Below are 121,896 nucleotides of genomic sequence, written 5' to 3'. Positions count from 1 at the left end.
ATTTCTGCAGTTACATAGAATAAAATACAAAGCAAGAACATGCAATCAGATAGCAAACGCTCACTGCCATGGGGTTTTACCTGAAAACAATGTTAAGTCGCGCTGTGTCTCCAGTCCCATCCCAGAAGTCATTAAAAAGAACAGTAATAATAAAATAAATTTTTAAAAAATATATGCAAACAGCTAAGTTTGCCCGGCAGTTACTGAGCAGGATTTATCACGTCCTCTTGAAGCACATGCCAAGAGGCTTTAGTGAATCGAGGCCACGGGGGCAGCCAGGCATGGCTAGGTACTGCCCCTCGACGGCAGTGCCCGGGCTGTGGGAGCCGTCCCCGCGGCGGGGTTTCTGCTGGGTGGGGCACGCTGTGGGATGCGGGAAATCAGTGATCCAGGGAAGGCCACCGCGCAACCCGTCAGCGGCGGTCCCTGCGGGAGGGCTCGGTGCAGCCGGGGCTGTGCCTGTGACCGCCCGCGCATCCCGCTCCCGGCGCATCCCTGTCCCGGCGCATCCCTGTCCCGGCGCATCCCGCTCCCGCCGCTCCCCCGCGCATCCCCGCGCACACGCCGCCCCGACACCTTTTCCCCCCAACACCCTCCCAGGCCGTCTCTTCGCCCACCGGGCCGGTCCCTCCGGCACCGCCCGTCCCCGGGGCTGGATCCCCCCGGCCGCCGCCCCCGCTCCCCCGCGGAGCCGCGGGAGGGAGCGCCGGGCCGGGCCGGGCGGGCGCGGGGGCGAAGGGCGGGAGGCTGTGACAGCGCCGTTCAGCACGAAGGCCAGCGCCCGCCGCCATCTTCCGCCGGCCCGGCGCCTCAGCCAGCGCTGCCGCTCGGGGCCGGGCCCGCAGCGCGCCCTGCCCCGCTCTCCGCAGAGCCGCCGCCTCGCTGCACGGGCATCCCCGGGCACGACATCCCCGGGCATGGCATCCCCGGGCACGGGCATCCCCCCGGGCGGGAGCTCGGGCCGGGGGCCGTCGCCTTCCCGCAGAGCGGGGCCAGCCGGCGGCCCCTCGCCTTCCCCTCTTGCAAAGCTTTCCGGGCTGGTAGCGTAAAAAGGAGTCCTGGGGTGTGTGTGCTTCGAAAGGACGTGTGATGCTCTAAAGTGTCAAGAAGCAGCGTGGTCGTGGGTTTTGGTGTGGGTTGTTTTTTTTTTGAATTTGCAAATGGTGGAATGTTAAATCACCACTTTTGCAGCTAGGCTGCATGGAAAACCATTTGTTTAATGGATTTGAAAATAAGTAAGGAGTGAGAAAATTCCATGTCCTGTGGCCTGTGTTTTAGTAATGCGCCGCTACACGCTGCTGTGAAATTCTGCAAACTTATTTATGCCGGGTAATTTACCTGCCCTTGGTACAGTTAGTGACTGTGATGTGCAGCTTACAGCATACTTTCTCCATTAGCACTGTTAGAAATCTAGGGAAGTAAATCGGGGCTCCCGAATGCCCAAAGTTGTGTAGGTCAAAAGTTTGTGTGCTGGTGCACTAACTGAAGTGTTCGTTTCCTACTCAATGAAACACTTTTCTTGATAAATGTCTTTCAATTACTTTTCCTACTCAACGAAGCATTTTCAGATTACTTTCTAGTTCCACAGCTAGCACTTTGGTTTTTATCTGGCTAAGTAAAAGAACATCCTATTAAAATATCTGTGCTTATGGAACAGATACCAGCACTGACAAGCCAAGACTGAATAGGTCTGCTAGTAAACTTTCTCACTTTTTCTTTGGTACTGTAGTCCAGCAGACAGGATCACCTGGAATCATAACTCTCACTGTCTGACTCTTCTGGGTCTGCCTTCACAAGTGATTGCAGGCCATAACTGCATGCAATTCCCTGCCCTGATACTCTCTTACCTTTTACTGCAATGTGTAAATGCTTTATTTTACTTCATAAAGGAGGATGTATTATAAGGTCTTTTCAGTATCAATTCCTACAGCTCTGCATCTGGTGCCCTGCCTGCATTTATACCTAATGCTGTCATTTATGGCTAAAGAGTCAATTCCCTTATGGATTTCCCGAGGGGACTGTGAGTGCACAAGGAGAGAGTGCACTGCAATAGTCCATGATCCTGCTGCCTTGCATTTAACTTTTGCCCTCCAGCATTCTTCTCCCTCCTTGATGAATGTAGGAAACCTTAGAAAAGTTTTGTTTTCAGTTATTCATGTTACTTTGTTACCTGGATCCAGGACCATCTGAGCAGTGGGTTTTGTATGTGGCAAAGTAGTCACTCATCTGAACAGTTCAGTTATCAGCAAAGTAAATGCTATTGGAAGACCTTCTCTTTAGTATTATTGAGTTTTAGTCCTTTATTTTGTTTAGTAATCGTTTATTCTGATTATACAGGTTACCCTTTCCCTACTGCTCCTCCTGTGGACCCATTTGCAAAAATCAGAGTGGATGACTGTGGAAAAACCAAGGGATGCTTCAGGTCAGTCTGAGATAAGAGTGCAGATACCTTTATGTTTACAGGTGCTGACTGGTGATATTGGAGACTCCGGTTAGTGTTTCATAGTAATTTTAGTAAATGTTTGTTATTTAAGACCATGCTATATTATTTGAGGACATTAGTTTATTTAAGAATACACGTCATAGTTATGATCCTACAGTTTTTTCTTGTATTTTCATGAAGCACTAAAAAAAAAACAAAAAAAACCCCAAAAAAACAAATCAAGGAAGGTCAACAGTAATATTTTGTGTTATTGTTTGCTGTACTGTTTGAATACTATACACTGAAAGAGTAATACTTGCAAAAAATCAATGCTAGTTAATGTCCAGCAGAATATATGCTTTACTGCCATTATATCAAGGCACATTCTTTTAGCTTTTTCTTGCAAAACCTTAATTAAGTGCCATAGCAGGAAATTTCAAGGAAAATGTTATGCATATTTCCCATTCCATTTAGGTATGGTAAACCTGGATGCAATGCGGAGACTTGTGACTACTTCCTAAGTTACCGCAGAATTGGAGCTGATGTTGAATTTGAGCTGAGTGCTGACACAGATGGCTGGGTGGCAGTGGGATTTTCCTCAGACAAGAAAATGGTAAGATATGTACAGTTTTTCATGTTGGCAATACACACACTTTCAGGTGCTAGGATATAAATGGTTTACATACATTTCTATATTTGAGAAACAGAGCATGTAAGGTAAAACTGGCTTGCTGAAAACAAAGCACCATTCAGTAGCCCCCCTGGGAGTACTGCCTCACAGAAAACTGTTTCATCCTTCCTAACATCTCCTTTCCCTTCTTCTCTGAGAACTACAACAGTATTTCAGTTCAGCTCTGAATGTTTGAATGTCACTAGCTTTTTGCCTTTTCATTAGAAAAGCCCTCAGGGATAAGTCAATTCACATGGAAATGTCCTGTTGCGCTTTATGTCAGTGTAATTTGGGCAAAAGACACATCATAAACTGAATAGCAAATGATTTTATTCTTGAGAAAATCAGCTGACTTTCAGCAGTATAAATTTTTATTTCACTTTTGTTTAACTTGGGAAATTTTTTGGTTTCTTTTGTACCCATGTGTTGTTCCAGAGAAGCCACAAATGTGTGAGAAAATGACTCCTGCTAATTTAAGCATTTATACTCAAGAAGGCAGTCTTCTTAAAATTTCTTCTCTCTCCTCTGGATTGTTATTGGGTTCTGTTTTATGCTTATTCCTGTACTTACTTTTTAATTCAAAAGCTCCACTTTTCATTGAATTTCAATGAGCAAAACAGAAGCATGTAATATGTGGACTTTAAAAAATGTGAGCAATGGATGACTTGTGCAAAGATGTTTTGTCTGTGATCCTTGGTAAAATGTTTAGGATTAAAATGCAGCTTATAATATCAGTGTTCATGTACAGAAACTCTCCTGAGTATATAGAACAATACTGGACCTATGTCCTAAATCACAAGTCAAAGAAAGGACTGTTTCTTGTGGTTTTGAAAGTAGCAGTCTGAAAAAATACAGGAATTAGATGTCCTGGGATAGGACCCACAAAAAATTAATTGGAAGACTTGCATTGACTTAACAGCAGTTTTATGAAGTCCCATCCTCCCAGATTGCTCTCCTCAATTCACTCTTGTTTGCACTTTTTGGACCTGAAGCTACAGCAATGTCCTTGGTTCTCAGATTGGAAAAGGATTGTTTTGTCCAACTAAACTGTGAAGAGAAATTGCTAATACTTTATATGAAGTTCAGAGGTATATACTAATGCAGTACAGAATCTGAAAAATATGAAAGCTAAAACTTAAGGCATCATTTGACCCAAAATGAGAAATAGAAAGAAAATGTGAGGACAAGTGCTTCTCAGTCATTACTACATATGTTTTAATATGACACTGTAAATAAACACAAGACGATAGAAGGTTTTTGTGTCATAAAGAACAGTTCATGTCACAAGAAACAATTTGTGGTTTTGATGTAAAGAACAGCTTTACAGACAAATTTTGGGAAGAGTTTAGAGGCTTGCCAATGCAGGTACTCAACAGGGTTTTCAAAGCAGCTCAGCACCTCTAAGTATTTGTCCCCAAACTATGAGATTGTGTTACCAGTTTGTACCTTTGAGGTACCTGCAGTGGACCCCAGGGTCCCCCTGCCCTCCTCTCATCAGCCACTTGGAAAGCAGGCACAGCAAGCAGCAGGTTAAGTCTGAGCTTCTGCTAAAAAGAATAAAGGAAGGGTAAAGAAAAGGTTTTGTTTCCAAATTTGCTCCACCGTATCATGTGGAGCATGATAAGCCCATAAGTCAGCTGAACTAAACCAGCTAGCATCTCTCTTCCTCTCTGGCTCTCCTGCTGACTTCATCTTTTTCATGACTTCCAGGATGTTTTGGTGTCCTGGGATGCACAGGCTTTGATGAAAAAAAGCTCTGGGTCAAAACAGCTTAGCTCTGAGAAATGGGCTGTGCTTTGGAGGCCCTAATCAAAATGGTGTGGCCTGGATAGCTTCAGAAGTTAAGAGAGAAAAACTATTTTGTGTCCTCAATAGATTTTTTTAAAGTCCTATGACCTATTTCTTTGTCTCAAATAACGTTATGCTTTTCCACTTACAGGCTTTTGTGCCTTGGCAGGATTTTGAAATGTTGTTCCATTAACTGAGATTCAAAATGCTTTTTTCTTTCCTTTCTAGTTTTCTTTCTTCAGTGTAAAAACACCTTTATTTTTGCCTCTTTGTACTTAAGAATGAGTGATTTGTGCTTAGATGCATAAAAGTTAATCTTGAGAAATAAGTTATGGAGAGCAGTGATAGTCTCAAGACAGAGGCTGGAAAGGTCTGCAGCAGCACCAAGGTGCAGAAACTGTCCAAGCCTAGTTGTCCCCTCCTTCCACCCGCTTCTGGCACATCTTTTACAAATGCACATTGCAATATTCCCATAGTGCTGCAATACACCCTTTTCCTCTCTTTTCCCTGTAAGAAAGAACTAAGGGATGATCATGCTAGCAAGCATCATGTCTTTCATCAGTATGACATATCAGAAGGATATCGGAGGAGTAGGGCCTGTGTTTAAAACAGCACTGATCACTGTGGCACTCATCCAGCTTGGATAGTGTTCCAATGGCTCTTGGTGCTAAGGCTTCTGTGGGATAGTACTCCTGAAGTTCATGCTTATTCCTGTGCTCTACCACTCTGTCAGTCACCTTGAGTAACTATTCCAGTAATGCTTTAGTATTTCAATGATTGACCTTTAGAAATAAGTGGCTCCTTCTTCCTTCTGTCTCTTGGTTCTTTGCTGGCTGCTTATGCTAAGTGGAGAAGCACACATTGATTACTTTTTTCTTTGTATCTTCTGGTATACTGCATTCTGTTATTACTACGTTTCTTATAAGAAATAAGAGATACGAGAAATTATGTTCCCTAAGTGGACATGAGAAGAGATTAGAAAAGACTTGCTGTAATCGATGCTATTATTTTCTCAGATGTAGTAGGTTTGTTTCCTCTGTCTCATTGGTTTTCTGTCCATGATTTGATGCAGTGGATTTTGTACACATCAGGGATTCAAGATTGCAACATTTTATGAAGCAGTATGCCAGAACTTCACAAATAACAAAAGAAAACAGCCTGCCAGAGATCAATTAATTACGTGATGTCAGAGTGATATCATATCCTACAAATATACGCTAAGTAAAATAACTCTTGGAAAGATCCAGAAGAGAATTCAGAGATAGTAAGGGTATGTAACTATTGCTGCCCACTTAACACGCTTTTCGATCTTACTGAAGATACCTGATTAGGGATACAAATATTTCTGTATATATAACTTGGAAAGAAGGAAAGGGCATGCCAGGTCTTGATTAGCTTTGAATAATTAAAATTATGTACATAAATGAGGAAGTGTTTTATGACCCTTTTGTTTTCCATCTTCGAATTTTTTTTTAACCTTGTAGGGGGGAGATGATGTTATGGCTTGTGTTCATGATGATAACGGAAGAGTCCGAATACAGCACTTCTATAATGTTGGTCAGTGGGCTAAAGAAATCCAGAGAAATCCTGCTAGAGATGAGGAAGGGGTTTTTGAAAACAATCGTGTCACGTGTCGATTCAAGCGTCCTGTCTATGTTCCCCGAGAAGAAACCATCGTAGATTTGCACTTGAGTTGGTACTACCTGTTTGCTTGGGGCCCAGCAATCCAGGGTAAGTTGATCTCACCAACAGAGCTGATGTGCCAAAATTGATAAATGTCTTTCAATTATGTGATTCTTACTAGACACACCCTCTCCCCCCCCCCCCCCCCTTTTTTTTTTTTTTAATGAACTAAAATTCTGGCAGCATGAGGCTTAGAAAGAGAAAGACAGGACGTGTCTTGTTTTCCTGGCTGTGTATCTACTATCCCCACTTCTTAAAGCTGAATTTAGAAGAACTTCATAACTAGAAGTTCTTAATTCATTTGAAGAGTGTGTGTTGTTTACTTGAATTTTATTTGTTTTATTCAGAAATTTAGTTTCAGAAAGCAAAGAAATTAGCCAACTCCCTGACAGTGTAATATTGCATGCTTCCATAGGTTTGAAAATTACCTGCCTGCCTGTTTCTTCAGCAGAGTTATAGAAAAAATTGCATCTGATGTTATTTCTCTTTGCCCTTACCTGCTAAAGGTTCTATAACTCGTCATGATATCGACTCTCCACCCGTGTCAGAGCGTGTTGTCAGTATTTACAAGTACGAAGATATTTTCATGCCTTCGGCTGCCTATCAGACCTTCTCTTCTCCATTCTGCTTGCTCCTCATTGTTGCACTGACCTTCTATTTATTGATGGGAACGCCATGACCAGTGGAAAATAGCAAGAATTTGGCAGTGGAAGTTTCTCAGGATGGACGGCTATATGGATGGACAATGCATTTTTCTTTTGGAATTTATATCACATCACCATCCTCATCTAGCTGCTTTTGAACATAGTTAGCTTCTCAGAAGAGTGAAATAACCATCTCCCTTGAGTGGCAGAGTGGTGACAAATCATTTAAGAAAATCAGTGAACACACAGGAGAATATTTTCAGTGTTGTGATTACTTACTTAAGGAAAATGAGACTTTTGTAAAATCAATATGTGTATGTGTGTGTTTGTGTGTTTGGGAAGGGTGTCTGTATGTCTGTTTAGGTGAATTTAGTGATTGACATCTTATCAAATAACAAAATTGCCTTCCAAATTGCTAAAAAAAAGCAAATTAGGGAAAACACTGCAATGGTGTTTGGTACTTCTAGAGCAGAGAGCACAACTCCAAGTGCAGTTTCTAATCTTAAGACCTGGAAACCAACACAGCAGTATAAAAACTGCCCTTCAGTAGTGGATAGTTCTCCCAGTTTCTTTTTTTTTTTAATATTTATCAAAGTGTACTTGCTGTAGTATTTTCCAAAACTAAACTTGCATATTCAAGCATTAGCATGATTTTTTTTTCAACAGAAATAGGTGATGAATGTCTTTATTGTGTTTCAATAGCCTTTTTGAAAGAAATGCCTACTTCTTTTAAGAGTGAGATATAAAGTAATTTAAACAAGGGGAAGGGAGAATACAGCAATATAAATTCTCCATACATAGCAAAACCAGGTGTAAACCATGCAGAATATAAAAGTTTCCAACAAGCCATAGGATGTCCTCCTAATAGATTAAATCAACTTTTCTCTTTTTATTAAAAAAAGCAGTTTTGCTGACATGTAAATATATTTTTAAGTAATTGTGCAGCAGTATGAAGTAATCTCTTTTTCTGTGTTGTATGCCACTAAATCCTGTTCATGTTAAGGGTGACTGTAATCTTACAAAGAAATATAAATGAGATTACTCGTAAGGAAAGACAGGGATTAATAAGAACAGAAATATCTTTTGTTCATCAAACCACTGCTAAAATATAGGTATTGTGGAAAAAGATGAGCTAAAAGGGAAATGCATTAGCTGTTTTTATCACAAATAATTAGTACAAGAGGAATGCTAAATATTACGGAGATGAAAAGTGTCAAAATGCATTTATGAGCCACAGACTATAATAAAAACTTGGAGTGAAGAATTTCTGTGCTTTACATAATAGGAAGTGTATGACACGTTTACATGTAGCAGTCAAATGTGCTTAGGTAAGGTTACTCATTCACTTTCCAACTTACACTAAAATTCTACTTAAGTAGAATTAAAATCTAAGTAGTGCCAAAGTTTTATCTAATGTGATACACTTGAGGACTCTCTAACATAGAATTTGGTAAAGTATATGTAATGCAACTCCTTTCTAGTCTCATTGCTGCATGGAGTATAAAATTATTAATTAGCTTGGATGGGTTTGCATCATTATTCACAGATTGATGTCTGTAGAGCTAAGTTTTTTTAGGCTCAGAATTCTTCAAACTTAAGGTATATGAATTAGATTGAAGATGAACTTATCTTCATAACAAACACTTTATCCCTATTTCAAAAGATTGACTAATATTTTATATTTTCATTGATGTCTTTAAGGATTTGTTCACTTAAAATTACTAGACCAGAGTTCAGGAAAGGGAAGAGAAATTCAGAAGTGAACTTTTAAAATGCATACAGTAGCTTTATTTAGTATAAATTACTTCTCTCAGGTTGGTTAACTTACTCATCATCTGATCAAGTAGAGACCACCGAATAAGGTCTGCTTTGGCCCACAACAGCTGTGTAATTTAGCCTTAAGATTGGCTGGAGCAGATAAGCAGAATCCTGGATAATGAGCTTTACATTCAGCAAACAGGTGAAGTGAAGAAATCATTAGGGTAAATTCTTTCTCTCAGGCAGCTGAGATATTGCAGCTCTTTCTCAGAGCCTGAGGGTTGCTTTAGTTTATGGCTTGGTTTTTACTGTTTCAGCCATTTACTTGATTACCCATTTTAAGGGCTAATTTAATAATTTAAAGGTACTGAACTTGGATAGAAACCCAGTTTGGCTTCTCTTTTCTTCTTTAATAGAGCTCAGGATTTAGGATAGCCTGGTTGGCCCTGAGCACACAGGTATATTATAGATGACAATGATAATAACAAGGTAAAATTGTGTGACAGCTGTCAATCTGCTTTCTATATATATGGAGTCAGATGTGGTTAAAGTTCAGGATCTGAAGTAAGGGCAAAGTATTTTACATTATTTTTTGTTACTTTTTCAGATTACTTCTCAGTGTGCTGTGTTTGTGTCATCATATTTTTCTCTTGTTGAAGTATTAGCAGAAATGTGCACTTCTGAAAAATCTTTCACCTAAGCTTCACAGTCTTAATTAGCTTAATAAAATGTTCTAATCAAAAGGGAGGAAATAAAAGGCCACAGGAAGCAGCAAAACAATTTATTATCTGGCATTTAAATGGATGGTTGAGTTTAGCACTGAGTTTATGTAAGAGTTCCTCTTCACAGTGGGAAAATCAGGACTGTGGAATTCAAGTTGACATACAGTGAAGGTATGAGTATCTAGAAGATGGTAGTCAGGATGGAATCTGAGGAGAGAAAGGTTATAAGGGAAATGTGGTATGTAAGTTTGTGTGATATTTGGTAAGTCTTAACATTTGAGTGGGCACAGTAACTTGTCATGGAGGCTATTTTGGTTTTCACATGTTGTCTTCTTGTTTTTCTTTTTAATATTGAAAAGCAGCTTTATCTCTGTTACACAAAGTTACTATAAAGTAACAGACTTCAAAGTAATTTTTAATTGATTATAGCATTTCAAAGATTTTTTGTTTTACTATTTTTTCTAGTTGACTGGTACTAACACAAACTAGAAGAAAAGGTGTGCTTTGGAAAAGGAGGCAGATATTTCTCTCTCCAAATAATTTTTTGTTTCTTTAGTGTGATTACTACCAAACAACTATTAAAGAGCACATTCCAAAGTGCTTTAATGTTAGGAATTTCTTGCTGCAGAGTGACTTCATACAAAGGCATTGAGTTTAGAGAGGGCATATTTAGAGTATGGTGTTGTTTGGAAATTTGACTGTGGTTACTAATTAGAAAGTGGTTTTTTGCATAATTTTTTTTCATTGCTGATATCAAATAACTGGGTCTTTTTAGATATAGATGAGATGCTAATTGATTTTCCCCCTCAAAAAAAAAAATAAAAGCACCTAACTGATTTGATAATGTAATTGGGTAATGGGTGATGCTGCTTTCTATTATTACAAGGGAAATATTCTGTTTTTGAAAGGGAACATATTGATGAGAAAAGTTTGGACTCCCTCTACGGCCTTCTTTGTCTTGATAGGTTTTGCACTACTTGGATGATAAGAAAATAAACACTTGCAGCCTCCCTAATCTGAAGAAACCCCCAGTTTGGGTTAAATGATGTTAAAGCTGTGTTTGGCACTGACTTTCCCAATCTTCAGCACAGGGATTAGAGAATGACTGGAGTGTGGTGTACATCAGCATGGCACTCAGGCAGTGGTCTTGAAGCTCACTTTGGGCACCATGTCCTGAAAAAAGAGCCCTGCAACTGCCCCTGTGTACTAAATAGCTACACAGTTATTTCTTAGTTACTGCTGTGACTAATGTAACTGCTGTAAATTCAAGGGAAAACAGAAGTGGTCTTTTTTTTTTTTTTGGTCTTCTCCTTACTTTCTCACCCCTCCAAAGCATGAGACACTTACAAAAAAGAAAATTTTTCCCGTTTTAAGAGGGTAGACCCTCTGTCTGGCCTTTCATGTCTTTTCTTGGTTTGTTGGAAGTTTGCGCCCTCCAGTACTCCAGAGGCAGAATTAAAGTTTATATGCAAATTATGTAATTTTAATAGCATTTAAATGGCATTTTGTGACTCCGTGGTTTCATTGATTTGTCACACTGTTGTGTAGCAGGTGTACTTCCCCCCACCCTCTTCTTGTTTTAACATCTGCAAATAATTTCCCCAAAGTAAGGTGTTTGGTAATAGACATAAAAGAAGGAAATATGTATTTCAGAGGATTACATAAGGTCTAATACCAGTTATTTTCACAAGTAACTATTATGTTAGTGTTTTATACAAAAGATGACTTTGCACAGAGCCTTAGATTTATGACAGGATCAGAAATACTTTTAAATATTACAGTGTTTCAACTGTGGATGTGCATAGCTTACATAAATTGATGCAATCCTTTTCAACCCCATGTAATGAAACTGGCAAAGCAGTTTGCTTAAATGCTGCACAGTGACTCCAAACAGTTTGGAACAGAAGAATGGAGAGACTGGTAGTAAGGACAAATGACAAGGAAGGGAATGGAATGGTTTTGGCATGCTTTCTATTTTTGTATAAATTTACATGTGGCAGTGCCTGTCTGGCACTCTTTATCCAAGAAAATATTACTTGATGTAGGGTTAGGAAGGAGTAGAGTCTGACTTGAGAGAGATTTTGGCTTTCAGGCAGGTCCCAGCTGTTTAAGGGCTGATGTGGCCATCAGGTCAGACCATGCCACAAGATGTCCTCTGGTGTCAAGCTCCAGGTTAAGAGCTGGAGGCTTGATCCGGCCTTCAGAGGTACAAAAACCCAACAAGACCCCAGAGGCAATAGCAGCAGTCAGCTGCAGCAGGGAGTACCTGCTCAGTTTGTAGAATGGCTAGTGAGCAGGTACTCCCTGCTGGCTGCGGTTTGAGTATCAAAAGATGGGGGCTCTAAATCTTAACAGCTTTGTACATTAGTTCCTCTAATTAAAATTTCATTATTAGTATTTCTGTAGCAGTCTCTTTGGGCAGCTCTCTCTCAACCTGCCCAGGATAGAGATGGATCTAACAGGAAGATTTTAAAGAAAATGTCAAGTCCTTGTGTACAAAAATTAATAAAAAAGAAAATAATTTTTTAAACCATATTCCAGCTTTTTACTTTTTTTTTTTTCTTATCTAGTTATTTCTATTTGTATGTTGAGGTATCTGATTTTTGCAGATACATAGTAAGATCTAGGTAAGCCTTCCTTTTCTAAATATTTTTTATTAATATGAAGTAATCACTTTGGTAACTTTTTTTTCTATTTTCACAGTAGATTTGATAAAATTATGTATGCTTAAACACAGTTACTTAACTCACCTAATTTGGGCTCAGATAGTGAGGGAAAAGCAGTGCAATTTTGAAATGTCAGAGAGGATGTGTGCAGCTTATGGATTTGATAGGTGTGAAAATGCAGACTTAAAAGACATTACTTGCTTTGAAAAATCTGTGTTATGACTTGGCAATAGCAATAAATCTGCTGTAAAGAAAGGGACAGATTTTTTTCCCTTGGATTACTGAGTATTATGACTAGAACTCATAGACTGTCTCAGGTTGGAAGGGATCCATATGGATCTTGGAGCCCAACAAACACCATGCTCCTCACAGGACTGCCTAAAACTAACCCATATGACTCAGAGCATCATCCAGATGCTCCTTGAGCTTCCCTGTAGAGCCTGTTCCAGTGACTGGGCACCCTCTTAGAGAAGAATCTTTTCCTAAGGTCCCAACTGAACTTCCCCTGACACGGTTCCACAGTCATTCACAACTGTTGCTTTTGCCCTCTTTCTATGTTTCTTAGCTAAGTAGGAATGTTCTTCCAAACCAATGTGAAGTTGGAATAAGTGCAGGACTTCACATCCTGTATCTTAGAACAGCTGCTGCTCCACATAGGCTCGTTCTGATCTGCAATTAAAGGCTAATTAGGAATGTCCTTACAAGATGAACTTTCATGTGGCATTCTTAAGACATTTTCTGTAAAGATGTTTTACTCCTTATAGACTAGAGCATAACAAAATTACCAGTATTTTTCTGAGCGGTTTCTAAATTATTCTTAAATTCATATTTACATTTTTGAAGAAGTAATTGGATTTTTCAGAAGTGCTGAGCAGCTGCAAATCTGTTATGGCTCCAGTGCTGACTCAGGGAAGCGAACATTTTATGGTAACTCGTGATTTAGCTTCATATCTCTCTCTTAGTTTTGACGTCATTGAGTTTAATTTCCTATGGTGGTATTGGTAGAAGACTAAATACATGAAAAGTTCACTTAGGTTTTGTGCCAAGGAATAAAAATATTCCTGCTAATTTTTCATAACAGTGATCTGTAAGGTTTAGATAATGAAAAGTATTCTTCACAGAATTAATATTTAGGCAATGTGATTTACTTGAAGGTATATGTGTGTGCATGTGAAGTTCTGAGAATTATACAAGATAGTCTAAAAACAAATGGCTAAATTCTGCTCTGGAGACAAAACAAAACACAGAACCTTACATGTTCCCTGACTCCTAGCTGATTTTGGGGAGTCAGAATGATTGAGGAAGAAAATATATAAACCTGAGATACTACGTGTGATGTTGATGTTTGCAGTTCTTTCACACACACATCCTTTCTTCAATACAAAAATTACCCTCACAATCTTAGACATATTACAGTGTTATTTTCACTTTTTTTTTTTTTTGCATACAAGCTGAAACAAGAATAAGTTAAATAAGTCAAAAGAATGTTGTCATGTAGAGTATTAAAGTGATAGGAAAGGAAGTACAGATGCCACAGTTAAACCTAGGAGGAAAAAAAAATCTTGTTATTTAACTCCAGAATGTTGTGTCTGCTTCTGAAATACTTGACTGCTCACATAGAAAGCAATGGGTTCTTTTTCAGCTTTTTTTACCTTTGGTGATATGAAACAAATTATAAATATTGAAATATAGAAAAAACTACCACAATAGAATTTTTTAAACTGGAATTATCATTCAAGTCTTGACAAAGAGATTCAAAGATGAAATTTCAAACCTATTAACTCATTAGAAAAATTAAATAGTGGGGCCTTGATATTTGTGTGTGATGTTCCCAGCCTTTATTTAGGCAGATATATTTCATTAGCATGTTGAGTTCTGTTTAGGTTATAACTTATGCCTGATATATCTTGGTATTTCTGATTTATATATCCTGAGGTCTGGTTTGCTTTAACCTCTTTGCAAATAAGCAGGCTGTCATAACTGTGTGAACTCTTGCCACTTGTTTCTTATTACATTATGTGTAACAGTTGAACCTGAAATGCCATCTCTACCTTTATGAATTCATTCAGTTCTTTGTCAAGACTAATATACAGATAAACATACAAATAAGAAACTTGTAACTATAGTGTTAAGTGGTGTTCTGCATTCTCTATGCCAGGCTTCATTCTGTATGCCAATACCCAGCAGCCATGTGAAGTCAATGAGCATTTGGTTGGATAGGAGTGCAGAATGGAGGTTTTGTAGTCCAGAAGAATTTGCCAAACTCCTTTGTGCTCTAGTCTTTTCAGCAAAAATAACACTGAATGAATAGATAATGAAATTACAGTGACCTATGGGACTACTTTACAATCAGTGCATGCCCTAAAGTATCGCTTTGTAACATCTGTTTTATACTAAATGTTGGTGTTCAAGTGAGCCTTGTTAGCTATTTGACAATGACAGGCAATGATATTTATAAAACTGTTGCAATAAATGCCTTTTTAGTCTAAGAAAATGTGTGGTATGGCATTTTTAAAGGGGGGAAAAAGTCTCCATGAGGTTAAAGAAGTCTCTGCGCTGCCTATGTTAATAATTCCTTCCCATGCCATGGTCTTGAATTTATTAGCCTGACTAATTCCATTTAAGTCAGTGAGGCTGGTCATTAGTGAATTAACAGATGTGAGAAGACTGCCTTTTTTTTTTCACCATGTGTATCACAGTGGATCTGTAAGTAAATGTGATAATTTCTATTTTAGCAAAGTATTAACCACATTGTCAATTGCTGTAAGTATGTAGAATTTAGAGGTTCCTGTGGTGACCTCTGTGCTGTGTTTTTGTAACTATTTGATACAAATATGATCAAGTTGCAATATTACAAATTTGGTGTTTATCATCACTGCCCTGCTCCTTGGCCAGAATGGCCTCTGAAGCAGCCAGAACAGGCTTTTGCAGAAAAGAGGAAAATGAAACTGTATTAGAAATTGGCAACAGAGAGGAGGAAGTGCCATAATACTCAGCAAGCAAAAGTAGCTGCAGAAGTCTCTCAAACAGGGATGGTTCAATTTCTGAGATCTCTCAGGTTTTTTAGCTCCTTACTGTTGGACTGGGAAGAAGAGTTGGCCCAGGGCAACAATAGCTTTTACACTGTGTGGTCTGTTTGTTGTGTGTGCAGTATCATTGCAAGCCTGTAGCTGCAGGCTGCAAGAAAGGATGGATCTTGTGTGTGGCAGCTACTCGTGCACTGTCCAAGGCATCATGATCAGTAGAGGCATTACATGTACCAAATAGATTTAAATTATATTCTGTTTGTCTTTCATTACATGACTGCTGACAAACTGATGAGGAATTTGTCACAAACTTGAATCCCAAACTTTCCTCTGTTACTCAGATCTCTGTATATCCAGCTCTTGTTCTGTGCACACAGCTATCACGTGGAATAACCATGAAACAGTGCATTGGATTTTGTCCATCCACCTACTGGTGCTGTTTTGCATGTTTTTCCCAGTGATTTAACACTTTTGTGTCGGTGCTATTGACTACTCTGCCTTACAACCATGCGCTTTGTTCCCGTTGTTAACTGAACAAGATTCAGTCTTCTGTGTGAATCATACAAGTGTCACTCTGCTGATAATTTTGTACACTTTAACTGAGATGTTGAACAAAGTTTTTTCTGCAGTAAATTCAGGCTATAATCACTGGGTGCAATCAAACATGGTGTTCCCAAGGATTTGTTTTCATTTTATTTTCACCAATATTTTGTAAATTACATTTGGAGCCTTCTCATCTTAGCAACTGAGCAGTATAAAAGAATAAATTTTTAATTACCCCAAAATACAAAGGCATATGCAGACGACCTGAAGATGCAAAGGTTGTATCTTAAATCATTAACATTTTTTTTCTTTGCTTCTGGTACTAGTGAAACTATAATAGTTTACATTAAGTATTTTTCATTGATCTGAAGATGGTATTACTTTGTCATTAAACCAAAGTGAATTTATGAAGTGAGATTAACTTCTACTGAATGTTTGCAAATGCTCAGTAACTCAGGTTAAAACAAATAAAGTCTCTCACGCAGGGATAGTTATTTTCTAAATACACAGGCCAGTGCTGACACCTTGTGGCTTTGTTCCTGACTTATTTCATAGCTCCATGTGGTTATTTTGTTTGTAAATAACGATTAACTTGCAGTTGCTGGCATTGTCTCTCTCCTCTGCTTTGTGGCTGCCTCAGCACCCAGTGTTTTGGTATCATGTGTAAGACAGCTTGGGACTTTGGTCTGTGTTGACTGCACATCGAGTGAATAAAGAGCTAGGGGTGTCTCTGATCTCTTGAACAGAACACAAAAGGTGTCAGTTCAGAGCACCAAATCGTGGGTGCTAGGGCAGAAGCGGACAGAAGTTACAAGTTTTTATTTTACTAATACCTGATTTTATACTTCCCTCTGCACAGGAGAGAACCAAAGACTGTCAGTACTTATCACATGCACTTTTAGGTGCATACGTATTTTCTCCGCTGATGTGAAAGCATTCCTTTGCTACCCTCTTTTCCCTTGAAGAATTCCTAATAGGAAAAAATACAATCAAAGAGATTGTTGTAGAATTTCTAGCAGTATAGGAGCCTGAGGTGTGCTACTTATCTTTGACCATAAAAATGCCTAAATCAAATGTATCTGTGAAAGTTATGGGCATCTAATCTAAAATCTCTTACCATTTCAAATCTTAGGCAAAACCAGCTGTTAAGTTGCTGTTTAAAACCTGTTATGGAGTTAAGCTTTAGATGCTGGGGTGTGTCTTGTGAAGATCACACATCCTCCCCTCAGCTGTCAAGGATTTAGAGATTGTTTTCTGACGCTTGTGGGTCATATCTCTGTTCGTAAGTGATCCTGTTGTGGTGAATGAAATTAGAATTCATTCACATGAATTAGAAATCTTTATTTTATTGTATTGTTGGGGTATTTTCCCCTTTCTAATATGTTTAATTGGTTATAATGGAGGGTGAAAAACATAATTGGAAAGGTAAGGTCTTAAACAGTAGGGACCAGATCCTTGGCTTATGTAAAACAATATTTATAGCTTCACTGAAGTCAAGGAGGTGGCATTAATTTCTGTTCCTGCAGAATATGGCTGACTGAGTCTGTTAAAAAAATCAAAGGAATAAAAAGATGTGCCTATGAAGATTTGATTTGCTGGTATCTCTGTTTAGCTAGCAGAAGGATTAGAACTCTCTGCTCTCCCCCTGTGTAAATCTTAATTGACACTTGCTAATTGAACTTCAATGCAATAAAGGTATTGTAATGAGCAATTAGAGTTTGGCTTCTGAACTAAAGAGAAAAGTGCAGGTAATGATGCATTCTTGTTACCAATTTCAGCACCCTGCCAGGAGGCAGATCTATCTGATCAAAGAGCTGTGAGTGACAGTATCAGTTTAAGGTTCAATAAAAGCTTCTTGTATGGACAACTGCTTGTAATGCCTCACCAGGATCAAACAAAGTGCCTGTAGGTTTTTAAGTACTTTGTTGAACCTACACATGATCTACACAGCAAAGGGAAAACGAGCTGCAGGAGCTCAGAGGAACCTTTACAAGTGTGAACTGTGTAACTGGCAGGAAAGGCTTTGCAGGGACAAGTCAGGACTGCAGTGCCAAACCTCAAAAACTGGCTCAGGCCCAGTCCCACCTACAGCTTCAGGATGCAACATAGTCACAGGAAGGGTGTGGAAAAACCTCTACCTTTCACCCTTGGTATTATGATAGGGACAGGTCGCATCTAGGCATTGTCTTGGTATTGCTCTGCATTTAAAAGCTAGGTATGAATAGGTGTATTCCCACTTTACAAGTTAAAGACAGTTGTGCTCAGGATAATTTCAGCTTTTTAACATATCAGTCATGCAAGAAATGTTCCACTAAAGTCCTTGTGGACTGCAATCTAACATGAAGTTACATAAGGTTAAACTTTCACGTAAATTCTAAAAAATACAGGAATTTGATTATTTTCCTATTTTTTTATATCTATGTACTTTTTATATGTTCAGTGGCATGTGATCTCTTTATTATTGTTATGATAAGCTCTACCTCCTTGAAAAGAAAGGGGAAGATCCCTCTGAGGTTTTTATGGCAGCATTACCTATAGCTTTAGTACCTTCTGAAGGGTTGTCTTAAGGAAAACTGAGTAGCACAGTGCCAGCACTGAGCTAGTTCAAATGCCATGGCTTTTGGCCCTTGTAAAACTTGCTCAGACAATGTGAATTTATTACAGATGCGTTTAGACCACCTGCAAAATGTAGGCAGTTGCCTTCATGCCTGCACTCAGGTGTTTGGTGTATGCCAGCTGCAGGAAGTTAGCTCCTCTCCAGATTATTTCCAAATAGCATTTGATGGTACAGTGTCATAAACGTCAGGTCTAAAAAACCACACAGCACAACTGCTTCTTCAGTGGGCCTGACTGCCAGTAAAAGAGCAGATGCTTCCTCGTTAAACAGTTTGTTGCCAGAACATGTTCAGACGAGACAAAATCCTCCAGCTGGTCTAACCAGTCTTGCTCTCCACCATGCAATGACACTCCACATCTCTGAATTCGTTCCGCTCCCCGAGACTGGAGCGGCAGTAGGGAGAGCGGAGTGTTCAGTGAAGCAGGACAGGGCTGCACTTCTGGGATGGGGACGAGGTTGCGCCGCAAGCTGCTGGGCTCTTCCACGGCCCAGCCTTTGGCCGCCTTCTTCAGCGGACGCCACGAAGGCGCTGGGCAGCCTCGGCCGGCGCTCGGGGAGGCTGAGGGACCGGGCACAGCCCCGCAGGTCCTGCCGGCCGGAGGGAACGCGGCCGCCGCTCTCCCGCAGCAGAACTACATTTCCCAGCTCGCTTCCCGGCCGGCACCGCCCCTTTCCCGCCGGGCTGGGCGCACGCCCGGAGCCGCGCGGCGGCGGCGGCACTACAGCCCAGGGCCCCTGCGCGCCCCGGCGGGCGGGCGGCTCCCCCGGCGCGGGCGCGGCCATGCCTCGGCTGCCGCTGGGCGGCCAGGGCGGGGCGGCGGGAATGTCGCTGCCGCGGCTGGAGAAGCCGATCAAGCAGGCCTTCTACAACACCGGGGCGCTGCTGTTTGCGGGGCTGTGTTGCGGCGCCGCCGTCCTCGTGTACTTCATCCTGGAGGCGTTCCTGCGGCCGCTGCTCTGGGCCGTGCTCTGCGGAACCTTCCTGCACCCCTTCAAGACCTCGCTGACGGCGCTGGGGCGGCGCTGGCTGGGCCGCCTGCACCGCTCCCGCACCCCGGTGCTGCTGGCCGCCCTCCTCCTGCCCATCTGCTTCGCCAACTACGGCGTGGAGGCGCTGGGCGAGCAGGTGCTGCGGCGGCGGCGGCTCCTGCTGCTGCTGGGCGCCGGCGGCCCGCTGCTCTACGGGCTCTACTGCCTGGGCAGCTCCCTGGGCGTGCAGGTGCTGCTGGCACAGGCCGCCCGCATCATCTGCCAGGGGCTCGACTACTTCAGCAGCCAGTGGGTGAGTGAGTGAGTGTCGGTGTTCCGCGGCCGGGCTTTAGGCGTGCCGCGCTTCTGGAGATGCTGTTAAGTCAGAGGTGATTCAGGCGAGTTCTTGGGTAATCATCGAGGCTTGTTGAGTTGTAAGGTGTGTGTTAAAGTGTTGCGAAATAGCAGCGCGGCCCCCCAAGTGACCCGGGATGGGGGAAGGCGCCTTAAGGCTTGTTTCTCAGCGAACTGTGTAGGGTTTTCTTTTTCTTCGTAGCGTATCAAACAGTGTAAATGCAATATGAACGTTAAAAAGTAAAGCTGTTTAACTTACAAATGTTACTGCTGGTAACAAATTCTGGGAGACTGTTTTTCCCTGTGTTCTGTTCAGTAGGTAGCGTAGTTAGAACTTCTGGCAGAACTCTTTTACACTTCGTTAGTTATAACTGAAAATACAAAAAGTATCAGAAGCAAATGGGTGTGTGAAAGATCAGATCAGTAAGTTGTACTTCCGTTAAATACTGATGTACAACTGGCATGCTCAGATTTCTTAGTGTCCAAGACTTTTCAAAAGCTGCTCTATTTTTTAAACAAAGTATGCCCTTTCCCTAGGTAACAGTGCTCCTGAATGGACTGACAGAGAATATTTTGACAGACTGCCTCTAGTGTGAATAGAATGGACAGGAGAATGTGTTTAGCCTCTTGAAAGTAAACACTGGAGGAAAAGATTTTCTTGACTTTATTTGGTCCTGGAAGATGCCAGAGGACGTGTGTTTCTGGTCTGTTTTGTCCTCAGAAGTATAATTAAGACTGAGTAGACAGAGATACATTCTCTGTTTATGAAGAGGCAAGATACTACCATGTTTACTTTCAGCTGAGTAGTAACAGAACTAAAGCATGGCCTGATACTAGTTGGAGGCTTTGACTTACTGCCACACAATTTGCTTGGTAGGCTTAAGATTCTGTTTAAGAACTTTGCGCTGACCTCTTTGTCTTATTTTTAACAAATCTCTAATATTGCTGCACTAACTGACCTGGCTAAGTCCAGGCTTTTATTAAAAGTTTCTTAATTAAGCCATACCTAATGCGGTGTAAATATAAGGGTACTGAAGCAAGCCACACTTACTGAAGCTTTTAACTATGGCTGTAAAGCACTGCTGGATGTCTGTGCCTCCTCAGTGCAGCCTTGTTTAGCAGGCTCTGATCCTGCTGGTTGGCGCTGGTGTTTCTGATTTAACACTTGTGTTCATTGAACTGTGGTAGGATTTTAACTATACAAAACGTAGTAAGCTTCCAGAACTCTTCAGACCTGAGTTATTTTGGAAAATTTTGGTTTGGTGTCAAAGTAATTGATCACAGAGTTCCTTAAGCAAACCTGTTGCTTTCTAAGCAAGCTGTCTGTGTCTCTTTCTAGGGCCTTACAGGAGAAAAAAATTGTGGGCTTTCCTTTGTGAATAACTGCAGCTCGGTCTGGTATCATCTGTACACTTTGCAGTGTTTTCTTAGTCCAGTTTTTTAAAAATTTTGCAGTGCTTGATGTGTATTATCTCAGAGCTGTAGCAGGATAATTTAATTTTATCCATGCTGCTGAGGAGCCCTGAGCTGGATCAGTTAATAGTGTCGGTTTTAACTTCAGTTAAGCACTTTAAAAGCCCTTTAATTGCCGTGTTATATTGCAGAACTCTATTTGCATGCATATGTTCTGCTTGTTAGCTGCACAGGAATTTGGGATATTATGAGTGTTCTTCTCTGGGCTCTGAATCCTCCATGGTTCTTTCTGTATGCACAATTGTCTTCTCCCTTTCTGATTCTCTCTCCTGTGCTAGAGAAGTGAGTGGATGCCTATCATTAGAATTATGGGGATTTGGAATACTGATTTGTTATTCTCTAACTAAAGGTATTTTTATGAACGTATCTACTAGGCCATGATACTGAGACAGAAATTCTCCACTTAAGTTCTAGAAAAAAAGTAAGTTCTTCAAATGCAGTAATTGCATGTGACAAGGACATGGTAAGGTGTATCTTGGCACCAAATATGTTAAAGAGCTTTCCTGTCCTGCTGTCCTCAAATCTGGCAAAGCCATTCATGGCACTGATGAGTCAAGATTCAGAAGTGCCTGTGTTCCCATCAGTGGCTCTTAAGTCAAACCGGCAGTTCAGGAATTTGGGTACCTCCATGACTGGATTGTTTGAGAGCTGATTGCAAAACACTGCATTTGAACAAGTTCAAGATCTTAGGTTAGTCTACAAGCATGTCTTGTGCTCCCATGGTCTCCTTTCCCTTCAGAATTTATAATCTTCGAAGAAGCTTGCTCAAAAAATGCAGTTGGCTGCTGGGCCTTAAATTGGCGGCTGTTTAAAAATTCCAGATGAGTTCCTTGTCCTGACTCCAGCCTTCTCTTGGTTATTTGCAGAATTCTTATGTGGAGGGCCCTGCACAAACAGCAGTTTCATATAATAGGGAAGGGGAATGTTTTTCTCTATAGTTTTTTTCTTGGAAAGGATGGGAGTTTGTCCCATAGTGGACTGAATATAGTCCTGCATGTTTTTGGGCTGCAGCAGTTTCGCTAGTTTTGCAGGAGCTATGCCTGTGTCCAGCACTGTATCTAAAAACCAAATTCTTTTGCTTTGTGGAAAGAGTTTAAACTACTTTAGGTTGATGTTTTATAGTTAAGTTAATATATATTCAATTCCAGCTATTAATTATATTTTCGTCTTTTTTTTTTTTTAGAAGAATTTATGTGTATTTATTTGGGAAACAGTTAGTTTGTAGATCCCAGCAGATGTAAAGAATTATACAGTTGCTCTATGTTGGCTCTGAGGTTCATCTTGGTAAATTAAATTTGATGTAATCATAATGAGCAGAATTCTCTGTAGTGAACTTGATTATAGGGCTGTCAAAATCTTTCTCTCTGGCCAGTCTTTCTTCCTTGGTTTGTCACAGGTTATTGCAGGCTCACAACAGTGTAGTCACATGTGTGTGTGTCAGTGTATTTTTATATCTCTGATTGTATGAGGTCCAACTCGTGTTGTTCTGGGGAGTTTCCATGCAGTTAGAGCACTTAATCAGACTTATCCTCACCAGGCTGCTGGGCAGATCTGGAAACACGATTCCCATCGTTGCTGTGACTGCTGTATTGGAATATTGTCAGAGTACATGCTGCCTCTTTGGGCTGGTGTACTGTCTGCTCCCCATCAGGGATTCTGTGCAAGACATCCACCAGGGAAACTTCCATTTGTGTTGCCCTAAAGGTCACTCCCCCAGCAGTCCTTACAGACTGAAATTCTCCAAGCATTCTTCACGCTCTGAGGTGTTTGGCTTCCACAGTCCTATTGAATATCACCTGTGGGGGCAAAAAAGCATCTGTATTTTGTTGAGTTCACCTGATGGGCCAGTTTCTCTTCTATTAAAGAAAAGGGCGCACTTCTGATTTTTAATGTGCCTACAATTGGTATTTCTTTGAGGGTTTAGCATAGGTGGGCTTTTTTTTCCTTCCCTTTCTACTTAGAGCAGGCTTGCAGGTTTCTAAAACTTGCTCACCTTAAAAAAAACCCCAAACCAAAACAAATGCCTGAACAAGCTCTTAAGTATTCTTTCTGCTGTTTATTATCCTTTATTATTATGGTATCCTGGCTTATAAATGATACAGCCAAGTACTGACTGTGAACACATCTTACCAAAACCACAGATTTTGGTATGTTTTCACAACTTTGTGTGGTAGAGATAAACTGTGTAGAGACCACATGTGGTTTGTTTAAAAACGAGATGGGTAGAGCCAGGGAAAGTCTGGGATGCTGATAGTGTTTCTGCTGTTGCTTTTCCCTTCCACACCCGCCCTCAGTTTTGGAAGAGCCTGCAGTGAGATACCTTTCTTGGAGAAGCTGAGGAGCTTGTTCTGGTTTATGTGCAGAAGTACAGCCTCAAAGCTGGCAGTAGCCTAAAGCCTAATGATATATACTACATTATATTAGCTATTTACTGGTATTTATATGAACTGGTTGAACACAATGATGTTTCTTTTTCCAGCACCTCTGAAAGGAATGATCTATGGAACTGTCCAGCAAAATTGTAACTGTGCTCTATATAATAAAAGAAGAAAGTGAAGAAATGGTGTATGTTGAGGAGCCGTCTCTTGCAAAAGTGTTACCATGAAGTATGTCAGAGGAGTGGTGCTCTGTCTGCAGGGAAAGAATTTGATGTGCTCTGGGAAACCTCTTTTTGCAAGAGAATCTTAATATATTTGATTTCTGAATAGCATTTTTGTTACTAGTTTCTCATAAGTAACTTTTGTATTAAGACAGGGAAAGTGAACTAAAGGAGAAGTATTCTCAACATCCATTGCTTCAGTCTTCTGGATATCTTAGATTTTTTTTTTTTTTCTTAAATTCGGTGTAGGAAATGTTGCAGGACACATTGAAAATAATTTTCAGGCCATGTGTGGCAGAGTAGATTTTGATGGTCAGTTCCCTCCTGCCCAGGGTTCTAGGTCTAAGTTCATACTTTCACCCATTCAGAAGGGGGTGATCTCACTAAACACCATGTTTCTGTTTCATGTGGTTTAGTAGTCTGTGTTTTTTTAATGCCAGAAATACCAGCATACATATGTTTCACGTTTGGGGGTTTTAGAAGAAACAGAATGGGCACGCTGTTCCAGTCCTTGGCATTTGGGACAAGGAATAACTTACTTGTGTCCACTTGGAACCTGCTTTAGGTGAATGAAGGCTTCTTAAGCAAAGGGAGGAGGTGCTTGTCTTTGCTCTGATGTGAAAAATACTCTTACATATGTGATTAGCTGGAGTTTGGGTATTTTCTGCTGTTTCATAAAGGCTGTCTCCTTACTAAAGGACAGGCAGTTACACACTCTGTGCATTACGGGATGTGTGTACTAATGAAAGTGCGCTGAAGCTACAGTAAGTTAATTTTGGTTCTGAAAACTGGAGTCAAAATGACATCTTCATAATTTGTCACTTGCCTCCTTATTATCCTTTATGTTGTTTAGAAAATCATTTTCAAATGAACAGGCAGATAAGGAAAACAGATTTTTGTTTTTGAAGGCAAACACAGTTTGGCTTTTAGCAGTCCATTTAATGCCTTGTGTGGCTTCATTTTTCAAGTCCAACACTGTTCTGCTCAGTTTTTGTGGTAGGTTCATTTTCCTTTGTCAGCCTATGTCACCACTGAGGAGGGAGATGTAGAAATAGTGAACTGGTGTCATAAGATCAGCTCTTTAAACCATCTTTGCTGTGCAGCGCTGTTTTAAAAGTTTGCAAAATGCTGTGTTAATGTTTGATAAACCTTTTAAATTATTTTGATTTTGAGACAAACTAATTAAAAACTCCATTTCCAAATGAAAATTTTCTTTTCAAATATTAAAGGGACCTGATGAGGTAGTTTGGCCTTCTATTTTTTTTTTTTTCTTTTTCAGAAAACTGAGACTGGAAAATAGAAAGCAATTTGAATTAGATCTGTAGATCTATCAAACATTTTTAAATGTAAAGCTCAGTTAAAACCCCCTAAACAAACCAAAACTTAAACCAAACTCTTAAAAACCTTGCTGTATGATTGCCAAGTTGGAATGAGAAGCCAGGGAAGAAACATCATTTTGGAGTGGCCAGGGGAGAGGGTAGAGATACCATAAGAGAAGAAGGAGTACAGACTCTCCGTTTTCTGGGTGGTGATTTGTTGAAAACTGAAAAATTATGGCAGGCTGGCAGGGCATATATCAGAAGAATTAACTGTTGTTTCATCTTCTCAATCTTCACTGTTGTGTTTACTTGTGGGGTGGTTCACAGAATCATGGAATATCCTGATTTGGAAGGGACCCAGAAGGAGCACTGAAGTCCACTCCTGGCCCTGCACAGGACCATCCCAAGAGTCATACCCTGTGCCTTGAGTCAGGGACGGATGGATGAGTGACACATAGACTCTAGGTCTCTAGAAGGCTAATAATAATTTTATTAGGAAGCCCATTCTTTTTATACACGGTTCTGAACAGGTGAACCTGATTGGTCATGTAATCGAAACACTGTCACCATTGGCTGATTTAGAAATCACCCTTTGGTAAACATCTAATGAGAAACAACTGTTCAAAACATCAGCTGCAGAGCACTGAGTAAGAATTGTTTTAATTATTTTTTCTGAGCTTCTCACAACTTTTCCCAGAACAATTCCTGGGAAAGTTTATCTGGCTTTCTCTCTCTGACCAGGCTGTCGCAACCACATGTGCCTGAGAAGGAAAGGGAAATGCATTTGCTGCTGGGTGTTGAGGTGTTGGGGCAGCATTCCAAGGAAGACTAAATCATTCCAACAGCTTTGCAGTGAGAAGCTCTTCTTGCTTATTGCGCTTCTGACATATACTTCTGTTGCCCTGTTGTTGGTGCCTGCCATGCTTCTGTGAGCTTATTTTGCTATAACTGAATTACAGGTAGTTTTTTATGAGGATCTTGAGCTGGCTGGATGATTGTTGAAGCTGTTGTGCAGAAGAGGTGGAACTGCCCAGCTGGCAGTAGGAGATAATGAATTGCCACTTTCGGTAGCAGTGAGCTATTGAATGCACTCATCTGCAAAAGCTTCCCAGTAGAGGTTAACTTGTTGATAGGAAAAAGGGGAGGGAACGGTGTAAATAAAAAGTTTTACTCTCCAACATAAATCAGTATAAACCTTGTCAAAAGTTGAGTAGTAAGATTTGTTCTTGAAAAATGAGGTCAAAGCCAAAAGAGTGGCTCCGTTTTTCAAATCCTTCAATTTCTACAACAGTAAGGAGAAACAAACTTTCAATAATGTTGGTGATAGTTCATGCTGATAAATCCTTGACTTTCCAGCACTGAAATTTCAAAGAAAAATCACTGAAGCAGGTGCTGGAGTTTAACAAAAAAGCTACATCTTTCTATGGTGTTATTTTGGCTCTAGTTGGCAATTTAATGAGGACTAAAGCCCTTCACAGTTGCCTTAGGCATTGCTAAATCTGCCTCTTAAATTTACCACTTTAACACAGAAATGGATGCTAAAATCCAAGAAGTTACTCTGCAGTCTTAGCACTATTTATTAAGAAAAGTGGGCAGTTTTACGTGTCTAAAGGCAAAGCAATATTTACTTCAGTTTGTGAGAGATGCTACAAAATGCAGGGGAGATGTGAAAAATGAGGTCTTGGCTGTCTGTTAAGGTAGGCAAAGGAAGGAAGAAGAGCAGCTTGCTGGATTAAACTATCCCAAAGTTGCAGTATATGGAAGTTGTGAATGCCTGTTAATTGTGATTGAGGAGTGATTTAAAAATCTCAGAATATGTGGTGAAAGTTAGGAATCTGCAACTGATTTCAGCTTGATAAGTAGTTGGTGATAGCTAACACATTCTGCAAAATCTGAAGTGTATGTGCTAGCTGTACACTCTTAAAACTTAAATTTATAGGCATTTTGTCTTAGGAGCTTTATCAATTACAGTTTCAGTGCAATAATTGCAGTAGCTTCATTTTAGTGAAAGTAGGCAGTCTTTCATTCTTTGTTTCAATTATGTCAGTTCTTGAGAATGGCATATAATAGCAGAGAGGCTATTAATATTCTCCATGCTTTTCAAGCCAAAACTTTTGGAGACCATCCAGAAAAACAATGGGAAGGATTATGTAACACACTTTTAAAGGGTTAAACTAAAAAAAATGTACGCTGTTGCCATGTCAGTATGGGATGAAATCCTAGTCCATGTCAATTTAAGTTAATTTGCCTTGTCAGTTGCTTTCAGCTATGAACTGTTGGAAGTAGGCTACCCTAGTTCCTGTGCACTGGTTCTTGCTGTCTATGGATGTGCTTGGCCATAATATTTACCAATAAAGAGCTGATTATTCCATGGTGTCACTGAAATTAAACTTCTTGCCCCAGTCAGTTGACTACACAGTTCTTTTTACAGAGCTTCAGGAAGGTTATTGTTTGATCTCTGAAAAAGGGTGACTGCTTTATTTAACAGTAAGCGATTTCTCTCTATTCAGTAGAAATAAAGACTTGAACTTGGATCATTTGCTAGGCTTTTAGAAGTGATAACTGATTAATTATTTTAACTTCAAACACAAAAAAAAATTAAATATCTAAGCCCTATAATGTTAAGCTACATGCGTGGATAAAACCAGTGCGGTGTATTTTGCTTTGTTTGCTGTTAAACATAGGCTTATACTCTGTTAGCCTTCTACTTGTTTTTAAACAGAAAATTTAAATTACTGAATGTACTGAGTTTGTAATTTATCATTAAATTTAAAAGCTAAAGAGAAAATTGGCTTGGAACTGGAACATCCATTGTACAAAGGTGCTGTATGGCTGATGTTAGGGAGTAGGATAGTATCTTTGTGATGAGTTATTTCTTGCAATTAGAGCTGTGCTGTGAAGTGCCTTATGAGTGAATTTATGTTTCAGCCTATTAAAGGAGTGCTACTGTGCATTTCTGATAAGAATTTTTGTTTGTTTGTGACTTCAGTCTTGATGTCCATGGATTGTATTAGTTTTAGACATTTATTTTGAGTCTGCACTTGGCCATAGGCATTATGGAACTCTGTTGATGCAAAACTAGAAATAAGTGAAAAGTTGGAGTGATCTGCTTAGATGAGAAGCGTTAGTGTGCAAAGGGCAGGTATGCCTTTATTCACATATCTTAAGTGATTTTAAATTACCTTGTATGTGCGATTATTCCCTCTGAAGTTATCAGGGACATCACTCACTGCTTGTCTGCTCAATTCAGTACAGCTAAGATTTCCTCTCCACCAATTAGATATGTGGCAGTAGTCACTCAGACGTGCTTCTCACAAAGACTGTTGTGTTTTCAGCATGAGTTGCGTAGTGCAGAATAGAGGTGAAAACTCCTCTGGTGTGTTCTTCCTAATTACTTGTTCTGTGTCTCTGCCTGTGCATTCTTCCTTCTTACAGTGATGTCCGATTCAGCAAGTGCTCTTAATAGAAATTCTGTTTAAACTTCATTGGAATTTATCGATTTATAAGTGCAAATTTGAAGGTGTAATTAACTGGTAATGGATAGGGAATGTTCATTGAATTTCAGCCAGAAATATCTTTAGTTATTTATTTTAAGAATGAAACATTGGGTTTTAATTTTTGCAGGTTTTTGTACTTCTTTTATTTCACATCCTCTCCTGAGTAACAGTTTTTCACCTCCCGTTACCTCTTCCTGCTTCCTTCTTCTTTCTTTTTAGCTCAAATACATCATCTCAAGATTCTTAACTCCAAATCTATGTTGCGATTTATCTCATGAGTAGACTAGTAGAAGGTGTTAGAAGCAGCAAACCCAAGTTGTCATTGATGTCTTCCTGTCCTTGGTTGTTTTTAGTTAAAAAACCGAAAAAACTACGTGTCCTATAAAGGCATCTGTTTTGTGAACCGGCACCACTGAGGAACAGCAGGTTTTTTTGTGCTTCCTAATGGCTTCTTTGGCTTAAGCTCCCTTTTGTCTCATTGGACTGAAAACACAGGAGCTGGCAAACTGCTCCATGCTGGAATGAGTGCAGCATGCTGTGCTGGCCAGCTCTGTCTCTGCGTGGCCACATAGGTGCTGCTGATGAGCTCATATAATTAATTGAAATGTGGGCTTCTTAAAGACTTAGAAGCTGACTTCAGTTCTCTGTGACGGTTATGGGTGTGTGCATGAGTGTACACACACACATGAGTACAGAAGAGCTCTTTTGATGTATGTATACATACCTATGTGTATCTTTTTCTTAAAGATATGGACACTGGTAGTTGGTTACCTGCTGATGGTTTCATTCAAGTGGAATATAAGCACTGAACGTTACTTAAAAGCAGTCTCTGTTCCTGTCTGGATTATGCTACTCTTTCACTTAGGTGAGTAACAAGAAATTACTATGATAACTGAGGTTTCTGTAAATAAAGCTCCTCACTTACTCTTCTGCTAAATCTGTAAATAGAGTCTTAGCTGAAATGCAAACTGTTTTGTCTGCTCAGTAATTCTGGCTGCATGTGTCCAGAAGGCAGCTTTAGAGTAGGGAATGGGAAGGCATCAAGATGCTGAGCAACATCTTCCACTCCTCATGCCTTCATACTTCCCATGGTTTCCCCTTATTTGGTTCACAGACAATGTGAACTTCTTGACAATGAGGAAAGGCTGGGGTCAAATGAGGCTGGCTTTAGACACTCATTTGTGATATTTTATTGAAAACCTGCCATTAACCAAGGCTGAAGCTGCAAAATGTGTTTAATAGTAGTAACAGAAGCAAAAAAAAAAAAAAAATTCTATCGGTAGTCAACAAGCATATCAGGATGATATCAGCAGTATAAAATACATTTGCCAGTAATCCATATAGTCTGTTAATACAACTGTAAGATTATAGTAATCTTTTAGACTTATGTTACACCTTTAATGTAATAGATGTTCTTAGATCAGAGTTTATGGTGGAGGAATCATGCAGTTAATAGAAGACTACCATGATAGAAGGTTTGACAGTGTACCTCATGGTTTACTTTCCTTTAGCAGCAGGTTTCAGGGGTTGTTCTGACCCTATGCGATGCTTCCCTGAGGTTTAAGCTATATGTAGTGACTGCGCATTTGCTTAGATTTTGACAGTCTTGTGTTTACTGATAGTACAGGCTGAATAGGCAAAATCCAAGAAAAATCCCATTCTGTGGAGATCTAACATAAATACAGATTTTTTTGGGGAAACATGACTTTTTTTTTTGTCATGGAAAATGTTTCAATTTTGTGTGTATTTTCACATGATTTTGAATGTTATTTTCAAAATGGTTCTCTATATCAACATAATGTCACTGAAGTTAGGAACAGTAACAAAGTGTTTTGTTTATTGAGAAACTTGTTCATGTTTGTTCTCTATTCTTCATTTAATGCAGAAAGCCTTTTGTTTTATGACTTCTTTGTTTTTTTGGTTGCTGTGCTGTCTTTCTTGGTTTTGCTAAATGTAGGGTTTATTAATGGTGTAATTTTTCTCACAAAAACAAAACAACCCAACACTGTATCTTTCAGCTTCTGTGGCAGGTTCCTGGAGAATTCCTGTATTTCTGGTTATAGTTGTTCTGATGACAGTAGGCATGTTGCATGAACAGCAGAATGGAAAGGAGTCTTCTGGTAAGGAAAAGTGTACTGTTTCTTTTACTGTTGGAGGCAAAAATTCACTCCAGTGAAATAATCTGGACTGTATCCCTGCAAATTCAGTAGCATATGGATTGCAAGAATTTACTATAGGATGTTTAGTGTGTTTCAAAGTGGTTTACTCATGCTGAAGTGAATCTTGGATTTGTTACAGAAAATGATTGTCATGGAGTGGTGTTTCTTTTCCATGGTAAAGTAGTGACTCATTATTGGCCAAATTCCTTGAGTTTATGGATTTCAATATGTAATTTCAGGCATGAAGGTAGCCCAGATGTTTGAAATCAGAGGCTAATTTTGAAAGAAATCAGCAATATCAGTTTAGTAGCTCCTGTAATACTATGAGAGAAACCAAGACAACTCCATCCAGCAAGTTTCCAATATCCAGTCATTTGTTTTTAAAATAATTTTTTAAAAATATGTTTTGTGTTTAGATTTTGAGAAGAATAGTTTTTTTTCCTGTTGCAAGTCAGTTTTGAAAAAAGCAAAGGCATCGTAAATTCCCGATGAAGGAAACCTTTTTCCTGTCTGGCTGTTTTAGTTGGTTAGTAAAGTTGATTAACTGGTATAAAATTTTTTTTCATGATCAGACTGTCAGCAACTGTGAATGTCTTGGTTGGTACCAGTTCATTGTCAAGAGAAGCACTAAGCAAATAACGGGTTTTGAGTTTTGGCTGCAGGTGCATTGTAATACTAAAATTAATAGCACTCATTCCTGTTTGATCATATTGACTACATATAATACATACTAAACACTAACAGTGTCTGTCGATATATTTTCTGCTGCCTGACAGCTCCAGTGTATATCTAACACAAAATAAAATATTTTAAGGCTTAAGCTTTTTGTTACTTACATGCATGTATATATTTTACAGGGGCAGAGCTTCCTGGTCAGATGATTTCCATTGCTGCTTCAACAATTGCCATGGCAATTTCAATGACAGAAGATGAGTCCAATAATGAACATTCCTCCCAACCCTCAGGTGACTGAATACTCTGTAAGAAACATTTGAATTTGCTCTAAAGGCATGAAAATGGATGGAATTCAGATAAAATTTCAAATAGTCCATAACCTCTTCATTCTGTCCAAAATGGTGTCCAAATTGTGAATCAGGTTTATCTGTTTTTAAAAAATGTCAAGAAGATGCTAGCATAAAAGCTGTCTAGCAAAGGATAGTTTATGTGGCTGTTGAAGACTGACTAGAGGGTTTTTTTCTTGTTTTGTGGTGTTAGAATAAAGGTGTGATTTTTTTCCTGTTCTTCATGGTTAATTATTTTAATTTTTCTAGCCTTTTGATTTGTTGGCAGTTACATGTTATATAGCTGGATTTCTAGACCAGGTACAGACTGGAGGAATTTTTGTGTACATTGCAGTGAGAAAAAAATGCACCACTTAAAATATGGCATGCTCAAAGTCCTTCATACAGTGAGTTTACTTGACTTTGTAGCTTGAGTCGCATGATACTTTCACTTAGTGTGAGACAATTGGCTTAAAATAGTTCAGACAAAATGTTTAGACATCAATGATTTTAAACTTTACCATCTTTTTTTTGGGTAGGTCTTTGATGAAATGTGATACTAGAAAATTAAGCTATTACTGAGATCTCTGGAAATTGAAAAGTTTCATCCATTTCCTGCAAACCAAACCAAACCGATCATTCAACTTCAAAGAATGTGAACTTCCAAAACTTAATTTTTAAATCTAAAATTTATGTGACTATCATCAATATAAACATAGAAGCCTATGGAATTATGTCCTGAAATGTGAAATCAGAGCATTATGGTGACAGTTCTCCTGTATTTCTGTGTCCAGTCTTTAATTTTGGAAATGAGAAAAAAATTTTTTAAGATGAATTTTGACATCTGGAAAAGTAACAGATGCCCGCAAATGGGCTATGTAAGTGGTTGTGTTCTTTCATTGCTATTTTTAAAATTTACCAGGTCTTATTTTTTCACTTCTTTAAGATAATTTTCTTTCTGTTTTCAAGGAGAGATAACTACAGCATTTTTTCAGAGGTGTCTTTTATATTTTTTTGACTTCTCTTTAAACAGCTAACCAGATGAGGGTTTTTTGTCTTGTGAATTCTCTTGTTTTCCTTCACAGAACAAAAAAATCCCATGGACTTTTCTTTTAACTCCTAACGGCAGTTAAAATAATTTTCCAACAATCTGGTAAAAATTAGTGTTCTGTGATATATTAATCATAATTCTGGCCATCTTTGGTTTGGATCTTTTGTGAATGATGATGAAACATTTTTCTTATACAGCAAAAAGTTTTACATACAAGCTTAAGAACTTACTGCTTTGTTTGTTTCCCTGACACTGTATTAAATCCATTACAGAACAACCAGGCTTAAAATTGTTTATTAAAAGACCATGACGGGGGTATAAGCTTTGTTGATGTTATATTTTTTTTTCTGAACACTCATGTTTTTCCGTACTTTATTGTTGAATCCTGGTATTTAGTACTGGGGGCGAGGAGTTTAATGGTACCAGTTCATGTGGTCTGAGTGGTCCTTCCTGGTCTTCCAAGAGTTTCCAGTGTATACAGCAAAGAAGAAGTCTGCAATTTCTGAAGCAGATGCCACTGCAGTACTTTGTAGAGAAGATTGTATTGTCTTGTTGGCTTCAAATATGATAGATACTAAAATCCTTAAATGAAATAATGATTCTCAGGTTCTCTTTTGCCCTCCCTTCTTTGTTTTCTTAGAAAAAAAGCATAAGAAATATTTTTCACGTGACATTGCAGAAAGATGTGGTCCTTCATGAAGTACCTTCATTCTAATGTTCTGAGGATTTCTTCATTAATAGTAATAAAATTACTGTTTTCCTAACTTATGCCCTGCATAGAGATACAGGCAGCTGCCTTTCTGTTTATGTTACTGTTTCTTTGTCTTCTCTCCCTGGGGAGGAGGATAATGCAAAATTCTGTGACAGCAAGAAATTGATGTGACAGAGAACATACTGTGTAATGAAAAGAACAGGTCTTAATAAGACAGCTTGGAAATTTTGCTCTTTTTTTCTTGTTCAAAGAAGTACCATTCATTCTGATTTTGCTGGAATTTTTTCCTGAGTATTGTGCTAGCTGTTTAGACTGTCATGCTCTCATTAGTTGGAAGATAGACAGGTGTTTTTCAGGTTTCATCTCTCCAAATATCATGAAGCACACTAAATGGGATTTTACAGAAACTGATGTTACTCAAAATCACAGTACTGACAGTTCTGTTTTTCTATTTGTGTTGACAAGGCACTCACACCTTGGTTTGCAGAGCGTATCTTGTCAGCAGAAGGTGACTTTTTTAATTCGCAATTTTGGTTCTTTTCTGGTGGATCAGCTTTGTGAACTGGTTTATGAGAGTCATCTAAATGGCATTTCTGATGCAGACCTGTGTTTGTCATGAGGAGAATACTGTGTCATTGGGAGTGACAATTTAATTTTGCTAAAAGTGCTGGAGAACTGCATTCTGAAAAAGCTTTCTTGCCTTGGGATCCCCTAGAACTTTTTCCTTTTTTTGTTTTTCCTCTATCTTTCTTTTCCTTTTTTATTCCCTCGTCTCTTGCCTCTCTGTTGTGTTCTGTGTACAGTCAGCTTACAGGGAAACTGTAAGAAATAAGGCTGTTAAATTGTAACTGCTTTTAACATTACTGTTGCTGTTATTTAATTAAATTATTCTTCATTGCAAAAATATGCCAATCAAATTTTTCATTACTAAAAGAATGAATGTTCTTTTTTATTTCCTAAAGGTGACTCTAATAAGGAGGTTTTGGGCAAAAAAATATTGTATAACTTAGGCATAGACTTCAGCTAATTAGTCTGTTTTTGCTTTGAGTTCTTCCTTTTGTTTGATTAATATTTGAGTTTCTGCTTGTTGTATTATTACTTCTTACATTGATTATATTAATTTTGGAGCAGAACTGTAAGAAGTGTTGAATAAATTGAAGGGGAAAATTTTTTATTATGTGTATACTTCTTTCAAATTTATGTTCCTTTAGCGCATCCATTTGTTTCTACTTGTACTCTTCTGCTTTATTACATATGGACTGAGTAGTACAGGGGAAACATTGTCCCTCTTCTGTATGACAAAAATACTTTGTCTTTTTAGCAAAACTTCTGTTTACAGGTAACTTTTTCTCTCCTCTTATGAAAAGTTGTTTGTAGTTGTATAGTAGAGCTGGCCATCATCCCATGGAGATATGCACTGATTTGCCAAGAACCTCCCCACCTGAAGCTTCTGTGGTGCTTAGCTGCTTGCAGAATTCCTTCTTTCAGGTTGCATGCAATAGGTTCTTCATGAATATTCTGAAGTTCCACCAAATATATAACCAGCAACCATCTGATGTTTCTGTCATCATCTCTATGTCAATCCCAGCTGGGTGAATCAATGAATTTGGATTGTTGTTTTGGTGTGGTAGGGATGCGTTCATAAGCTGTAAAAGTAGTTCTGCTTACCTAGAATGCCAGTGCAGATTTCTGCAAAAAAGGAAAAGTGTTCATCCGCTGTGTGAGGATGCAGTTTGTTACTTACTCTTACTGTATGACAAATGAGTCTTGCCTTTTTGAACATTTTAGCTGTCATGCTTTAGGCTAGGAATGGTTTTAGTGACACACTGCAGCTAAAAACATACTACATGCACAGGAGTTGTTGAACTGCTGTGCATGTAGTATGCTGTAGTACAGTTTTTATGCAGTTTTTCTTCATGGGAGAAGATGTGTCTGTGGCACAAGTCCAGTGAAAGTTGTGTTCATCATTTACCAGCTGTGTGGTATGTACCAGCATATTAAATTGCCTTTTATGTTTCAGCACAGAGTGCCTTTTCAGGTTTTTCTGTGTGTGTGTTCCTGCACTATGGCTACTTTCCTCAGATAGTGACGTGTGGGAAATGTGTGCATTTCAACAACAGCACAAAGCCTCAGTAAAAGTTAATACTGGTGTTCTCAGGGAGAGATTTCATGTAGAGTGGCTGAAAATGGATTTGGTGTCATCCAGCAACTGATAGATCAAATAAATAAATAAATTGGCATGTTCTGCATCCAAAAATTTTAATTTGAACATAATATTTTTGCATGAAAAGACTATTGTTTATGTATAAGGTCTTTAACACATCAGTTTACATTTTTGAATTTAATTTCTTGTTTGCTAACTTATGAGTGAGAGACTGACAAAATTTGTTATCCACTAACTGGTGCTTGATGTTATTAATGTTTGTTGCACAGAGCAAGGAATTTAGGATGACAGTGTGAATGCTCCTATGTTTGTGTTGTGAGTGATCTGGAAAAGTAGTGAGACAGTTGTAAGATACAAGCTTTCTCTTCAGTGCATACTCTATATTTTTTGTTCTATTTAAATGAATTTTGAGCAAATCTAAGATTCCTTTTTGAGTACTTGAAGTAAAGGGAAGTGAAAGATTTATTTTAAGACTTCAGATTTTTTTCTAGAAGTTAATTATATTTTGTGTTTTTCATGGTCTTATGGTTCTTTGATAGAACATTTGGCTTGTGATTTACCTGCAGTGACAGGAGCCCTCTTAGAGGCTGTAGCAACTTTTCATCTCTCCTCCTTTCAGCACTGCTTGGCATGGCAATGCAGGATGTGGGAGAGTTTACACAGCCTTGTTCTAGCTTTTCAAAAGGCAGATCAGTGCCAGGGCTGTCTCAGTCTTTTAGAGAAATTAAAAGAAAAAAAACGACCCCAAAACAACAAAAACACAGCCTTCTGCTGCTGTCCCGTCCTTCATCCCCACCTTATAAAAAAAAGAGATAATTTGGGAATAGGGAACATACTCTGTTTTGTGGTGAATATGGTGAATATTAATGTGATAATTTCTATTTCTTTGTTTGCATGTGTTTGTTTTAGGATCAACAGCAGAAAGTGATCAGCCTCCACCTCCACGAGCTTCATCATCTTTCAGCACCTCCTCTTCATCATCTTCTGGGAACAGACAAAGAACTGAGATTGGATCTTTACTTAGAAAAAAGAAAACTAGTGATATTTACTTTGTTACTCTTGTGTGGGCCATTGTCATTGTTCAGATCTGGCTAAATTTTTGGATTGTGCAGCTATTGCCAGTGCCGTTTGCAGGTAATAATCCAATTACTAGAAATGTTTGGTGTCATGTTAAATAAAACAGGAAGAAAGTCTTGTAGGCTTGTATGAGTTTTAAATAAAAGCTTTTTCATTACTTGTTAAGACCAGATGAACTGTAGCCTCAAAACGGAGGATTGATGTGCCCTGTCTATTACCATATAGTGGACAGCTCTGTTAAATTGCTTTGTCTATTGACTACTATAGTCACCTTAAATAATGTAGTGCCATACCTTGCATAGTAAGAATACTTCTGGTTTAGACCAGTTGGTTTTTCTTTCTCCTGATGTCAGTTCTTTCATATTTTTGCACCTATAAATGAAGAATATTTTAGTTGTTATTCAGCAGTGAAGAAGAGCTCATGTTAACTTTTAATTTCTGTAAAAAATGGATTGCTAGGCACTGAGGACGAGTCACAAGATAAATTTAGTTCCAATTTTAGGTCTGAGGTTAATTAGCTGTGTTGCTTCACACCTATATGCATCTGTTCTCCTATATGTCTGGCAAGAATTGGAGTAGTTATGATAGTTATCAAAAGATATTATTTTAGAACTGGATGCCACTTTTTTCTCTACTTGTTTGGGGGAGTGAAAAGGGAAAATGGGAATTCTAGGAGTATATGTGTGAGTTGCTATGAATTGGAAAGCATTTCTTCTCATCCTTCTACTGTAAACAAAGTGAATTTCCTAGTTTAGAAACTTGGATTTTCTCAAAACTTGAGTTGAAATGCTAGGTTTTAGCATTTTAAAATGCATTTACCACCTGAGTGTAGCTATTTTCTTTTTTCATGAAGAGTGGTGGGTTGGCCCCAGCTGGTGACCAAATACCCTCCAAACCAGTGTTTTAATGTGGGCTTATCCGTGAGCTGCATTCCCTTTAGGATGGTATGGGCTCGGGATTTTTGTTATCCCTAGGCCACCTTCAAGAGGTGTACCTGCTCCAGCATGGACCCTCTGAGTGGTGTGTCTGCTTCTCTGCAGAGCATTTCTGTTTCCCTGGCATTTTCATTACCTCTCTTCATCCCTCTGTTCCTTTTTCCTCTCTAGTCACTTTTTCTGTGTTCCTTCCTCTTCTCCCTGCCCAGGGTTTCTGCCCTTCCTTAGATACATTTCCACAGAAGCCTGATGAGCTCAGCTTTGCCCAGTGATGGATCTGTTGTGGAGCCATCTGGAACTGTGTCTGGGATGAGGCAACCCCTGGTCTCTTCCCGAGGTGGCCCTGCCAGAGGCCACCCTGCTACCAAAGCCTTTAGGTCTGTGCACAGTACCCAAAGCTACTGTGAACCATCTGGAACTTGTGACTTGGGGTCACACTTAAAGATTTGAAGGGCTGTGAACTCTGAGGCATGGAGAAAGGAACAGCTGCACCTTTGGCTGTGGCACTATAGCAGCAGCTAAAGGGTAATGTGATGGCAAGACATATAAATAGCTGAATGCAGGGTAAGAACAGAGAGGGGTTTGACCTTTGTTTCATTCCAGTATAGTTACTTACAGAAGGAACTTCCCAGTTTTGGTGTCTGGGTGTCATGGGAGATGGCAATCATGAGTGAAAAAGCAATTAGAAAATAAACTTTAGACTTATTAGAAGCAGAGTTTACGTGATTAGTTTACAGAAAACTCAAGGAGTAACTTAACCACTGTTCAGAAACCTCTACATGTGAGGCAAAAAGGGGAGCAGCAGTTCCACAGCTAGACAGAAGTGAATGGTTTAAGCTTGAGCCACACAAGTTTAGATTAAAGTACACATCCAAATGAGACAGATGAATACTGCTCCTGACAGTCATTAGGTCTAAAATAACTACCGAAACAAAAAACTCAAGCCAAAAGAGAAATTGCTTTTAGGAATATTTGTGACTTGTTGCCTTAGCAGTGACGGTGGGCCATGACGTGCTTTTTCGTGGCATATAACTGCATCATCAGAAAGATATTACACATAGGCAGTGTAATGATGAACAGAGCCAATCTTAGAACAGTGGATTACATTAAAGGTCAGAAGGTGAGTGATGATAATTTGCATGGCTAAAAGAGAGGGAATAGTAAAAATACTAGGAAAACAGGAAGGCTAATAAAGCAAGTTCCCTTGCAATGGTTCAAGTTTAAAGAGACTAATAATAACTTCAGGCACTTGTGAGACCTTAAAGAGAATGCCTCTAGTATGTAAAAAAACCCAAAAATCTTCCCAAAACCTTAAATAGAAAGGTGTAATTTCACCAGAGTTCCTTACATTGGTAAAGAAGACTCATAGAAAGTAGAATTTAGATTATTAGAAACATCTTGGTGCCATTTAGCATTTTTCCTTGAATGCATTTATACTTCAGTTGGAATAAAATGGTCTTTTAAAATTGCTTAGTGTAGAGGGTGGGAAAATGATACCATAATTACACCATGAAATGAAAAGGTGGAAGAATTGCTGTGAAATGAAAAGCTAAGTAATGAACCACATTGTGGAACACTTGCAGCATTTTATTGAGGGATTTGAGCCTGGAAATCCTGATATTGTCTCTTTTAAAGATCTTTCATTTGCTTCCTTTCTTGTTCTGCTGTCTTTTTTTTTTTTTTAATTGTTTTCAGGTAATTTTCTGCTTCCTGCAGATGTTTGGAACTTGTTATTGTGCAGACTTTTTCTTGTTTTGCTCAGTGCTTTCTAATAACAGTTAGAAATAACAGTTTCTTTAGCTTTTCCTCTCTTGTATCTTTTTAACTTAATATGATTACAGCTGTTTGTCTGTAGCACCTCCTTTGCAATGAGTGTACAGTCATTTATTTTAGAAGATACTGTGTAAACACTTACTCTGAAATAACAGTGGAAGGTTAGAACCCCATTTGAGGATCTTGTTCACCTTGTAAAATGCAAGCTTGCCTGGCTTTGCTGAGCAGCAGTTTGTGTTGTGACCATGAGCTGCATTTCATCATACAAAACTTCAGCCTTTAAGTTCAGTGCTGACACTTGCACTGTGTTTTCTCCTTTTTTGTATCTTTGCCACTCATTTTATTAGAGAAATTATTGGATTATTCTGTTTCTTCAAGAGACTAAATCCCATATTTGCCACATGGTGGTGCCAGAGGGTAAGTGAACTAAATGTCAGCAAAATGATTGTACTAGCTCTCCAAAACAAGAATATAAACCATTACACGTGTGGCTTGCAAGCTCTTGTGGAACTTGGCTAAATGCCCTGTAGGCAGTAAAAGTTAACCTTTTTGGCTATGTATGCCATTTTAAACGTCTCCAAGTAGAAACACGATGTGAATTTTTGATGATGAAGTGATGTACTGCCAGCTGTTCTGGAGCTCGTGTATGGCATGCAGAATAGTAACAATAAAAAAAAGATTTATTAAAAGTAAAGTTACTTATAGTGATAGAAAGTTCAGTATCCTGTATTGCCAAGATAAAATGCTAATCACAAATATCTTTTTTTTTAACATTTAAAAGTAAAATTTTATCAGTAATATTTCAAAAGAAGATTTAAACGAATGCTGCTTTACTGTGAAATTCTGCATGATGTGGTGTCAGTTGTTGAAGGAAAGATACACTTTAACAACTTAGAAGGCCTAAAGCTCAAGAATTTAGGCTGAAGATTTTCTTTTATGTGTAAAGTGCTGTTAAGTTCTGATTGTGGTACTTTATATGGCGCCATTTGGCATGGTGTGTGTGTGTGGATATGGAAGAAATCCACTGTACTGGAATCATGGAGTGGCACCTTCTTATCCCAGGCCTTGATCAAGTCTGAGCTTCATTTTTGGGTAGTGTGCTGTCACTTTTCTTGTGCTGTCATCTAAGTTTCATGTGGATAAGCACAGTCGCAGAGATAGTGAGGAGATTAGTACTAAAAACACTGGCAAATTCCAGAAGTTTTTAATGGGAAATAAAACTCAAGGGTCTCTTCCTTTCTTTTTCATTGGTCTTCCAGAATAGAATAAATAAGTAGTCTTGTGGTGTTCCTCTGAAATCTGTGATACTAAATTTCCTTCTTGTGGTTACAGTTTGGGCACTTAAAAAATTCGTGGTTCATTTTGGAGTTTTGAACTTCATGGCAAACCACTGCAAAAGTTGGTGGCAACTGGTTGAAAATTTTGTGAAGGAGCGTCAGGAAGCTCTTGCTCCACGGCCCATCAGAGGACTTGGAAGTGTTATGCTAAAGCTTGACAGTAAGGTATTTCTACTTACTTCCTTAAGCAACTTGAAAGTTTGTTTTATTCTCTGTTTCACCATATTCTGAGATGCTTTAAATCTAAAATAAATGTCTGTCACTAATGGTTATGTCTTTCATGTAAAACTGTATCTGTTTTATGGTGTATTTTAAATTATGTCTCTTCTATCACTGTTCACACTTAAGTGCACATTTAAATTTGCTAAATGGTTGCATGCAGACCTTTACAGAAGTCACTTTAAAAATGCTGAATCACCTTTATAAGGTTCCTTATCTGAGTAAGGCAAAATTCTCTTAATCTTACCTGGTTACAAAGATTTTGAATTTAAATCTCATGAGCTTTAGTTTGAAGGATAGGATGTTCTTATTTCTTATGTGAAAATTTAATTTAAAAGCAGACCATTGTGTTTGGGTAGTAGGGCCCAAGTTATTTCAGACATATTTGTCTGTACTGTGTGGAAGCAAATTGTTGCACACAGTAGTATGGTGCTATAGGAATCAGTCTTTCGTCTGTAAGTGAAGAAATAGGTGGGATAAAGTATTTGGGAAACGCCATAGAATAAGGCTTCTGTGTTCCCTTCACTTCTTCTCCATGCAAAATAGGCCTATATTTGCATTGCAAATTGCATAGTTGGAAAATTTATAAAGTTTCTTTCATTAAGAATTTTAAGTTTTCATGTAAACGGGTAGATGAATTATTTTGTTTGTAATAGCTGTGGCACTGCATAAGAATGTGCTTTTTGTAACTGTGTTGTTGAAGTATTCTCTGCTCTGGAAAAAGCTTTTATCTTAGGACTTCTATAACTGAAGAGCTGAACTCTGTAAGTACATTTGTCAGAGCATCTGTATCTTGGCAGATTGGTTTTGTAGTTTATAGCGCTGAATTCTTACAGGAGAGGGAAGAGCTTAAGCCTAGATCTAATGGGGGAATGGATGACAAAAGCATTAAAATGGCTGTAGGAAAAAAGTAATGATTTCACAGGGTTCATTGAGGAAGAATTCGAAAAAGGAAAAGCCTTTCAAAATACAGCTATAAACACAATAAAGTGGTTTTCGAAAGGTAGTGAAAATTACTAACATGGGGATAGAAGCTTACATGATACAAAGCTTTTCATAAAAAGATTTTGTTCTGTAAGTAAGAAGCCACTTTAGACACAATGTTGAATGTATTGTTGCTTCATGAGTTGTCAAGTTTGGCATCCTTGTATTGTATAACCATATGATACAGTATCCTTCCTAATTCCAGCAAGTCTTTTCTCCTTAAAGAAGGTAGGGCTTTAATGTGCAGCAGAACCTCTCGCTCTTCAGCTTAAATGTACTTAAGGTCAGTTTATTTACATGTTGTTTTTGTCTAAGCAGGAGAACAATGTTGACCAACTCATTTCCCCATCTCCCTTCACCCCTCCATTTTTTAGATGACAGCAGTATTCCTCCTGAGTTTGTGCTCTGTGTATTAAAGCAGTTTAAGCTTTCCCAGACATTACAAAAAGAGCACTTGATAATCTGCATGATTCTCTTGTCCTCATTTGTGCCTATTCTAATTCTGTTTCAGCCAGCATTTATCATGAGTGGCTGGGATTATATGTAGTCTTCCAATGCTTGTCACACTAATACGTCCATATCTTTTAAGTTCTACTGGCTGTGCTTATTCTGTGTATTGTAGGATGATGGATGCATGGTATCTCAGAATTTGGGAAGCAATGCCACAGGCTATTGGCAGTTACATTTTTTGTAGGGACAGGGAAACAAGAGAAGTGAAAATTATATCCTTGCAAGATTTTTTAAGTTGTATTACTGAATGTTTTGGTTTCAGTAGGCACTGTTGAAGAGAAAGTAAAAAATATGTGAATACAAAATAGAAATTTAAAGAGTAAATTGTTACAGTTTACCTTTTATTGGAGGTGTATGAGAAACCAAGACTGAGAGATCATTTCCTTTGCAGTTAGAAGTTTAATTTTTAATATTTTGTTTTTAGTTTATTTTAATGGGAGCTGGATCTGCTTAGGGTTTTTATTTGGTGTGTTTTTTTTGTAGGCATGCAAAGTTAGTTGGAAACTGAATCTTAGCATCAGGATGTATTGAGACTCTTAGCTAAGTACAGCCAGCCATTGACAAGGTCTTTTTCACACAAATACTTAGTACTTAGTGGTAGTGCTTGGGCTGGGAAGCATGGTATGTCCGATATAGTTCAGTATAGTTTCACTCAAATATAGTTCCAGATTTGAGTGAAATGTAGTGAGAATGAGGAACATATCTTAGAATGGCATGCTTTTTCCCAAACAAATTTTAGGAGGCTAGTGTAGGTAGTCTGGAAAATAACCCATTGTGAGAAATGGGTGAGTACTGCTCATGCATGCAAATCTGATCTTTACTGATTATATCTGTTTTTTAAACAAAACCATCAAGAAAAGAACTGCTGCTCAGCTTTCACAATTCTCATTTACCCATGGTTCTCCTGGAAGTGCCGAGAAATTTGTAATGAAGATATACTGGTCATGAGAAAGGAAAAGGGCATTACATTTTATTGTTTTTATAAGCAGTAGGTCAGTCTCTGGAATGTCTATTAAAGGAATGTCTTCTTTAAATATGGACTATGAAAATAGGATGTCATTACTGTATCCTTTAGTCTGTGGCTGTGCATTTGCCTCATGGAGAGTCAGCGGACAGCAGTTCAGATGTGAGAGACTTCCTGGAGGAGAGAGTAGGGAGGTTTCTCTTGTCAGCCACCGAACCATCCTAAACTTAATAGATGGGGTATCACGTGTGTTCTTATCAGCAGTAGAGAACTAATACTTTTCTGTGCTCTTCTTTTTATTATTATTTTAAAGAAGACTGTTGTTTCACAATATGATGTGAAACAGTTTGATTATAGAATTTGTGAGGGAGTTTAGCAGCATTGGCAGTGGCTCAGCTGCATGCAGTGGACTTTCACTCCTTGGAATGTACTAATATTTTACATACATGCTTTCTGATGTACTTGAGTGAATCATGTAGTTGTTACATGCTTTTTTTAGGTAGAGTGCACTAGAATTTTATATGTGGATTATTTAGATTGTTCGGATTTTGGATAAAGTCAGCTTCTATTTCTTCTGGGACCAAGATCAGCACATAGTTTAACCAAGCACAGAAAAAAAGCAGAATCTCTGTCAGTGCTTATGTTATTATAGAAAATACTTTCATAGACATGTAAGAACTTAGATGAATAGTTTTCCACTAAAATACTGGAAAAGAGGCTATAGACTTATTAATTTTGGATGATGTGAAGATTTGAATTAAGCTGTACCGTGTTTTCAAATGTAGATTGATTATATTTGTAGAACAACTTAAACATCAGTATTGGTAAGCTAATAGGCAGGTGAAGCCTCCCAGATATTGTCTTAAATGTTGATAAAAAAATATTGCTATTTTGGACATATAATGTTATTTCCTAGTTAAATATATTTATCATCCAATTCCCGGAGGCTGGAATTATAGAAAAATACCAAAGACTTCCTTTCACACTCAGCTAAAATCTTAGGGATCTTTTGTTGTATTTTGCATGGAATTGCAAAGTGGAGCAATACAGCCATGAGAGCTGTGTTTTTTCCAAAACGAAACTCAGGTTCAGATAGTAGGTTTTAAAATGCAGAAGTAAAATTAAAAGTATGTAATTTAATCAGAAAACAACTTTCCCTTTTTTCACAGATAAATTATTCCATAAGTGAAGAGGTGAAGTAGAAACAAATTGTACAGTGTCAGTTTGAGGCTTTTGAAGCCTTGTAATTGATTTCTGTTTCACTTTCCATAAGTAGCAAAAGCTAGTAAACGTGGGTGCTTTGTGACATATTTCATTTTCATGTTTCCTAATGTTCATGTTTCTTTGTAAATATGCTTCTAACTTAATCAACATTATGAAATTTTTATCAATTTGAAATATTCGTACCTTTTGTTTCCATTGGGAGCTAATGTAATTTCTAGCAACTGGTAAACACGCTAGATTTACTGAGAATTCAGTGGTCTTGTTTTCAGGGAGAAACAAACTTCACTTTCATGATCTTAATCTCTAACACAGATGAATAGCAATATTAAAGCTCTTCTCTGCGGTGATTATGCTACTAATGATTAGTAATGGTTAGAATTAAGAGTACAGTCCTACATAAACTAGGTCTTGAAATGGGTGTACTTTAGCGTATGGATGAGCATCAGTAAAGAAAAATAACTTCAGTGCAAAAGGAGAAATTGACTGTTGAGAAGTGCAAGGATAATTACATGAAATCTGTGCATTTATGTGATCTACAGTTTGCTGTTGTATGTACATCAGACTTAATTATGTATTTGATGTTGTGCCATTGAATATGAATTTTTTAATATGAATGTTGTACCAAAAAAACATATTAAATCTGTCCAAGAGTAATTGACATAATAGGAGTGTTTTGAAATGCTTAGAATGGGAATATTTGAATGCCTGAATGGGAGTATTAATGCCATAAACAAGTACCTCATGTTAAGATTTGGTGTTTTGCTGAAATATCCTCCTTAGTGTACAAATCCTGCTCTGAAATGTGATGATAGCTCTCAGTATAATTAAACTGGAATTCTCCAGATTGTGCTGATAGCTCTGTTAATACCATTAAAATTGTTCATATTTGTTATATCCCTCTTTGTTTCAGAAGTGCATGTTAGTAGTAAAACCCAGATTCTTGCATTAGAATTTGTTATGATCTTTTCTTCCTATTGCAATTTACCTTTGTGTCTAGAACAATTTCATTTTCATTCTGTGGATGACTTTGCCTGCCTCTCATTCCTTTTTTTCCCTATTACTGCGTTTTTCAATAATTTTCCACTGTGTTGTGTTTTTTTCCCTTTTCTTCCATCTCCGCCTGCCACTGACAAGCTGTGGCACTGGCTTAATAAGAAGGTAAATAAACAGAAAAATTACAATTCCAGCTAATGGATTCTGTGGTTTTGGGGAGTTTGATTTTTTTGTTTTTCTTTATTTTATTTTGCAGCATGAACACTCCTTAACATGCCTTGCTTCATATAGATTTCTCTCTCAAATGCCTTTTTTCCAGCTCTTGGTATAAGCTACTGAAGGTCATATAATTCTATCTGATCTCTTCTACTCCAGTGAGTGCACACAGTTAAATGTTTAGCACAGCAGAGAACTGCATTAGCATTTTAAGGAGTAGAGTAATTTAGGGGCACTTTTATTTAAGAATAGTTGATCTCTGCCTGGTCCTCACTTGTACACCTAACAAAACCAGTTCTCTCCCAGTGTGGAGAGCTGTTCCCTGCTCAGGGAAAGCATCAGCTAACCGAATTGCCGCGGGAGTGGTGAGGGTGTGAAGCACAGCTGTAGTTCTGCAAGGGCTTGCAAATAGTGCATGGGCTGGTTTCACTGGGTGCTGTCAGTCTCTTCCTTTGGAAATGCCAAACTTGCCTGTGTACACAGGCATAGTACCTAGTGTACCAGGAGTGAATGCTTACAAAATGAGGCTTTGCGTGGCCTCAGAACTGCTGAATCTTAACAAGTCTGAAGGGAATTAAAAGATTAGGCAAAAAAAAAAAAGGTAGTTGGTATAGCTAAGATTTTTTTTTCCTATTGTGAAGCTTTTAAAAGTGTGTTTTCAAGATTCAGTTATAATTATCCATGAAGAGGGGTGTTTCTAATGTTGTTTTGCCCTTACCTGTATTGCTCTTGTTCTAAAATTACGTTTTTATTTCCCAACTTTAAAATGTTTATCTTGTGTGAGTGACTGGGGGTTAGTAAATAAGTGCAGTTGTAACCTGTCTTAATTTATTTTTTATTATATTCTGGTTTGTTAGCAGAATTGAGGTGAAGAGCTGAGTTTGGTGACCCACAACAGAAAGTGTAGTTTCAACTACTCTTTTTCTGTCATTTGTGGTTTTCGTTGAAAATGTGTATGAGTAGATATGAGGTTTTTTTCCTGAATACTGGTAGGTTGCAACAACAATTTAACTGTAATAGCTTTAAATGCTAAAATGTCTGGATTTTATTTTTAGTTTAGAAATCTGCATTATTTGGCAAACCCTGTGGATATAATTTCTTAACAGAGTGTGGTTTTTTAGTTCCTTGGAGTTATCTTTGAAAACTGTTGGTTTACTTTACAGTTTCATAAGTAGAAAGTCCTATAGTATTACATACAGTGTTGACTGTTGTCCATGAACATACAGTAATAATGATTATAATCAAGATTTTTTTTTTTAAAGTGAAAAAAATGTGCAACCAGTGGGTTCATTTGGTTGTGTGTAGTGTTTTGGTGATTTTTTTTAAAATTAAAAAACAATGTTGAACTGTACCGGAGGCAGAAAAAGGAGGGGATTTTACTACAGAACACTGGCTGCAGTTAAAAGGTGATTATTTTTGTGCCTTTTTCCTTTTTTGCCTGTCTTTGAAGGGATGTACTTCAGAGACCACAAAGATAAATTTCTCATAATGCATCAGAAAATTAAAAATCATATGGATATGGCAGAGTTTGAAATGATGGTTGATTATGACTGCTAGTCATAAACCTTGGCTTTTTGATTCCTGCTCATGGTATATGCAGCCCAAAATATAGAAAAAGTTCAGTCAGTGTGGCATAATTTGTTCTTAATAACATTGTCTATGTCAGGAGTCTTTAGAAGGAATTGCTGAATTCTTCTGCTGCTTTTGGAGGGATACTGGTGTAGGTAGACTTGAGACCTCACACAGACTGTTCTCTATCTTTCTTAGCTTAACCACCCAGCTGGCTCATTTCAGCATTACCTTGGGATGTGTTCTGGTTACAGACTTCCCCTTGTTTTCTGCAGATGATATTAATGAGATGGTATCTTCAAATATTAACTAAGAAAAGGGAAATGAGAAGTCTAAGGAATGTGTTGGGAAAAAATCCTCATAAATAGCAGAGCTGTTTACAGAAAAAAATAAAAGTCCATGTTGATAATTTTATGTAGATTTAATCCAAAATTAAGTAGATGCCTAGGTGTGTTTCACTGCTTGGGTGATGTAGTGAATTAAACATACTAGAAAAACCACTGCCCTGAAGGCTATGCAGTATGAAACCTGCAAATATTAATTTATAGATGATGTATCATACTGCAAAACATGGAAAACCTCTTTGGATAGTAGGATTTCTGATTTTTAATGCTTTCTGGACTGTAGTTCTGTTACAGCTTAGTGTAATATGGTTTTGTGTCATCATCCAAAAGTTGAAAGAGGGAGTACTTTCAAATTATTGAGGAGCTTTCTAATAGAATGTAATCATTAGAAACCTTTTTACAATGAGCTAAATGAAAATAAAAACCTTGATAACTTTTCCTTTCAAGACTGTGACAATTAAAGATAGTTTTTTTGTGGACATTCTATCACAAATCAGTAATATTTCAGTTTGGTTTTACAAGTTGACCTTCTGTAGCTTAGGAGCTTGGCTTTCCTTTACCTTTGCATAATCTCAGATGCTGTGGCAGCCTCAGCTTCCCACTGCTGACTAACCTTTGGATTAGAAGCTTGGAACAGAATGTAAAACTTTGACTTCTGGCTAATGAGTGTGTTTAGTCAGTACATGTTTGTCTCTGTGTGCATGCCCATGGTTTACAGGAAGGATGTAAAGGGAGGTCTGGCAGCGTTGGGGTAAGAGTGAAGTCTGGACCTGATTCAGTGATAAATACAACCACACAGGCATTTAACAGTGCAGCTTCCCTGCAGTGAGTAGCTTACCTGCACCTATGCATTATTTAACACGAGTGTGAAAAGGCAAGGGATTCCTAAGGCAGTCTTGTGGGTTAATGTAGGGGAAGAAAGTATGTTTTAATAGAAGAAAAAAAAAAGAATAAATATAGCCTTAAGTGAATATTGTCCATCTGCTTTTACTTGTACAATACTCAGTCCAATTCAGTCTTCTGCTGTGATGTATCTGTACCACTTACATAACTTGGATCCCTTAAGTCTGTGTTGGGGGATGTGATTGCAGTATCTATAGGCTTGCCAAAGCTGGCTTTCATCAGGCTTCCTTGGGCTACCTGCCCAAATAAATAGAGACAAGGTGGGCTGCTGGTACCAGTACATCGTCAGTGCTGCCATGATTTACTTACTAGATTAAAGGTAATCCAGGATTTACACGTGCTGCAGCTGCACCTTAATGGCAGTCCAGACATATTTGAACTGTCAGTATGTGTCTGGGAAAGATGCCTTGTGCCATCTCAGAGAGAGTCCTCATCCTGGTCTTTCGGAGATTGCCCTTCCATTAGTTGCTACATGGCAAAACATCTGAGGATTCAGCCTCACCTCTCACATGTCAGAGATTTCACCTATTGAATACCCCTGACACAATCATTGAGCCTAGCATTTTTTGGAATCTCTGACAGTACTTCCAATTACATAGATTCAGTAAATCTGATTAAGGTGCTATATGTAAGACTACTGGATTTCTTTAAATTCTGACTTAGAAAGTAAATAGCTGTTTTGAATAGCAGTCTGAAATGACAGATGCAGCTTTAATTTTTAATAGCTTCATTTTGAAGTCCATGCTATAAAACTTTCTTCCCCTGCCTATCCAGTGGTGTTTTCTTGGTGATATTTGTTATTTCTGTCCTTTGAAACAAGGACTTTAATTTCTTGCTTCTCTAGCATAATCACTAGATGTACATGAGTCTTGGAAGGACACAGCAGATCTTGTTTCAGTCTTATTTCCAGAGAGGTAACCCCTATATATATGCCCTGTGTAGGGGCTGCTCAGTTTTTCAGAGAGCTGCAGTACTGCTGCAGGCAGGTCACTTCCCTCCAGCACTGGCAATGCATTTCTGATGGCTGAAATCTGCTAGCAATGCTGAAAACCAAACATAGGTTAAAAATATCTAAGACAAAAGATTTTTCACACTTCCTCGTGGTTTCTGAGTTCCTTTCTGCAGTTCTAAATGTAGTACAGACTTTGTTACAAGGCCTTATATTAATTTAGATCAGACAAGGAGCTGGTTGTAAAAACTTGGAATTTAAAAATAATTACTTGATGTACATAAACTGCTCAGATACTACTGGATGAACACACACACAAAAAATCCTTACTTTTGTCAAATAGGAGATCTGACTTCAGTGTTCACCAATTCAATCATCATACAGCAGTCTTGAGAAGTTTGTTGTTCCAGGCTCAATTTCAGCTGTAGGGATAGCGTAAATAATGAACAAAGAACTAATGTAAACCATTAGCATGCATATTGGTAGTTTTATAAGATCTCTAACTAAAAAGTTTCCGACTTAATTGTTGAATATATAATTTGGACTTGAAGTACTTTTGCTTACTACACATTGGCTTTGACATCAGTTCTCGTGAATCACAAAATTACAATTGTGCTGTTGCTTTTTCCTATAGTAATGCTAAATGGAATAGAAATAGACCTGTTATTTGAACCATAGGAGCTAGAAAAATGTATTTGGTCATGCTTGCATGTGCTTTCACAGCTTTTTATGTAAACAGTTTATGTATGAGATGAAGCTCAGCTTGCTGTGTTCCAGAGCACTCTGCAAAGTCGTGTGACTGAGCAGTTTCATTGTTTTGAATGACATTATCAGAATTTCTCTACTCAGATGTGGTATCATCATTTGCTTATGGATATGTATAGAATGGGCCTGTTGTAAATTGACAGAACAAAAAATGTGCCTGTTTCCTGTATCAGTCAGTTTAGCTGATGCATGCTCAGTGCTGAGCATCCTCGAGACTGGAAGTGGATAGAAATAGTTGGTGCTGAATAATTGGCCTGATATTCAATAATGCAGAACCCCACCTGTCCCATTTCAGTTCAGAAGGTGATGAGGCAGCTTAAAAAATTTTATTACTTGCAAAAATACCTCATTTGTCATTTAGATGACTCTTAGCTATTCAAATCTGAAAGTTATGGTTGTGCATTAAGGTATACCTTGATAGCTTTGAAGTCCTGTGCAGACAGTATCTGTAAGTTTCCAGGTTGCTGAAGGACAAGAAACAAAGACAAATTTCTGGGTACTAGTTGACATGAATGTCTTCTTTAGGTACTTCTCTAGGTCTAGTAAGTAATTGTTGAATTATTGCTTGCTTTGCAGAGAGCTTGCTGTATTGTGTGGTAATGTGTACATGTTTTTTGCAAAATCACATGTCATACCATGACATTAATCATGCTAACATTGCTTGTTAATTGTTCATTTCCAAGCTTGGGCATAAATGCTGTTTGATTAGAGCCTGATTTTGTACTGTAATTGTAAATAAAAATAACAATATTGTTGCATAACATACAGAATCATTTTCATTAAAGATTGATTTATGTGCTATAATTTGTTCTTTTTTTTTTCTGCACAGATTATCGTGTGGTTGGAGAAAATGCTAGATAAAATAATCAGCATTTTCATAATATTTTTGCTGGTGATAGGAACCCTTCTGCTGGCTCTTCTCCTTACTGCAAAGGTATAGTGTGCTAATAAATATAAAGCTCATTTTTGTTGCTGTTGAAGGTTACTGATACTTATATGAGATTGCATAGCTCAAAGAATCTTTCTAAATGTTTAGGAACTAATTGTTCTGTACTTGAACTTATCACCATTCCAAGACATATATTTATATATTTTTGTATGTAAAATATACAGAAATATATAAAAATCTCAGTGTTTCTTTCTATTTCTCTGTATTTCTGTAGTTTTTACCTATATGACAAGGCTAATATATAGACATTCGTAAATACAGAATTTATTCTAGTAGAATTACTAGCTTATGTATTACAGCAACAGATTTTTTTTGCATCCTGTTGACACTTTCCTTGTCAACAGAAGATCCACTTAGATTTTTTTTGTCTTTAATTTACCTTACATCAGAAACATTTGCAAAATAATTAAGGTGTGTTTATGAATTTTTTTGTGTAATTGCCTCTAACAAGCTCATGGTATCCTTTTCTGAGTTATATGTACTCAGATTCATGATCAGGTATTCTCTGAAATTGATGTTTGGTTTATGGCTGAGTTTGGGTGGGGTTTTTTTTTGCTCACCAGAAGAGGTCACTCATGTACTTTTGTTTTCCTTTTTCCATAATGGAGCTGTGTTCATACTTGAAACAGTCAATGGAGATTGAATGTTTGGCTTGAATACAGTTATGGAACAAAGATCAGTGGGTTCTGATGTCAATCTCCTTTTTCCAAAACATAGGCATATGTAATGTTGAGTACTTAAAATTGAAGACTTTTGAAGTTGTGCAAACATTCCTGCCTAAAGCTTCCTTGCATTCATAGAAAGAGTATTAAGATATTTATAAAAGGTGTATTTTATCATTCTTGCTGAAGAATTTATTTAGTTAGGCACTTTGTAGCAAGGTTGGTCATGTTAGAGCTAAGTATTCATTAATTTTTATACTTCTTTGATCCATGGCTTAAAAAGTTGCATCTGAAACTTTGCTTTGTATTTTAGTGCTTTCTTGACAACACTGCTGTTATTGTTTAAATTTTTTCCACTGATGAGATAAGGTTTAAATTTCCATTTGTTATTACTAGAGACCAGCATTTATTATTGTATTGACAAGGTGATTCTTGGGTTAATGGTGCTTCTTTCTTCACGGTGGGTTGTTTGCACTGGAAGAATTATTTTTTAAATGTACAAACTGGTCACTGAATCCTTTCTCACCTTCCCCCTGCCTCCCCACCCTCCTCCTCCCAATACCACTCCCCCTCCCCCAAAGAAAAGAATTCTTTCTGAATGTAGGAAGAGTTGTAGTTTGCATTGCATAACATTCTCCTCTCTCTCTTTAATTTAGGTGCATCAAGAGAGCGTTCACATGATTCAAGTCACAAGCAGCTTGATCAATGAGACAGTGGCCAGTCACCCAGAATGGGCAAAGTAAGAATGCTGAAGTTAAACGAATAGTATAGGGTGGATGAACAAGCTTCCAGGTGCTCTTATGCATAGTTTTTAATTTTAAAAAATTGCCTAGGTGAACAGAAATGTGGGTATCTCTCACAGGCCAATGTAAGAGCTAAACTCTCAGACAGCAGAGATGTTTGTGCCTCACTTCAGAGGCCTGTCAGTGTGGTGTCTCATTTGAGGACTGGTTGGGTTTTGGTGGTGAAGGATGACTCTATGAACTTTTCTAGCTACAGCTGTAGAGAAGAAACTTGTATAGTGCAGAGAATGAAGAGATCTGTATTTTATCCCTTCTTCCTATGAAAGAAAAATGCTGACAAAGGATGCTCTCTCTAGAAGGTTTCAAGATAGAGCTAAATTATTTTTTAAATGGAGAGAGATGGATGTGGAGGGCATTTGAAAGAACAGGAACTGAAGACATTCCTGGAGTGAACAGAAGAGTTCAGGGGTGGATGAGGGGAGTTTGATGTGAATCAGTTGGGCAGGGCCATTCTTGTTACAAGTAGATGTGTGTAGTGTGTGCATTGGGGATTTTGTAAGGTTTGGTCTGTGTAAATTCCTCCCAGGGCTTGTGTTCCAAACCCCTCACCAGCCTTGTTGCCGTCCTTGGATGCACTCAAGCATCTTGGATGCACTCAAGCATCTCAACATCCTTCCTAAACTGAGGGGCCCAGAACTGGACACAGCACTCAAGGTGGGGCCTCACCAGTGCTGAGTTCAGGAGAAGAATGACCTCCCTGGGCCTGCTGGCCGCACAATTCCTAATGCAGGCCAGGATTCCATTGGCCTTCTTGGCCACCAAGGCACACTGCTGGCTCATATTTAACCGGCTGTCGACCAGCACCCCCAGGTCCCTTTCCGCCTGTACACTATCCAGCCACACTGTCCCCAGCTTGTAAGATTGTAGGGGATTTTTATGGCCAAAATGTAGAACTCAGCACTTAGGCTTATTAAACTTATTAATGACTAAAGTAAGCACCAAGACTAGTAGTAAGGGAGAGAGATGGTGTTGAGAGAAATGCATCTAGAGGAAAACATGGACACACTGGTGAGCAAAGGAGTCATTGCATGAACGTCAGAGGGGGAATAGATGAGACTCAAAAGTGTGATTTTAAGGAGGGCATGTTCCAGGTGGCTTTCATTCTGGTTCACCTAAACAGACATTGGGCAGATATAAGATACCAATGTAATGACAGCAAGAAAAAGGTCTCTCCAGAATAAGAATGGTTGACTCTTTCAAGGGTACATTCTAAATAAAAGTGGTGGTGGTATAAGATGGAAAGAAAGCAGGTGCTGTCTTATAAGAGCACAGCAATTTTTCAGAAACAGAAGTAAAAGGATATAGTTAATATCCATTGTAGTAATACATGCTTTAGCACTACTAAAGTAATCACAATCATGAGAACAGAAAGCACTTAAAGCACTTGGTTTTATTCCTTCATGGCATCTTTTGTGTTGTTTGGCCTTTCTGTTTTTTTGTAAGATGGAAGTAAGTGGGACTAATGGAGATGGAAATTTGACTGTCAGAAGCTTATTTACATGATGAAACTACTGGCGTACTAGTTAAATAATTTGCAGAATTCTAGTATAACTTCTCACTTCCAGTGTTTGCATTCAAATTTGAAGTATCCATTGCACTATATTTTAGTTCATTAAGAGTAAGAATGTCTCTTGCCAAATCCATGAAGCTTTACCAGCTTTCAGAGCTCAGTGCTCATATTATGTTTAGAGGTGAGTGACTGAAATACTGAAATTCCAATCTGGAACATTACTGAAGCCTTATGCAGACAGAGGAGCTTCCATGTTGATCTTCAGTCAGGTGGACAATACAGCAGTTCTGTTTCCTGAATGCTTTCATTTTGTTTTGGAAGGGCTCCAACAGGTGCCATTGAATCAAGATGTAAAAAGAAAATCAAAACAGAGATTGTGTGCCCTGTATTCACAAATGGTAAAATGCTGACAGCCCAGTAGGGTACATTGCTTGAAAGTGATGTGAGTCCCTGAAGAAATTCACAAGCAGGTGGTTTGGTGAGGACTTAGAAATAGCTGATGTCCAGACCTTTTGTCAGCTGGTTGCTTTTTCATGGATACTATGTTAACAATTTACATTGAACTTGTAATTTCAAAAGGTTGTGTTTGCAGCTAGATGAGACTGCTTCAAAAGGTATTTTCAGGAAACTCTGGGAAAAAAAAAATAAGGTTGTGTGAATAGCACATATAGAGATTGAAGAACAGATCTTTTCTGAAAAAGTTGAGATATCAAATTAATTGAGATTTCAGGAACCTTGGAGGATTTTAAATGCAATGACATGCCCTAGATTTAATTCTGCTTTGCTTATGGGAAAATCTATTCCTTAATATGTAGAAGGAAACATTTGAGTTGTAGTACTTCTATATGTATTTAACCATAATGATTTGTTGTTTCAGAATGTTAATTTGCAATGTGTTTTGGGTGTAATGAAGTGGGTATAATATATAAGAGTTAACTTTGTTTTCCCTCTTTAAAACCCACCCCCCTCAGCTGGCTCCCGGAAGCCCAGGTCATTCAGAAGGCGCTCAATTCTGCAGCTAACAACGTATACCAGTATGGCCGAGAATGGATCACACACAAGGTAAGAGTGAGCTGTCAAAAAGCTCAAATTCTTTGGTTTTTGTTTTCATTTCTAGTATTTCATAAAAGTAAAAAGAAATAAAAATACATTTGTCAGTAGTTCTTTTCCATTTGTTTAACCATTGTGTTGACAAATCTATTCTTTCCACTGTGGGAAAGTCCACTTTGGGACTTTTGAAGGAAGAGTGGGAGTGATTTCAGTAGTGTTTTCTCTTCAGGGGATAGTTGTTTTACGAACTGAAGAATCTGTCATCATTCTAATGATTCCCAGTGAAAATGCCTCAAATAAAATTAAGTAATTTTTTTTTAACTGACTTTGGCTGTCATATTATAGGCAATGTAAACTTCTATTGCAACCACCGCCCCTCCTTCTCCCCTAATTTCTGTGTGGGCTGGGTGTGGTACACACCCATTCTTTAAATCATAATTTGTATAGTTAAACTATATTCTTCTATATATATCTTCTTCTTGATAAGAATTTGCCAAGATTCTTACTCATATATTTGATGTCTAGCACACATCTCAAATTATTTGAAATATTTACTCTAAAGATATGACCAATGGCTTTAGATTAAGGATTTTAGAGACAGCATTTGTTTTGAAGTGCAGAAAGAAGTCCTTAGTGCAGCAGAATGTTTTTTAACAAAGTCTTTGAATTGTGAACCATTTTATCTGAAGTGTGTATTTCATGCTCATAGTATTTTTTTCTAATAACTTGGATTTGAAATGTGCCTTTACAGACAATCTTACGTTATTCATCAAGCTTGAAGTTCATCAGTGGATGTCTGCTTTGTTCTGTCCTGTATAATAATAGATTTTTATGTGTTTTAGCTCCATAAGATTTTAGGAGAAAAAGTAAATAACACTGCTGTGATTGAAAAACAAGTGCTGGAGCTCTGGGACAGGCTTTATCACTCTTGGTTTGTGAAGGTGGGTAACTCAATGATATTCATGTAAACTGTCACTTAGTACTCTTACATAATCATGCTAAGTGTGCATTTCTAAGGAAGAGATTAGCAAAAAGTTGGAAAGTTGAGTAAAGGTTGGTAAAAAGAAGGTAGAAATTTCAAGTGTATAGGACACATCATTATACAGTTTTAGTATAGCCAGAGCTGTGTCCTTCACTTAAGTAGTTAAGTGTGGTTTTGTGTGTGCCGTTTTACAGTTGTCTCACTTTTTATAATTAGTATTTCATAGTTTGGCGCTTTCTGTTGATTACTCAATTTTTTGAGGTTTTGGGAAAAGGCAACTGGTTGTCGGCATGATTTGTGTAACTTTTATTAAATCATTGTTATACTGCCAGTGCTGCTTGCAGTTTAAAGGGAAGAGCAATTCATTAGCAATTGTGCAATGGAAATACCAAATCCAGAAGTCATATTCCTGAAATACTTCTGTATATTTAAATGATTGCGATCATATTAACCCTTTTCTTTATGCAGTTATTCTTCAAGTACCTCTAAAGTTCCAAGAAGATCTCTGCATTAAAGAAATAACAGTTTTAGTGTAGAACTAGATGTACAGGTGATAGGTCTCCATACAGTTTACAAATGCAGAAGGCCTATTTGAGGGAGATTTTTGTCTTCTCATGTTTCTACACTAAATAAATTGCTAGCTCAGAAGAAAGATCTGTGTTGGCAGCAGATTGTTAGAGAAGGTTGCTAATAGTACATCACAAAGTGTAACAGGCATCTAGAGAGAATTGGTAATGAGCAGAAAATGTAATGCTCTTAGATAAATCAGTGCAGGGACTGCACTTGGAATGTTATTTGCCATGTGTGGCAAAAAAAGATACTGCCATTTTGCATGCAGCTTGCTAAGGCTAAAAGTGCGCAGGAAATTTTAACAAGTAGTGGAATGCTTATTGTAAAAATCAGAGTTAAGAACTTGAGAAGTCTCCTTCTATTAAAGACTAGGATGTTGTCAGCAGGTTTGCATAAGCTTGCTTTCAGAGAATTTTGGCATCCTTCTCAGAAACACTTGTCACAGTCCCAGCCTGTGGCATTCAAGATGGTAATCAGGTATTATTCACTGGGCAATAGGCAACATCATAATTAGGGAGGAGCCACTTAAGGAATTAGCTGTTGTTTTTATGGCCGTGTCCTGTTGTCTTGTTGTGTTGCAGTTACAATAGTTGGTAGTCAGAAGAAATCCTCCTGCGTTTGGTTTAGCTTTTAGGTTTTATGTGATTGAACATTTTCTGTGGAGAGATAGAATAGATAGTTTTCTCACTAGTAGTGAGAAAACTAGTTGCTTAGACTTCTGCTTGTATTTTTCTTTATGGGTTGTGCTGGGAAAACTTACATGTTGCAAGCAGTAAATTATGTAGGGAATAAATGAAACCATTACTTCTTTCTTGTGTGCTTTCATTAAGAGCAAAATAGATACCATTGTATCAGTCAAGCACTATAGTTAACTTTTGACAGGGGTGAATCAATACAACATGCACATATGTAATTAAACAGGATAATTAACTACAGTTTTCTGTCAGATTTTAATTTTTCCAGTGTACAGAGTACTTCCAGGTATTTTTGGGCATGCCAGTTAAAGCAGCTCTAAGTATTTAGATGCATGCTCAATCTATTCCTCATTAAGAAAACACCAGTCTAAAGCATTAGCTTTTGTTTTTCTCATATCTAAATTTTATTCAGATATCTATTTTCTTTGTTTTTAAGAATGTAACACATTCTGGAAGACACAAAGGACACAAGTGGCACATAAACCGTCAGAACAGCTGGCTTGGAGATATTCTGGACTGGCAAGATGTTGCATCGTTTGTTCATGATAACATCGAAACATTTCTCTCGGTACATTTTCTTTGCACTTACTATGAAATTGGTCTAATTTTTAACTGATAGCGATTTCTCCTTGGAGACCACTAAGATTATGGATTCAAGTAAATGGAAAATTATGGAAATGCTGTTAGTATTATTTACAATTACCTAAGCAATTATTGCAAGCCTATTTAAGGTATAACTGTAAAACAAACAGAAATGTTTATGATAAAGAAGCTCTTGTGCTTTCAGCATCTTCATGGATAGCAGCTTCCCAGATGTCTTCCTGAGGCATATTGTTACCTGTGTAACCTGCAAGCTGATTTTTAGTGCATTATTTTGTGTAGTCTTTTCTCTTTGAAGAAGAAAACAATTGGTTTAAGTTATAACTGAAGAAGCTATTGGCTAAGAGGTTGTGAAAACAAAGCCAAGCAATAGAAGTGGGGGGTAGTCTTTTTTTTTTTGCTGCAAATTACTATTATTTGTTGGGTTGAAAGAAGCTTATTTTTTTATTCTTTTACGAAAGTTCTGTGGAGAATGAAATTAATATTTTTCACGTTGTGAATTCCTGAATAAAAACATTTAACCTTATGAGGAGAAAAAGAGGAAGCATTGAAAGCAATCCAAGTTAAGGTGTTTCACTAAAAAAATAATTTTCAATCCTGAATGCTTAATACATAGAGTCAATCCCCAATGTAGTTCATCTTTGACTTGAGCTGTTGTCATTACATTATCTTTAATTTTGGAAGACTATTATTTATACCTAACAGGCACTATAGCAGATCTGTGGGTGCAGTTAAAGCTAATATTTGTCTCCAAGCAGTTCTTGGTTTAGACTGATAGGCATGTGTGCTTTTTCTGTCCTCCCCCATTTGCTGCTTAAATTGTTACAGCTTCTGCCATAGAAGAAGATGTGAGACAAGAAAGAGTTGAGAGAAACTTTATTGCAGTAAACCTTTTTTCAGTTAATTATGAAATTTGCTTGGTACTTTCTCAAAGTTGGCATGCATGCTTGAGGCAAAGGGTTTAAAAATGCACAGCACATCATGATTTAAAATCAATGTGGAGTTTCCTTCTAGGCAAGAGGCACAGAAGGAGGAGAAACTACTTGATAAGAGTGTGTCATTTGCAGCATTGCTGCATAGTGCTGAGAAACCATGATTTAAAGTGTGCTTCAGTAATCTAAGCAGGCTAGAAAGAGGTGAAGAAAAGTGTAAAGAGAATAAATATTTAAGAATGAAAAACCTTAATATAAAAATTTTCATCTAGCTAATATGCTTGCTTTACTTCTAAAACCTGGTTTAAAAGTTCAAGAAAAGAAGTGCCAGTGATTGACTTGATTTCCTGTTTATTTCCAGGAACTCATTACTCATCAGCAGTAGGGAAACACCTGTCTTTTTTCTCCATGTACTCATGTCCTTAATAGCAGACTGTAAACCAGTCAGCTTAATATAAAGCTCTAAATCCTGATTTCACATCCTTACTGGGCAGCATTTTCTTTCCTGGCTTGCTCATCTACAGTGCATTGCATAAATATTACTCACGCTAATGTTTTTAATTAAAATGGATGATAATACAGTCTCTGTTCTTGTTCAGATAATTTAAACTTGGAGATTATGAAAATAAGAATAGCTTTTGCTTAAGTCTGGTATGCTTAAGCAAGTTTCTTACCTAGCCTAAGATACAAAGCAGACTTACTGTATTCAGGATTTATGTTCTTACCAGAGCATGAAAACCTTTCTCCTGGTATTTTGAAGTGGAACAATGGGTTATTAAAATGGCATACTGAATTGGGAAGGGTTAATATTTTACATTGTGTGAGTGCTTCTGGGAGAATATGTTCTGGGAATTTAATTTTTCTGTTGCTTAGAATTCTTTAGTTTGGGTTTTTTGTTTGTTTGCCTTTTTCATATTTTATGGAACTCTGAATGGGATTTAGATGAGATTAGATGGGGCTTTGAGCAACCTGATCTAAGGAAAGGTGACTGCCTGTGGCAGGGGGATTGGGGCCAAATGATCTTTAAGGTCTCTTCCAACCCAAACTGTTTTATCTTTTCGTTTTTTGGTTGAGTGTGTTGTTTATGGGGACAATGAAGTTAAACACTTGAAATCAATGCTGGTTTGCAGTTCTTAAGAATACAGCAAGACACAGTACAGTCCCAAAGCTGTGTTGACAGTTTTTTTAACATACAGATAATTTAAAGACAGTGGGATAGCTGTAAAGACCTGTGTGAAGAAGTGGATACAAGGCTCTAATGAGATTTCCTCCACTTTTGGAAAAGAATCAATGTGTATGATTACACTGCTGCATGTAACAAATAGTTATGCATAGATGGAGTTTACAAAAAAATAACTGTCTTGGTAGCCCCTTGGCTTTCTGAAGTATTTCAGAATAGAACAGATTACAGTTTTCTCTGAAAATACAGCTATTTGACAATGTCATATTACAGCCACAAGCAGATAAGCTTTTCTCCATTGATGGAAGTCAAAGGAAGCGTTCTTCCTCAATAGGAGAAGGAGTGTTTGCTGTAAGAAAAATGCTAAGAGAAGACAGATGTTATTGTTTCACTTCAGGCTTTTCCCTTAATGGAAGAAATTTTCATTTTAGAGTTGAGGGCATGTAATTAAATTACTCTGATGTAGGTGTGCTGGGGAATTGCTGGTGTTCATTTAATTTGTAACAACATGCATCAGTTCAACTTTGCAACTTTAAGTATCAGGTAAAGCTTGGAAGACTTCTGTACCCCCCTCAAAATGTGCTGTTCATTATGAGAGTTACACTTAGCTGTAGTTTGATGTAGACAGACCTTAATTATTTTAAAGTAATTTACTATACAAACATGTAAATTGCCTGAAGATTTAATATGAAGATAAGCTTTTCCAAGTCATCAGTTTGTTTTTTTTTTTTTCCTCTAAAAGCTTTGGTGTTAGCAGCACTGCTGCCTTTTTCCAGTATTAGAAGCAGTAGTGTTAAAAACCAGCATAATAAATGGTGTGTTTCTGAAGTGGGGTTTATTTCATCTCATTCTTGGCAGAGAGAGCAAGAGTGGAGTCTTACTTTGTCTTGTATTTTGCACCCCATACTCCACTCCAAGGTAGTTTATCAGATGCATGAAATAGGCAGCATGTAGCTGGACTATTAAGATTTAATTTCTGAGAAATAAAAAAGACTCATTCTTTCCTCACTCATCTGCTTTTCCATTCATAATGCTTTTTCTTCATTTCTTGTATGCTTGTAGCATTGAGAAAGTGAATTGCTGCTGGCTAAATCTGTGAATGATGACTCAGAACTCCCTTGATGTTACATGAGACATTGCTAATGTCTTCTTAATTTGATCTTTTGGCTCCTTGCACAAGAATACTCATCATTCCACCAGCAGGTGGTATCTCATTCAGAGATCTCTCAGACAGGAAGATGGAAGACCTTGCACAAAGATATACACAGCAAGCTTCAGCTTAGTTAGGTTTCCCTTTCCATGCTTTTAGCATGACTGATCTGTGCATTTTAAGTCAAGTCAGCTCCTCAAATATTTCACTGAGTTACCACACAACCTAATGTTTTTCTCTAGCTCCAGTAATTTCTTCAAGTAATCCCATAAGTTTATGGTTAATTCAGTCCATTTTTCAGTAATACATCAATTAGCATGTTGGGGGTTTTTTTCCACATCTTTGCATCCAGTTTTATTTTATACAAATTTGAGTTAGGTGCATAGTTTTATCTGACTTTCAGAAGTTTGCTGACTTGAAGTTCTCAGTAAATTACTGTTTTGATCAAGTGCCTTTTAACCCACATTTTCGGGTGTTGACCTGTTTAAAAGTGGCCAAGAGGACACCCATGATGCCTGAGAATATTGTGTGCAATTTTTCTTCCTTGCCTGTTACAAATTGGAAAGGCAGAGTAACTGATGCTGATGGTGACACAGTGTGACGTATAAGAGAGTCCTCAATTCTGTACAGCTTTGTATCTCCTATAAACACTGATACCTTACAGCTGCTTACAGAGCAGTGGTTTGGGGAAAGAGGTGTGGTTTTCTGTAGTTTAATAGGGAAAAAAATAACAAAAAGTAATGTAACATTATTGCATAAATATTCACACTTTGTTGTGTTTTGTAGAACTGAGCTAGCAAGGTGTTAACAATTCTTTATGTGTAATAAGTGACCTCATCAACTCAGCTGCAGTGGGCTCTGGGAATCACACAGCATTATGAACTCTTAGGTGCAGCTGCTTGTAATTTGATTTTACTAGTGGTAGGGAAGTATTTGAGCACATTCCGATACTGTATTCAGTAATGATTAGTGTCTGCTCTGCCAGTCTTCTCACCTTAGCTGTGAAAAGCTTGTATCTTGAAATTTTAATGGTACATGTGCGTAATGAGGAATTACTCTGTAGTTGGAGGTGAGTCTTAAACGATGCAGTTGCTTACATAAGATGTATCAAAGCTGTAGAAAGGCACTATCTACACTTAACTCTAAAGTAGATGCTGGTGATAACTGGTTCAACATTTCCAGTCAATGACTCCAGAAAAGAAGGATGTTCATGTAGGAGAACCATTCCTGATGTTAGTGGAACAACCTGATACCTACATTCAAACTACCTGGAGGTGTATACTCCTGGTTATCAGCCCTCAGGCTTAAGCTTCTAGGGAACGTGTTCAATAAATCCTGCCTGTACTGGAGAGACATCCTTGTTTTGAAAACTTTCACAGTCCCACCAATTATGTGCTCTCCTCTGGCAGATGGAACAAGCTCATCTCCTTGTAAACTCTCACTGGTATCAGCTCAGCTTATGTATTGTGGGTGAGGGTTTTAACAATTGCTGTGATTTCTAGTATAGAAGGCTGTTAAAGCAGAGTAGTTTTACTCTTCAGAGCAAAACTTTACTAGACCAGTTTTCATTAACAATGTGCCTCTGGTTTGCTTTGCAGTCTCCTAATCGTTATGTATTGAAAGTGGTCAGTCCTTAAAAATCATGTCCCACATGAGCTGTGAGGTTAAAAAACCATCATGATGGTGATGTGTAGTTGTCACCAATAGAGGCTGTGCTTAATGGTCTGAGTCACAGGAGTGTAAATGAGCTGGCTGAAGAGCTTTTAGGTATGCAAATCATAAGGGGTTCTTATTCCGGACACCTCCCACACCTTGGCCTCTGCCCTGGACAGTGTGCTGTGATACTTGGGAAAAGTATTCCTTTTCCAGGTCATGACAGCTGCCTTGTCCTGTTGTTAGCCTGTTGTTGTTTTTTCCCTCTTTCTTAGTTCCTACCTCATTTTCTTGAAGGAAAAGTAATCTTACTAGCTCATAAAGTTAGGCATCTTCAATGCCTTCTTACTCAAAGCACTGCTTCTGTTTCAGGGATCTTTGTTTTCAACCTGTATCCCTATTTCCAAGGCCTTTGCTGCTGTTCTGTAATTAAACTGCACATTATAACAGAGGAACTGTGGCACAGAAGCTCCTGTTCACACACCAAGTTCTAGTAACAAGCTTAAATATCTGGGAGGGGAACCTTGCATGCAACTTAAGGCCCACTATTAGCAGTGATAGCGCTGTCCTTCCAGAATACCAGCTGGAAGGCCTCTGCTTTAGCTACAAACCATTCTGTCAGAATTCACTCTCCTCTGTGTCTACAGTCCTCCTAACATAATGTTTACATGATAATGTTACCTAGGGGCTGCATGAATTTGTAGCCCTGCTACACTCCCAGAATGAGTTCATAGTCCATAGAAGAAGCAAAGGGATAGGTACCAGTGGGAGAACATTTTTCAGCAGTGTCCTCTTCACTTCTAACCTCACTTGAATTCTCAAGAGACACTAATAAAATCTGTACAAAAGATGAGCTTTAACATTCATAATTCCCATTAAATAGTAGGAAGCATGAACTAAGTAGGTCTTTCTGTGTTGTAATTCCCTGTCATTTCCCCCAGCACTTATTCCTTCTCCAGTTTGTGCTTAATAAATTATGTTTAATATGCTTGACTCACTTCTGAAGGAGAGGTGATCACATGGCTTACACTCCTTTGTCTGCTCTATAAGTACTGACTACTGAGGAAGGGTTTTTTTTGGTTTTAGGGGGTTGTTGGTTGACTGGTTTTGTTCTAATTTGGTCTAATTGCTGTTTGTTAAACCAAGACTAATAGTTGCTTGTTTTGAAGTCTTCACTTACGGCTTTGAACCTGAAAGGCTTTCGTGTCAGAGCTTTTACAGTTTCTTCCAGTTACGTTAGTTAGTCTGAAAGAAGACTTGTTTGTGGTCTTATTTCTTTTATATGTTAGAATCACTTTGGCTTGTACATTCTTACTCTAATCCTTCTGGATGAAGTATTTGTTTGAAACTAGTGTGCACTGCATTTAGGATGCCCCTATGTGCCTTCTTTTGATGAATCAAAACTAGTCTTTACTATATGTAATCACAAGCAATCTGTTCCCCAAGCCAGTACAAATTTTGATAGACTAATATTGTTTGATTTATTTTTAATAATTACTTGACTAACTGATGCAGCCATACTAAAATCACAACTTTTGCATTTCCCTGCAGATATTACTAAAAACATGCATTTCATTACCATGAAAGCTTTTAACAACAAATTTATTGAAGTAGTATTTTTATTATTTGATTGGGAGCATCAGATTTATTTCTACCTTGTGATGTTACTCCTTGTTCTTTGTGTCTTAACATTTATGCTTTTGAAAAGGTGAATATTTTCTCCCAAGACAAGATCTGCTTGACAGCAATGTTAATCACAATAAAAAAGTGTCACCACATCTAGGTTTTTTGCAATTTTGTGTAATGAAATAATTTTGAATACTGAGAGGAAAAATTACAAAACCTTATAATCTGCTACATAGAAACTTACCTTTGGTAAAGTGGACATTTTCACTTGATAGAACCTGCTGTAATATAGGAGTCAGGGAAGATGATTTTTTTGTTTAAAGTCATCTTTGTTCAGCTTGATGGAGATGAATCACTCAGCAAGTAATTCTCTGCCCTTGCTAACAGCATCCAATGTCTAAATCTGTCTTCTCCCTCCTTTTTCAGATCCTGGAGTCTCTGTGGATAGTGATGAGTCGCAATGTGAGCCTCTTGTTTACTACAGTTACAGCATTAGTGACAATCCTCTTCCACAGTGGGACAGCTCTTCTCAATTTTGTGCTTTCAGTGGTAAGTCGTGTGTCATTGATTTCCATGGTCCATTTTACTGGAGTAACCTAATTGCACATATTGTAACAATGAAAACTCAAACCTAAAGCATTGAAAACATCTTCTAAATTTATCTAATACCAAGATTCTGTAAGCTTTTGCAAATTTGCTATCTGTTTGGGGGCATTCTAGATGGAGGACAAGACTAGGAGGTACTAAGTCTTCCTGTCATTCAGTTATTGGAAAATTCTTGTTTCAGGCCTTGAAGGTACTAAGCTGTAGCTTGTAATATCCTACATAACTGCTGAAATCTCGTAGCATGTCTGCATAAGGATATCCCTATACAAGCTATTGCTTTCAGGAGATGGAAACATTTTTGCAGGGAAATCACCAGTTTTGTTCTCTAGTTGTCTTCTGTAAAAAAAGATTGCATGAAAGCATTTTATTTCTTCCCTAGTCCACAACTTCACCCAAGATGGCACATTTAAAACTGTGTCTAAAAAGTTAGCGTACAAAAATTGCAAGCTTGGGAACAAAATTTGTCTTTAGATGCCTAATGACTTATATCAAGTTCATTGCATGCTGTTGCTGTGATGCATGATCCTGACTTTTTGTCTGCCAGCAGCATCCTGCCTCTTGCTGGGGCACTTGTGCAGTCAGCTGGTTTAGCAGAGGTAGTTGGGACCTTGCTGTGTTGGAATTCTTTTAAAGAGTAGATGCTTGAACTGTACTTTTGTTTTTTCATTTTTCAGGTTTCCTAGTTGCTACAGAAAAGTTTTTACTGGTTTGGAGTGGCACAAGCTAACTTAAATTTTACAACAAGATAATGCTCAAAGTGGTTAGCTTTTCTACTAGTTACATTTCAATCCAGTTTTAGTCATCTTGAATAGAAATTAAAATACAGAATTTTATTTTAGGTTTAAAAATTTGTTCTTTAAAGCATGGAAATAATGGACACTTTGTTCAAAAGCTCAATTTCGAAAAATACGCCTTCCATCAAACTATTAAGTAGGAATGTCAATCTGTGTAGCACATCTATCCACGATCCAGTAAGATTGTGTTCAGATCTTCAACAGACTTTTGAAAACTGATCATTAGTTACAGAAGTGTCAGCTGTATTTCATTTCTGAATACAAGTTCCTGTCTGCACACATGTGCACGTGGATGTATGTATATGCCTTTGTGTGCGTGTATAATTATGCACGTGTGTACTCACATGTGCACACACTCACTCACTCTGCTCATATCCTGTTACAAAGATTGGATGAGAAAAAGCTCCATTTGGGTGATGGTCATCTACAGTCCTGCAGGAAATGCACAGATTTTGGATGCTGTTAAACACACAACTAAACAAACAACCAGAAAACCCAAAACAAGCAAAAAACTCCCAACAAATAAAAACCCTGAAGCTTTTCAGCAGAGAATTGAGTATGAAAAGCAGATACAAAAATATTTACTGAATCAATGGACCTGGTGCACAAGCAATTAGGTTGTGTGTTTCTTGTGGAAATGCTGAATTATCATTTTGGTAGAAAGTGTTTACCCAGAGTGTTCTCCTTGAATTCAGTCTATCCCTCCTCAACTAAGAGTGTTTAATGTTTTGAGCTATAGGACAAATTCTACAGCCTGAAGTAGTAATCCGTCAACTGTTTAACTTTGGAAGGGTCATACTGTTTTGTCTTTGGTAAATTTTTTCTCATAGTCATCATCAGGATCTTGAATTGTTGCTTAGGAAACAATTTAGGTATCTCAGATATCTCGTAAAAAAGGTCTGAAAGCTTTTAGCCTCCAGTTGCTCTAAGACAGTACATGTCTTTTGCTGCTGAAGGTAGTATTGAGGTTATTCTACTTGTTGGAAGACTCAGCAAGCCATTTGACAATACATTATTATATTCTGTGACTACAGGTTCTTTTTGCATTTCTACACCTATTGTGCTAAAGGAAATGCATTAATTTCCTAAAAGGCAGATACTCCAAAATTCCAAAGTTAATTTTGTGTGGTTACACACCAAAGTGCTGTGGTTACATCATCTTCTTTTAGCAGAAATTGAGTAGGGTTTGTAAGTTTTCCTGTCTGGTAGCTCAGCTTAATGTTATTTCATTCCTCTGCTGCTCATTCCCAGCCATTACTTTGGCTTTCACCCTTCAGGTGGGTATGTCTATCTTGTGTCTCCTTAAGAAAGCAAATTTCCTCTGTAAACACTGGGGAAGAACAGGATAAGCAGATATTATACTTACTGTGCTTAGAGCAATATGCTGCTCTCTACGTTGAAAACTGCATGTGCAGAAGAATCTGCTCAGTGGAAGGAAGACACAACATCATCTGGATGCCTGCTTCAGTACAGAATTTTCTACTGAAATCAGGAAATATAGTAGCTTAGAAATGGCAGAGCGCATCAAGGTAGAAAAATAGCCATAATTTCTGAATTACAAAGGATGTTAAAATGTGATTTAGGATTCTCTTACTTGAAGCTGTAGCAAAACATAGTTGATACTGCTACTGGTGCTAGACTGTCTCGCATTAAAGCAAGGCTTAATTATTGTTATTACTTTTTTTAAGCTCAAAATTAATGTTAACAGCATGCTATTAAAATCTGCTGATATAATGACTTGTTTTATCAGCTAGATTGGTTTATGTCCCAAGGCAGAAGTTAAACACCTGGGGAGGTGGAATATAGCCTAAACCAATATATGGCAAATTGGATGGGGGTCATTAGAGGTTAATAGTTGAATGTAACTTTCAAGTTTAAGTCTGGGAGGGCAGAGTAGGAGGAAGATGGTAGTAGCATTTTACTGAGTATAAAGAAATTAGGAACAGAGACAGGTGTCATTTTGAGACTGGTAATGCAATATTGCAATGCTCTTTGCGTTTTGTTTTCTGAGCATCTTCAGAGGGAGTGAAGGAAAAGAGCATGAGGTGTCTGGAAACTGGATAAAATGCTTGAAAGTAAGACCCTTATGGAGATCCGGCTCTTGGGCTCATTAAAAAAAGACTAAGATGTGGTTTATAGTAGAATACAAGTAGGTTGGAAACAAGGAAAGTCAAGTTCTTTCTAATCTTGGGAGGAAAGAAAAAATATCTGAGTTGTGTACATAAAGCAACTATAAGCCATAGTTTACGTTTCCAGCATACAGAATGGATTTTTCTTGTTTGAGGTATTCTGTTTCAAGATGGACACAGTTCTGTGATTCGTTCTTACCCAAGAAGTTGCTGAGCCCACTAACAGGAAGATAAGAGAAACATAGTTGACTTGCAACACAGAGGAAGCTAATCCAATCTGATTATATTTTTTTTGTCTTTTAACTGAAACTGTGGAACTGCCATCGCTTCCACTGAGACTCAGCATCAAACTCACAGGGGGAATATTCACTTAGGATTGGCAGCTTAACATAAAATTTATGGTTGTGAATTTTTGTGTAATTCATATTTGATACACAGCTGCATAATGACTCTTGAGACAGCCCAAATTTATTTGGCAGTTTTGTTTGCTTATTTTGAGAATAGATGTAACTATTCAGCAATTTTTTGATCTGTTAAACATGCTGAAAAAGATCCAAAGAGCCCCACAGCTATAATGCTTATCAGCATTCTAGTTGTTTGGTCTAGATGTGACTTTGGAAAAAGCTGAACAGAGGCAGAAGTTTTAGAATGTAAATGTAAAATGTAAGGCTGTAAATGTTAAGTCCTTTTTGGAGCAGGGGAGAAAATAATTCTTTCAGCTCTGTTTTTCTAAATCCAGGCTTGTGGAAGAGTATCTTGTTTCTTTTCAGTAAAATTCAATAACTGAAGCATAGCTGCATACTCTAATTCTATGAAGTATTTATTACCTTGTAATTTAAGACTTTGATTTGTTTTGCAGGTGATTTTTCTTACCACACTGTTCTACCTGTTAAGCTCCAGTGATGAATATTACAAGCCAGTAAAATGGGTGATAAGCCTGACACCTTTGTCTCAGCCAGGTCCCTCCTCAAATATAGTTGGCCAATCTGTGGAGGAAGCAATAAGGTAAATTGCTGATTTCTTGCCCTTTTTTGGAAATTCTTCTTTAAATTTGGTGTTCAGCTGCAAATAATTAACGATTGCAACAGCTTGTGTTTCAAAGATGAGTTGAAAAAATTATTTTAAGAACCTAGCATTGATGATTTTTTTCCCCTTTGATTGTTCATTTGATTGGACTTAGATAAAATTTTTGGAGCTCTGTGCTGTTCCAAATAGTAGTGTTTTGTAAAACTGCTACATCCGTGACATCCCTAACTCATCAAGAAGCAGTGTTTGGAGTTGTGTTGGCAGTAACAGCTGGTGTGGCTCGGTAGGAGCAGATGCATGCAGCAAAACAGTAGAAATGGAGGACCTGACATCAGTGTTGTACACATTTCAGGATTATATAGTTTGAAGTATTTTGTTTAATATTGGAGAATAAGTACCCATTTGTACCTGGAATGTATTAGATGTGCTTCTGGAGAATATTTTCCAGTTCAGTTTCACGTGAAAGAAATCTAGTTCATGATCTCCATAGACCAAATTCATCAAAAGGGAACACCAAGGGAGTGCTCTCCTTATCACACTTGGAGCACTACTGTGCTGCACCTACTGAGTGCATCCACAGTGTTTCATGCTGAGTCACTGTTTTTGTGTGTTGGCTCTAAACTTCTTCAGTAATTAAAGGAGGATTCTTTAATGTTTTTAAATACGGTTCACAAAGATTTCACAGTAAAGGTCTTTTTGGGGTGGTGCAGTAAAGTTCATTCATCTGTGATGACTGAAATAATCAGCTTCCACCTGTTAGCAGCTTAAAGCATTTACATGCTGGTAATAAATTGGGTTTTAAATAAGGTGTTTAAGTCATAGCGTAATTTTTCAAAAAAGTTGATGGTCTGGGCAAAGTGAACAGTCTTCCTGCTGAATTCTGTATCAAAGCAACACCACTGCTTTCTGTGTCATCTTGTGCATACATACAATACATGAGTAGGCTTTAAACTGGAGAGGTATTAAAGCAGCTTTCTGAACTCATTGCTAAATGTTTGCCATTTTAACAATGGCTAGTTTATATTATGTTGTGTAGGATCTTGAACTAGAATGCTAACTGCTCTAGTCATTTGAAATGAAGGGGCAATTCAGGTAAAAAGCAACAGATTTGGAATTCTGCCAAAAAGTTAATAGCCTTTCTCTTGAGTGACTGCTATTGAGTTTTCATTGATCACATGGTTAGTATCTCAGTTCTATCTTTTCTGAATAGTGTGAGTGGATTTAGAGACTTATACTAGTCTCACAAATTGTTCTCTTTAGCCCAGGGTAGAGTGGAACAGTGTGGAAAAGTAGGATATTGTTTGTCTGGGCATGGATACTATGTGAGGAGGGTGGTGTTAAATGCAGTTACAAGTTTAGAGGTATTTGACACAGGGGACCCAAGGTATTTCTCAGAGTTGGAGTGCAGGAAAGAAAGAAAATAATTTTAGAGAAGCCACAGGAACATGAGTAAGAAAGAGCCAGCATGCATCAGTAACTGCAGATATGATGAGAAAAAGCCAATGTCTGGAGAATCTGGACAATGTGGAATGGGAAGCAGCTTGTCATATACAAGGGGCCTCAGTCTCTTAGTATTCACTAAGGTAGCCTGAATCAGTCACTCGTATTTGATTGGAGCCTGTACTTGGTGCCTTATTTGAATTCTTTGGAATGATTCTTCTGAGATTTTTGGAAGTACCTCACTTTTCAGTTGTACCTAAGGATTTATCCTAATGATTCTCAGTTAGCTTGCATTCCACTCAAAACTTAGTGTGATCTTCAATATGTAAATATAGTGAGTGTAGTAACATTTTCTCGCGAATTTATGCATGCCCAATCTGTTGTCATGTGAAAAACAATTGCTACTTCAAGCCCTTTCTTTTGTCCCAAACTAGCCACTGTTCTTTCTTTTCGGAGATAAGTTGTTGCTGCAGAGGTAGGAACCTAAAAATGGCTTCCTCACCTCATCTGTAAATGGCATGAAAAGTGGATATTAGTGCTTGGTGGTAGGATGGAAGAGGCTCCATTTGTGTTATGAATTACCAAATAATGAAACATCTGTAGTTGCTTTCATTATTAGACTATTGCAGCATTACACAATATGAATTCACCCTCAAAATATCCATACTTTCAAGTTGACCAAAAAGATTCAGTTAATAAATCTCAAACATCACCAGCTGCGTTCCAGCTCCCACCACTCTTCACCAGGACATACTATGTGCACAAACCTAAGACAACATCTAACTAGTCCTGTCACAAGGGCAGGGATCCTCCTGGCAAGAGATAGACCTAATCTCTCTGTTGCTCATAAACCAAATGACATAAGAATAATCATTCTCTATGTTGCCAGTCAGTTCTGTGCTCTTTTACTTAAAATGTGTTTATGAAAAGCACTAGAAAACTTGGATGTAATCAAGGAAGTCTGTTCCCTTGTGTGCTTTGCCATTTGTCTCAGAGGAAAAGAGCAAGGGGGAAAGAAGAGGAGGGCAATTGGCAGCTCGTTTCTGTGGCTCAAGAAATCCCTTAATTTAAATATGTTACTCAGCAAGCTCTTAAACGAAGACCTTTTCCCATTTCAGTTTCTCTCATTGGAACTGTGCTGTGTTTTTAATTTTATGGGCTATAAATAGCTATGAATTTTACAAATACTTTTCTAACTCCTTTGATGGTGAGTTTGCAAATACAGTGGCAGTTCTCTGTTCACACAAATAGATTTATGAGCTGTACAGGGGTAAGAGCAGCTTTCCAGGCTGCTTTGAGCCAAGTGTTGAATCTCACTGTTTCTGTCAAAATATCACAGATTATAAATTTGAACTTGAGTAGTGGGAAAAAATAGATGCAGCTGTGGTGACACTACAGGAGTTTTGAAGAAGCTGAGTGTAATGCAAGAACTGCCTGCTGCAAACCATGGGATGAATTGCCCTGCTGGCCTTTGATAGGAAATTTATTCATCCAGGATGCCAGAGAAGTAAAATGCCAGTAGCGTGTATCAGGTGGTGGGATTGAGCAGGGATTTGACAAGAGCATCGTGCTGTGCCTGAGCCAAGAGCTTATTTGGCAAAACTGGTGGTACCAAGGCAGAGCCATGGAAGACGGGAGATCACTTGGAAGCACCAGCCAGCACAGCTCCACCAAGGACAAGTTGTGCTGGGAAAAGCATGAGCCTTGCTTTGTGGAGCTGACTGTCCTCAGAGCAGGACCAGGGAACAGCAGTGGCTGCCACTTGCTCTGACTTCAGCAAGGCTTGTGACAGCCTCCCACAGTAACCATCTGGGTGAGCATGGGCAGCAGAAGGGGATGGCTGTAGGAGCTCTCCTGTGTGCTCAGCAAGACAAATTCCAGCTCTGGAGATACTGCTGGTGGTAGTGTGATTCAGGGCAGTGATGGGGCTGATGCTGGTGATGGTCTGGAGTGAGGGCTTGGGTGATGGTGGGAGATCACCTTCTTTGTGGTTATGGGTTATGTTCTGCCTTCCCGTCTGGGGAAGGAAGGACAGCTGATGGGAATGTCCCTTGCCAGGTGGGGAAGGCAGGAGCTTGATGGAAGGAAGTTCCTCCTCTCCCCAGTCCTTCAGGCCTCAGTGCTGAAGAGATGGCACTTTTTTTTTGAGGGGCAGTGGGAAAGAAGTGGCCATGCAACCCTTGACAGTCAACAGAAGAACTGTTTTCTAGGTCTCCCTTGGGACTGGAAGGCAAATGGCAACCTAAGGGATGATCTGCTCCTAGTTTTATCTTTTCCCATGTTGTGAATGTGACTGTAAGCTGGGTGTTTGCCTTTACCCCAGATATGCCACTTGCTCTGATTTTGACTGAGTTTTCCCAGTGCTGCCTGCCTCCAAGCAGCCCTCCAGATGGGAACTGGCAGTGTTTGCACTATGGAACAAACACAGATTTGCAAATTGGTCATAATCCAGTTTTCCCAATTTTGAGTAATTTTGATCATGAAAATGCTCCTATGATTTTAGACTAAACACTTGTATGTGCTTTGTTGTCATATATTGCATTTGTGTCTCCTCATTGTTTGCATCTGTGGAAGGCAGCATTTAATCTACAGGGAAGAGGAAAGGTCAGTAGTTATGTGATGACTCCCTAAAACACAGTAAAAAATCTGGGAGTAAGATTACTACCAATGGCATATGTGACCACAGGGATTTCTGAGTGATGTATGAAGTACTGGTGCTCTTCCAAATCAACCAACTAATTAAAAATTCCATGCTGGAACTTCATGTGCCATTGCCTGTAAATTAGGTGAGAAATAAAAATTTAGGAAAGTTATAATCATCCCAAGTACTGCTAATGCCTCAGCAGTAAAAGAGCTTTGTTCTGTAGTAGTTTTGGACCTTCAAGCCCAGGTGATGTGTCTGTTTTCCTTTTGGTTTGGTTTGCAATCTCAGGTCTTTCTGAGTGATTCTAACTTTCTTGGTGGGGCCACATTTCATTACTGTTTTTTAATTCTTGATACATTCTTCATTTGTTCTTTGCATTTAATCCCTCTACAGTTTTTTTTTCCCATTTTTTCCCTTTTTTGTTTCTTTTTTCTTCCCCTGTTCCCCTCCCCGTTTCCTTTTTTGTTTGTTTGTTTGTTTTGTTTTGTTTTTTGTTGCCTGTTCTCCATTCTGCATAAGTGGGTATTAGGACAAAAATGATGAATTACAAAGGTAATATTTCATCATGTGTGAGAGTCTCCCTTAACCTGACAGTTGTGATTAGTTGCCTGTGAATATAGTAAATAGATTATTTACTTACACTGCAACTACTTAAAGTCAGCCATAGGAACAGAGAAAGGGAAACGGGGAGGAGCCTGATGGCTGTGGCAGAATTATGCCAGAGTAGGAAATATTTTAGTGCCCCTCTGTCAGGTTTAGGAAGGTGACTTGCTTTAGAAACATGAGGACACTTGGACGAGTTTACTGTATTTAGATAATTTAAATTCTCAATAGTAGTTAGTGAATTTTTTCATTGTAACTAAGTTAATAATGCAGTATTTTGAAGGTTCATTCAAATCATTATCTGACCATAACAGTGTGAGATTTGCTTTGTTCAGAAGGGTTCTGTAAAATAAAGTTTGTTCATGAGTCACTTACTTTACTGCTTAAGTAGGAAAATTATATTCTTTACCCCTGAACTAGGGAGGGGGTGCTCTTGTCTGAATTTTTATTTTTGTTTTATTTTTGTCCTGAATGGATGAAGCAGTAATTCTCCAAATCACAGGTTTCCAAGTAGTAGCATGCACACCTTTGCCTGAACCATTTTCCTTTCCCTGAGCAGCATGTCGTTCTCTTCCTGAATGCACCATACCCTTGTTCCCTGAAGCTCCCATTCTGCTTGCTCTGGTGGAGATATTGCACATTACTAAGTTGCATGTTCTCACGGCCTCAGTGCAATTTAGTGTGTGCGATACTTTCACATGAGTGCATGCACACGGGTATGGCTGTGGCTTAAAGTTACTGCAGCTTTCAGTTTTGGTGGGGCCTGATTACATCGTGAAATGGTCTTAAACCCAGATCAGTGTATTGAGTGATGCCTTGAAACGTGTTAGTGGAAGTTTGTTCAGTAATGCCAGGAAGATGAATACTGTTTGTTTTCGATTTGAGAAGGGTTATCATTATTTGCTTCATTTTCTTCATTTGTCATGCACATCTCAAATTTGATCAGATGTTTTGTTGGTTATAAAAAGTTACTTAAAATATTACATATTTCTAAAGAGGAAATTGTTATCCTTAGCTGAAATTGGTTGGAAAGTCAAAAGAAATATTTTGAAATGATGTGAAAAAAACCTATAGTGTCTTGATGGATGAAATAGATTCTTAATGAAATTTCAACTTCTATTTATCAACATCTAAAGAGATCTGTAAAGAGCTAGCATGTAAACAAACAAACAAACAAAAATCTCAGCTGTTTAAACATCTAATTGATTTGGCATCCTGGCAGTGATTATGGAGAAAATGAAACAATGATACAATTCCCACAGAAAACAATAATCTTCCAGCATGTTAAGCTAATGCTTAGAAAAAGCAAAGTGTGTGATCTTGTTTATTTTACTGCAACATTAATAATTTATTTCAGATTAATTTTTTAAAGATAACTGTTAACTGATTGCATTTTGACAGAATTTTTGCATGCAGTGAATGTTCTTTAGTAGCAGGACTTACTTCTTGCTGCAATGTTATGTTACAGGAATGCATTTAATAGGACCTTAGTGAAATTTTTCAAAGTTTACTTAAGGTGTATGTTATGAGGTGGGACTAGAATTGAACAATTGTCTTAATGATTCTGTCTTAATCATAAAGCCAATGGTATGTATCAGCAGCAGGGTGGCCAGTGGGAGCACACTCATTGTGGGACCATGCTCATACTCAGCATTGCTCTTGCTTAATCTTTACTACAAAATTTACCTGAAGCTATGAAAAAATGATCATTATTATACATATATAATTTTGGTGAAGCATGTCACACTCTGTAAAATTTAATCTGAATTTTACAGTTTACTACCCTTAATTCACAGGATTATCTAAGTGCATAACCTGATGCTGAAGCAGACAGTTCTGTTCTCTCTCCTCTGCAGGCTGGTATCAAGCACAATAATTTTGGTGAAGCATGTCACACTCTGTAAAATTTAATCTGAATTTTACAGTTTACTACCCTTAATTCACAGGATTATCTAAGTGCATAACCTGATGCTGAAACAGTTCTGTTCTCTCTGCTCTGCAGGCTGGTATCAAGCACATTGAGAAGCTACTGAGGACTCTTGCTTTATGAGGGACAGTGCTGATGTTTTGCCATTGGCTTCTTTCATATTGCAGGTGGCATGTTTTGTATGTTCTAACAGTAGTTTGTCTTAGTGCATATTTCTAGTGTGTAATTCTCTGGCTGTCCAGTGTTTTTTGAGACTGAAAATCTCAGTGAACATGCAGATGATATGGGTTAGTGCTTGTGCTAGTGGAAGCACATTTAAACACACAGGCAGATTTCCCTGCCATTTTTAATGCAACTACACTGCATCTTAGGTACAAGTCCCTTAATTATGTGTCGCACTTAGGCTTTATTTACACACTACTTTTCTTTACTACAGCAATTTTTTAAAAGTTACATATATCTCAAAACCCAATATTTGAATGAATGATTAATTGGTAATGACATAAACTGTGCCAGTAAAGAGAGTGATGCTTAAGTTACATCTGGAATTTAGGTCAGCCAGTTTGTTTTTCTTTGCTTTCTAAGGCAGGCTAACTGAAAGGGATGGAAAGAAAATGGTTACTGAAAGACTTAATTAAATTTGTAGGGAAAAGATATTCCATCAGGTATTGCTAAGAATAAAAATATAATATTAGAATTATTTTTAGTATAATGTTGCAGGGTTCTATGTTTGCACATCTGATAATTCTTTATGTGTTTTTTAATGTTGCAGTATATGTTATTATAATCTCGGTTAGATTTCTGCTGTCTAAAATACTGATCTATTGTAGTGTAAGAAGACAGCATGAAGTCTTCTATACAACTTCAGGTTTTCCTGATATTTCAAAGATTTAACATTACGGCTTTAGCTTTTCACTCTTTCAAGTTATAAGGTCAGTCCTACATAAGCAATGAAAATACTCCCTTCTTTATGCTTGTGTTTCATAATTTTATAATAGGAATAATCTGAACAGCCTAGGAGTTCCTAAATATAAGACTGCAATGGATCTCAAGCAGTATTGACTCAAGACAGCTGTTGCTCTCATTAATGAACTTTTCAAGCTAAAATGGCAATCCTAAAGAATTGACATCCTTACAAGTGGTGTGGAGAGCAATAAGTATTAATGCCAGTGCATGCTAATAACTGAGTAAGGCGGAAGGGAAGAGAGTGCATATCTGAACGGCAAAGTATTAAAGGCCATGGAAATGAGACACTCTCCTCCTAAAAGCTGAAGTTTTCACTATGAAATGAAAGGATCATAAAGTTCAGCAGATAGAAATAGGCATAAAGCACCTAGAAGTATGTGCTATGTTGGATTCATTTACTCAAAGCCTCCATAAAATGCTATTAAACTAAAGTATAATTTTTCACATGCGACAGGAGCAACAAGCAGTCAGAGGGCTGAGGGGATGACAAGGGGTACTCAGCAACCACAAGGCTCAGGTTGTTGCAGGGGGGAGGTAAATTGATGCTGTTTTTCTTCTTGCTGTGAAGGTAAGTAGAGGGAGTCACATTGTAAAACCCTTCTTATGGATGAGCTTTCTTATGGAAAGCAGAATCTTTCAGAAATTACAGTGACTGTAGAAGAGCTTCTAGAAGAAAAGAGATTAAATGAGCAATAGCAAATTTTTGGGAACGACTGATGGTAAATCACTATAGAAATCTCAGGGGCAAAATAAAAAAAAAATTGTTCCAGGAAACCCAGGAAGTACAAACTTGTAAGCTGGATGGGTATTGGTACTGTAAGGCTTAGTAGGAACCAGCACCTGGTGAATATGATTTAGTTGCAAGGGTTCAGTGGAGTTTTCACAGAAGGGAAGTTCTGCCTCATTCCTCATGTTTTTTGAAGTGTGGGCAAGCAAGACCTTTAATAAGTTCATCTGTGTGCTATGTTCTACCAAAATTTAATAAAGGCTTTTTACAGTATCGCTTTCCTGAGACTTTCAAGGATAAGGGGTATTGTCTTTATACAGGAAGAGGGTAGGTTTAAATTGGATATAAGGAAAAAATTCTTTACTGTGAGAGTGGTGAGACACTGGAACAGGTTTCCCAGAAAAGTCAAGGATGCAGCAAGATTGTAGATAAACTCAGTTGGAAGACAGCACTGTCTGGGAAATAAAATGACTGATGAAATGTAGTGTAGATGAAAGTGATGCATCTGGGGGAGAACCAGTCCTAACTTCACACATAAACTGATTACTGCTGTGCCGACTCTTATCACTTGGGAGCTATATTTTCTGGTACTCAGGCTAGCTCAGTGCTTGGTAATACTTAAAAAATTTGTGCCAGGCATATCAAACATTAAGATTTGTTACCACAGACCTAGAAAACAGAAATACAGAATAGTACTACCATTGTATGAAACTATGACTTTCCTGTACTCAGAGTTACTGTGTGCCATTCTGGATCTCAAAAAGCTAGGAGTGCAACAAGACAGGTTAGAGAAATGAAGGCATGCATCAGTTTCTCTGTGAGGAATGACTGAAGGACTCTTCAGCCTAGGAAAAAGGATGTTACACAATTGAAGTTTGCGAAATCAGAACCACTGTGAAAATGATGACTGGGTTGGACTGTCTATGGTCCCTTCTAGGATAAAATCTTAGCATCACCAAACAGCGACCAGGCACTTCCAAAAATTGCATTGGTTCATGAAGCAGGCAGAAGGGCATGGTTAAGATCTTGCAAAACAGCACTGGAGGTGCAGCAACTTGCAGGATTGAACTAAGAAGATACATTAATTGAAGATTAATTATTTGAAAGCCTTCTTGAGGTTTGTAATATCCCCTGAGGTGGAAGTAGAGGTTGGAAGAATGCTCAGGAGGGGATTGTTGAAGAGGTTAGTTTCTTTTGTTCCCTTAGCATCTGCTTCTGGACTTCTGGAGATGGGATGCTGGCTAGACAGATCTTTTGTCTGAACAAGTTTGCCTTTTTATATGCTATGTTCCAATTTTAAAACTAGTGCAGTAATGCTCTTAGTAAACATTGTCACTCATGATAAAAATCTGGAAATGTTAGAAATAGGTCATTCAGAAATAGCTGGTCTTTTCAGAAGAATAATTGTAAGCTTACATTTACAGGCCAAAGTAGTAATTAAAAAATTAATACAAATACAAAGGCATTTTAAAGAAATAGATAGAGAATTTCTTACAGATTAATTATTTTTCACAGGATGTAGACATTTCTCTGTTAGGGAAGAAAGTCTGTGTGCCACTGTGTACTTCAGACTGGTTGCCACACTTTAATGGTGTTTTGATAAAGTCATTGGAGCCTTGTCCTGCCTTGGGAGGTGTATGCAATATTTGCATCAGTTATACCATCTGGAGGAACCATGCTTTGATGTGACTGTGTCACTTTATCTGATTAGTGTCATTACTAGCCTGCATATGTTGGAGCTGTTTTGTTTAGTTGTATCATTCATGAGGAGGAATTAATTTCAGCAGCAAAACTGTTGAAATCTTGTTATGGAGTCATCTCTGAAAGTAATTTGCATATTTATATTGCTCCTGAGATGATCTTACTCTGTCAAGAAACACTTCCTGCCACTTCAGCTTTATTCGTAGCTGGAATCTATCTTAGTGCACTTAGCTTACTTTCATGTTAAATTTGAAACTGAAATATAAAGAGGGTCATTTTTTTTTTATCCCTAAAAGAACAGAACCCTTAAAGAGAGTAAAAGAATAGCTTAAGAGGTTTTTTTTCAAAAGGACTTCTTGAAGTCATTTCATTCTTCAGTGTTCACCTGGTGGTCACTTGAAATTTGGGGGAATCATTGTAGAAGAAGAATACGTTGCCCTTTTCAAAGATAATGGCTGTCACTGGCAACTTGTCTTTTGCAACAGATCTTGGTGGTGTGTGAAGAAAGAAAGTTCTTCGCACACCACAGAGAGTCCTTTGGTTTTGAAGTTATGGTGAACAGTGAGTGTTAATTTCAGCTGGGGTAAGACAGCACTGATACGTTCTTGCTCTCCACCATGAATGTACTGGCTTCTTTCCTGGTGGGAATGCAACTATTTAGGTCACTGCTTAGGAGTTGGCTGGGGAGTGGAGACCTGAGCTACTTTGTTAAAACTAACCTGTCATGTAACCATTGTCATGAATTCACTGCAAAAATGAAAAAGCTGAATTCATTGTAGAAAGTGTCATGGCACATAATGAAAACTGTGCTGGCAGGTAGACAGAGGAAGGGTCATCTGGGACAGAAGTGAATCTTTGGAACAGGGGAATGGAAGGGCTCCTTTCCTGGGACACTTCTGGGCTAATCTGATCTGAAGATAAATTGTGAAACCATGCTGTGTAGTTTTGAATGCACTTCTCTTATACTCTGAACTCTCTTTTAAAATGTGATGGTTGTATTCCCAAGAGAAACTGAATAGCTGAGGTCTCTTAAAGCATCATTTTAAATTAGTCCATTCTCTGTACAGAAAGGTTTGCAACAAAGATGTAATACAATCCTTTTAGTGCCTACTCAGAGAATATGGCAAAATACCAAACATCAGTGGTGTGAGGAAGATGACAAAAGAGTGAAATTGTCTTATTCTAATAGTATCTTTGTCTCAGGGTGTTCCCATTACCAAGCTTGCATTTTAATTCGATTATAAACTGTTGTATGGATTGTAAAGAGTTTTGTAAGGAATTTAGAGAAATGCTATTTCTTGCAAACTTTTCCAAAGATGAATACCACTCTTTTTCTAGTTTTGACTCTCATGTACATTCACAAGCTAGGGTTTGTATGCCTGTTCATATACATTTAGTGTAATAACCAGAAAATCCCTCTTCTGAACTTATGATATGCTTACTCTGATCTTTCTGGTAACTCAAATTCTCATTATTTCAGCCCATATCCTCTTCTTTCCTGCAGTGCTCTGGGACCAGAGAGATCTAGAAAAGCAAATTAACTCCAAGGTCAAAAAATCCATGATCTGAGCTGAAGGGCTCTTTTCAGCTGGGGTTGCTGCAACATTAGGTTGAAATTTTTGAAATCTCATTGTGTCAATAACAGTGAACAGGCTTTACCTGCAGGCTCTGTGAAGTGCACCTGAATTCAGGTGGACATACATTTGATATAAACTACAGTAGTAATAAAAAGGAAGCTCTAGACTTTTTATGGCCAATCTGTAAAAGAGAAGAAAAAATCCACTAGACCCTGAAAAGGTGGCCCTTTCCCTTGTGGAGTGTACAAGCAAATTCACTACTTTAGGGACAGAACTCTAATAGCATGAACTTTTACCCAAAAATAAAAAAGTAGGCCAGCTGTGCAGAAGCATTTCACAGAAGTTTCTTCATTTTTAATCTGAATAATACGTAGCATGACCCATGTCCTCTGATTTTTATTTATTTTAATTTTACATGCTTTTCAAAGCTCACTTAAAATGGAATATGTATGTCTGAGTATGCCTTGTGCCAAATTGGCATGAAGTGCTCATAAATTACACATTTGCAGATGACAGCTCTTGCAGGTAAAGTGGTTCATCTAGATACAGTGCCAAAGTGAGACGTGAGCAGCAATTGGATTTTCTGATTTCTGAATAATATAATTACTCTTGTATATAAAAAGAAGCTGTATATGTGCCAGTAATATATTAAGAGATGAAACTTACTTACTGTCGTAAGCACACCAGGAAGGTCTGCATTTTACAGATGGTAATAAATTCATGCAGCACTGGCACACCCACATCATCTTTATGGTCTGGTATCTCAGGTACAGAGTAGCTGAAGCAAACTGCTGATAAGATTCTAGTTAGTGTTTTCAGAATTATTTTTTGCTGCCTTAACCATGAAGCAAAATAGATGTAAATTTCCAGACTTTAAGATACAATGTTTAGTTTTTGTGACAGTTACCAGAAAGTAACAAATGCGAGTTTTCAGAGAGATTAAGGTTCTCATGGCCCACGCTTGCCACAAAGTAGTGTTCCCTGTGCCTTTGTTATGTTTTATGACTTCACTTGAGGCAGACACAAACCAGGGGGAGGGAGAGGAGGAGATTGAGACCAGGCGCAGCCTCCTCTCTCCTCCCGCTGGATCACTGGCACTTCCCAACTTCCCAGCACTGTGGGGTGGCTTCTCCTCTGAGTGTATTAGTTGTGAGTGTTGGAAGCATGGAGTCAGCGAGGTGCTGTGCTGTTCTACGGGTCTGTCAGAGGTATGCACTGTTTGGCCTTTGAAACGTATTGTGTGTCAGCTTGCAGAATGACATCAGACCAGGACTACCTGTTAGTCCTGGACTAGTTTTTCTGTTGTTCTACCAGTGCATCTGACTGCCAAGTCCTTGAGCTGAGGCTAAGAAAGCAACTCATTTTCTAGACACCTTCAACATTTTTTCCTCCTGGGTTGCTGTCTCTCTTTTGGTTACCATAATAACACTGTCTTCCCTTCTTCTGTAGTCTCTCTGGGAAAATCTAAAATGACTACTTGTAGGTGGTTATTTTCATTTCAGCTGAAGTTAATACTTCACATACTTTTCTCAAGCGAGAGGCCCGTCTCATCTCTTGTACACTGAAATGTAGTTTTGGTGCATATATATAGAAATTGTTAAGACCTTGTTAATTTTACTACAGTACAGAAAATATCGTTTTGGAAAAAATAAGGAGATACTCAAGTTATAAAATATTTTTGACAACTGTGATGTGTTTGTGCCACGGTTCCTGTTGGATAATAAAAAGATTTGCTTGAAGATTACTGCACAGGTTCTTCTTAGATATTATGCTCCTGTGATATCCTCAGGAAGAGTAGACATGAGTTAAATGTCACAAAAATGCAGAAAATTAAGATTTTTGAGTAGCTAAAGTATGAAAGTATCTTGAATTTTTAATGCAAACTCACATTTAACATTGTTACTGTGGCCTTGAGTCTTGAGATTTTCTTACCTCCTGGCTAATTTTTATTTTTTTTATGTCTTAAACTTCTTTTCTTTTAACTCAAATACAAGTGAGTATGTCACTCTTCAAAATTTTTTAGATTTTATATATTTTGCTTTGACTTTCTGTTTTAATGTAATAAAAGTTCATCTAAACGGAGAAGTATTTAGGCTTTTTTTTACTGAGTCTACCACATATCTGTAAATGTTCTCTGCCTTTCTTTTTGCACCATGTAATTCTTGCCTGTCAAATAAGAGACTTGTTATTTCAGGTCGTTCTTTTAAGTCTTGCTTTTTTGTTTATTTTCCCTTTCCCTCTTTTGGAGGGGGGACAGCAGTTGTTTCTGGTTAGTCTGTTACGAGAATCTCACATTTTGAGCAGTAGTGTTGATGTGTGAGATTTATTATGCACTCATAGCTTCCAGTGAATGAATTTTAAATAAGATAATTTTGATTCTAAAGTCATGTAGAAATCTAAAAGTGAGCCCTTAGGTAGGAAACAATGGCAAAAATATGCACACTGCCTACAGAAATAATGACGATAGTAGTCAAAGAAGCAAAAACTGGGAGTCTTGGACTTATTGGTAGCTGAGAAAAGATTCTACCTGTAATTTAATATCACAGAATCACAGGTTTCTTTGCTACAAGGCTTTATGGACTCAGTGGAGGAAGGAAGCTGTGCTGTTAGAGACTTCAGATCCAGAAAGGGCAGTTTTTCTATGCCCTTCAAAGATTGCTGTTGTATGGCTTTCTGTCCTCTTTGCCCTGCTGCCAGAGTTCCCAGAACTGCCAAGACACAATCACTGTGAGTTATGAATGGGAAATTAACATCAGGAAACTTCACGTTTATCTTTGCTAAGAGGGTGCATGTGCCACCACTTGTGCAATGATGGAACTGTTAGAACTGTTCTGAGTTGTGGGACTTGGTTACTTGGTGAAAACTAACATAATACAATTATGAGATTTAGCAGTTTGAAATTATGGTTTTTGTGACTGTGGATCTAAGGCATGGGTTTCCAGTTCAGTTATGGGATATTCCACATATGTACCTGCCCTGGTGCTGTAAAAATGTCACAGCACTTAGCGTCTGTTGCTATCTCATGAAGCCATGGTCACTCTTAAGAGAGGAGAACTTTGGATTCAGTCCTGTTTCAGCAGGATTGAATTAGGTTCCCATTTGGGAATTTTTTATTTGCCATTTGGTTTTTCGTAATGTAGCCTAGTAAGCAACCTAAAAGCTGAGGGGATCCAGTAAAAAAGGGCAGGTATAGACATGTAAGCAGATAAAGAAAATGAATTAATACCTAGACGTGGAAAAGAGGAAAGCACAAGTACTTTGTACGTAGAATGGTACTGCTTCTTGTAGAAAATAGGTTGTTTTTGATAGAGAATGTGGTCTGATACTTGAGCAGTTTCTTTCAAGGAATTTATCCCTGGAACCCATTGTTTTTTGTGTCTAAATGCTTCTAATTACCTGTGTGGTGAATATTTATTCTTCTCAGAGGGAACAGACATATAAAGGCTTAAGTGTTGCATTTTGAGATGTGTTATTTGTGGCACTGATGGCTTTGCAGCTATTCAAAGCAACCTGTGTGTGTATCTTTGTAGTTCTTGGAATCCTCTTGCTAATAAAAATTAACAGGGTTTCTTTGATCGTTTTAGAGGTGTGTTTGATGCTTCCCTCAAAATGGCTGGGTTCTATGGACTCTACACTTGGCTGACTCACACTATATTTGGGATTAACATAGTCTTCATACCATCTGGTAAGAATTTGAGCAATTATATTTATAAATAACATTATGTAATTATTTATTGTACAAAATCAGAAATATTAAGTGTTGCTGACAACCTTTGGTCTGATCTTGGAGAATTTGGCTGTGCGAAGAGAGGAGGCCCTGATTGCTGTCTTATCCTGAGCCTTGCCTTTTTCTGTTTTCTCAACACATTCCCTGCCAGCTATTTTAACTCTTCTTTCTGTTTTGTTTGCTAGATCCAATTCCTTCTCCCTTGTATTCAGTCCAAGTATTTTCAGGTTTTACCTTTATTCTAGCTATGTCTTGGCTTCTGTTTCTTTCACAGTTGACAAGTGCTGATTTTTCAAGATGCCTAAATGCAGGAAGATGTGAATATCATGGAAATGCATGATAAAGGAATGCTTCTTATTCTCAGTATCGTTGTCTGACTGTGTTACCAGCCTTTGGTTTTCTTTTATTATTTAATCTTAGTTTTGGAAATGGCCGGACAGTTTCTCAGAGAAAAACCTTCTCTCTTGTTCCTCTTTGCTCTTCTTTCTCTAAAAAGAATGATAATAATAGTAATTGCAAAATGTTTGTGTACAAGGAAGCATAAGGGAAAGCTATGAAGCAACAAACCCCAATATAATGGGAAATGGCTGTATTGTAAAATGCAACTGTCTTAAAGGCATTGATTGTCACTACACTTACTTAGAAAATAATCAGTCTTATTTTTTTCAACTACATGCAAAATCTTAAAAAGTTTTCACCTTCTGGTTAATGAGACCAAAATAATTTTAAAAAAACACTTAATTGTGCTTTGTATTATGTTTTTAATACAGGAGGTGTATTAAATTATAGTGGCAGCAGATCTGTATTGCTTTGGATTACAACAGGTCTTTGTAATAAGCAGAAGGGTGTGCAGCTGTGTGCACATGTTTGCATACAGAAATATATAAGTCATAAATCTCCTGTTTGCCTGCTTTCTCACTACTATGGGTGACTGCAGGAGATGCAGTATGTTGGAGTGAGACTTAGGTTCATTTGCTTTTTTACACAGTAAGAAATGTACATGACTGGTATAACTTCAAGTTTTTCTGAACTGATGCCTCTTAACTCCTTATGACTTGTCAGTTGCTGAAGCTCTTCTATATGGGGAATGTTCCTAAACCACAGCTATAAAACACCAAGAGCCTCATGTGACACTTCTTCAATGCTTTATTTATAACAGTTGATGGAAGGGGGACTTACTGGTGTGGCAAAAGTGTCAGAATGTAACTGTAAATATATTTGTGAAATATGTTTCTGTGATCTTTTTTTCACTTCTGCTTTTGTGTGCTCTAGCATTAGCAGCAATCCTTGGAGCAGTGCCATTTCTGGGGACATACTGGGCAGCAGTCCCTGCAGTCCTAGATCTGTGGCTTGTGCAAGGACGGGGATGTAAAGCCCTTCTGCTCTTGGTTTTTCACCTCTTGCCAACCTATTTTGTAGATACAGCAATTTATTCAGATATATCAGGGTAAGTACATCGAACGCTTTTTAAAATTAGCCTTGTAAAAATGATTGACAATCACTGATGCCTTTAATTAAACTCATTTTTCTGAAGCATGCAAAACAGTATCTTCAAGCTCAGGAATAACCTCATGGTAAGCAGTTTTACTGGCTTAAGTGCCTTCATTTTCCCAGGCCACTTTTCTGTGAGCTTTGACACTTCAGAGGTCTTGAACTCAACATCAGCAAAATGAGCTGTTTCAGGGTTTTTAGAATTAGTTTGTTTTCTGTATATCTAATTATTGAGTAAAGGTGTGTAGCATTTTCTTTTTGTCTCCTAATGCCAGATAATAATGCTGCAGAGCAGATAAAACCATGAGCTATTTAGGGACCAAAAAAAAAAAAAATAGAGTTAATGTAGAATAAGGATATAAAGTGGTTGAGTTCTGTGTTGTTAGAATTATACTGAATATATATATATATATATAGTAATTATACTGAACAGAGAGTACCTAATGGTAATATGCCTAATATTAATACTAATTTTCATAGACTGTACTTCTAGTTATTTTGCATTAATTAAACCTAACAGGTGAAGTATAATCAAGTTGCATTTTTTTCCCAATACATCATGGATAAATTTAAGGCTAGTGGCTATTTAAATAGCCAATAATTCTTCTGCTTCCTAAAATACATTTTCTTTGAACTGTAGAGGATGCAAAATCTGTTTACTGTCTAGAAAATACATGGGAGAGTAATAGATTTTCTGACAGTGGAGGAAAATTGTATTCTTCCCAGTAAATTGAACAGTAAGCATCATGATGTCTTGCGGATTAGATTAAACCTATTTGAAATAGCTATAATTAGGTTATGCAGGGTTTTCTGAATGGATTACCTTTGTACTGTAGTCCTATTTCATTAGGTGATCTGTTTAATTTAGAAAACTAGGCAAAAGAAAGTTTAAACTGATGCAAATGCTGGGAAAAAATTAAGCTTTTAAAGGTTTAGAAATTAATAATGTCTGTTGTTGGAGAAACATAAAACTTCAGGCCACATTTGTCTCCTCAGGAAAGAAATCTGGTCCTGCCAATAGGTTAAGTTTGATTTAGGTGAGATGTGATTGAGGTGTGTCAGATTTAATAGGTCATGTTTCATTGCCTCATTTTGCGCACAGTTGTGTTGAAGGTAAAAACTTAAAATTTGGGAGTTGAGTAGAAATCAGGACTATGGTAGCAACCTTAGGAACTGCTGGAGTTCTGAATTGACTAGCTGGTATTTTCTATGTATTACACTCAGAATTTAGAGGAACTTCCTGAGAATTGCATGCTAAATTTCAACTGTAGTTTTTCTTCTGCAGTTCCATATTGCCATCATTATTTATAAGAGTGATATAAAGAATGGTATAAAGAATGAAGAATGATGAGCAGGTTTTGTGTAAATCCTGTTGGAAGGATTCACATTTTGCAGCTGAATACAGTGCAAAATGTGAATCTGAAATATGGGAAATGAAAAAAGGCATGGTTTGCTTGGTGCCATAAGAGCTCTTAACAAAAAGCTCTTCTGGTCTCAACTTTCCAGTAAATATTAATATCTTCATTGAAATCCGGTTTTGTTTTTCAGCTGAAAATGTTAAAAGCTAATGATAGCAAACACACAGTCTGAGAGGCTTTTTTATAACAAAATGAGTAGACATGGCTATTTCTTTAAAGACTGTATGCTAACTGTTCTTTAAAAGATGCGCTGCAAGTTGCTATCATCAGCTCACTGAATGGCTTTGCTCAGGGGTTCTCATATTACCTGTTGCTAATTGTGTTAAACTTCAAGAGTTCTTGACCATAAGGCGTGAACAGTCTGTGTAACCAACCATCTTTCCATTCTCAAAGTGGAAGTGTGTTTGCCATTAAGTCCTGCAGACATTGTTCAGCAGATGTCTGTAAATTAACTGCTCCAGCGTGGATCTTACCAGCGCTCCAGGCTACAATAGTGTTTGATCTGTGGTGTGAATACAGCACAGAATACAGCTTGGAACCTTTGTGCACTCATTCAGACAGCAGTTCGTACTGTAAATATGGGTAGCGATGGCTAGCTGGGTCATTTCCTAAGCTTAATAAAACTTCAGTATTAAGTCACATTTCTTAATTGATAATGCTGTGTTTGTTGTTCTTAATTTAATTTTATTGTTCTTGTGGCAGAGGGGGTCACCCTTACTTGACAGGCCTTGCAGTAGCTGGTGGAGCATATTACCTGGGACTGGAAGGGGCCATCATAGGACCAATTCTACTTTGTATACTTGTGGTTGCTTCCAATATATATAGTGCCATGTTGGTGAGTCCAACAAATTCTGTGCCCACTCCATCACAAGCAGCATGGCCATTACAGATTGGCCGGTGAGTTGTAGATGTCTTACTTGTATGAATTATGTTTTCACACACATCAGTGTATGTGTTCACAGGTGTAGGGAGTGTGTGCCTGGGTTTTATATAGTAGTGTGCACTCACATCTGCATGAGTATTGTAGTATTTGAAGAGGATTCAGCTGTCCCATAGTCTAGAAATAAAAAGTATGGCTAAGTAAAGCACTCACTGGAACGTGTGTATAGGAAGTGTTTAATGTCTCTTAGTCCCTTACAGAAAGCTCATTTAGAAAATTTGCTGATGATACCTTTATGTCCTATAATTTATATGTTGCTGTTGTGCTAGGAGATGATTGAACATCATTTTTAAGCTCTTTGCATTTTAATGCATTCATGGATCTAAGAGTTCATCACCTTTAAAAAGGTGCCTGCCCCAAAATACTTCATTTTTATGTCCTAATGTACAATACTGCAAAATACAAACATACCTAGATTTTTAAAAATGTGATATCATTGTATGCCATTTTTCCATTAAAAGTATGGTCCTTAGTAAGGTCATTATTGAAGTTATGAAATTATGGAATATAGAAATGTATCTTTAAACTGTACAGTTAGGAATGGGATAATAATAATAATAATACAGTTAGGAATAAACTCGTAATTTAATAACTACTTAGAATTGTAAATCACATTGTGACAATATTAACAACAGTAGCTATTTTAATGTTTCTTCTGTCTTGTTAAACTATGTAGGTTAGCTCATTATACATATATCTTGAAGAGGATTCTCTGCTTGTCAGAAATAATTCTTTGCCTTATTCACATGAATAGTACTGTCTCCTTTCATCTGGGTAATTAAGGAGAAAAACAGCTAATTGGACCTGTCTGTAGTCTCTGGCTTGTAAAAGTTACATTCCAGTTGCCCTGTATGATACAGCTAGAGCTTCCAAGTACACAAAAAAATAATTTTCTTGTGTGTGTGGTTCTCCTTTATCGTATAAGAAACAATTGTTTGGAATCACTGGGCAGATTTGTGTCTTACTTTTCACTTTTGTTTTCCTCCCCCCACCTCCCAGGTCACCTAGAGAGAGTCCCGAGGAGATAAAAATGTCTGCAGAGTGACAGAGGTGCTGGGCTGTACCTCGACAACACGAGGGAGTCGCTGTCTTCTGTCTTGGGTTCACAACAGCCATGGCCTTCTGTCCCTTCCCAGCTGTGCCTGGGGGCAGCTCACAGGGAAGCTTAGATTGGGATTTAGGAGAAAGCACCAGAACATCTGCTGGCCTTACATTATTGTGCACTTTGCCTCTTCGAGAGAGAATGTCTACTTCCCGTGGCTTTGCATACCAACACACAGTCAACTGCCTTGCTGGAGACTTTGAAGACCTTCTGTCTTATCGAAAGAATAGTTAAGAGGACAAGTACATCCACTGGAGTTATCTTATCTGCTGAAATTACTAACTCGGCTTTTATTTATTGGGCTATTTGTCTTATTAAACTGTAGTAGCTTTAAAGAAAGCTGTAATGCCAAAATATTTATTTTTAGGCAATCTGGTGGCAAAAGAAGGGCAAACCACTCATTGTGAAATGAAAGTATAATATAATAGTTTGCTCCTCCTCAAGGTATTTCTTCATAAGCTTCAACCATCATCTGTAACTCATAATAACAAATATTATTCACTTACATGCACTGAAATTTAATATAGTTGGAGACTGGTATTTCTAATATCTTCCTGATATTTATAGAAATGCAAACTGTTAAATGTGAGTTTTCCTCTTGCTGGCATAGGAAGACTTGCTTAAATAGTTTAAATCTTGCCCCCATTTTCAGCAAAATCTGATAATATTTTGCTGTTTGTCGACCCTCCCAGTGGAGTCATCTTGTCAACTAAATTTCATCAAAGGCCTTAAGTGTTCTCAGACAGTAATAATGTAGAATGGTCACATCTCCTTCCAGTAACTGGAAGAAGTTTAATGGGGATTGTGTAATGTTGGTTTTCAAATGCTGTGGCTGAGTTCCATTCACTTTTTAAACAAATTTTACTACCAGAAAGAAAGGGGAGAGAGCATGGATTTTGGTTTAGTTTATTTGGGGCTTTCTAATCCTGTAAGCATCCGGCCACATATCTTACTGAGATATATCCCATATCTTAATACATTAAGGTATATCTTATTAATAAACAAAAATCCTGAATATGTAGTTTTGCTTAAAATGCAGCTTTGGTGACATTTAAGGCCTTTTGTATTGATTGTCAAAACATTTTGACACAATGGCTCTTTATAAATGGATCCTTTTGTAAATGAAGTGGGGTTTTTAGGTAAATATTTCATACTTGCACTGCTTTTCCACAAATCCAATGACGCCCTAGGTACAAAGTAGCAGATGTGTTTGCTTAACCAAAGAACCACCATTCAGTTTCCAGTAACTTGAATTGATTTCAGAATTCGATTGATAATGAGTTGTACAAAATATAGGCATGCCTTGAATTTATTGTTGACAGTAATTCAATGCTTGAAACAAAGGGATCTTATCCAGGGATAAGGATATCTAAGATTTGTTCACAAACAGCTTGCAGATGTTTGTTTTACTTGAGTTCTAGGAGTGCTGACAGATTTGAAAGGTTCTTTCTATGATATTGTATGTATTTTCACATTGTTTTGAAAAATACATTGCCATGGAAGGTTATTGGAAAGTACTCTGATGCTGAGTAAAGAAGAAAGTCCTGCTATAGGTTTTCAGTAAACAGGCTGCCTTACAAGACACAAATAGTCTGCTCCTCAGATTCTCAAAATAAGCTGCTGCAGTTTTACTGATACAATTGTATGTTTTAAATGAGAGAGGTTAGGTATGCTGTTTGTGCTCACTTGCAGGGTATGTGCTTGAGGAACAGACTTGGGCTTAATGTAGTAGATTGACTCAGGTTCATCAAAATATGGAAACATACTGTTTAATATTTTAAATTCTGAAAGATCTACACATCATCAACTGAATAAGAAGGGTGTGTTGCTTGAATCAAGTATCTGTTTCATCTCCTCGGTTTTGTGGCTTATGAAAAAGCTTAAGTGAAACACATTTTTATAATTGTTGGTGGCTAGGGTCGAGGATATGGGGAAAACTCAGGCTTTGCTAAAATACTCCTGCAACTTTCTAACCAGCTGGAATGAGACCACCATGCTATTTAGGCAACTTCTTTATTGTATTACCTTTTTTTAGTTCACAGTTTTGCACTGAATTGTTGTGTTCTTGTTGTAGTTTCTTATAGACAGCATTTAAAGCACCTCTTTGCTCACTGGTCAAGGCATGTTTATTGTCCACATTTGCTGTTCCATTTTCTGAGACAATCTTTCATACTCCTGTGGTACTCAGCTTAGTAATTTTAAAAAGTCATTAAAATGCATTATTTTGTTTGGTTTTAAATTTTCTTCTTCCCCTTCAACCGATTGCCTTAGATCAAAGAAGGGTCTCTGCTGTGAAGATTAAAACCATGATTGTTACACCGTTAACTTCAGTAATGCAAATGAGGAAAATCACCTGAGAAGACACATTGCTGTTTTGAAATGTTCCTTTTCCATTGTGAAATCGTTTTATATAGAGAATTCACATCTGATGGAATGTTGTTTAGTTTGTCCTCCTTTGAAATGAGCCTTCATTTTGATGCTTTCTGTTCCAAATTCAGCTCAGACTTGCCATGAAGAGCCATCCACAGTACATCCTTACTCAGTAAATACAGCTTCAGGAGCTCATGCTGTGTGCTGTACCTGATTGAGGAACCAACTGCATGGTTCGGTAACGGTGCAGTAACATACACTGTCAAAAAGAAAAAAAGAAGGAACAAAACTTGCAATAACACCTTCTTGTTAGGAAATATTCACTGATTGTCACCATGTTTAGTAAAAAAATTACAAAAAACCCCAAAACCACAAAATATCACCTTATGAAAGAGCATACTTTGATTATTTGGGTTTCCTGTTTAGCAAGTGTCTAATTACCAGCAGAAATAGAAGACCTTGTCATTAGGTATTTAGCAATCTATATTATTTTCTGAGCAGACTCAGCCTTTCTAAGAATGGTTTAGTATATATCAGTCTTGAAAATAATCAGACTGGTCATTTTGACATGTGATCTTTGAAAAGTGCCAGTTCATGGTTATATTGCCTCATCTGCAAAAACAACCAGCAGTTAGGTGGTGTAAGTTTTTAGTACATGGATTGTAGCTTTCAAATAGCTTTCAAAAATCCAACTCAGCCCACTCCCTGCTGTAAGATCCCACAACAACCATCCAGCCAAAAAAAAAGCCCCACCACTCTCTGCAGTGTGGTCTTCTTAGGAGAGACCATCTTGTCTATAATGCTTGTAGGCAAGAAGTTGATGGTCTTTAGCTTTACTGTAAAAAGTCATTCCAGGAGCACGTACTTACTAAGTGTATTTAGTGCATTTAGTGTTCAATAATTTAGAGTTCAGAAGGGAGTGCTTGTAGTAATGCAAGGCAATGTGGTCTTAAGGTATTGTGAAATTCAGCTGTGCTGGTTTTTATCATTCTCCTTGGGGAATTGCGATCAAGTGTAGTGCCAAAGGGCTGGTGCTGTTTCTGGCACTCGAGTCTGAGTTAGCCTTTCCTTCCCGTACCTTGGCTGAGCACTGCTGTAGCGGAGCTGGCAGAGGTGACTGTGTGCCAGTTCACAGCCCAGCATGTCAGCTTCAGGTCACTGTCCACGCTGGCTTAATTGGATCCATCAAGGAGCAAACTGCAATGGGCAAGAACCTGGCACACATTCATTTTGCCAGCCTTACTACAATATGGTGGCTTTCAGCACAGGTGCACCATGATCAGTTGGGAGCAGAAATAACTTATTTTGAAAGGCTGTTTAAAAAAAAACCAGTTTAACATTATAGTAATACATATCATGCACATTTTTCAGAAATTAGCTTGATACCCACATGATCTTTCTGTGCACAGTGCTGTGTGTGTGTGCAGGTACACTTAGGCTTGTCTGATTTCAAGCTCTGTGGGGCTTCTCTTAAAGATACAGGGGAGGAGGATATACTGGATGTGTATTTTGTCAGAGATTATTGAAATAGGAAATCCATAATCTATTTAATTAAAATAAGAAAAAAGCATTGTTCAGGGAAAATTGGATGCTGTCTCCAGCATTATCCATTGTGGGTATAAGCATAACTTTTGAAATAGGTGTATGGCTGCAATGTTCAACACTGTTTTTCAGAAAGCCTGAAAAAACAAAACTGGATGAAATTGTTCTTCAGTAAAAGCAGCAGGTAGATTGCTATGCTGCTGATCCCTAGTACTAGGAATACTGCAGTGTAGCCTTTCCTAGGGACCTGATACACTGAGGATGGAAAAATATCATTATTCTACTGAGATTCCATAGCTTTTCATTTTTGGTAGTGAGTGTTTCCACAGCTGCCTTTATTCAAACATTGTGCTTATTTAATATTGACTTTAATTTGTCACTGTAAATAGTGCCACCTTAATGGATGCTGCCTCTGGAAATGGCTATGATTTCCTTTGAAGGTACTGAAGGGTGTTGGGGTTGGAGGTAGCATTCATTAGATTTAATAGCAGAGGTAGCATTCTTCTAGAGATGCAGTTGCTTACCTTGAAGTTTGCAATTTTACAAGAGAAAATTGATTTGCCAGATAATCTTTATTGAGTGTCAGCTGACATCTCTTAAATCCATGGATGCATCATCTTTATAAACTCTTTATTGACTTGTATTTCAAAGGGTTTCTTCTTAGTTCTTACACTTATTTCCTACACTTCTTGCTGAACCTAACTTCAACAATTTCCTTATTATTCCCATTTGTACAAAACTAGAATCTCTTAAAACTCTTAACAAACATTAGGGAGACTTGATCTCTGACCTGGTACTATCTGTCAGTTTTACTAAGGTACCTTAGTGCTATATGGTAAAATTTTCCAAAATTGCTTTTAAGTTATAAAATTTGAAATAAGAAAAAAAATGGAAAATTAATTTGGTGTTTTGAAAGAAACAGTGCCAAAAGTCATAAACATATTCAGGAATTCTGCACTGGGTTTGCAAATGTATATATTGATATGCAGTGTTATATAAATATTGGGAGTCTCTGTCCTATTCAGACTTTGACTGAAATTTTGTCCAATTTTTTCTAAGATACCTGAGAACAAAATAGTGCCTGTATATATTGAAAACAAGCAACATTTTCTACAATTCATGTTTACTTGATACAGGTTGAGGAAGAGCCAAGCAAGTCCTGGTAGTGTGATTACCACTGTTTTATTGCACTTCATATAAAGTAGGGAAAAGATGCTAGTAATGCATTGCTGGGAGATTGCTGTTCCTGATTTGCGCACATCCTCTAAAAAACTAAAACAATTAGGTAATTAAATGCATCTTCAGTTCCCCAGACTGTTAAACTCATCCACACCTCCTCTGGTATCTTGTTTGGAATATGGTTTAGTACATGAGAATATTGCTTCCATCCTCTTTTGGGAATTGATTCCAGGACCTGAAGGCATACTTTCAGTGTCCATACTGAAATAATACGTCCAATTCAGGAAGGAAGTGCTAATTGGAAATAAATGCATGCTTGATCTGCTCTGCATATGGATGGACTTGGACAAATATAATTCATGTTGCATTGAATTGAAGGTTAATTGTTTAATATAAATACTATTTGGTGGCACCAAAGCCAGGTTTGAGTTAGATGCAAGGCAGATTTGTTTGCAGCAGGGTGAATCTGCAAGCTAATAAAGCAGAGTGAGTGCTCTAGCATCTGTATATGTATATATATATGAAGAATTTTTAGAGTGATGTTTTTAAAGCAAAAAGTTGATTTCTTCTCCTAGCCTCACTTTTTACCCACTAAAGTGTCATAGACAGGGATCCAATGAGGACCTAAAGTCAAATAAATGTTTTGTGGTATTCATGTAGATTAAATGTAAGAGACATCACAAAGCCAAAAAGTAGCTATGCTACAGTAGTTCCTTAGGCTAAAGAACTGGCATCTAGGCCATATGGTTGGAAAAACAAAATCCCAGTATTTACTGCTCTTCCTGCCAGTCTCAGCCTAAACCAGAATCTTTCTCAAGTATTGATAAAAACTACTTTTGTGTTGTTCATGACCTATTGTCTGTGTAGATCAGTGTTTTCAGCTTGTCATTTGTCATCATGATTATATTCGGCAAGCATTCAATTTGTTCAGATTGTTGCCTTTAAAAACAGATTTTCTGTGCTTCAGTAATGGTTGGATGGTTGGAAACCAACTTTTTGTATCAGTAGTTAAGTTCTTACCTATATATATGTATATTTATATATGCTAGCTAGCATTTGATGTTTTGGTCAAAAGACGTGGGAGGGTTGGAGTTTTTTTCCCCCTTGGGAAATGTCACCAAACCAAATCCAAAGAAACTTTTGACATCCTATCCTAAGACTGGCCACACCCTACTCAAACCTAACAGCAGATGTTTTGCATTACAGAGCACAGGTTGTTCTAAAGTGTGTGTTCCTACCAGGTCCCAAGGGGATTTGGAGCAATAACTTCTATTGTCTGTTGACACAGATTTTGTCTGTATGTGTGATACATCTTCAGAATGGCACTGTGTTCAAAACTGATGTTATCAGTAATTGGGTTTGATACAGTACCTGGTTTTGCATGTATAATACTGACAATATAACCCTTATGTCCATCTGTGGCCCAATAAAATGTGTAAGTTAAGGTTGAGAACTACTTGTGTAGACTGCAAAGGTATTTAAACTAAATAATTTTGATTGTATGCACCAGTCCTCATCCTAATAAAAATGGGTTTTGTAGCAGGTTTAAGAAGCTTTTAACTTGATATTGTATTCACACTGCAGTCCTTTGTAAGCACAGAATGGTTAATATATTTTGAAATAAAATGCCATTAACATAAAGAGAGTTGAGTTTGATTTGAATGATGGGCTCTTTGGAATCAGCCACAAAGGCAGCAGGTAATCTGGTGAAATAACAGGTAGGCAAAGCTGGATCTGCTGTCCCTGTGTGTAACTGATGTCACTGAGAGAAGCCATAGTTCACTTTTCCTTACATTTTTCTGTGGGAGAGGGAAGGACACAGCCTCCAGGGTAGCCATGGCTCAGCTGGCACCTGGCAGTTTGCTGCGCTGCCTGCGGAACCACAGCCACACTTCCAGACCCTACCAAAGCTCCCGTTCGGCACCTCTAGGTAATTCAAATTACTTCCATTATGGCCTGCTCTCTGAACTGGAAATGGTTGTCTGGTCCCTAAGTGGAGTTTTAGATCATTGTAAAATCCTGCATGATCCTCCCTGCGTGACTGCTCAACTTTTAAAATGAGATATGGCTGATGTTCCAGTTCCCATCCCTCTCGCTCTTCTGGGAGCAGTTGCCTTGAAGTATTGCCTACAGGCCAGTCAGTTTTAGCTGGTGCCTCAGTTCTCTGAAGGGGTCAAACCTGTTTAGTGCATCTACAGCAGGGGGGATTAACAATTGACACTACTAACATAATTATGATTTAATTTTTTATTTCTTTTTAATTGAGGCAAATTCTCCAAGATTCTCAGAATTCCTTTTAAGTTAGAAGCAAACCAAATGTATCTGTAATCAGGCAAACCAAAGCACATCTACTTCTGTGAGAACTCCTTAGCTCTTGTATGGTTTTTGTTTTGTTTTTTGTTTTTTTTTTTTAGTAATTTTATTGTGCACATAATGGTATTTTTATTTAAAAAATAAGGAGTTCTGTTCAACACCCATCTCAGATAAATATACAGTGATGTAGCACCAAGCTATTCTCTCAGTCTCAACTGTTTCTTCAAAGTAGTTCAGGAGTTACATGTTCAATATAGTTCCTTAGCATTTTGGGAGTGGGAGGGTAAAGAATATGAAGGAGTTATCAGGTAGATAACAAGCAAAAAATGTGCTTTTGAGTTTGACCAGAGATACAATTTAAAAGATTGCAGTCTTTTGGCTTTACCACATAGAAAACAGCAATTGGCATTTTGAAAATATACCCTAGACATTCAAATACATCTAGTTGACATCCAAACACATGGTGAATGATAACAAAGAAAACTGAAAGCTGTTCAAAAAGGCACCAAGATGATATCTCATGCTGTGTGTAAAATTTCGTGTTGCCACTGAATTATAGTGTATAATCATATCAAATGCAAGAATTCAGCTTCCATACTTTTGACTGAAGGATTTTTATATCAGTTGGCATAGCTTTATATCAAACAATTGATTTCTTTCTTCTGCTTTCCCAAACCAGAAATTACTCTGAGCAAGCTATTTTTCCTCAAGGAAGTTCATGTTTCACATAACTGCGAGTAGTTCTTTCTTTTTGTTTTGTTATATGAGCCAATCTTTGAAATTAGAGTATTAGTGCTGCCATTACGTCTGGTGTCGTGGGCCCCTGACAACTTCTTTGAGGATCTGGTTCCCTGAAGTGCTGAGCATTCACCCTTGCAAGTGTTTTGGTAAAGCTGCAGATGCAGGATAGTTTAAGGAAGAGGCAGGTTAGGCACACTAGTCTCCTCCACTGCTGCTATACCATTCTTGGTGTTGTAATGATAACTACAAAAATCTCCACCTGTTCCTTCAATATAACTGAGGTTTAAACACTGAGGGTACTTGCAATACATGCAGGTGAAAGCAGAGCTCATAGTATGCACTGACAGCTGTGTGGGGTGGTTTATCAGGATTTCTTGCTTTTTTTTCCCTTAGAAAGCTACAGCTGTGCACACACTTGCATTCTTGATTCACAGATGGAATCAAATCCTTATGCCTTAGATAACTAGGCTCTTTGCTTTAATTTTGCCTTTCTTACCAGAATCTAATCTTTTTTGTTAATAAAAAATAAAACCAAGATTAGCTTTGGCAAACACCTGCTTTTCTTTACTTTAGAAGACAAACAGCAGAGAGACTATTGTGATAAAACTTTGAGAATTGTTGATGCTTTCATAATTTGTTGATAAGTATCTTTCAGCTGAAGTTGTCTAACAAGTTTTAGGGAAAATTAAACATAATCTTGGCTGGCCTGACTTAAGCCCTCCTTTTGTTTTATGGGAGAGAAAAATATTTAATTTAGAAGCTTTGCATGACTTAGCACATTCTGTTTAAAGCACTGCTGACTGCACACTTGGATTGCTCAGAGATTGCTTCTTGGAGAGAAGTCAGGTTGAAAGCTTTGCACCTCGTGTTTCTCAGTTTTCCGAAGGAAAAAGATTCATTCTCAGGGTCATGAATGTAATTGGGCTTGTTTAGAAAAGGTATACTTTGGTAAATTTGGGCTTGTTTGAACTTACCATAGAATTATATAATATGCTGAGTTTGAAGGGACCCATCAGGATCACGGAGTCCCAACTCCTAGCTCTGCACAGGACACCCCAAGGGTCACAGCATGTGCCTGAGGGCAGTGCCCAAACGTTCCGAAGGAAAAAGATTCATTCTCAGGGTCATGAATGTAATTGGGCTTGTTTAGAAAAGGTATACTTTGGTAAATTTGGGCTTGTTTGAACTTACCATAGAATTATATAATATGCTGAGTTTGAAGGGACCCATCAGGATCACGGAGTCCCAACTCCTGGCCCTGCACAGGACGCCCCAAGAGTCACACCATGTGCCTGAGGGCAGTGCCCAAATGCTTCTTAAGCTCTCTCAGGCTGGTGCTGTGACCACTCCCCTGGGAAGCTGTTCCAGTGCCCAAACACCCTCTGGGTGAAGAACATTTTTCTAACACCCAACTTAAACCTCCCAAGACACAACTTCAGGCCATTCCATCAGGTCCTGTCAGTGTCACCACAGAGAAGAAAGAGATCAGTTCCTGTCCCTCCTCTTCCCCTCATGAGGAATTTGTCACTGCAGTGAGGTCTCCCCTCAGTCTCCTCTAGGCTGAACAGACCAAGTGACCTCAGCTGCTCCTCATTTGGCTTCCTCTCCAGACCCTTCACCAGCCCTGCAGTCTCTTGGGACATTCACCCTTATGCTGGTGAGTTAAATTTGCTGCTCCCCATCTGGGGTTATGGATTGAAAGGCTGGGAGCATTTGATATGGAGAGTTAGAAATTAATCAATGACCAATGGTACAAACAGGTTAATGATCACCAGGTTAACAATAAACACTATGGTAAAGAAACATTTCCATATAATTATTTTCTACCTCAATTTTACCAACAGAATTAACAGCCCTGTCACAGTTAAAATAATTAATCTTTTCTAAGATGGTGCAGTCAGTGACTTGTAATGATTAATATGTTTATAATTACTATTCAATGGAATATATCCAAGTAGGTTTATCATTAGCTTATAACTCAAATTAATGACGGCAAACTTGGGAAATGGCAGTCCCACCAGCCAGAATCATTCCAGGGATTTTGGCACTGGACTGGTGGTTTGGAGGGTTTACATGGTACAAGTCAAGATGACATATGTTCAGTAAGTGTCCACGTACAGGTTGCAAGCCCCAAAAAATAGAACAAAACAATTGAATAATATTGATTGATAGTTAAAGATAACTTTATTATTTTATGTTTGCTGGTTGAAAGGAGCTGCAGGGTTTTTGTGACAATGGGGATATCAGTCTTTGAGTAAGAACAATGCGAGGTCCAAGAGGACTTTGTGGTGTGGAGTTTTGTTGTAAGATTTTGCTTAAATGTGATGCATTTCCAAAAAATAACCCTAAAGAACCTGTCTGTGCATTTCAGAAAGGGAATCTAGATCTTATTTTTATCAAAGCAAATGGTTTCTTAGGTGCCTGTCAAAGAAAGGTCCTAAAAGGTCATCTTTCCCTGAGACGTGCCAGAACTTTTTCTTGGTGAATACAGTTCAATTGTACTCATTTCAATTCAACCTGGTAAAAGTCACAGAATCCTTTTCCAATGTCTGATGGAAAACCTAAAACCAGATTATATCCCCTTCAGGAGGCAGCAATGTCAGGTTTTCTTTAGTTTTGGGTTTGGTTTTTTTTTTTTTTTTTTTTTTTTTTTTTTTTTTTTAAGTTAATCTTCTATAGGGTTTTTCAAACGAATTCTGTTCTGCGTAGAGCAAAGGCTACTGGCTTTTGTCAAACGCTGGTTTAGCTGGAGGCTTTCAAGAAGTGAGTCAGTGACAGGGCAATTCAGCAGCTTACACACTGGGAATGCCAAACCTTTTCTTGTGCTTCTTGGTGGTCTGTAACTGACATATAATAAGTTATTTCTTTGCTTTATGAAACACAGTTAGTAGGTAGGTGTAGCCAGATTGTCATTGCTGCACTATTGCAATGGTGGTTTTTCTGCTCCCATTTTTTGGTATGTCCTAAAAAACATAAGCTGCCTGTACACTGTAAAGCCAATTTCTTCATGAAGATTTAAACTGATTTTTTTTTTTTTGCCTTCAAGAGGAAGTAAATTTGATTTCTCCCTTTGAAGTGTTGCCAGTTACTCTGAATTGATAGAATCCAATATGTTTTCCTAGCCATGTTTATCTGTCAGCTAGTTTGAACTCTCTGCCTGCCATGACTACTGGTTTCAAAGCATTTAAAAGCTTGCCTTCAATGCACTTCTGCTCTTTTATGAGAGCAGACGAATGCCCTATGGTGCCAAAAGCGTCCAATATCTTTAATTTTCTAGCCAGAATGAACAACCTTGCAATGGTAGCTACTAAGTAGCTAAACAGAATTTTCTCAGTATCTGTACGAGAACATCTGATTTGCCTGTGCATTTTCAAATGTTTCTGTTCTCTTTGTCCCTCAGGAATAAATATTTGAAGAAAATAAGTTTTAGTTCTCCCAGCTGTAAAAAATTCACCATGGCCATAGAGCAAAGACACCAGCCTCTTCTCTAGATACAACAGCTGGTTTTCTACACCTAAGTCCTATCTTTCAAAGTAGAAGTGCTCTGAATGTTCATACAAATTAAATAAAATTTGAAGAACCATTATTTGGCTAAATTTCAGTGATAAAGGGGTTTCCTGTCTTCTGGGCAGTCATTCACATGGCAGGTCTTGCCAAGGGAATGCTTCCATTTGGATTGACTGTGAAGAATTTTGTTGATCTCACGGACTTCTGTGAGACCTGACAAACACCACGTCAAAATAATCAAGATTAAGAAACTGGTAACACAGATGAAAACTTAATTATAAAATAGTAAGTGACTGTAGAAATAATAAATAGGAATACTTCTAGAAAACACCGTGATGTAGGAGAAAACATTGTAACTACTTGAAGGATAACTCAGGATTTGCAATGACAGGTAAAAATTCTTTCTGAGAAATCTTGATTGCTTGTCAAATTGATCTCATTAATACAACCAGATGCAAGGTGATGCATTCAGAATTACACATCTTTTATGAGGATTATATTTTGGAAGCTAATCCCCCTTAAAGCATTCAGGGTTCAGTTTGCATATTTTACAGGGTGAAAATTAGTGGTGTTGGATGATGATTAAAACAAATAATTCTATAGGTGGCTGGCTGATGTTTCACCATGTCCAGCCCTTGTTCTTGTGGGAGACTTTAACCTGCTGGATGTCTCCTATAAGCTCAACACGGAGCAAGGAAGCAGTCTAGGAGGTTCCTAGAGTGTGTGGAAGAGAACATTCTCACACAGCTGGTAAAAAATGAGCGTGCAGGGTGATGCCCCACCAGTCTGTGGTTTACAGACAGAGAAATGTTGGTGGGAGATGTGATGGTTAGAGGCTGCCTTGGGCACAGCAACCAGGAAATGATGGAATTTTCAATAATTAGAGAAGTAAGAGGCCAGGTAAACAAAAACCACTGGACTTCTAGAGGGTGACTTTGGCCTCTTGAAGACATTGATTAGCAAAGTCCCTTGGGAAGCAGTCCTTAAAAGGAGAGGGTTCAGGAAGGCTGGATGTACTTCAAGAAATAAATCTTGAAGGAGCAGGAGCAGGCTGCTCCTATGTGTTGGAAGATGAGCTGGCAGGGAAGAAGACCAGCCCGGCTGAGTAGGGAACTTTTGCAGGAATTCAGGGAAAAACAAGAGCGTATATCACCTTAGGAAAAGGATCAGGCAACTGAGGAAGTGTTTAAGGATGTCATGCAGAAAGAATATTAGGGAGGCGGAAGGTCATTTAGAACTTAACCTGACCACTTCTGTAAAGAATAATAAAAAGTGGGTTTATAAATGCATTAAAAACAAAAGGAGAGCCAAAGGAAACCTCCATTCTTTGTTGGGTGTCGGGAGGGAATACAGTCATCAAAGGTGAGGAGAAGGCTGAGGTACTTAACACCCTCTTTGCCTCAGTCCTCAGCAGTAAGACCTGTTATCCTCAGGACCAGTGGCCTCCTGAGCTGGTGGACAGGGACAGGAAGAGGAAAGGACCCCCTGTAATCCAGGAGGGAGCAGTTAGTGACCTGCTGAGCCACTTGGATGCTCAGGAGTCCATGGGAGCAGATGGGATCCACCCCAGGGCAATGAGGGAGCAGGTGGAAGGAGTCTCCAAGCTGCTCCCTGTCATTTGCCATCAGTGCTGGCTCACTGGAGAGTCCCAGATGACTGGAGGTTGGCCAGTGTGGCACCCACCCATGGGAAGGGCCCAAGGAGGATCCAGGGAGCTCCAGGCCTGTCAGCCTGACTTTGGTGCCCAGCCAAGTTATGGAACAGATCCCCTTGAGTGTGACCACACAGCATGTTCAGCACAACCAAGGGATGGGATGCAGCCAGCACAGGTTCAGGAAAGGCAGGTCCTGCCTGACCAACCTGATCTCCTTTCATGACCAGACAACCCACCTGGTGGATGCGGGACAGGCTGTGCACGGGTTTACCTGGAGTTCAGCAAAGCCTTTGACACCATCTCCCACAGCACCCTCCTGGAAAAGCTGGCAGCTCACAGCTTGGACAGGAGGGACCTTTGCTGGGTTAGGATGGATGGGCCCAGAGCAGCTGGGGGAGCTGGGATACTTTAGCCTGGAGGAGAATTTATCACTCTCTACAGCCGCCTGAAAGGAGGGCGCAGCCAGGTGGGCATCAGCCTCTTCTTCCTGGTAAGAAAGAACAGGGCGAGAGGACAGAGTCTTAAGCTGCACCAGGGGAGGTTTAAGTCAAATATTAGGAAAAATTGCTTCACAGAATAGTTGATTAGATATTGGAAGGGACTGCCCAGGGAGGGGGTGGTGTCACTTCCCTGCCGGAGTTTGAAGAAAGACTGGACGTGGCACTCAGTGTTATGGTCTAGTGGATGTGGTGATGTTGGACCATAGGTTGGACTCAATCATCTCAGAGGTCTTGTCCAACCTAATTGATTCTGTGATTCTGTGAAATACAATCTTAGGATATGTAAAATGATAGCACCATGTATGACTATGGCAATAATGGAACTGAGAAAATATTCAGGCTAGTCCTGAGGCTCACAAACTCGAAAGTGTGTTGGACTGTAAAAAAAGTCTGAAATCAGAAAAAGGCAATGCAATCCTGACAATTTTTTCTTCTAATGTGCAATTAAAATAACGTCATTTTGGTATTTAGCCAAGAAAGAGGTCATTGATGTTGGATTAATCAAAGCCTAGGAAAAAACAAATTGAAAAATTAAAGGGGCTTCCTTTCAAGTAGAAAAAATGTCAATATCAGGTAGCTGGAAGTTGATTCCAAACAAATTTGGACTCGAGTTAAGGCACATGTTTTAACACTAATTAACCAATGGAAAAAGCTCACTGATGAAGGTATTAATAATCCTTGAGGATTTAAAATCATTCATTGCACTGTCTAGGACAACTGAGATTCTGAACTAACAAAGTCCTATGGGCCTCTATTTTGTAGGCTGGAAAATAAGGCCTAGAAGAATCACTTTATCTCAAAATTCTGTGAAAACTTAGAATAGGGAATGTTTCATTCAGTTAAATTCCCTCTTGTATTTAAAGCATTCATAGCTCTCTGAAGAGATAAGCAAGGCCTGCTGTCTTGGTAGCTGTGAGATCAGCATCTGAAATTTCAAGAGAGTTCCTTGCATGCTATTGAACCCTGTCTTTTAATATATCTTTTTATTGTAACACAAAAATGGTGGCTGCACAAGGGCATTTTTGCTGCGGATTTAGGAATGGAAATGGTTTCATGAGTCATGCTGAAGCCAGATAAATTTTTCAGCTCTGTATGGTTTTACTTTGATGTTAGCTTGTTGACTTTCATGTTTTCCAAATAAATACCTGTGATGTTGAATGAAAAAACATTCTGTATTTTCTGTCGTTTTCAAAAAATTGAAGCCTTGCCTTGATCTCTCTTAATAGCAACATTTGCTACTTGAGGTGCTGGAAAATGCTGTCAAGTTTTCTGGTTTGCTCAGGTGCTGCTTCATTTTCCTCAGAGCCAGCATGTTTTCTGGAATGGCCTGTCATTACTGCTTATCCTCCAAGTGTTAATTGCTCCTTAGTTAAGGAGCAATGTAATCCATCGTGCTCTAGCATACACAGGAATGACCTTGCAGATTTGCTGAGTTGGAAAGTATAAGAAAGTCCCACTGCACTGGCTGTTTATTCCATTGGCTTTGTTTTTTAATTCTTATGAAATCCAGTTCAGAAGATGAACTGGGTAAACTGTTGCTAGTGGCAGCCTCTTTATCACAGTTAAGTGATACTGAGGCAGTGGTGCGATTTTTGTAAAGAGACAGACCCTTTTCATGTACTGTTTGCTCGCAACTAAGTTTTATCTTTAAAACCATTTTCCCCCTCATAATAAAAAAAAAAAAAAACAAACAAAAACCAAAAAACAAAAACAAACCCCAGACCAAAAATCTAGTGGAACATTTTTGCTGATACTTGGAGTCCTTTGTGGAAAAAGATGGATATTCCTACTACCAGACAGTTCTTTTTTCTTTAGCTCTTTCGAGATTGGGGTATTTGGGTAACATGTTAACAGCAGATCTCAACCTACTGAGAAGCAGGAGACTATTGTTAAGTGTTTATTATTCACAGATAAAATGTGGGAAATTCTTGGTGGGATAAATAACATTGATGTCACTGCTTTCATTACAAACAGCAGGAGTTAAATCAGATACTTCAGAGACACCAGAGTTAAACCTATGTACTAAGTGATTTTGAAAAATCCAGCTCTGCAGAGCTCACTTTGAAGATGGAGAAAGCCAGTGGCACATCAGTAGAATAGATCAGGATTTTGTTTTCCTGTGTTCCTCTCTGTATAAAAACTATATCAAGTGTCTGCTACTACCAAAGTTGCTTTACCTGGAACAGGTTTTGGGATGTTACCTCACAAGGAGCCAATATGGGTGTTTGTGAAGATGAAGCTGAGTGATGTGGGTAGATGGCTTGCCAGGGGGAAAGAGCCCTTTAGGTGTAACTAGAAGAGCCAGTGCCTCAGGTGAGGTCCAAAGGAAGGGGAAACCTGGAGAGGTGAGGCTGCCTGTGGGGTGAGTCCTTGTGGCTGCCTCCTGGTTGCCTGTTTCCTGGTGGCATTCTACTCTTTGAAGCAGGAGCAACCTGTGGGAAGTGGGCACCCCCTCCTGGATCTGGTCTGAAGCCATCTTTTAACTCAGTGGACACCCTTATAACTTCTGAGGGATTGTTTAAAGTCCACAGCAGCTGTAAACTATTGAATCATCTTGCTGCCCACTGCAGATTGGGTTTACAGCTGCCTTTTCCCTGCTGAGGATTTACAGCTGCCTTTTCCCCACTGAAAGGCTAGAAAGCAATCATGGCTCTGCTGATGGTTCTGGCATTGTTGCTGTATCAGAGTTTCCTCAGGCTCTGTCACAGTTAAAGTCTTGGACTCTCATTCTGACCACTGAGAGTGTTAATTATCTTTTGGGTTTCATTCCTCTTTTTCTCTCCAGGCAACCCATTTCTTTTCCGTGCCAACTAGTATAAAATATAGACAAGAAAGGGAAGCTGTTATTGAGGGTTGCTCAACATCCACTCAGAGACACAAGGTGGGGGAAAGGGAGTTGGGATTTGTATGCCCAATATCACAATTGCTATGATGAACTACTGAGTTCATTTTAATCCTTGAGGAAACTGAGGTTTGTGGGATTACTGTTTTTATTATTGTGTTTCCCAAAAGCTCTTTTTAGATGAATCTTGGCAGCGCTAAGCAGTTCAGAAGCAGACACACCTGAGCTCTCCCAAACCTGTAATGAGGCATGGTTCCTCTGCTTCTGGTAGCTGCACATGCTCTCAGCTGACCTATTTTGCATCTTGGAATTTGGGCTCTTGACACAACGGAGAAGTGACTGATACTGTATTGTAAAGCAGGGCCAACATAAGCATTATATATGGGATTTTTTAAGTTAGCTTGGTGGTCTAAACACTAATTGGGGATGCAAGATCAGCTTACTCTTCTTCCTGAAAGCAGCCTTTGTGGAATGGGATGCTAATTCCTTGCTGCTGCTACGGTAACAACTTCACGTGAAGCAGATGAATTTATTTTTATATGTAGAGGCTGGAGGCTGCTGCTCACTCCATTTTAATAGGTTTTTAAATATTCAGTGGGCAACAGAACAGCTTTGACTGAGCAAAGAAACCACCTTCCCAGCTCCAGATGGGGAAAGCAGTTAGGAGGGAAGAGTAATGTCTTGGTGTTTTAGGCAGAAAAGAGTATTGAACCCTCTCAGGCAGGTCTTTAAATACATAGCAGTTGGGTAAAAAACAGGCTGGATGCAATCTCCTTTAGTTTTGATGCTTGTTCAGAAAATAATTATACTCTGCTCTTGTCCACCAGAAACTCGCCTTTAGGAGGCGGTTCCAAGCTTTTAGTCCTAAGCCAAAAAATGTAGCCCCAATGTCCAACAGAGGCACCAGTGAAGATGATTGTAAAACATCTTTGCCATGAATGTCCAGTAAGCAGCACTCAGAGTACGGCTGTCTGTGCTGGAGGAGAAGGGAAGGAAAAAACCCAAGGGTATGATTCTGAATTCTGTAGCACTTGTCCATTCAACTTGCCTTTTCCAGAACCTCTGCTTGGTGGGTTCCTGACTAGGTTAGAACTCCATGAAATGCAGACACTGCTCTTCAGAGGAAAAGCATTTTGTCAAAAAGTGAAGGCACCATGGCTGTGTGCTATACCCCATTTTCAGGGAGGAGTAAACTATCCTAGATTGAGGTGAGACTGCACAGTTAAAAATGAAGAACTACTTGGCAGCTTACATTATAGAAACTTCTCAAGATCTTTATGTTTAGCAGGTTTTGATATTGCTTTTTGCAGCTGTGCTGATGACCATGTTCTTTCTAGGAGCTGCAGTTCTTCAGAACAATTATTATCTTGCAAAGAATTTTGATCTTTCAGAATGAAATTGTGATTAAAACAGGAAGTGAATCCATAGGAAAATAGCACAAAATGCAAATATAAGCATTCGCCACCTGAAATGGCAAATTTAAAATGTGGTTTTCCTGAAAACTGAATTTGGAGTTTCTTTCATCTGTCACTGACCAAGTTTCAAATTACTTTTCCCAAGGTAAATGCAGGCCAATATTTGCATTGAATCCATAAACTTCACTGGAATATTCCTCACCAATTATCTACAATATTTTCTAGGAATAGTCATGTCCCTGTGAGGGAAAAAAATCCACTAACAAACTTCTAAGATGTGAATTACTTATAGGAAATTTTTGGTTGTCCCAGGTTCAGAGGATATGGGAGAATAGCCAAAGAAGTCCAGCAGAGAAAAAATAACTTCTGGCATGTTGTGGGACACACCAGAATAAAATATAAATTTCAACTTATCTTCAACAACAGCCAAAAGATGTGCAAGAATATTTCTCAGTAAGCTTCTTGTTTCACATTTCATGAAGCAACAAGTCAAAACTCTCATTGATTTTGCTCTGAAAAGTCCTTTCTGGTAAGGAGCACTCTAGGGATTATGCTGGGTCTGTTGATCTTCAGGTACCTTGTGTGTTCTTACAATGAATCCATTAGTGGAATGCTCCTGAAAACCTCAGGCCAGCCCAGGCTTTGCTGCACATTGCTGCAGTGACTGGTGACCACAGGAGAGACAGATGCTCTGCAGGCAGCTTCATACTTAATGACAGCCTAAAGCAGACTCTGGAGAAAGAAGGAAGTTTAAAGTCTCTATCCTTTACTTCCTTTACTCCACCCTGATATATTTGATTTGAACTGTATTGTCACTGTTATATTTTCTGGAAAAATCCCTTTGCCAGGGTTTTTCTCCTGGGAAGCTGAGAAGCCTCAGAGATGAAGAAAAACAATATTATCTCATTTGCTTCTCCTGTGTTTCGCTGCTTTGGAATGTGGTTTGGAGATTGTTTATCCAACAGGTTTCATTGGTTTCATGTGAATTGTTTTTACTTATTGTCCAATTACAGCCAAGCTGTGTCGGACTCTGGAGAGAGTCATGAGATTCATTAGTATCTTGTAGCCTTCTGTCTGTATCCTTTCTGTATTCTTTATATAGTTTAGTTTAGTATTGTTTAATATAATTTAGATCATAAAATAATAAATTAGCCTTTTGAGAACATGGAGTCAGATTCATCATTCCTTTCATCATCTGGGAACCCTGAAAGTACAAGACTGTATGGTCAAGTTAAGAAAGAGTTAAAATATGCTGGTCTGGAACATCTTGAGCAGTAGGAAATAACACCTACCTATTGGGAACCCACAAATACATTCATGACTACCTTCCTTTTCAGACCAGCCTGGAACAGTAGTTTAAATAGACATTTAGGCAAACAATTTAAATTGTTATTTGACAATACAATTACTGTTATTTAATAATACAATTGTTAATTGTATTGTTAAAAACAGTAATTAGAAGTTAGATATGAATAGTTACATGTGTTACTTTTAAGTAAATTTATAGGCACAGCAGGTGATGTGTACAATGGTTGATAGGAAAGAGTGTAATATGTTTGGTTATAGAAATGTGTATTTGAGAAATAGGCACAGACTTCAGTAAATAAAACCAGATACAAGTGATCTCAAAAGAATTCTCTTAAGGTTTGTGTTTAACATGCACAGTCATTACTGCCATTCAATATTATCACTTACTTGGCAAATCATTCCTGAGTTTACAGCTGTGGTATATATTTTTCTTTTTAAAAGAACAATGCTGTTGGGGAGACCAGCATCCTTGGAAAGGAAAAGATACTAAATCAGCAAAGCAACAAATAGGCTTTAAACTTTGAAAATAGGAGTGGTTTTTGCATGAAGACATTGCTACTGGTCCTATCTTTATTTTACACATAGATTATTTGGAAAATCAAATGGATTAGAATGTAAAAGTAGTTTACCAAGCTAGAAATTTCCAGTCTACTATATACTCAATATACTCCTATAATCCAAATGCTTTTTTAAAGCAGGCACTCAGCAGTGACCTTAGAAAATAAAAGTAGTTCCTTTGGTTCAGAAGAAGCGTGGTTTGCAAACCTGGTATAACTACATTGTTAAAACACTGACTCCCAGGGAAGAGATCCTGATTTGCAGGGAACTTATCTAATTACTCGCTGTGGTGTGATAAACAGTATTATCTTTCTAATATGTACTGCAAATACCTTGGGAGAGATGGGTGGTATTTGCATATATTACAGTTTTATCTCATTGACACTTGATAAATAATAATAATCCCATGATCATCAGAGTCAGCAAACAGTTTCATCCTAGGAACAGCTTAGTATCAGGTGCAATTACTGGCTAACTCTTAAGCCAACAGTTCTGAAGAAACTGCTACTTCTAGTGGATTATTTCAGAATTTTGTATGCAGTGTTGTCAAGAGACTTACACTGTTGTACAGTAAGTCTGTTTATCTTGGGGAAAGTATCTGTTGATTTGCTTTGTCTTAGCAGGAACTTGGAAGGCTGTGTTGTCTGATGCATAATTAACATCCGAAAGCAACGGTCACTGAAAAGCTTTAGCATTTAACATATAATGCTGGCATGCATTTGAATATTTTTTTTTAATTCTTGTCTTGAAATATTTTAAAAATCTCAGCTATGGCTTTTACGTACATAATAGAGCTGGCAGCTATTTAGGCAAGTCTTATACAACTTTTCATAAATATTCCCTTGACAGCTGAAGACTTCTACCTCAAGTATACATTTTTCATAGAAAATGACACTGCTGCCAGTTTCATTCTGAAGTCTGTCAAGAAAAGGGTACTTTGCTTTTGACGTTCTCACTGGATTTTCAGGTGTTGCTGTAACGTGTTTTTCTCCCTTGTTTTATACCATCTGTCTTGTCTCTGGCCAAAAGAAAGGAGAGCAGGCACACACTGCTCATGGCTATTTTTGAAATGGTACAGGAAACTCTCATTTTGAGTACCTGGTTACCTTTGGAGAGCTTAGCTGCATCCTGAGCAAGACAAGTGAGGAGTCCAGAGACTGCAGATGAGTCAGATCATGATTGTACATGTCTAAATGTGATTCAGTTGGATTTATGAAATGGAAACATAAAAGACAACACTGACTGCATGTTCATACCTATTGTTGAAGAAAGATCCCCTTGAGACACCAGTGCTCTTCAGCCAGTGCTTTTCCCAGCCCTGAGCAGAGCCTGGCCTGGGCTTGAGCTTTGCAGTAGGGGGAAAGGTCTGCAGGTGGGTAGTGAGGCCCTTTGCTGCAGACACAGGCTACAGATTTCTGCTTTTGTCTCTAACAATTACTTTAAGCTGCAGAGAAATGCTCTAGCTGTGGCTGATGATGGGGTTTGAGGTGGAGGGTGCAGGGACGGAGATATTTGCCATTCTCCTCAGTCTCTGTCTCCAGTTAACGTGGAGCTCTCTTATAGTTGTAGTTTCAATGCCAACATTCAGGCTCAGAACTTAGTTACAACAGCTCTGCCTGTCTCTCTTTGTGATTTTAGCCCAGGGAAAATGGAAGGCAAATTGATTTAATAAAGTGTGTTTCAGCAGAGTTGCTTTACCTTTGTCTTTTCCCTGGTACTGGAGCATGTCCATCAGCTGTTTTAGTGATCATAGGACCCAGGTTGCATGTTCAAGCCCTAAAGTGTCACTTCTGGAAAAGACAGGGAGAAAAATAATTTTTTCATACGTAGTAAAGCACAGAAATATAAATGTTTTATGCTCAAAACTTGACATTTTAATTTCTGTTTTAACAGGAAAAGTTAAGAAACCACTGGATTTACTTTGTAATAGTTATATTTTAAGACTGTAAAAGTTTCAAAAGTCTGACTTCTTTAAATACTGTTTTCAGTGTAGCCCATGAGGGCTAGATGCTGTTATCTAGAAACTGAGCGGTGCACCCTGTGAGATCTGCCTCGGAGCTGATAACATATATCCTTTGTCTATGATAATCTTGAGACCTCAACAATGCTTCAGAAAAGATGGAATCCAGCCCGTCCTTCTGCAAGGGGGTGTTCTGAGGTGCAGGAGAAAGGGGGGTGCGATTGAATTACGTGTTAATTTGTATTGGTTTCCTCTTATCTTTCCTACTGCAAGAGATCTAAGTACAACAGTTATCAGACGATTGCTTTTGTATTCTTTACAGTGAAATAAATGCAAAAACATTTTATAAATATGAATGATGTTTATCCAAAGTAATGAAAGTAATTTTTTGTATTGGATGAGCAAGCAGCTGGAGGGCTGTGCCCAAAAAAATATCATAGTTGTTGTGTATTTGTGCCTGTGTTGCAGAGACAGTAAAGATTTTATTTAGCTTTCGCTGAAAAATCTGAAGTGATAATTACATCTGTGTGTTTATCAAACATCTGCAAATTTTCCCATTTCAGTGAACACAGCTAGTGCCTCCCACTGGTTATTTGTAACCATCCCTCTTAATCAGTGTCATGAATTGCTGAGATTTTTAGAGCATAAGAATGCAGTTTGCTATTGTGGAAGTAACAGAGTCTCAGAGTCACATGCTGCCTGATGAAATGTCAACCATAAAGTTCTTCAGTCTTCAGAAAAATTGTACAAAAGCAGTACTGTAGTAAAAAACAAACAAACAAACAAAAAAAACCCCAACAAAAACAAAACAAAAAAAAAACCACAAAAAAAAAAAAAAAACAAACAAAACCAAACCCAAACCAAGCAAAAAAAAAAATCAAAAAAAGTATCTAAAAACATTACATGTCACAATTTTGTGAATAGATTGAACATGTTTTACAAGGTGGTGTGGAAGAAAAATTACTGTTAAATATGACTTTCGTGAAGATTTAAACTTTCTTCAGAGGTTGTTTTTTATGCAGGTGCAAAGTATGGCTAAGGCTGTGTAAATACACTAGATTTGCTTTTTTAAAGATATTTTTTTCTCATAATGTAAAAGGAGTTTGTGCATTTTCCCTAATTAGACACAGTGTAATTACTATTTCATATTTGATTTTTAAATGTCCAGTAAAATTTAAATAAGGAAACACTAAATACAAGTTTGAGAGATTTAAGTAATGTAAATAATAATGTAAAAAATATTTAAACCTCTCTTCCCCCACAAAAAAAAAGCCATCAAACACCCTGCTATAAAACATAAGGATGTTAAATTCTGTAACTTTTAACCTAGTTAAAGACTCTATTGCATCAGCACCTCTGACACGCAGTGAACACATTCCACATCTGGAATGTTTCATGTAGGATGGATTATCAGATTCCTCCGTTCTGAAACTTCAATTTCTTCTATAGGTGTACTAGTCAGACAGGAATTTGTATAAATATTGATGTAAATTATTCATCTACAATTTAAGAACAACTTAGCAAGTTTTAAAAGATTAAAACCAGATAGAGGGTCCATCAATTTAAATATGTTCAGCTTGGCAGACCACTTAGTTTTTCAGAATAAGTAGGTGAAGTGAGGTTAATTACTGTCTTCCAGCCTAGATTTCCTATACATTGTGAAGGAGGAGGTATATATGAAGGTAGAAATGAGATTTGATTTTGATAATATTTTCCTTGGAATCAATTCAAGCTGACAGCTTTAAGATCTCACTTCTGGGAAATGCTGAGCACCTGCAACTCTGAGCAATCAGTAGCAGCCAGGAGTGTTTTCCTTTCAGGAGGTCAAGCCCTCTGTGAGGAGGTCTTCTCAGCAGTGAAGAAAGATGAATGGATTGAAGGAGTATGTATGTGATGCAAAATCATTTAAGAGATAGGTATGAGTCATGTTGGGTATTATTACATAAGTATGCATGGTTGTTTATTTTTTGAGAAAATGCAGGCACAAATGCAGTTTGTTATGTGAACAGGAGCTTCCCAAGAAAATAACCGCACATTTTTCATAAAACTACGATGTGTTTCTTCATTTGAAATGTGAAGAAATGTGATATTTACCTTATGTAAAGCATTTATGACTTTTTTTTCTATTCTGAATGCTTCATGATCATCCAATAGGCAGCAGGAATGTTTTACTCATGGCAGTGTCTCACAAGTAGATAGGAATCTCAGGGTGATGACATGGGATAGGAGGAAGAAACCTAGAAGTGTTTTCAGGAAAATATTTTAGTTTCTAATAAAACAACCACTGCCACAAGCAGTGACAACCCAGTGATGCCTTCTAGAAGCTGGCACAGAATATTCTGGTGAAAAAACAATTCACTGCCTGTGGCACACAGACTCTAGCAAATGAATCACCACTGAAAGCCTGTGTTTAACACAGTAGCTATCTAAGTTGATGTTAATAGCAGGCATCCAGGCCTTTAAGGTTCTTAAATCCACTTCAGTGGATATTGATTTGGATAATAAGAAATATTTCCTTAGGGAAACACTTGATAAAAGAGCTTAAAGCAAGGGGAAGTGATTTTGCACAGCAGTGAATGTGAAGAAGGAGAATATTTAGCCAAACAGCAATCTCTGTGATCGGCTGTGTTTCTGACTTTTTGTGCTGATGCATCTGAAGAGTTTGGGTACCTCCCCTGGAGCCTGGAAGCCCTGCTGCTCTCAGGGTGATTCTGCCCTTGACAGGAGAAAGGCTGCTGCTGCTCCTGGGTGAGCTCCCTGAGCTCACCTGGGAGAACAAGCAGGGCGTGTCAGCCCGTGAATAAATCAGGGCTGCTCAGGCTGCTTCCAGAAGGGCTCTGCCTCCGTGAGAGGGGCTGTGAGGGTGCTGCTCTGCAGGGCAGTAATGTGCCCAGGGGCAGCAGCTCTGTGCCAGCTTCTTCCAGAACCCCCAGACCTTCAAGTCTGAAGGTCTAGTCTGCCACTGCTCTGACGATGTGCGGCAAAAATTAGTAATCATTATGGACACACCTGGCCTCAAGTTTAGACTTGTTCAGCAGCCCAGATTCTGTCCATCAAGCGTTGGGGTCAGGTTCATTGCATGCTGTATTTAATCAGGATACTGGGATAGCAAGCATGTTTGAAATGTGTGCTGAGAAGCAAAGGGAGAGGAAGGGATTGGTGATTAACTGACAATCACCAAGTGATTGGTGACAGACTTTTCTTTTGAAAAAGAGTGACTTCTGAAGTTATCATGCATGTTTACTTGAACCTGTGTTTTAGTTTGTTCTTATGACATTTAAATTAGAGCTAAATAAAAATTTTTCTGTCCCCTCTCACATCCTACTGCAGTCCAGACCTGCCTGACATTTTTCAGATGCAAGATGAGTGCTGCCCATGAGGCCTGTGCAGTGTTCCCTGTGCTGCTGGAACAAGGTGATGATCCATTTGGGGAGGGTGAGATCCGTGTCACTGAAAGCAGAAATGGAGCTGCACTGGAAGCATTCCTTTAGTTCACCCCCTTTCAGTACTCATTTGCTGATGCTCAGTTCCCTGAACATGGGCTCTTTTGTTTAATTCCACACCCCTCCCCTTTGCTTTGCATTCCAAACCTACTGATGTACCAGGTGCTGTGAGAGACCCCACTCTGATCAAGATGACTTAAAAGAGCCTGAGTGAGTAGGATCTGAGGAAACTGGAGCTTGGTGGCAGCAATGCCCAGCAGTGCATCTGGGAAGACCCCAGGGAATTGTGACTGAAAGGGGTGAGTAAAATGTGAATGCAGTGGAGTGTAGAAAGATTTCTGAAAGATGGGTTTTGGTACACTGCTGGTGTAACTGGAGAGCTTTGAGTGACTAGCTAAGGCCCAGCATATTGTAAAGGCACTCTGATAATGGAGTTAAGGAATTAAGTGGTATGGCAGCAGTGACAGAGGACACTTTGTGATTATTTTCAGCATGTCAGCCAGATGAGGAGAAATGGAACAGGTGTGGAGAGTGGAAAGGCGGGAACAGATACAAGGAAAACACAAATAAAGAATTTAGAGGTGGAAAAATGGAAAAGAGATGGATTTTGTAATTCCAGACAAGTTTTGACCTACCTTTAGAACTGAAAAACAGAGGCAAAGTTTGTGGGATGGTTTATATCCTTCAGAATATAATGTATAATTTTTTAAAGATATATAAGTGACATGCAGATATTTTTTTGAGTAAAGTGAAAACCAGATTTTGTATGCAGCAAGTTTCAATATGGTGAATCTCTCAACTTTCAGGTTCCTGAATATTTCAGGAGGAAGGTAGAAAAAAGAGGAAGACTGATCATGTGTTTGAAATCAGTTACCTTTGATATGTTTTGAAGAAGGAGGGAAAGAATAAATGTCAACCTTCAAACAGGAGTTTAAGCATGAATAGTCTGGGTAGAGGTATATGCCAATCTTGTTAGGGAGGCAGCTGCCTCATATTTTTGTCAACAACATAACTGACCATTACTAGAAAGTATATTGATGAAAAGAACTCACCTTTTGCAATTCTTCTATTTATAAGTGCATTTCAGTAGGCACAGAGGACTGGATGCAGCTCTGTGGATGCTGGGAAAAAGAGGGGAGAGAAGGTATTGTGAATTCATTAGCAAGCACTCAATCCAGCTTGGAATATACAAAACATGCTGAGAGGAGAGGGAGAAGAAAAAGTTGTGTGAGTTTGGGTTAGTCCTTGCCTGCAGGATTGTATCCTCAGTCATGAGTGGTCAGTGCCTCAATTTTTCATTTTTACACAGGACTTGGATGCCTTGAGGAATGCTTTGAGATGACATTTTATACACCTTTTCAAAGGCAGCTGTTGGTTGGGATGAGTGAAACCTTTGAGGGTTTGTGAATCTGTTCTCTGAGGTCACAAAAGTAGATTGATTTTGTGACCTTATAATAAAAAATACCTGGTATGTACAAAAGCCCTGTAATAGAGTTGACAGAAATAGAGATGGTCATGGAAGTAGAATGTAACAGATAGAAGGTAAAAGTAAAAAGTCAATAAGGGAAAATACAGCTCAAGCAATTATACTTCTTCCATTCCTATGGCAGGTATTGTTACCCATTCTTGTGATTATTATGTTGAAGTGGTTGTTGGTTTTTTTTTAACATCAATGAAAACAAAAGAAAAAAGTCTTGAAAGTATGCTTAGAAGTGATAAAAATGAGAAATTATGAATAATATTGAAATTAATAAAGTCAAGTGTCATAGGGAGCAGTTATTAAATTAATTGTCATATTACAGACAGTCTGTACATGGCTTGTATGCTTTTTCATGAAACATAGGCTTTCCTTTCTTCTCTTTTTGACAACAAAGTCAAAAGATTAATATACTGCTGCTTTTTTTTTTTTTTTTTTTTTTTTTTTTTTTTATACCTATTAGAGTCTTAGGGTGTTCTATTTTCCATCTTGCATCATCACATGTCCCTTTAGATGGGACATGTCCCTTTTGATTGTCTGGGTGTTTTTTTTTTTTATTTGGGTTGGGGGTTTTTTGGGGTTTTTTTAATCTTTTTTTTAATAACTGCTGTTTCCACTGCAAGTTGCACATAGTATAATCTATAATTTACCTGACTTTGTGGCAGCTCTTGGGACTCCAGATTATAGTGAGTGACTTGCTTTTCTCTTACTTGTTTGTTTTGTCTTGAATGTTTGTAGAGCCCTAATGTGTTTCTCACAGCACATTCTTATCTCCCGTTGAACACAATGCCAGCAGCTCCCAATGCAAGCATCATTCCTGAAGCTCAGACCTTACAGTGCTCAGTCCGAGGCTTCATTTTCCCCTGGCATGCTTCCTCAGACTGTTCATTTCCCCTGCCCTGTGTACCACATAGGTATGGACCCGTTCTAAATCAGTGAGCCCGTAAATGCTGAAATCAGCACTTGTTCACCTTTGCCATTTATGCCCACGTTTTACCTCATTCTCCTAGTGAGGATTAGCTCCCTACAACAAACCCTCCGAACACGTCTTGTGACAACCCTTTCCTTGCTCACATCACTGTTTCTGATGCTGCATTTATCCAACCCAAGCATCCCAGTGGCTTTCAGGCTAAGCTTGTGCTCAGCTGCTGCAATTTTTTCCATGGTTCCTACTGAAATGTCCTTCTCAACCTACAACTGCTATCTCAGTCAGCTCTTGAATATTGCCATTTGATTCCAATGTTCTTTGTTAGTGCTTTATTTACTATAAATGTATTAAAAAGCAAGTTTTTCTGCCATTTTGGGGCTCAGTTCTTTAATTTAACATGGGGGATTTTTTTTTCCAAAAAAAAAAATTCTTATAGTATTTATAAAATTTCTTATAGTATTTAACAACTAGAAGACATTAATGTCACCAAAACCAGTATTTTGGTGTTCCTTGTGAGTCACTAGTAAGTATATTAACTAGTTCTTGTGCCTGCAACCACCCTATTGTGTTTTGGCATGACTTGGCTCAAGTTCAGTTTTATTTGTTTGGTTTCTGTTAGTCTCCTACTTTTTTTGCCATACTGTAAGCTAATGAGAGGAGGTTTGGTGGACAGAGTTTTCCAAATAAAGCTTTTGTGAGGATCATTATCAAAAGGTTTCAGAACACTAAAGAAATTTGTCTCAGTTACACCTTCACAAACATCACTCTTGTGTATCTTCTTACCTGGTGGATAACTCAAAAGCTGTTTATTTATTTCTTCACACTTGATTTAGATGAGGGTACTATTTTATTTAGACAACACATTTGGCATGATGAGGGAAGACTTTGTTTCAACTTTTTCTGAGTAGTTTGGCTTAAATTTTCTGGGTTTTTTTCTTTAGAAAAAACCAGAAAAGACAAAAATATTTGCTCCACAAAAAAGTTGCTTACACACATTTATTTAAGGCTTAATTGCCCTAAAAATAATGCTCTGTGACACTACTGGCTTCTGCCCAAGGTCAGAATGAGGGACACAGATTACTGACTTATTATACATATTTTAAGGTGTATGAAAGAGTATATATTTCTGAGGCTTGGCAAATTTGGCAGGTGAGGCATCAATTTTTGGAAATGCTCTCTGTAGATATTTTTCTACTGTTTCTTAAATTATTTGTGACATATCTGGGGAGGATTGGGGGTTGATGAGATAACGTGGCTGTTAAAAATTGCGTGTATGAGTGCTGTATCTAGGGGTGATGGAAATATCTGTATTGCATTACTACCTTTTTCTACAATATGCCTTGGGTTGGCAGTCTTATTTTCCCACTATCGTGACAGAAGCATGATGGTAAATTCACATTTCAAGGGTGATTACGTGAAATTGATTCGGTCGGAACGTTTCAAGTCTTGCTTCTCTCTGGCCTTCGATGGAAAGAAGATACTGAGCTGCAATCAATATTGTTTACTTTCTCCATTATCATGTGTAAATTCAAGTCTAAGCTTTTGCAATTCAGCTGAAACAACCCTTAGATAACCACTCACCAATCACCCATGAAGTCACACTATTTTTCCCCACATTCTTGCTTTTGGTTGAAGGGAATTTAAAGAATAACTTCATCTCTAAATGATGCCTACCTGAGAGCACTTATGAATGTACTGGAAGCGTTGTGACATGTTTAAGCAATTTGTATCTGTAAGTTGAGATGTAACTTCTCAGTTTTCACAGCCATCTTGCAGCTTATTGATAGATTAAGAACTGGAAGCAAAGCCACCACCATATATTCCAGTCTCCCAGGAATATTACAGGCTAAATAAAGATCATTGCTGGGATGGCCAATAGAATTATGGTTAAGGACCATAGAAATAAATTCAGTTGAAATGTGGCAGCTCTTAGAAATTTTCTTTGCAATTTACAGTTTGGGTTTTTTTTTTTTTTTTTTTTTTTTTTTTTTTTTTTTTTTTTTTTTTTTCTATGAAATCTAACTTTCTGGAAAGGAAAGTGAGTGTATGTGCAATGCTGTGACCTGTCTTTTATTGGTCTTATGGAAGAAACAGCACTTGACATGGGTTGGGTGGCTCTGTGATTTTTTAAAAAACTGCCTGCAGTGATGTTGCAGGTAAGGTGAACCTGCAACCTGCAATGTATTTCTTTATTAGATGTATTTTCTTACTGTTGTATCCTCTTATGGCCTTTCTTTTTTTGGTTCTGGCCGCTCAGATCTCATCTGTACTTCTCCGATGCTGCTGGGGGAGACCTTCAAAACTCTTGAGGACCTTTTTATTTAAGTGAAAGCCCTCAAGTAGCTCTCCTGGACAGATTTGGCTGCCAGCTATTGTGCAGCTCAGTGTGTGAAATGGTCTAACAATCAGAAGATGATACCCTTCTTGCACTAATGATAATTCTCTCACACACCAATTGCCCCTTTTTATTTAACAGTGTGGATGTAGTGCTGGTGAGAGATGGTCCTTTTGATAGTGCTGTGGAAGAATATTAAGTAGAAAAAGTGACAGTCATACGTAAGTGTGCAAGCATGGCCAAGCATGTGGGAGGTGGAAGTTTAAGGAATTTTCTTAGAAACAGAAATGAGTTTAATCTCCATGGTCCATGTAGGTCTGGTCTCCTCCACCCAGTGTGCTAACTACTGCCAAGTGCAATGATGAGTTAGTTTTGAGACAGAGAAACTTATTGCATCCACATGCCACCACTTGACCTAAATGGAAATAGAATTAAACCCTCACTGGCAGATAAAACACCCACCATTGGCTCTGAGATGGTGAGCTGTGCTCTTGGGACAAGGCCAGTAACTTTTCAAAGAATGTTGAAGTTCTATACTTGAACATGGAATGCAAGAGGAAAGGTTACTTCTGTCATCCTTATTCAAGCATGGATCAACTTTCATAGTCACGGCTGCAGTTTTAGGAGAAAGCAGGATGTGTTCCATGTCTAGCTGTCCCAGGCTTCCATCCCTCGAGCTGGCATAACTAAGGTAACAGGCTGGGGTTTCACACTCTCATTTTTGATGTGCCTGCAGAGAATATATCACTAAAGTTTGGTTCCAAGGTTAGGGATTCTGGTAGCCAGCAGGTTTTCCAGCACTATGCCTTGAACAGTAGCTTCACTTTCTGGCAAGGTGTAGAGTGGTGGCTGGAGCAGTGCTTACACAGAGACTTGCAGCGTATACAGGTCTGTAGGTGTGGCCTGTTTGTTCTGAAAGTAACATGGCAAAAGTCTTTAGGCTGGAGGCTCGTTTCAGTCTCCAGTGTGCCTGAAGTGTCTTTGGGCAACATGTCATTTCTCTGAGTGGGAAAATGCGGGATACCATTGCAGAGGGAGATGCAAACCTCACTACCCCATTGCTGTAGGTGCCATGAGCAGAGGTTCCAGAGGCCTTTCTAGAGGTCTGTAGTGGGCAGCAATACATGGCATCCTCCCCAGAGTGGAGGCAGTTATTTGGGGAAATAATTTCAAACATTTCTGAAAAATGTTGTTTTCTTCCTTTAAGTATTATGACTACCGAACCCTGTAAACAAGTACTGATGAGGGCAGGTTACCCAGGGTGAGCTCTTAAATGGGTATTTTTCCATCTGAAAGGGGGCACTCCAGTACATATCATTATTGTAGAAACATTATATTTTTAACTGGTTGCCTTTTGCTTCCCAGAGCTGAACAGCATGTTGCATTGACACTTTCTTTGTGCTTTACTCGCTTCTCTGAAACCCTGTAAAAATATATTTATTACATATCCTTTGGCAGAAGGTTGATTTCCTGTGGCTTGTCCTGCCTTACAAAGATGTGTATCATTCTCCTGGAGCACTGGTCCTGTCACTGGGTTTTAAGTAGTGAGGTCTCAAGATTATTTGTTATGGCCCTGTGACTTCTAAAAGGAAGTGGAAGCTAAAGATTTTCTAAATAGCTTTTACTCCACCCTTTAGATCCACTTCCACAAAACAAATTGTGAACCCTAGAACCCATTTCATAAAATTTTTTGAATTGCAGAGTTTAACCATGTTGCTTGTGTGCCAGAGAGATGTGGGGACTGGGGAGAAAAGGGTAGAGTAGATATCTTGGGAAAATAAGATTCATTCTCAATTTGGAACAGCAATTACTCTAGCTATGAGTACAGAATCCGACAGGGTGGGCTAAAACAAAATTGAATATCAGTTCTCCATGGAGCTGGGTGATTGTTAAACTCTAGGAGCAATTTCTGGACTGCAACCACAACTACCAATGCAGGCTGTGAGTGCCTGTAACAGAAAGGTAGTGAGAATATTATGCACATATTGTTTTGTTTTTTATGGGATGAAAACTTGGCTAAGCCTTGGTTTTCTTTTAAAAACTAA

General features: G+C 38.3%; 2 protein-coding genes across 4 annotated transcripts; both read left to right on the top strand.

Moving 5' to 3' along the window:
- Positions 1 to 370: 370 nt before the first annotated feature.
- Positions 371 to 7,324, top strand: FRRS1L (ferric chelate reductase 1 like). The gene is made up of 5 exons (XM_041408075.1): positions 371 to 1,040; positions 2,338 to 2,422; positions 2,897 to 3,035; positions 6,365 to 6,611; positions 7,070 to 7,324. Exons 1-5 carry the CDS (start codon positions 371 to 373, stop codon positions 7,240 to 7,242), a joined length of 1,314 nt encoding a protein of 437 aa, XP_041264009.1. The 3' UTR covers positions 7,243 to 7,324.
- Positions 7,325 to 19,290: 11,966 nt separating this feature from the next.
- TMEM245 (transmembrane protein 245) lies at positions 19,291 to 96,515 on the top strand. 3 transcript variants are annotated; one of them, XM_041408050.1, is made up of 18 exons: positions 19,291 to 19,821; positions 29,498 to 29,615; positions 30,769 to 30,870; positions 31,767 to 31,874; positions 36,747 to 36,971; positions 40,955 to 41,124; positions 45,995 to 46,018; positions 51,429 to 51,533; positions 52,867 to 52,949; positions 55,495 to 55,585; positions 56,416 to 56,514; positions 58,257 to 58,388; positions 65,388 to 65,510; positions 69,350 to 69,495; positions 84,686 to 84,786; positions 86,101 to 86,275; positions 88,440 to 88,634; positions 89,677 to 96,515. In XM_041408050.1, the coding sequence occupies exons 1-18, from the start codon at positions 19,321 to 19,323 to the stop codon at positions 89,720 to 89,722; spliced, it is 2,544 nt and encodes an 847-aa protein (XP_041263984.1). In that variant the 5' UTR covers positions 19,291 to 19,320; the 3' UTR covers positions 89,723 to 96,515. The 3 variants fall into 3 exon arrangements, with proteins under 3 accessions (XP_041263984.1, XP_041263986.1, XP_041263985.1); XM_041408052.1 differs by lacking the exon at positions 31,767 to 31,874; XM_041408051.1 differs by lacking the exon at positions 45,995 to 46,018.
- Positions 96,516 to 121,896: the final 25,381 nt, after the last annotated feature.

The sequence above is a fragment of the Onychostruthus taczanowskii genome, unplaced genomic scaffold (assembly GCF_017590055.1).
Source record: "Onychostruthus taczanowskii isolate IOZ18803 unplaced genomic scaffold, ASM1759005v1 scaffold29, whole genome shotgun sequence".
Classification (NCBI taxonomy): Eukaryota; Metazoa; Chordata; class Aves; order Passeriformes; family Passeridae; genus Onychostruthus; species Onychostruthus taczanowskii.
The sequence above is the reverse complement of the archived record's forward strand: the minus strand, read 5'-3'. Positions and strand labels throughout refer to the sequence as shown.

Bases quoted from the DNA above. Each gene is read 5' to 3' on its own strand.
- FRRS1L (XM_041408075.1), top strand. From the start codon at position 371: ATGCGGGAAATCAGTGATCCAGGGAAGGCCACCGCGCAACCCGTCAGC. The intron at 1,041-2,337 runs GTAGCGTAAAAA...CTGATTATACAG, and splicing joins TTGCAAAGCTTTCCGGGCTG to GTTACCCTTTCCCTACTGCT. The intron at 3,036-6,364 runs GTAAGATATGTA...TTAACCTTGTAG, and splicing joins TTTCCTCAGACAAGAAAATG to GGGGGAGATGATGTTATGGC.
- TMEM245 (XM_041408050.1), top strand. From the start codon at position 19,321: ATGCCTCGGCTGCCGCTGGGCGGCCAGGGCGGGGCGGCGGGAATGTCG. The intron at 31,875-36,746 runs GTGACTGAATAC...TGTTTGTTTTAG, and splicing joins ACATTCCTCCCAACCCTCAG to GATCAACAGCAGAAAGTGAT. The intron at 46,019-51,428 runs GTAAATAAACAG...TTTTCTGCACAG, and splicing joins GGCACTGGCTTAATAAGAAG to ATTATCGTGTGGTTGGAGAA.